This window comes from Pseudonaja textilis, chromosome 2 (assembly GCF_049901715.1).
Source record: "Pseudonaja textilis isolate UNSWEBS1 chromosome 2, rPseTex1.2, whole genome shotgun sequence".
Lineage (NCBI taxonomy): Eukaryota > Metazoa > Chordata > Lepidosauria > Squamata > Elapidae > Pseudonaja > Pseudonaja textilis.
Window position 1 is genome coordinate 110,042,576 of NC_141991.1, and position 124,598 is coordinate 110,167,173.

The 124,598-nt window shown below is 38.5% G+C and overlaps 7 protein-coding genes across 12 annotated transcripts; 5 read left to right on the forward strand and 2 right to left on the reverse strand.

The window, feature by feature from the left end:
- Positions 1-6,775: 6,775 nt before the first annotated feature.
- MAFG (MAF bZIP transcription factor G) lies at positions 6,776-20,246 on the forward strand. Of its 3 annotated transcripts, none has more exons than XM_026701857.2 (3): positions 6,776-6,900; positions 13,458-13,519; positions 13,600-20,246. In XM_026701857.2, the coding sequence occupies exons 2-3, from the start codon at positions 13,484-13,486 to the stop codon at positions 14,050-14,052; spliced, it is 489 nt and encodes a 162-aa protein (XP_026557642.1). In that variant the 5' UTR covers positions 6,776-6,900; positions 13,458-13,483; the 3' UTR covers positions 14,053-20,246. The 3 variants fall into 3 exon arrangements, with proteins under 3 accessions (XP_026557642.1, XP_026557643.1, XP_087781039.1); XM_026701858.2 differs by having other exon boundaries at positions 6,783-7,708; XM_087924913.1 differs by lacking the exon at positions 6,776-6,900 and adding an exon at positions 7,809-7,829.
- A 133-nt stretch (positions 20,247-20,379) lies between these two features.
- Positions 20,380-35,849, forward strand: SIRT7 (sirtuin 7). 2 transcript variants are annotated; one of them, XM_087924911.1, is made up of 12 exons: positions 20,380-20,430; positions 21,328-21,421; positions 22,442-22,725; positions 22,831-22,968; positions 26,263-26,367; positions 27,869-27,939; positions 28,023-28,095; positions 29,991-30,089; positions 30,173-30,409; positions 34,217-34,297; positions 35,010-35,116; positions 35,382-35,849. In XM_087924911.1, exons 3-12 carry the CDS (start codon positions 22,630-22,632, stop codon positions 35,581-35,583), a joined length of 1,209 nt encoding a protein of 402 aa, XP_087781037.1. In that variant the 5' UTR covers positions 20,380-20,430; positions 21,328-21,421; positions 22,442-22,629; the 3' UTR covers positions 35,584-35,849. The 2 variants fall into 2 exon arrangements, with proteins under 2 accessions (XP_087781037.1, XP_026557641.1); XM_026701856.2 differs by lacking the exons at positions 20,380-20,430; positions 21,328-21,421 and having other exon boundaries at positions 22,156-22,725.
- Positions 35,850-36,789: 940 nt separating this feature from the next.
- On the forward strand, positions 36,790-61,284 carry PCYT2 (phosphate cytidylyltransferase 2, ethanolamine). The gene is made up of 13 exons (XM_026701855.2): positions 36,790-36,960; positions 42,710-42,798; positions 49,200-49,361; positions 49,789-49,855; positions 50,322-50,406; positions 51,580-51,624; positions 52,798-52,936; positions 53,785-53,867; positions 53,974-54,051; positions 56,004-56,069; positions 58,067-58,132; positions 58,970-59,058; positions 60,169-61,284. The coding sequence occupies exons 1-13, from the start codon at positions 36,881-36,883 to the stop codon at positions 60,287-60,289; spliced, it is 1,170 nt and encodes a 389-aa protein (XP_026557640.1). The 5' UTR covers positions 36,790-36,880; the 3' UTR covers positions 60,290-61,284.
- A 15,496-nt stretch (positions 61,285-76,780) lies between these two features.
- Positions 76,781-80,132, reverse strand: NPB (neuropeptide B). The gene is made up of 2 exons (XM_026701692.2): positions 78,118-80,132; positions 76,781-77,080 (listed from the first exon to the last, which is right to left on the reverse strand). The coding sequence occupies exons 1-2, from the start codon at positions 78,385-78,387 to the stop codon at positions 76,952-76,954; spliced, it is 399 nt and encodes a 132-aa protein (XP_026557477.1). The 5' UTR covers positions 78,388-80,132; the 3' UTR covers positions 76,781-76,951.
- Positions 80,133-81,546: 1,414 nt separating this feature from the next.
- Positions 81,547-84,545, reverse strand: ANAPC11 (anaphase promoting complex subunit 11). Of its 3 annotated transcripts, none has more exons than XM_026701853.2 (3): positions 84,426-84,545; positions 82,289-82,427; positions 81,547-82,207 (listed from the first exon to the last, which is right to left on the reverse strand). In XM_026701853.2, exons 2-3 carry the CDS (start codon positions 82,395-82,397, stop codon positions 82,062-82,064), a joined length of 255 nt encoding a protein of 84 aa, XP_026557638.1. In that variant the 5' UTR covers positions 82,398-82,427; positions 84,426-84,545; the 3' UTR covers positions 81,547-82,061. The 3 variants fall into 3 exon arrangements, with proteins under 3 accessions (XP_026557638.1, XP_087779100.1, XP_026557639.1); XM_087922974.1 differs by having other exon boundaries at positions 84,399-84,537; XM_026701854.2 differs by lacking the exon at positions 84,426-84,545 and adding an exon at positions 84,206-84,311.
- A 28-nt stretch (positions 84,546-84,573) lies between these two features.
- ALYREF (Aly/REF export factor) lies at positions 84,574-89,683 on the forward strand. The gene is made up of 6 exons (XM_026701851.2): positions 84,574-84,844; positions 85,107-85,238; positions 86,396-86,543; positions 86,872-86,935; positions 87,845-88,016; positions 88,920-89,683. The coding sequence occupies exons 1-6, from the start codon at positions 84,617-84,619 to the stop codon at positions 88,932-88,934; spliced, it is 759 nt and encodes a 252-aa protein (XP_026557636.2). The 5' UTR covers positions 84,574-84,616; the 3' UTR covers positions 88,935-89,683.
- A 2,331-nt stretch (positions 89,684-92,014) lies between these two features.
- ARHGDIA (Rho GDP dissociation inhibitor alpha) lies at positions 92,015-108,640 on the forward strand. The gene is made up of 6 exons (XM_087922973.1): positions 92,015-92,108; positions 103,705-103,908; positions 104,858-104,941; positions 105,680-105,756; positions 105,888-105,951; positions 107,075-108,640. The coding sequence occupies exons 2-6, from the start codon at positions 103,719-103,721 to the stop codon at positions 107,272-107,274; spliced, it is 615 nt and encodes a 204-aa protein (XP_087779099.1). The 5' UTR covers positions 92,015-92,108; positions 103,705-103,718; the 3' UTR covers positions 107,275-108,640.
- Positions 108,641-124,598: the final 15,958 nt, after the last annotated feature.

Genomic DNA, 124,598 nt, shown 5'->3' on the forward strand with positions numbered 1-124,598 from the left:
CCAAAATTTGTCATTGCTAAATAAAACTAGGGAGCAATTTTTATCAACTCTGATTTTAGAGCTCTTAACCTTGCAACCTTGAATAATGCTGACAACAAAAGACAGGGGCCTGAAGCCTGTACAAGTTTTTCAAAAGATTTTTTTATTTATATTGTCTGAAACTGCAAAAACTTTCTCCTGACTTAGGACTTCTTGCTGAATTTTCATGTTCTCATTCTGAAGTATAAATTGATATGAGACTCTTGCACATGGAGCAGAATGAGAACAGAATATTTTCTAACAGTAGCTGTTGGCTACTTTGGTTATAGAACAATTTTCATGTGATTTGCATGGCTGTAAAATGTACACAATAATTTTATGCACATAAAACATGTAAAGTAGTTTTCATCCGAAGGGCTTCCAGATATGGACTACCATTCTCATAGTACATAGTGCATGAAAAGGAAAGAAAATATTGATGCAAAGAAAAGTGTATGTGTGTGCATCTATCCTTGTATATAACTAAAGAAAATTTGAGGTATCGGTATGTGTATGGCCTTTGTCTCCAATAAGAGAAAGAATGGAAAATAATATTGCTCATTTTTTTTCTTTAAATTAATATTTTTGAAATATTAAATAGTAAAAATAATAGGACTGTGCAATTATCTGGATTTGAGGGCAAAATATGATTTGGACATTTTACCTGCCAGGTTTGTCTTAGACCATGGGTCCCCAACCCCTTGATTTGCAGTATGCCAGAAACCGGACCCCTCCAAGTCTGCAGAAAAATCTCTCTCCACAGAATCAGTCCCTGGTGCCCAGAAGGTTGGGGGATGCTGTCTTAGAGTTAACATCTTATTTTGGGATGGTATGCCAGTAGAGGGCAGTCATATAAACCTTGGAAAAGACACAGGGGCTCCATGTAGCATCATACTGTAATTTTTGATCCTTTGAATCCAGCTCTCTGCACAACCATATGAGAGACTGCAGTAAATAGAATTGGTAACAAGGCATGTATTCACCGAATGCAGCCTATGAGCAAATTATTTAGGTAAATCTTAATTAAGGGACTCAATATTTTCTGTGTTCCATTCACATTTTTTGGCAGAGTGTGTATTCTCCAGAATGGCATTCAGCTCCTAACCAAAAGCTCAGAGCATTTACCCCTTTGACAGGCCAGTAAATTCTTCCCATACACATTTTTTTAGGTATGGCTTTCAAAAGAGAAATTATGAAGAGTGGTTTGCAAATAAAATCTATTCATGTTGGAGTAGTTTGCCTTGACAAAAATGTATTGAGCCTCTACAATATTTGTTTCTCTGGAGAATGCACTTTATTGTAATGAATACAAGACTGAGTATTAATTGAACTCCATGTCATAGTTAGAGATTTTGCATTAGGAACATATGATGCTTTCTATCATTCTTTCTAATTATTTTTTTGCCTGCAGTGTACATGTCTATTTTACTTCCTATTGCCCTTTCTGTGGTTTTATAGATTGCAAGCTCTAAGAGACAGAAATTCTGACCTGTCCCATTCTAGCTATGTTCTATTCCAATTATAAATAAATATGTAAGTGATCTGTAGATACTTTCCATTGTTGGTATCCTGCTTGCTTTATATGTTTCTAATATTGTTTTAAACATGTTATATATTTAATATTTTGTAAACTGGTTTGAGAAAAATTTTTTTAAGAAAAAGTGGTAAAATATATCCAATAGTATGTAAGATTTTTTTTGTTTTAAAAAGGATCAAGTAGGTCAAGTTGATACAGCATTACTATATTTCCTATAGAGCCGTGATGGCAAACATATGGCACGCGTGCCAAAAGTGGCACGCAGAGCCATTTCTGCTGGCATGCTGTCACCAGGAATAAATCCACTGTGCATCCGTGTACGCGCCCCCTGCCAGCCAGCTGATTGTTGGGTATCTGCTGTGCATGTGCAAGGCGGTGTGGGGGCACTCGTGCATGCACATGGGTGGTGGTGGGGGTCATGCACACGTTGCATTATGGGTGCAGACACAGATGCATATGCATGCGCATGCACTTTCTGCACACGACGACGAAAAGGTTAGCCATCACTGCTATAGAGTAAAATTAATTTCCTATTAGAGAGCTAATTTACATTATGCCCATATATGATAAATCACAAAATGTACATCAGTTTCAGGCATTGGCTTTCTGATTGAAGTATTTATGTAACATTTAATTATATTATTGAAAAAGGCAATAGGTATATCTTCATAATTTAAAATTTGATAAATAAGATTGATAAGGAAACATTATCCCTTGATGAAGAATTGAGATTATAATTAAAATAAATTAAGACATTTCTTTTTCACCCGGTATTTAGAAAAAACAAGTTCAACAACTAATATTACCATTTATAGGAATGCTTTAGGACAAAAACTATAGAAACAGACAGTCCTTGACTCTTAATTTTTTAAATGAAAGAGAAGTCCAACAGGAGTTGAATTTCTTTACTTTTTCCTTTTCTGATTGGAGAAATTTTATTATGACAGGGTTACCTGTTCTTCCAGGAAAAAAAAGAAACAGCTTGGAATTAAAGGGTTTACCAGTCTCTGATCTCTCCAATTTGTTGTAATGACGAGGCAGTCGAGTTGTTTGATCATGAACAACTGAATCATGATGATCTTTATTGGAGTCTAGTCTTGCATTTATACACATTTTTAGTTATCCTCCATCACTGGTTTACTTTGGTTACTGCTTAACTTTTTTATTGTTTAGCACAGTAATCCATACAATTAATTATCTCTAATTAAAGTCTAACATATGTTTACTTCCTCTCTCTAATCCTCCTTTAGATTAGTGACTTTGTTTACCTGAGTTGTATTTGCTTGGAAACATTCTTTATCTGAGGTTTGCCATCTGAGATTGGAACATTCCTGCAATTACAACTCTACACCAATTCCCACCTGTTATTTCATCTGATGGCTGCTTTTGATATAAAATACAAACTACAAGGAAAGCAGACAAAGATACCTGTGTATCTAATGTGACCTTTAGTGGTAAGTTTCAATTATAATACAGATTCTGGTTTTGTTTTTTAATCACATAAAGGTTATTAGCATTGTTCAAGAGGCTTTTAATCTACAATCCATTGAAATATTGTCCTTCACCATTATGTAGAAAACAAAAAAAATGAAAACAATGCAGAATGACAAGAGACAAAAAACCAATTTTTCAGGGGTTATGTATTCAGAACGTGTTCATGACTAGAGCATGATAAAGACTGAGGAAACCTATGCATCGGGAATGGTTCATAGTTTGAGCTAACATACATTTATAATTATGAAATGGGACATGGAGCTACCATAATACAGTTGTTGAGGGATGACATTGTCAAAATATTCCCAAACCCACTTTTTTCAAAGGGCAAACTTCTGCTCCCATTCCCAATGCTTTCTATTATCTATTATCTTTTATGCTCCTGCCTTCACCCCCAGCCCTGGAGGATGTGGGCACATTTCCACATGAAGCACTATCTGTCCATACTCCTATCTTCTAAGAATTTCTACGATGTTTATATAGATACAACTACATATTTGGAAATAAAGATGGTGATGAGTGATGGTACTTTGCTATGCGGCAGCTATGAACCCATTGTATGTTTGTAAATGAAATAATTTTGAAAGATGAGGTAGGATACTAAGCAAACATTAAGAGAGTTGCAGACATGTTGGGTGTCCACTTCAATAAATTATCATATGTGGTATGTGTGTATCCAAAACATTTAAGACAGGCCATATCTATAGTTAATAAAAATGAATTATCTAGAAAATTACAATCTATTAATACTTTGCAAGATATTAAAAAATGTGTTATATCAGAGAAACTGGCTATATTAGATATTAACAGTAGAAGCTAGTATTTAATACTAGAACCATTGGTAACTCAGAAATGCTATTTATGTGAACTTTTTCCTCACAATGGAAGTTAAATTAGCAACCTAAGTAGGCTTCATAGTTCCAACAAGAGTACAGGTCTGTGGTTTGCCCCTAATTACTGTACTCTGTATCAGACTCTGTTTCTCCATAGTTGACAGTCATTGGTAATCTTGACAAATCTAGATGGTAACAATTTGTGTTGGAGCCCATTTCATAGCTACAGTTCTATAGTTGCTCTGTTTAACAAGGGCCAGAGTTTCATACATTCAAGACATCTCCTTTTTGATATCTGACAATCAGTTCCTTCAGGCTTTTAAAACCTGAATAGCCATAATTGCTTACTGTTCTCCTGACTTTGCTATACTAACCATTAACAGCTTACTGTATTTATACAGACACAATTTTGAAGGATAAAGGTCGTATCAAATTGCAGCATTGTATCACCATAGTTTTGTTCTGGCTCTACTTAAATTTGGCTTCCACTGACTTTTGCAAGAGAGTGTTTTTTACAGTATATGTGTGAAACTCAAAGGAAACAAGCTTTCCCACGGCAGCTTTGGAAGATGAAATCAGTCTGATCCAGTGTCATCTGATATTTTTTACTAGATACAATAGTTTATACTTTGTCTTATCTCTAGCTTTGAAATGTGCTGCAGTATTCCTGTTCCCAGGCACCTAAGCAAGAAACAGCTGTGAGTGCAACTTTCCTGCATCAGCATTTTTAGCCCAGACCTCACTGCTCCTTACAATTTCCGCAGTTTTGAGAAAGTGTAGACACAGCAAAGACTTAACACAAATGTGGGAAGGGGAGGGAGGTACTCCTTAAAGAGGAGGGACAGCACCAGAAGGTGGGCATCAAGAAATACTGGCTCATTGTTGATGAAATGAAAAATGAGACTTATAACTTGCATCTCACAGCAATTCTCATATGATGTATAAACTAGGTGAATTAGTGATTCAGCTATGACTAGTTCAATTTCCTGGGTGGTTAGCAGGTAGCTATAGGCATTTCCACCCACATAATACAGTTTTTGTTTTATTAATAAAGATAAATTAAGAGCTATTAGAATTTCAGTTGCTTGAGCATACCTGACTCTTTGGAGGGATGCAGATAAATGGCAAAGGCTATTCTTAGAGATGCCTAGTCCCAAGCCAGTTTCTGGGAATAATATACTTGTCCAAAGTCTGTATGTGACTGAATCTATATGACATATGTTATGAATTGGCCAGTGGAATAGGAAGCAAAAGCATCTTAACAGTTTCGGTAAACACCCACAGACTAAAAAGACAAAACACACAAACATAGCTGCAGGCTTACATTTTCTCTCTCTTGCTTCCCTTTTAATACCACAAGCCTGGATCGACAGGGTTCTGATAAGGGGCGATAGCTGCAGAACTATTAAATGGTTGATTTATTTGCTCAAAATGAAGAAAGCACTATTGAGGAAAATATTATGAATGAAAAGGTTTGAAAACTTTCTAGTAAGCTAGTAAATTTTTTGTCTAGAAAAATTTAGTGTTGGTTTAGGCAGTTTATTTACAATGAAATTGTGGATCAGGTACCATATTTTACTATTATTGGCTAGATAATAAAAACTGTCTGGCATTCCATACAGTGTCTAAAAAGATATTATAAGACCATTTTCTCTAAAGTCATTTATAGCCTCATTCAAAATTTGCTGTGCTAATAACAGTAATGAAGCTTTATATTGCCACAACATTGGCTGATGTTGCTATAAAATGCTATAAAACACTAATGAAGAAATGGCCTATGTCTTGCAAATTTGGAGGCATCAGCTACAAGACTTGCACTCTGGAACCTTAGGGGACTCTTTTGGCACCAAAGTACCCCGTTGGATATCTCTTCCTAATGACTTTGTAAGCAACCAGCACTTGTCTCTGCCCTCCCCTTCTTTCCCCCCTTTTCCAAGGATCTAGTTGAGAAATAGCGGACCCTGCATCTGTGGGAAAGCGCTAGGATGAGGAGTGTAGTTGAGAAATACTGGCAACTCACATGTCCATCTCTACTATAGAATATGCAGACTACCCTTAGACAGCAGTGCCTCCGCGCCTATGCAAAATTTTTGTTCCCGCTACGGGGTAATCAATCTCAAAGAGGAAAGCTCTGGTGCCGCTTTTAAAAAAAGATATTTATTCTTCAGCAGGGATGTTGCAATATTTGAATTTAGTGTCGTGTAATTCCTTTCATCCAACTGGTTTATTTTTACGTCTAAAAATACGCATTTATAGTTTTTTTAAAAAAAATCAAAAAGTTTCCAAATATTCTTCTTTCAGTCTCTGGACAAGGGAAAGGTGAGGGATACCTATCTGGACTTTATTTTTTTTAACTACCGACCCACCAGGGTCACTTTCTGTTTCTTCCATCTATCTTTTCGCAAAACTGGCTTCTTTCAGGAAACAGCTGTTGGGTAGCCCACTTCCCCTCCGAAAAAAAAAATTAGGAAACTCTTTTGAGTTGTACAGCCCGGCTAGTCGAGGATGATCGAATCACAGCCTCCCCACTCGCTGTCTGGTACCAAGCGCTTCACAATGGTTGAGTGGGGGCGCTACGCGTGGAACGCGGCTCCGTCTCGCGCCACCTCGGCCCTTCTGGTTCAACCTCGACGTTCTGGACCCGCCCCAACACCGCGCGCGCGCGCGGGCGCGGGCGGCCGAGTGCGCGCACCCTCCTGGCACGTGAGCCACTTGTTTTTCCCACCAAGCTTCCCAGCCGCGCTCCCGCCTGCTGTTATTGTTCTGAGGGGTGGGCGGGGGGTTGGGAAAGAGAAGAGCCGGGCGGAGGGAACCTTTTTTGGGGGCGCCTCCCCCTTTAATGCTCGGGGCGGCTGCACCGAAACGGCTTCATGAATGGAGGCACGTGACCCAAACATCACGTGACGCGTCCGTGAGCGGCGGTAGCGGCGGACCCCGGGCTCCTCAGTCCCTGTGTGCGTGGCGGCCTCCCCCCTCCCCGCCCCGGACCCCCCCCCCTCCGGAGGCACCGAGCGGAGGGTGAGAGCTTGCACGGGGTTGCCCAGGGCCTCGGGTCCCCCTTGGAAGGGTGGGGGGGTGGGGAGGAAGGCTAGTGACCCCCCCTCCCCAGCAAGAGCGGGAGGAAGAAAGAAAGGAAAGGGAGGAGGAGGAGAAGGGAATTGATGCGTGTGTGTGTGTGTGTGTTGTGAGGGGTGTTAGGGTTCCATTCGGGAAGACTGCTCCTTTCCCGGACGATCGGCTTCTGGAGTTGGCATTCCTTCCCGCGGTGTTTATTTTTGGAAAAAAGCGCCTCCTGCTCTGGACTCGGGCTGCCGGGAGCGCGATCGCGGCTCTCTCTTTCTCCCCCGCGGCTGTTCCCACCCGGGAATGTTCTGGCGGGCTCGGCGGAGGGTGCGCGTGTCAGGGTGGCGAGGCTGAGAGGGCGAGGTGAGCCTGGCGGGGAGCTTATTTCACCCGCCGCGCTTCGTCTTTCCCTCCGCTCGCCGCTTTCCTTTTTTCCGCGGCTGACAGGTGGGTGGGTTTCCCTCGCCCTCCCGCTCCCTGCCCGTTTCCTTCTGGAGGGGGGGTCTCTCTGCGGCGTGGGTGGCCGTCCTTGTTGCCCGCGGCGGCAGGTCGCGGGAGAGGGAAATGCCGTCGCTGCCCGGCTCTTCTCTCTTTTCCGGGGTCGCCGTGATGGTTTGAGTTTTCCTTCTCCGGAGGTGGGGTGGGAAGAAAAAGAAAAAGAAGAAGAAGAAGAAGAAGAAGTCGGGGCCCTTCCCCGCTTGTTCTTGGACGACCTAAGCGTTGAGTGCGCTCTCACCATCTGGGAAAGTAGCCGGGGAGGGAGGTAAGCTGTTTCCCCGCACACCGAAAGTCTCTCTCTGTGTGTGTGTGTGTGTATGTGTGTCTCCGAGGACGTGCAGCCATGTCTGCGAGTGTGAAAAGGGCTTGCCGTGCTGACTCATCAGGTGTCTGGGAACGGAGGAAAGGGCCGAATGTTTTTGGGGTGGGGCTGAGGAGCGGCGGGCTGGGGGGGTGGTTGTTTCACAGAGTGGAGGGATGGGGTGGACTGAATTACCCTGTTGTATCTCCTGGAGCAGCCTTCATGTGCAGAGTCCAGACACTGCTGACTCATCAACATGAGGTCACCCATAAGTATATGCTGCACACACACACACAAGGAATGGGGGCTAAGCGGCAAAAGAAAAAAGGGGAACCCAAACAGATAATCTGCTGATTCATCATTTTGTGGGGTAGTCGGACTTGACCTCAGATCCCCTTCCTTTCAGCTATTTGTCTATAAGTCCTTGTGACAGTTGCTGATCCTTAGCATTACTGTAGTGCTGTGTGCGTTCGTAGTGAACAAGAAGATAGGAGAGAGTGTGAATATGAACTTGGGAAAAATGGTTTATGGAGCCATTGGGAATCCTTTCGGGAATGAATGAGAGAGCTGTTGGGGTGTCCTTATACTCTGTGCAGACAGATACCAGCTCTCTTGTTTTGAATAGTAATATTGCAGGTCCCGAAAACCATAGCTTTATGGGAACGCTCCTTCTGTTGTAGTTCATATTGTCTCTAAGGCAATGTTTTTAAGAGCTCTGGAAAACAAATCTTGGCATATTGTTTTGCATAAATGCAAAGGGCATAGAAATGCAGCTCTGGGTGGCTCATTTGTATACCAAAGCACAGATGTGCAACAAGTGCATCGGTTCTCTGTTGAGTCCCTTCTGGGAAATTCTCACAGTGGAGCTCTTCCATTCTCACCTACAGAGGGCAGTTTGTCCTCTGTCAGTCTGATAATGCTTAGATATTAATGGGAATATAAATAAATTTGAACAGTGAAGGCATACTAATTATCCATAAATGTACTGCAGGTAAAAGTGCTAGCCATTTTAGTCTGATATCTTTTCAACCCAGATTTTTTTTTCTTGTGATTCTAAAATAAAATTAATTTTTTTCTGATACATCTATTTTGAGAAAAATGAATAGTTAGGATATTATAAGCCAGTCATATATGATATAGAACAAAGATAATTAGGTGGACATAATTTTAAAATTGAAATGCCTCTCACTATTTCTTCATTATCTCAAATTGGAGATAAATAGGCCAGAAGACATAAGTGCTGAAATTATTTGACTAACTCAATGAGCATTGACTATTTACAGAATTGCAATTCCTTGTGTGACTTGTGGCTCACAGAAATCAAACTCTGATTTATTCAGAAACAGAAGTATGCAGGGAGCTTTGTTTTTGATATAAAAATGAGTTTCAATTATAGGAATGGTATGAGGCTGACAGTCTTCTAGATACGTATGTAGGAAAAGTAGAATTTGATTTCCATTCTGCTGAGTAAGAGGTACAGTGGTAGAAAGCAAGTTGAAACATTAGGTACATTTGGGAGACTTTGCCTGAGGCAAGTTGTGTTGATTTGAATTCCCTAGTGGTGGCATTTTTCTGGATATTTTAAAGGACAAGCATTTTCTTCTACATTCTTTTGCCCAGTTTAAGGAGCACTACCTAAAATGTCAATGTAAGTTTAGGAAGCTAATTGGGAAGTTATTTGTAGACAGGTTTCTGTAAATGTATGAACAGCAGAGCCATATATGTGTAGATGAGAACAAGATAGTGTCAACATTTCTTTTTACACTACGCATGTGGAAAAACCTCCTACATGGGTATACCCTCCAGCTTCTGATTCTTCCCTGTCGCCTGTTTTCTTTTTCATCTCTTAAAAGTTTTTTTTCCTTTCTGTGATAGTGCTGCCTTTACTGCTGGAATGGGTGATGTCATTGTGTTTACACTCATTTGATGGCATAGCGCACTGAACCAGGAATGTTGAGAATGGGGCCTGTGTTGAATCATGCACTCTGCTGTCAGCTCTGTTGTAAGCAAAGAGTTGGCGGCACTTGTGCTGAGTGCAGGCCTTTTGGACTTCTGGCAAAATGTGTTGAGGTTGCACTTTTTTTCCTTTACAGCCGTCGCACTTGGCACTTTTCAGTGTGATCTTTCTTCGGGAAGCTGTCAAAAAGCTGAGAAATCAGCAAGCAGTCTAGGGAGTTAGACCAAGTTTGTCTGGATGCCAATTCTCTCTGGCTGTCCTCCTTGCAAGTTATTCACAAGTGCAGCTTCTGTGTAAGGCTGTAAAAAGACCTTGTGTATATATATATATATATCCTAATTCAGGGATAATGCAGAATGTGAAAATTTTCATAGGTTTTTTTTCCACGTAATCATCACTTTCCTTGCTGTTTTTCTTTTTTTTATGAATAATGAATGGAAATGAATCTTTCTATGATTGAATCTATATGATATTGATATTGATAACTAATGTTATACTCCTTGTATTAAAAGATTCTTAATCTTTAGAAGTTTAGGACAAATGAAAAAATTTTTTGTGTTTGACTCTCAGAGCTGCTGAACCAAATATTTCATCTTTGCTACACAGCAATCTATGCCAATCACTTTTAACAGTGAAGATCAGCTCCAGTCAATTTTCAGTCCTTCTGTGCAATCTTCTCATTTCCCACATGTTAATTGTTTTCCTAAGTATTAATCCTGATATCTACCAAAGTGCAGTACTTTCCCTATGAAGAGCCTCACTAAATTATCCAGGCAGTTAATCTTGTGTATACTTTCCTACTAGGCAACATTGCCTTGGGATTTTTTATTGATTGTCACTAATGCTAGCATAGTGATTCTTAAGGTTCTGATCTGTACTGGATTTACAGTATGATACCAAACCCATTTTTGGTTATGCAGTTTTGTTATGTTGCCTGTGTTCATATTCCTCTCACATGAGTGTTAGTAATGATACTTGACACTAACATGTCTAGATAAAACTTACATAGGAAAGAAGTGTAGGCTAGACTTGACAATGAATAGATGACTTCCCCTTGCTTTGTTTACAGTTTTGTTCCTGGTTCCTATGGCTGCATGTGGCTTTTAAACAAAGCTGGAAAATTAAAAAAATAAATAAACAAAATTAGTGCATATGCGATAGTTGTGTCTGCCCCAGTGTTTACTTAAACAATATTTCAAGCAGTATTACAGTAATGGAAACATTATTCCTCTTGTAATTTTTTTCTAACCGGAAAACATGGCTACTGGTTACTGTCTATGTTACCCACATACTTGAGGTACTGATTCCCAAATTGTGGGTCTAAAACATTTTGACGGTAAAGCACAGTAAGCTGTACAGTACGTGCCTTACTGTACAATTAATAAGTTTCTTAGCTGCAGAAGCAAAAATAAGGCAATGGGGTCCCATTAAGACAGTTGTGGTCCGCTATATTAGAGCTGTAATCAGGGACTTTAGCCATGTCTTTGGGGCACAAGAATTTGACTTGTCAGCAATTTTCAGTGCTGTAGGAGTATCTGAGTTGTTTGGCTGGCTTATTAGTGATCTTGGAAAGCGCTGAAGCCATCCCTTCTGGGGTGCTGCTGGGGGACCATTTTTTGCTTTTGCTGACACTAGCTTGTCTTGATTCTTTGCTATAAATGTGAACTGATGTTTTATACATTCAGCAAACAAGAACCTAGTCGGTGTGGAAGAGGCATTATGTAAATACTGATGATATGCTTGGGCGAGTAAAAGGTAATCCTCATCCATGCAGTTTTGCTATGGAGGTGGTTTATTATTGCCTGAGATGTCTTTTGGCTTGGTGTCTAGCCCCAGAACTGCTGTGATGGTCTCCCACATGAGCCCAGACCCTGCATAGCTATGAGCACAGATATGGTTAGCCAGGTGCAGCCATGTGTGGAGGCACACGAGTGAAAGATAAACATACAAATCCTTATGCATGGTGACTTTTCTATGCTTGAGATACCTCTGGCCATTTTTTTTTCTTCCTTAAAAAGCATCTTTTTTTAGGGGTGTAGGGAGCAATTATTGAGGCTTCTGAGCTGTTCCAGAGGAGTGATTAAAGGCAGTAAAAGTAATTTACAACATCTGCTTCAATGGTTTGGGGGAGCTATGAGGCCTTCTTTAAGAGAAAGTAACTATTCTTACACATCGTTGCAGGTTGAATGTTGAGAACAAAATAGAAGTATTTGATTTCCTCTGTTTAGGAAACTGGTGGGTAGGTTTGGTTTACTCAAGACAGCCACAGTGAGTGACAAGATTTCTTTCTATGTATGTGTGTCTAAGAGCTCTTGTGAATTTAAGGAGTGGTTTCATTAATGTAAATTATTAATACAGATCAGTGTGTATTCAGGTAATGTAAAGTTGCTAGCAAATGTCTGTGTTATCTCAGAGAACTTTATTTCTTCTGAATATTGATATTATAATTTCAGTTGCCTCCATCCAAGCCCTATATGATATATGTTAAAAGCATAAATGAGGAAGCCTCATTCTCATAATTTTAAAACTTCTTTAAATTTTCTACTTTTGGAAGAATTTTTGAAATAAACAGTAAGTTTATTTCCTAAACAATGAATTATCTGGAAATTTAGAACAATGCAACATGAATATAAGTCATCATGAGTGTCAAATTCACCGCGACACATTGCTGTCATGTGATGCTCCGCAATGTTTTTCCCATTCGCGGAGCTGGGGTGGGCATATGACGCATCCGCCCAAGTGTCGCCAGTTTGACACCCCTGCAGTAAGTGAATAGGTGATTTCATAAGAATGGGGATGGTTTTTATGTGCATCTCTAAAAAAAATGCTGTATCAAGTTATTTTTAGTCCTGTTAGTAAAATGGCTACGTGAAAGGAAGCAACTGGACAGGGAAATAAATGGAAATATTTAATTTCTGTATGCTAGTCAGAATCCCACCCAGATGAATTTGTTTTCCCCTCCAACTTTGTGTACCTACCACTGTTCTTCTATTAACATGCATGGGAAAAGCTAGTCAAAAGAAGACAGGTTATCAGATCCACAAGAACAGATTTGTGTTCAGTAATGACTATTCAGTTATAGTATATAGTATATATAGTAACCTGGAGACAGGTAATTCTCTAAGGTTCTGCATGTTTCCCATTATTCCCTTGTCTGTCCTTTCCTTCCATCCTCTAGTCTTGCTCTTCTGTTTTTTAGATAAAGAAATGATTCAGGCAGAATGGATTAATTAATTTACATCTTTTTTTAAATAGGGAGTATTCTTAAATATTCTCCCTTACAACTATGGGGATATAGTGTTGCTTTGAACCCCGTCAAGAGAAGGCTATAAGGGTAATTCCTTGGCAACTCTCTTAGACTGCAGCTCTCTTGCTAGGCTGCACTCTAGTATAAGGCGTGCACTGTGAGCAAGGCTGCTAATATGCTGAGTCAGCATGACTAGCTCAGCACAGCCATGCAGGACCCTGGCTGCCAGGCTATTTTTAAATGTGGTTTCATCCTACTCCAGCTCCTCCCAAACTTCCAAATCTCCCTTTCCGTGGGCATTTGCTCTTAAGATTTATAGAAAGCTGTGGGGTTGGCAGAGACTGGGCAGAGTTTGTCAACAGCTTATGTAAATCCCACTGTTGGTTCATGCTGTGTAGCGAACACCTGTATTTGGTGCTTCCTTTCCTGCCTAGTCTGGATATATATAGCTGCTTTTGAATGATGTAGAACTTGACTTTGGTAACATCTACCCATTTTCTATCTTACAGAATCTGATTGTGAAGGCTTGCGTGTTATGACGACCCCCAACAAAGGAAACAAAGCCTTGAAGGTAATAAGGCAAGGCTTGGGGTTAGCTGGCCATGCATGCAACCAGAATCCCACTAAAGCATGTTTCTACGGTCTCTGCAGGTGAAGCGGGAGCCAGGGGAGAATGGGACCAGCTTGACAGATGAAGAGCTGGTGACCATGTCTGTACGGGAGTTGAACCAGCATCTGCGGGGCTTATCCAAGGAAGAGATAATCCAACTCAAGCAACGCCGGCGGACCCTGAAGAACAGAGGCTATGCTGCCAGCTGCCGGGTCAAGAGGGTAACACAGAAGGAAGAGTTGGAGAAACAGAAGGCAGAACTTCAGCAGGAAGTGGAGAAGCTGGCTTCAGAGAACGCCAGCATGAAAATGGAACTTGATGCCCTGCGCTCCAAGTACGAGGCACTGCAGAACTTCGCCCGGACCGTTGCCCGGAGCCCTGTCACCCCTGCCCGGGGTCCACTTGCTTCCAGCATGGGGCCCCTTGTTCCCGGCAAAGTTGCCACCACCAGCGTTATCACAATAGTTAAATCCAAAACGGACGCCCGGTCTTAGTGAAACGAGCACTGCCTGGGCTTGTCTGTGCAGGGCAGTTAGGCACAAAGCTCATCCGGAATCCCCAAAGCACAACCCTCTCCCAGATGGCCTAGCCCACACAGGCACACGGCTGGCCTGCTTGTCACTGCAGTTGCTTTGTTTTTAGCTTGTTCTGGTTGGTGGTGTGACTGATGGTAACACAACCTTTCCATTGTGAACAGAACCGTCCACCTAGTGTGTTCTGAAAACGGAAGCTGAAGGACCTCGGTACTCTTGCCAAAGAGATTTTCAGCAGCATGGAATCCATTCTTGGGTAGGAATAACCCAAAGGGGAGGGAAGAGGTCATAGAGAGTTGGAAGACCTACTGTCAGTGATGACTTCAATACTGTTCTTCCAGGGTTGAGTCAGCTGTCCAGTCTGCTGCTTGTAAATTGCTTGGTATGGGGGGGCGTAGTTTGTGTGACCATTTTTATATTACCATCTTGTTGCACGTTTGAGGTTTGAAGATGGGATTCCTTAGGACTTTTCCTGAAGGAGAGGGAAGTGGGGAAATAGCTATTTCCTGGTGTCTGTGCTGCAGAGGAAGGAAAGTAGCCAGGAATGAACACTGTTGTATCTACCTACCAGAGGAAGTGGGTTACATTGCAGTGACTACAGGCCAGTTTTGCGCCTAATGTGTGTTGCACTGAACAAGACCAAAATCACTAGTTGTTTTCTGTGTTTGGAGAGTATCCAGTGTCTCTAGTGTGATGGTTTACACAACTAGTTTATGTAGTTTAAATACCCTTTATTTAAAAGAGAAGCATTCATTTAAAGAGTTATTAAATGATCTAAGTTTCAAATCTACAATTTGGTGAAGCACTTCTATTTAACAGTCTCCTTTTAGCCTGAGAAGGTGAGAATATATGATTGTCATATTCTTGGAGACAGAAAATGCAAATTTTAAAAGTTTCTCGTTAAGTCTTTGTGGCTCTGAGGTTGGTTTTTATAAAGAGTTATTAGACATTAATTTATAAATAACATAGGAAAAACAAAAACAAAAAAGAGGCTAGTCCTGTTTGATATCTTTTTGCAATTGTACCAAAAGTGACTTATTCTTGAATTCCCCATCTGCTTCTTTTGTATTCCTGTTGTATTTAGTTGTCTGTGCTCTGGGGTCTTTTGTGGCGCTGTGACGTGATGGTGCCGGTGGCCACTTTGCTGTGTGGGTGTCCTGTGAGCATTTGTTCGTTCAGCTTTCCCAGGGCTGAGTGCAGGTTTTCTTGGGCCAGTAGACCTTCTCAAAGGTTCTGTCTCCTGAGAAAAATTACCTGAATCTGAAGCCTGAAAAGAATCTGTTCTTTTAAGAGGTTAACAAAACTGCTTAATGATAGCTGGCAGACAGTGTTGCATTACGTAATGTCACTTGTATTGCAATTGCCATTGCAGTTGCCACAATGGGGGCTGGATGTTCCTAAAGGTTGAATCCAGAATTGCAACAGTAATGTGTTGGAAGGGATCACTCCTGTTAATGTAGGAATATGAAACAATTTACAACATATCATACAAAGGGTCCACAAAATATGTTTTCTAGAGTTGGACTGTATGTAGCATTTGTGAAGATCCACTATTATGGCAGGATACTTTTGTTGGTAATACTACAGAGATTTTGTTATCTCCTGCCTGTTTCCTTCTATGTTTTAGCATGTTGAGCATTACTTAAGGATCTAAGCCAGAAACTCAACAAGGTCTAAAGAGCATGTGATGGTCAACATGACACAGGGAAGTTCAAATTCATTGTTTTATCTTCTGGCTACATAGTCTTATGGGAAACCTAATCTAGTTTCTCTGAAAGAGCTAGTCATTACAAAGAAAGTTGCTTTATTTCTCTATTGCTTGCCTTGTAATTGGCCTACAGGGAGGGAATGATGGGTGTGTTACCAAGAGGACCATGTGAGTTTGTATCTAGGTGGGCAATTGACCTTTTGCCCAGAAAATTGCAATCAGAATGAGCACAATTACTGACATCTGGTAAGCATTGAGTACTAGCCTATTCAGAAGACTCGAGGTCACCATATTTGGCCATTTTCTAGTTAACAGATACTATAACCTGTTTTAATGACACATGTAGTGAATTCTGGAAATTTCCACAGCTGAGACTGGGCTCAAAAACCTCTTGTGGCTTTTCAGAAACTTTCAACTACATGCTGGCCTCCTAGTTAGAAAGAAAAAGAAGCTTTAATAACTTTTAAAGCAGGGTTAATACATTCAAATGAGCTCTAAGGCAAGTTCCTGTCCAGAAACAACTATTCACAAAAATCAGCTGAGAATCCATTCCTTGGCAATGATATTTCTGATATCTATTAACTGGCAAAGTTTTGTTGCCTAGAGTATGCTGGAGGGGAAAAGGCTTTTAATGAGGACTTACCTTCAAAATGTCTTCATCATATCTGCTGGAACCCCCTTTTTTCTCATTGTAAGACCATGGTCCTCTGCAGACTATTCACCTGAAATAGAGGGAGGGGCACTAGTTCTTTACAGTATCTCAGCTGCTCTTTTGACACAGTAGATTGGAGGTGTTTTTAATTGTTGTTTTTTGTGCTATTCTTGGCATATGTGCAAAATACGGCTGGGGGATACATAGGCACTAAGAACAGCAAACTTCAGAGAAAGAGAAAAATAAGGAACCATATTTTAATGTGAACATGCACTTCCCCTGGCTCCAGATTCTACCCAGAAATCACCATTGCCACATTAGTTGTTACTTTTTATTTTAGATTTAAAAGGAATGGATCCACAGGTTGCTGCATACAGTTATTACTAAATATTGTCTTACTAAGTCATTTAGGTTTTGGATCTTAAAAACTATACCTGTGTGAAATAAATTGCTCTGAACTGTGTTGAGGTTACTAAAAACTGATAATTCCTCTTGGAATATGTTTTATCACTGCTAATTTGAAAGTCTTAGAAACCAGCGCAGATCTGTGCTGAATTAATAGAGCCAGAAATTTCCTATGTCTAAGTGTTCCATATCACTCTACCTCCTTGCATCTTTCTCTCCATCCTAAGCTGTAGAAAATTTCTTCCATTCGTTGCCTTCCACTTTCTAGTCCTTGCCAAAGAAGTCCAAATTCTGTGAAAACCAAACAATTGTAATCAAAATAAGCAATGTTCATGCTTTCATGTCAAACATGCAAATGAAAATGTGTAATTGGGACTTTCTCACCATCAAATTTATAAACAAGAGGTGGGTTCTGGATTGAACTTTTAGGTCTCCTGGTCATAGCTTCCTTTGAGAGTTGCATGAAAGGCATTTATGTCACCTGGATGTATGTATGAGGAAACAACTCTTATATCTGAGCTGCCTGCTATTTTAATTCAAGAATTTGCCTCTCCATCGTTTGGCATGCTTCTCTGTGCCATATTTGCACATTGCCCCAAGGAAAGCAAGGTGAAGACATTGGTGATAGTTCCATGCTGTTAAAATACAGTTCTGTGTTGGAGTGCATTTCTGAAATAGGAATTTGTTTTCAGCCAGATGAATAGTTTCAGATCCCTTCAGTTCATCCTATATCATCCTAGACCAGGGGTGTCAAACTCACATCGTCACAGTGGCATCATGTGATATATTACAGCTTTTTTCCTCTTAGCTAAACCAGGAATGGGCATGGCCAGCACATGACTCATCTGACCCACAGCCCTTGAGTTTGACACCTCTGTCCTAGACATTTCTGGATTGGCAGTCTTTACTCCTTAGAATTGGCTAAATAAATTTCTTTCGATGCTTCTTCCTGGGTTGCTTGTTTTACGATGGAGATTCTGGATGCCATGAGAAGCCTCTGATAAAGAAAGTCTGTCCTCAAGGATTTTGCAAGAGTGGCTAGGTTTTTTTTTTTTTTGTAGCAAAACTAATAGTGTTCTGGCACTTTAAAAACTATTACATCATCTTTTGTGGATTAGAATTTACTTCGTCAGATCCATGAGATGATATTAAATTGGCTCTGATATATGTGTATAAATACAACTATCTAGACACATTTTAAATATAAAAAAGTACAGGCTAATAATTTTATTAAATTGTATACACGCACACATACATTAATACTATAGTTTCCATTTTCTGCACAGTTGGTAACAAACATTACAAGGTATATTATCTGCATTAGTCTTTTAGTGGTCACTAAAACATTAAATATATTTGAAGTGCAATCTATATTTCTTGCTGTTAGATTTTGACTATTCTTCCTACAGTAATTTTTTTCCATAAACAACCTATTTATAGTATTAATTGGCCAATTTGGGATAATACTTCATCTATTGAAGTTGACTTGTCCACATAAATCTATGCCATAATATATTTGCTTGTCTTTAATGTGCCACAAGACTCAGTCTTTCCCTCTAAAGATGCACCTTTTGCCCTTTTCCACGCTAGATCAGCGAGATGGTATCTTCATCTGAGTGGGTCGCAAGACATTCTTATAAGTAAGTGGATATTTATTGAACAATCTGGCTCCAGAACTCAGTGGTAAATCTTCCAACTGGAGGTTGGGGAGAAGACAAGGGAACCCTTCATACCTCCCAGCTTCCTTCACTCTCAGTCTGTCTCCTAGTGTTTTTTCTGTCCTAGATTCCCCTTTCAAGCTCTTGCCCCTCAATTTGTTTTCTGGTATATAGCATTCAGAGTGTGATGGTTCTTGTTTTATAGGTGACTGTTTGGTTTTCCTGCTGTGAAGTGTGTTTTCGTTTTGTTGTTTTGTTTTGAATGGGGCATTTTGCTTGATGCAACAGGTGGGGAGTGTTGCTTTCTACCTGGATGCAGAACAGCTCTGTGAAGTAGAATTCCGCCCTCATGTGGCTGGCTTTGGGTGGGTGGGAAAGGTAGGGTTGTTTTATGTCGTGGTGAATTATGTAAAAGTGATATTTTGGATAATGAAACAACTTTTTCTTTCCAGAAAAAAGCAAGAAAAACTGCAGGTTAAGAACTGAGGAATGTGATGGTTAGCAATGGGTATAGGCTACTCAGATGTTAGGTCCTTGTGGAATATGTTCCTGGATGAAATAGATGCAGGAGCAGGAGGGAATGACGTACTGTGCATAGAAGACATTCAACATTTGTTGTTCCTTGTGTCATTGATCAAGTTTTTGCATCTGCTGTACACTGGCACATCCCAGTGAAGTAGGATAGATAGCATTTCACTATAATCTAGCAGTAAGCAGAGCTGGCATATCTATATATTACTTTCACTTGGACTAGTAGTGTGTTCCAGTGGTACCCCTTGTCTTCTGTGCCAGTGAAGATAGAAGCACTTTCTGACAACTTGCCTTTCACCTCTTTCTGATATCTCAAACTGTATTTTGTTAGTAAAATAATTAACATGCAGGAATCTTCCTTTCTGGTTTAATAGCACTGCTGCTGTTTCCTGTAATATAACAGGTGAACAGCTGTGACTGCTCATACAAAGGATTGTTCCTCCCTATACCAAAAGGATCACACAATGGTCTAGCTGTGAGCTTCAGGGAGGTTCTTCCAAGTAGTGAGGACTTTTCCCCCTTCCAGGTCTGATATACAGTATATGTGAGCTCTAGATGCTTGCAGCTGACACTTGCAGGAATGAGAGGCACTGCACAGTTGAGTGAATAGTCTCCTGATTCCCAATAAAGATACGTCACTATCTGGCTATGCAAAGGTGTTTGGGATTCCCGTGCCATTTCAAGTGCGACTTGTCCTTGTCCTCACCTGCGGTTTGCTCTGAATTTATTACATCCTTTGTCAAACTGGAATATTATGGAGAAACTAAATTATACTTGGTGTACTTAATTGAACTGATGGACTGTTCCTCCCCACTCTCTAAATGTTGAAGATAGTCCTTAAAAATATTAATGGAAATGACTTCACTACTGCTTTAAAATGTTTGTTTAAAAGGTTGGGGAGGAACATTTTGATAATAAGAAATTCAGTCTCCAAAGCTAATACAACTGGAGATGAATTCTATATGTTAGGGGTGTAAAAGCATACTGTCATGTTCTGGGTCTCTCCTGTACAACAGTCGAAACCCAAGTAATTAATCAGTATTTATTGCTAAATTATTGTCCTTTTTCAATCTGTAGATAACTGTTGGGGATTTGTTGCCACAGCCCCAGTGGAGGTGTTGTTAATTTATTTATGTATATAGTGTATGTTGATATGAAGCATTCTTTATTTTGTATATGACCAATAAACATCTTTAAAGAGGCTGGCCCCTATGATATCACTGAGCAGGTTTGGGTTGCTAAACTTGTTCTCTGTTGCTGACAAGAACTTTGAACTGTTTGCATGCATTGTGTACCTAATCTGCTCCTTGCTGCTTGAAAAGTCAAGTTAGTCTCCTGTTTGGATTTGGAAATTTCCTAGGAATTCTTTCCAGCTCAAAACATTGGTGAGATTGTTTTATTATAAACCGTCCAGATTATTTGCTTCAGGGTTTTATTTTTATTCAACATCCCTTTCCTCCAAGAATGAATAAGTTATATTCAATATTTTGTGGTGGATAAATATACTTATTCAAATAGCATATTCATTGGTCTTTATCTGCTGTAGTACGGGAAAACCACATATTGCTTTCTAGTGAAATCAGGTTACTGTCCTTGACATAAATCTCCCTGTCTTTGGATTATTTCTGTACTTTAAAAATTTTAAAGCTTGAAATAATGCATATAAATATGCAAATCTCTGGGCTTGTGCTCTTTAACTAGGACTGACACATCTGGGTTGTAATAATCCAGATGACCACTAAACAACAAAGATAGCTATTTGCTGCCATCTAATTAACTAGATTTCTGCAGCTCAGATAAGGTAGCCAGTTTAGATTTTGTATAGCATCTTTTTAAAAATTCACTCATATTAAAACAACACTATTATTCAGGATACTGTGGTATGTGCTGGAGTTGGGCTAATATAGGATTTAAGAATAAAGTGAACACTTTATTCTTAAATCCTTGATAAGCATAATTATAGGTAGTGATCTAATTTTTCTTAATTGTATATTTCTTAGCAGTGCCTATATCTAGCATTGTTGATGATTCTCTTCAACTTTGTTGTTTGAAAGAAACCTATAATTACAAAAACAAATATAAGAAATGTTTCTGTGCTGAAGTTTCAGATTTCTCTTTCAACGCTTAACTAGACAAGGTCTAGTCTAAGATAGTGTGACAAATAGCACTGAATGATTTTATGTCAAAAATAATGCATCATAAGGGCATCTGAAGCAATGTAAAAACAAAATTATAAAAACCTCTGTCCATTTCTGGTAGTAAAAATGTTTTGTTCTCTACAGATCACATTAGCCTAACATGATGAAGAAAAAGGAATCTGGATATTATCTGGATCTCTAGTATGGGAAGCACATACCTCTAACAAAAGAGCAAATAGTAGTAAGCATTTAAAAATGGGTGCATTTACATGACCTATTTAGGCATGGTTCATTCAACCCAATTTGCTGGATTCACGTGACATTTAACACAACCCAAACCAACACCCTAAAGCAAAGTGCTATGATAAAGCTAAAATGCAGATGACTACTTTGTGGTTCAGTAAGTTGTGCAAACATGGCCATTGGCAAGCTTACTTCAAAAAATGTGCACTTTTTTTGCCTAATACAATCAATAGTAGGTTAACTTGTTGCTGCAAGAGCTTTAGCTTTCATGTAACAAGTCCAAGAGAATGGCAGTATGCAGCGATAAAAGAAGCAAAATGTCCAGGTCCTTTAAACACTAAATTACAAGCTTTTGCATAATAGTTCACAACACTAAAAATGGAGTGGTTGATGAAAGCTTATGCAGAACCTAGGAGGCCCAAGAGAACAGTATTTTTAAACTTTTCCCTAATATGAGGCCTTTCTTCACTCTGCCAAATTTCCCATTGTAATTTTTAATACATTAAATAAGGTGATATGGTTGGCTTTGGCCGCTGGATTTGGAAAGGGAAAAAAGCTATTCCATTTTTTCTTACTCAAATAAGACCAACAGAATGTTTAATTCGCATCCTCCAATAAGAGGGTTAAATGCCGTTGAGCAATCCATTTCCCGTTATATTCCCATGTAACGTTCAGCAGTAGACTATAGTTCCTGGTTACGGGAATAAGCTAACCAAAATAAGCATCGTCACAGAAGACTTTGCGCTTGAAAGGATTGGATTGCACATAATGGAATTTGCTTTGAGGCGGAAAAAAACACGACAGATTCCACACGATAGAATTTCACACGCAGCCACCACGGGGAGCGGAGGGGGGGTCGGAGAAGGCGGGGCCGGAGCAGCGTAAGTATCGTACACAGCAGCATCGTTTTTAAACATCCAATCCGAAAGAGAGCGCACTTTCCCAAGCAAGCAGAGAGCAGGAATTCGACCCTATTCTCTATGGAGTAATAGAGACGGCAGTCTTGTCTTCATAGGAGGAGAAGTCCAACCGGAAGTAGCTGGTAGAGCCTGTGACCTAACGAAGAGCCTGGCAACAGCAGCGAACATCATTTGGCGTCCCCAGGGCAACAAGCAGTCACCGCCGAGCGTCGTCCATTGCCGGAAGCGGAAGTGGCCGAACCCTCCTCTCCGGCCGATTAAAAACCCGGAAACTAGTCAGGGGATGGCGGCCGGTCGAAGTTTGAGTCGCTCGGAGCGGAAAGCGGCCGCTCGCGTAGAATTCCTCCGTCAAGAAGAGCAGCGGGAGCGACGGAGGCAGGTAGTGCCGGGTGGCCAGAAATCAAGGCGGGGCGGCGCTTCTCGAGGCGCCGGCTTGGGCAACACGCCCCCTTTCCCTTCCTCTCTCTTTCCCTCGTTCGACCAGGTGTCCCGAATCCTGCGCAAACCGGCGGCCGACCGGAGCGCCGACGAGGCGATGCTTCTGTCTGGATGTCAAGAGATGGTGCGGGATCTGGAGCGGCTTCGCAAGAAGCGCGAGAGGCTGCGGCGCCGGCTAGAGGAGGTGGGTACGTCTATAGCCGTGCCCTTTGATGGACGCCAGGGCTTGCTCCCGTGAGTCCCAGCGATCTTCTTTTTCCGCCTGCGATTTATTTTTGTTTGTATCCTCGGTTGAGAAGTTTGATTGATGGTGTCTTAACTAGGTAGGAGTTAAATCCTTTTTGCCAGATCTGAAGTCAGCTTCAAAGGTGTGGAAAATTAGCTGTGCTTTGGGTGAAAAAAGTAAGTTAGGTGATTGGCAATGCCTGGAAATATAGGGACAATTGATTACATGCCCTGTAATCTAATCGGCTCTTAGTGACCACATAAATAGATTTTCTCCAGGAGGGTCTGATCCTTATATAGTGCTTTAGCTGGTCCAGTGGTTCATCCATCACCACTGTGACTGAAGGCACCTGACTTGTGGCTGGTTAACCTCTTCATTCCCCACCCACCCACCTTTCTCAGCATTATAGGGTTCCGTAGAAAGAAGATCTTTGCATAATGTGTCCAAAGTATGGTAATTTGATCCTGGGTATTTATGCCTCAAATTAAAATTCTGGATTGAATTACTTGATGATCCTTTTGTTTGTTTTCTTGGCTGTCCACGTTATTCTCAGAAGTATTTTCTAGTGTCAGAGTTCATAGGTGTCAAATTTGACTTTGAAAAAGCAGAATTTCAATTCTGCTTCTTTAAAATCAAATTTCTACTTCATACAGTGTCATGAGGAAAACTTGCCTGCACAATTCTGGTCTTTAGATGCAGGATAGGGATTGGCAATGGGGCAATAAATTTCATTAAGAATAGTTTTTCATAAAACAATTGATGACCCCTTACCAGATATTTCCTTACCAGATTCCTCAATACGTCCAATGGTGAGAATTTTTATAGCTCAAGATTAAACGGTGGGGCCCTTTGTGCTCTCTGTGCTTGGTGGTTTTCTTGTAGATGTTTCATTAACTAAGCTAGATAACATCATCAGGGCTAATCAGTGCTCATCATTAGTGTTAGCACTGATGATATTACCTAGTTCAGTAATAAAACATCTGCAAGAAGACCACCAAGGACCCCATGGTTTCAGCAGTGACAGAGCTTGTAATGGCTTCTAAAGTATAGCCTTCACTGAAAAGCCAGGATACATTGAGAAATGTATCTGCCTTGAAACTAGCCCATGCTGAACAGTATAGCACAGTCAAACATTAGCACAGGAAATGTGACATAGTACAAAATAATTTTGTATATCTTTATATCATAAAGTTTTATCATTTTATATCATAAAATGTGTTATAAAGTTTGTCAAATTTCAATCCACAGGAGCAGGGGTGGGTTTCTACCGGTTCTGTCCACCTCTGTAGAACCGGTAGCTCTGAAGAGCAGCAGACATAGAACCGGTTCTATGTCTGCTGATGTTTTTGCTCACCTGCCCACCTGGGCTCTTACCTGATCTTTATTTCCTGATTTTTCAACTTCAGCTGCCGAACTGATGTACAGCTGCAGTTAAAAAAAACAAGAAATGAGGGCTGTTTCAAAGGATGCTTCTAATGACAGCTGGGGGGGGGGGCAGGGAAGTTCATAAATCCCCAACAGGTAGTTAACCCTGTAGTATCCCACCCCTGCACAGGAGTCACATTTCAATTCACAGGTCCTTGATTTTAGATGCATTCTGTAAGTTAGCCCACTTAAGATACCTTGGTTGAAAACGTTTTGCCCTATAGTGCATTGTTTCATCCAGCTAAAGGTTACAAGAATCAGAATTTAAGTAGAATACAGTAGTATATTCAAGAATGGCTGGAAAGTATTTTAATTACAGGAAAAAAACATATGGCACAATAAATCTGTCACATCTGTAAGACTTGTATGGGGAGGTAAGATAACTAACAGCACTTATCTATATTTTTCATATAAAGTACTACTGCTGGAAAGTAGTAGTAATATATTTCACTAGTACCTATTCAGTTGAATTTAGGCAGTAGAAATGTTTATCTAATTTTCTTTGTAAATAAATATGCACAGCTTTTTATATTGTCCAAAGTTTGTGAGAAAATTTTTCTCATTCAACTGATTTTCTGCATTTTAAAAACTTCTGATTACTTTTGTTAAGGATCTGCTTGGACACCTTTTCCATTATTACAATTTTTTGATGTTTGGCTTTTAAATAATTAACTAATTTATTTAGATATGGGTATATAAAAAGCTTCAAATGTAGATTAACCTTTAAATGTTTAGCATAAACACCTCTGAATGGATCTCAGTGTGATGCTTGTGCTCATGTTGAAGAAAATGCAATTTGCTCCATTTCCCTGAATGTCTTTCTGAAATTTTGTTTAGCATTTAAAAGCTATTCATGAGGATAAGTGGCAGAAGAAAACAGACTGTAAATTAAACAAACAATGGAAGTTACTTCTGTAGTTTCTTCAGGATAAATTTTCACTTGATTTCATTTCCAATTGTGAACTGAAGGCCTTTTGTTTCTGGAAAGGCAGATCTGGATCTACCCTTCCTTAACCAATTAAGTTGGTTGCCCTTAATGGGCTTTAAGCAATCTAATTATCTTTTGAACTGGTTTTGCTTGTTGAGAATTTTGTGGTTTTCTTTGCTGACAGACAAAACTAGATGAGATTTCTGCCAAATTCACAGAAAAGGAACTTGTTAGTTTATCTGTATCTCTTTTTGGGGGTAATTAATTTTCTTCTACTTTAAGAAAATACTTTTCTTTTACTATTAAGAAAGGTAATAATTAAAGGCAGAGATAATAGAGATAAATATATTAATGAACAATTCCGGCATGTTTCACTGAAGCATCAAGTAGATTTATAAATACATGGTAGGAGAGTCAGTGTTTATTCAGAAGAGTATATAATTTCTAATTTGGCTACTTGATATTGTAAAATTCAGTCACTGCTTTTATCCACATTTCATCATCTTGAAAGAATATAAATGATGTTTAAAGGCTTTCCTATTAAATTACTTGTGGTAATGGAATGCATGGGAGATCTCGAAAAAAAGAGGATAAGAGATCCTGCCTGGGAAACAGTCAGACAAGAGGGGCAGGAGCCCTCAGTCACTTATCAGAGAAGGAAACTAAGAAAGACCCATCCTAATAGAACAAGCAGATAAAAGTGGAGGGCAGGAAGTTTGTGCTTTTGGATTGCAAGATTGATACTGGCCTTCTCTGGTAAACCAGACAGGAAACACAACTAGATGAGCTCAATTTCTTTTTCTTTTGTAAGGCTACAGTTATAGGAATGGACAAAAGCAAGGAAAGATGTGTGGATTTTATCATTTTGGAAAATATGAGATTTTTACTCCTTTTTTTAGGTGTGTGATGAGCCTGACGAATTGAAGAGAAAAGTCAGCAAGCTATCTGCTGTTGTCCAAGGAGCTAAACATCTTATTGTATATACGGGAGCTGGCATAAGTACGGTAAGGTTGTATCAATGTCCCTTCTAAAATCATCAGCAACAAAAGATTCTTATAATTACCTAACTTGCTTATCATATAAGAGCAGCATTGTTTTGATATTTGAAAATTCTTAAACCTCCTAAGTCACACAACACAAGTTGAAATAATTGGCTTCATTACCTTGCGTAGAAACACTACTTGAGAGCATTTTGGCATTTTAAGTTATGACTTTTATATTTATATTGATACTAGCATTGTAAAAGTTGGGAAAAATGGGGGGTGGGTTAGAAAAGCTTTTCATTTTTCTTCCCAATCTCTTTGGAAAAAATGCTACTTTTTCTGCAATGCCTCTCCTAAAAAGTTCAAAATTGTGTTATAAATTGTGATTGTGTTATAAATCAAAGAAAAGTGTGTGTTCATAGTACTCATCATAGGTTGCATTCCAGAGCAGGGCATTGATCACCGGTGTAATCTGTTCTGGTATCCTTAAAGACTGGTAGAAACAAGTAGGATTCTGTATACCAATCTTCATCTAAATTGTCAGAAAAAAAATCAAACTGTTTATCTCCAAGAGCCAACTCTTGTTTAGAATGCAAATTATATCTCTGGAAGTATTATCTGTGAGAAAGAATGCTGGAGAGGTGTACAATATGTGAATCGTTCACACTTTTTGTGCTTTGGGAAAGAAAAGAACTGTGACAGACAGCTAAATACTGTGAAAGTGGAAGTGAGTTCCCTGGCTGGCTGATAAATCCTAGTATTTTGCATAACTATTTTATGCAAAAAAAAAAGACGTGAAGAGAAAGATAAACTACACCCTTCCCATGTAAAATGTCCTTTGAGCCAAGCTCAACTCATTGTCACTTCATGGCTATATCTAAAATAGTTTATTTGGCAAAGTGTTTCGCAGGCACAATGCAAAAGTCCCAGACCCTGCTGGGCCAAAGCAGCATGTTATATACGTAGCTGTAATTTTAGAATAAATTGGAAATTGCCTGTTATTTTGTTCATTAAGGGATACAGTTTGGGCTGCTGGATGGAGTGAGTACCGTATGAATTGCTTTGATCTTTGGGGGTGATAGAAGCATGTTTGGCACAAACAAGTAATTTAGCAGGTGCTTTTGGATTTTTATTTTATTAATCAAATTTGTAGAGCCACCTAATTCACAAAAAGTGACCCTGGTTTTTTTTTTATAACAATCCAGTAATTTTATGGCTAAAAGGTAGGGACAACTTATTCTTCAAATGAAACCAGTAGTGTTTATTTAGGCTGATGGTTTGAGCTCCGAGCTTGGCAATTTGATTGCAAACGTTTCATCACCATTTGAGGAGACATCATCAGTGTGTTTTGAACTGTGTGACAGTTCAAAACACACTGATGATGTCTCCTCAAATGGTGATGAAACGTTTGCAATCAAATTGCCAAGCTCGGAGCTCAAACCATCAGCCTACCAACCCAAGTTACTAATATTCAGACACATTTCAACCAGTAGTGTTTCTTCTTCTTTGTGACTCCTTACAGGCAGCTTCAATTCCTGACTACAGAGGCCCAAATGGGGTGTGGACAATGCTGCAAAAAGGGAGAAGTATCAGGTAATCGGTTCAAAAGCATTTCTTGTGTTACATTGGAATCCTGGTTCTTGCTTTTCATGCTTCTTTTTTTCCCTATGTATCAGGGTGACCGATCTGAGTGAAGCAGAGCCCACACTCACCCACATGAGCATTGCTTGTTTGCACAACAACAAACTGGTAAGTTCTTTGATTTTCAGTCCTGCGCTTCTGAGACCATATTCTTACAGCGACTCCTAGATTTGCTGCATGTTGTATCTTCAATATTTGTCATATTGTTTCTAGATGCTTTTGTAAAAGATGTACAGAATAGGTTGATGTCACTGTCTAAATCTGCTTTTTAACCTGGACAATTTTAAGATGTATGGACTTCAACTCCCAGAATTCCCCAGCTTGTAGTGCTTGCTGGTGTTGAAATCCATACATCTTAAAATTACTGAGGTTGAGAAACACTGGTCTGAATCATAAATGTGCAAACTGACATGCAGAGGGGCTGGCATTTCCAGCACTCTACACCTCTCTTTTCTTGGCTTTTCTTGCTTTCTTTCCCTGCTTCATCTCACTTCTGCTTCCACTACTTACTACACGCCTTCTCTTTCTGCTATTGGCTTTCTTCTTTGATTCTTATTTTTATATCAATCTTCTCCCGACAGATTTTTCCTCATATTTTTTCTTGCACGGGAATCTCAGTGCTTAAAGATTCTGAATGCTTAGCTCGGAATCTCAGTGCCAAAGCAATTTCTGTTAACACTGTAATAAGCTACACTTTAATTTTTTATATACTTCATACACACAATTTTGAAATGCTTTTTAAACTTGAATGGAAGTGAAGTGGAAACTTTCAAGATGTGGGAGAGAAGTACATTACACTTGGTAACCATAGAATTTAAAACTCAGCCTTTTGGAGGGCAGTGCATGGCCTAGCAGTGCTTGCCTAGCCTGCTATACATACTCTCTTTGAGACATGCTAATAGCTTTATCTGTTTTCAGAAAATTAGTTTCTGATCTTTGGAATTCTTTAGGAAACAACATTCTGCATCTCGTATTCTTACACTGGGAATTCAAATAGCATAGTCATTAAATCTTCCATTTCTCTGTCTCAGACCTGAAATAGTTTTTAAGACCATGATGCTCAAACTTGATCAGGGAGGATTGATTAGCCATTGAGGAACCATATATTTCAGTGTCTGTAAACTACTTCCAATCTGAAAGTTAGGGAGTTCAAAACAATTTAATTGCCTGCTGCCAATCAACAAGTAAAGGCTTGTCCTTGACCCATTCATTCAGCAACCATTTGAGGTTAGGATGGCACTGAACCAATCATGATTACCATCAGTTGTCAATCTGACAGTCATGATCGTGATCTGAGTGCTGAGCAATCCATTCACAATTACATCTGATTGCCAGGGGCCCATCAATCCCATCATCTTCATCATTTGTAATCTTCCCTGCTGATTTTCCCCAGAAAATGAATGGGGTTGCATTTTTTTGAAATTCAAAGTTGCAAGTCATTGAGGTAAGTCTTCCTACCCGGGGCAGCCTTTCCCACGCCTCTGCACTTGTGCAATCCCCTCACACAGCTCCTTTCATGAACCCCTTTGTGCACTGTCCCTGATTCTCCCTCACATCCTGTGCTGCATCTCTCGCACATCGTCCCCTGCATGCCTGTGTCCCCTTGGTCCCTCCCCACCTGGGAGCAACCACTTACCTGCCTGTGGGCATGGGACTTGCAACTTTCTGCTGGCTTCCCTGTGGGTCATGAAAAGCTGGCAGGAAGCTGCCCTGCCTAATGTCAGTGAGATTCAGTTAATGATGACAACCAGGACTGCAGGAACCGCTGATGTGGCCACAGTTTACAGCTGTACTGCTTAGCAGTGAAACATTCGGTTCTAATTGCTTTCATAAGTCAAGGACTACTGTAGTGAGAAAAAGAAGATAGACTTTTGTACAATATAAGGATTTTGTTATTGTATTTTGAATGTGATTGAGCAAGGACAAAGGAACAGAAGAAAACATCTTCTCTTACTGTCTATGATACTATTTTCAGTTTCACCCCATTTTCTTATTCTTGTTAGGTAAAGCATGTAGTGTCTCAGAACTGTGATGGGCTTCACTTGCGCAGTGGCCTCCCTCGAGAAGCCCTGTCTGAGCTGCATGGAAACATGTATATAGAGGTGAGTGCTTGGAGAGAGTGAGATTTGGTGCATTGTCATAGAAGAAAAATGCTAATGAACTTTATGATTCCATCACAAACTAGGTTTGCACATCTTGCACACCCAATCGTGAATATGTACGAATATTTGATGTGACAGAGCGCACAGCCTTGCATAGGCACCAGACTGGGAGATTATGCCATAAATGTGGAGCGCAGCTGAGAGATACAATTGTACACTTTGGAGAGAAGGGTATTTTACAGCAACCCTTGAACTGGGAAGCAGCAACAGAAGCTGCTAGCAAGGCTGATGTCATACTTTGCTTGGGGTCTAGCTTGAAGGTAAAATTAAAGAAATATCTTTTTTGTAAAAGTGTTATGGTTTAAGATGTATTCTTTTTTACTATGTATAGGAAGCTTTTGAGAAAATACTGAAAATGATGAACTAATTGAGATTTTAGTTTCTAGTTTTCAAGATTTAGCTTGCAAAAATAGAAATTGTTGAAACCACATACAGGTAATCCTCGACTTATGACCACAACTGAGCTCAACATTTCTATTGCTAAGCAAGGCAATTATTAAGTGAGTCTTACCCCATTTTACAACCTCTCTTGTCACAGTTGTTAAGTGAAACACTGTAATTAAGTCCACAGTTGTTAAGTGGATCTGGCTTCCCCATTGACTTTGCTTGTCAGAAGGTCGAAAAGGTGATCACATGACGTGGGACACTGAAACTGTCATGAATTTGAACCAACTGCCAAGCATCTGAATTGTGATCACATGAACATGGAGATACTGCAACGTTAATCAGTGTGTGAAAAACAGTGATAAGTGCCGTTGTAACTTTGAATGGTCACTAAATGAACTTCTGTAAGTCAAGAACTGCCTGAAGTTGCTTTCCTATTATCCCTTCAGTATAATCTTACAGATTCTTTTTAGTATAGCAGCAGTCAAATCATGTGCCAAGCTTTTTATTTTTCTCAGTGATCTATATTTCTGTAGATATGCTGAATATTAATGAATACAGGTTTGGGAAACAGCTGGACTGGGCAAGAAATTAAGCTCCTAAAATTATATCTGAAAAGGAGAAGATAGTATTTCCCCCTAGAATTAAAAAAAATAAATAGTAATTAAGTACAGGTAGTCCTCAATTTACAATTCCTTTAGTGAGTTCAGAGTTACGACAGAAAAGTGTAAAAGTGACTTATGATTTTTCACACTTACGACCATTGCAGCATCCGCATATGTGATCAAAATGTAGATGCTTGGCAACTGACTCATATTCATGACAGTTGCAGTGTCCTGGAGTCATGTGATTCCCTTTTGCCACCTTCTGACCAGCAAAGCCAGTGGGAAAGCCAGGTTCACTTAACAGTTGTGTTACTAACTTAACAACTTATTCACTTAACACCCATGGCAAGAAAGGTCACCAAATGGGGCAGTGATGGAATTCAATTTTTTTTACTGCTGGTTCTGTGGGCGTGGCTTATTTGGTGGGCGTGGCTTGTCATGTGACTGGGTGGTTGTGGTTTAGTGGTCATGTGACTGGGTGGTCATGTGACTGGGTGGGTGTGGCTAACAATGTCACATCAAGGGGTGCCTCACCTGGCCCCTCCCCTCCCAGCTATTCCTTGTCACCCAGTCTCAACTTATCTATAGTTCTGTAAAAATGTTGTTCACCTTTTTTGACTTTATTATCTGCATACTATAGATGTACTTTCATGGACCACTGAAAGGAGAAAATGGCTCACATGCTTTACTCAAGAGTGTGAAAGGCAACAGGCTTTTAAGGGGCTGCCACAAAGAAAGGGGGACAATGTATTTTCCAAAGAAGCAGAATGCAGACAAGAAGCAATGGATGGAAACTGAACAGAGAGAAGCAACCTAAAACTAAGGAGAAACTTTCTGACAGTGAGAACAATTAACCAGTGTAACTGCCTGTCTCCAGAAGTTCTGGGTGCTCAATCACTGGAAGTTTTTAAGAAAAGACTGGACAGCCATTTCTCTGAAATGGTATAGGGTTCGCCCCAAGGTTCCTTCTAAGTATTATTCTGACACATTTCTCAGGATTACTACTCAGAGTTTGGCATCCTCAGTTTTCTTGCCTGAGCTGGGGGTTGGACTAGAAGACCTCCAAGGTCCCTTTCAACTCTTGTTAAACACATGTGTATTTTATGCTCTGGACTATTGACATTGAATGCATGTAAACCCTGAAAAATATGTGGTAGTCCTGAGCAAAAGAAAGGCAGAAAAATCGCTCTAGGTGTAGGGACAGTGTAAAATATTAACACATAAATAATGGAAAAATTAAAAAAAATAGCACAGAGTTTTATCTCTCTCTCTTCCTATTTTTTCTTTCTTTCTCTACCTTTCTCTCTCTCTCTCTCTCTCTCTCTCTCTCACACACACACACACACACACACACACACACACACAAAGCACTTAACAGACAAGCATTTTGGAAGCAGCTCCTTTAAATTTCTCCAAGGATTGAGTGGATTCCCCCACCCCCTCTGTCAGACTGCACTCCTCCTCACTCCAGCACTCACAAGGGGAAAGCGATACTTGCAGCCTCCATGCCTTTCTTCCTTTTCCCTGGGGGACGTGGGGAACGGAAAGCTAGGAGAGCGATTGCAAGTGAGCAACCGGGCGATTGGGTTGGGGGCATGGCCAGCCAGGGATTGCCACTGGTTCAGCAACCCATGCCAAATAACCGCTACCGGTTCTCCCGAATAAGTGCGAATCGGTTGAATAGCACCTATGAAATGGGGCAACATTTACTGAACAAACGTCTTGTTTAGCAACATAAATGTTGGGCTCAGTTGTGGTAGGTTGAAGACTACCTGTAGTTTCCAAGTAAAATAATAAGCTTTAACTGTTGGTTTGCTATTTATTGAAATAAAATGTCATTCAACAGACACTGTTAAAATGGAAATCAAGAAGAGGATTCTCAAATTGTTCCCTTGGGAATATTGAGAAAGATTTGATTAAATCGTGTAGAAAAGAACAGGTCTGGGTTTTTTCTTGTATTAGTACAATACTATTCCGAGATCATTTGCTCCCTTTTTCACTAAGAAAATAGCCAACAGCACCAAAGAAATATGCTGTTCTTGAAACATTTTGAGCAGACTGTATAGTTCAGTACAAGACCAGGAAGGGTTTAAGAATTGCCTACGCTATAGTTAAAATTCCTCTTAAAGTAAATAAGGCCTACTTCAATAAATGCCCAAATGGTCATTAATTCATTACTTTTTTCAAAGCTAAAGTGCATGTTTAGAAATTTTAACACATAAGGTTTGATCTATAAGTTACGGACCTTGAGAATATTTTTGTGTTTAAGAATATAAAAACTATACTGAGTCACCCTAAGATCACTTTCCTCCAACCCAATACATTACCAAGATAACTTTCTCAAGATATGTGGGGACTGTATCTCCAGAATTCTGATATATTAAATATGAATCCAAAGTTCTTCATAAGAATCTCAACAACTGCCACTTGTTAAGTAGGACACAAGGTAACTGCTCTGCTCTTTCTCTCAGTTTCTGTCTCACCTTTAAACATGATGCACCTTGGTATATCATATTTAAAGAGAAGAGTTCCTGACGCCTTGGGCAACATTTTAGTTTTCCATTAACTCAGGTGGATATTTTCCTATCAGTAATTTCTGTTAAACATTATCGGATAAGTTTTAAAATAAACTTATACAGACTTATATTGTTAGCTATAGCGTTATGGTAGGAACTGGATTAGTAAGAACATTTTTTTCAAGTATTCTGACTTTAAAATTTTCCCCATGAATTCAGATAATAACATTTGGGTGCTAATGTAAGATTGTACGTTGTCCACCTGTTCTTGGAATACTATACCTATGCATGTTACTGAGTTCAGAAGTAATTTAAAAAAAAAAAAAGCCCTGCAGATGTCTTGGTAACCCAGAATCCTGGAATAATACTGGAAGGTCTATAAACATGGTTGTTCTCATTGCACTTTCCTTTTTGCTTTCTGGGAAATCTGCAAATATGTATTGGAGGAAGTCTCTGTATATAAATGACATATCATGGTGTCCTACACCATGATATATGAAAACTAGGAGATACTTTCACCTTTTAGCAGTAACAAGCTATGTTGTTGTCCTTTTTCCAACAGGTTTTGAAAAAGTATCCACATTTATGGTGCATGAGTAAACCCCCCAGACACCGCCCTAAACTCTATATTGTAAATCTTCAGGTGAGTTTAGTGAGTTGAGTATATTATGAGGTAGAGCATAATATACAGATGCATGTGCTTACATCATTTGCTTTTATACACTTTTGATAAGGAGAACAATGTATGCAGAAGGTCGTAGACTGTTCCTACTACTGTATACCAAGAACAAATAACTTGTTCTTAAGCAGAAGGCATGTGTGGGCCTTTAGAGGTTTGTCAATTAAAATAGATGGTATAACTATATAGCTATGTGGAGCAATTGTTTGCCTAGTTTTGTGTTTCCTTAGGTTAACATTTCCATGACTCGTAACATACTGTGAATATAATCTGAATGACATTCAGCTATACTCAGAAATGTATGTCCTAGCTTGATAACCTTCAGATACTTGTTTCCCCTTAAATGTTAGGTTGGCTTTTCTATTTCTATCCAATGATAATGTGGTGATGGTTGGAATGTGAACTAATTATGTCTCTTTCTCGGTATTCCAAAAATCTTCCCATTGTATTATGACTTACGCTTTGAAAGATAATTTTATTAGATTAGATCAAATTAAAGAGAAAGTATTTGTTTCCTAACTGACTATTAGTATGTCATTTCTATTATGTTTTACCAATCCTGCAATAAAAAATAAAACTTATGTCTGTCTGAATCTGATGAGTAGCAGTGTTATGTCACTCACAGACAGTTTGTCTTTGAGGGAACGAATCCAACCTCAATCCATTGTATTTGCAGTGGACACCAAAGGATGATCTCGCAGTTCTAAAACTTCATGGAAGATGTGATGATGTGATGAAGTTGTTGATGGATGAGTTGGGACTTCCCATTCCTTCCTATGATAGGTCAGTGACAACCAAACTTATTCAGTGTCAGACTTGGTCAGTGTTATGAGATGTCAAAAGCCCTTGATAATATAACTTACTTTTGATTTATCTGGAGGCAGAATTTGTCATCCAAAGTTGTAAGGAAGATGGTGTGATCCAAATTCTTCTATGGTTGAATATATTTTCCTTAATAGTTCAAAATGCAAGCTACTACTTTGATTCAAGGCATTATTCACAAGTAGTTGTGTAAATTAACGTTACATATTATTATGTTTGTCTGTAGAATGAAAGACCCCATCTTTTCTCTGGCTGTTCCTTTGCAACCTGCAGAAGAAAGCAGTCATAGCAGAAAACCCGTGGCTCCACCAACAAGTCTTCATGAAGTACAACTGGGAGAGGAACAGCAGATGCATCCAGATCCTCCTTCTGGTGGCTGGTTTGGCAGAGGCTGTGCAAAAGGCACAAAGAGGAAAAAGAACTCTTGATAACAGATTTTTTTTTAAAAAAAAAGATTTTGAGGACCAACTATAGTTGCTAAAATCAGGGCAAGAAATGACATCTGCACTAGAATTCATCAGGATTGCTGGGCTAACTGGAAAAAAACACAGCTGCTATTTTCATAGAGATTTTTTTATAATTAGCTGACAAGGACCAAAGCTTAGCTTGGGTTTCTGCCATCTAAGGAGAGGTTGGCTTTTAATACTCAGGGCTGCCAATTAACAATTATTAATAAAATTATTATGAATGGCTACTGGCAGTTGTCTGAATATGGCTCTTTTGGTTTTGGTGCAGAGGTATGTAGAGGTTCGCTATACAGGTGGTCCTTGAGTTACAACCATAATTGAGCCCAAAATTTATGTTGTTAAGTGAAACAGTTAAGTGAGTTTTGTCCTATTTTACCCCATTTTATCAATTTTCTTGCCACAGTTGTTAAGCAAACCACTGCACTTGTTAAGTTAGTAACATAGTTAAGTGAATCTGGACTCCCCAATGAGTTTGTTAGAAGGTTGCAAAAACTGATCACATGACTCCAGGACACTGCAACTGTCATAAATATGAACCAGTTGACAAGCATCCAAATTTTGATCATGTGACCATGGGGATGTTGTGCAATGGTTTTAAGAGTGAAAAAACGGTCATAAGTCACTCTTTTCACTGTCATAATTTTGAATGGTCACTAAATGAAGTGTTGTAAATCAAGGACTATGAGTATGGTACTCAGCGATTTCTATATTAAATGCTGCCTCCAAGCAGAACTATTCCTAAAATAGAAATGGAAATAATAGCACATCTGTTGGAAATGTGCCTTTGTAGATCTGCATGCCTACTGACTTCTTCACATTTTAGAATGTCTTATGCACCCTGGAAAGGTTTCAACTATCCCTGAAACAGAATGGTTGCTAGGGGTAATAATTGTGCTTAAGGTGGTAATTCCGCAAAAAAAAAAAAGTGATGCGTCTTCAAAAAGCCACATGCAATAAGAAGAATGAAATAGTGTTGAGGTAAATTCCCCACCCTCCCATAAGTTGCGGCCTAGAAAGCAAAAAAGGGTGGCTAATCTCCCTCAGGAGATCGGGCCGATCACTTGGTTGGGCACGCTGTGCACCCGCCCAGTTTCAATCCGAGCGGCTTTTCGAAAGGGGCGGGGCCTCCGGGGAGCGCGGCGGTGCTTTCGGCAGCTCCGGCTCCTCCCTGGTCACGTGACGGGGGGGAAGGTACTGGACTAAGTGACAGCGGCGGAGTCGGGACGGCAGCCGACTATCCGGCACTCTCTTGCTCGAGATGCTGCGGAACGGAGCTGCCGGAGGCGCCTCCTCTTTCAGCGCCACCGCCCGACCTGTGCGCGTCTGGTGCGACGGATGGTGAGTGACCTTCCACCGGAGAGATGGACCTTGTAGTTGGCATGCCTGCCTCGGCATTTCTATGGCAACCGCTACCTTAGGCGTCTCTCCTCCACGGCGTCGAGCAGCTGCCGCCGCCGAAACGGGTCCCCATGGCAACGCCCCTCGCGCTTCCGCTTCGGTTGAACGGCTCCCGTTGGAGATTTCTCAGTGGGCCCCGTCAATGCCTGGCTCCTCCTGTGCTGATCCCGGGATCCTAGGGCGGGAGTATTTCCTTCCCGCTTACGCACCCGGAGGTTTTTTGTTTTTGTTTTTTCCCGGCCAGGGTTCACCTGGGGTCAAACTTAGCGCGCGCTTAACTCTGGAGATTCCACCAGAGCTAAATTTACTGTAATGCTATGCTTGACGGGGTGGGGGTGGGGGTATATGGTATATTCTGTGCTGAAGCACGGAAGTGTTTGCTGCAGCTTATCTGAAATGGCATCTTTTGGCAAGCGCCACTGGACCTCTTCAGCATTTTTGGTGGAGTCTTTTGGCACCGCTTCATTTGGAGATTGGGGGTGGGGGGCGGGAGAAATGCTTGTGCTCATTAAAGACAGAATCTGTAATGTGCCTGATGGGCATGTGTGCGCAAGCAGTAGACATGAATGTGCAGGCCATTTGTGTCCACCGAGTTTTTGAGGTGAGCTGACTTTAGCGCTGCCAATCCCACAGCCCAGCATTTGGCAGCAGTTCCAATAGTACGGGAGGTTGGTAGCTGTGATGAATCTGTTCTTGTGGGATTTCTCTTTATCTTCGGACTGCCTTGTCTCAGCTTGTTAATAAACGAATTAACCCATGTGGAAGGACTGGGTGTACTCTTCCCGGTACTACCTCAAAAGGACTTTGGAGTTTAGATAGGCTTATAAACACGAGTTGCCCACAAAGACATCCTTTGAGATTATTAAACATTCTGGGAAGCTATGGTGCTTAGCCACAAAACAGTATTTGCTGTTTACCTACTCATGATTTTTATCACTGGCCTAGATTAACTTTTATTGCCACCTGTCAAATTGGCCTAAATTGTATTTGTAAATGGGTAGGGCTGGTATAATTATGGTAAACTATTGCAAGAATATTGGTCTCCCAGAACATTGTAGAAGTAGCCTGCATTTCTTGTTCTTTTCTGTCAACATACATAAAGTCAAGTGCATGTCTGTTGGAATTCAACATTTTAGTATTATTGCCATTTCTATGGCTATCTTTCCAACATGAAGACTGTGAGCCAGTTTCAAAATGATTCTTTTAGTTCTGTTGTCTTCCCAATTGATATTTAAATACTAAATCAATAGACAACATCTAGCTTAGTTAAATACTGTTTGAATAGAATTATTTGCTTTTGTACAGCAAGTGTTTAAACAAACTATTTGTAGTCTGCTTTATGATCAGATAATTCAGCAGTTTTACCAGTGTAGTGCCATATAAAGTGGTGCACAAGTTCCGTTATACTGAAATGATAATTCAACGTGGAGAATACCTCATGGAATTACCGTACTCTGTAGTTGTCTATAGTTTAGTAGATAAATAGGTTTTTTTTATTAAGTTCATCCAATCAATTTTATCTTCACAATTACATTGGATTCTAGAACTGCTTCCATGGTAACTGTTATCTCTGAAATTTTAACAATTTTAATATTTTTAAATATACTCTTACTACAAAAAAAATTAAGTGGAATAAACAAATTTACTCCTATTCATTACTATCACTTTTTGTAGTTATGTTAATTTATGCAGGATTTTTTCTTTGTAATAGTTTATAATACAACCCTAGCAATGTAGACTTCTTGGCATCTTTATAAACCTCTTGGTGGAAAAGTATTCAATATTCCCTAAAATGTTTACTTAGGAATGCCCTGATCTTGTTAGTCCTAACTAACAGATTCAGATTTCAGTCTGAATCACCCAAACAGCCCATGTGTTTCCCTGAAAATAAGACCCTGTCTTTTTTTTTGCCACCAAAAAGTTGCCAGGTCTTATTTTCAAGGTATGTCATCCACTGACTAACCTCACTTGTGCGCATCACCCCTGGCCTCCTTTTCGCTACCAGAGACCTTCAGGAACTTCTTCTGTGGCCAGCAAGGCTTTCCTGAAGGCCTCTGCAGCCAATAACTGAGCTCCAGATCAATCCGGAGTTTTGATATCAGCTACAGAGGCCTTCAGGAAAGCATTGCCGGCTGCAGAAGAAATGGGCTGGCAAGGCAGGTGTTGGGGTGTGCGAGGCTGGATACAACTGTCCAAAGGTAAGTAGTAGGTAGCTCCACCCCGCATCCCCACCCTAGCTTAATTTTTACTGGTGCACTCTAGAGTTGACAGGATCTTAATTAGGGCTTATTTTGGGGTAGGGCTTATATTGGGCGCACATGTAAAAATCAAGCTAGGATTTACTCTCAGGGTAGGTCATATTTTTGTGGAAACAGGGTAGCATAATGGTGGCAGCACCTATCCAATGTTGGCTGAACTTGAGAATGCTAAACAGACTCAAGTTATTCTCAGGACTGGAAAGTCAATTTTTAAAAAAATCCTAGTAAACAGCTTCTGCATTGTTGTTATTAAAACAACATGAGTGTTTGCCAATAGTTGCCAGGAATCACTTAAATTGAGACACAGCAATCTATCGCAGTTGGACTTGTGCAGATAATTACTATTGGAATGCCTGAAATAATAACTGATTAACTCTATCAACAGCCATAGAGTTTCTTAACAGCAGCAGCATGAATATTTCCTGGTTTTTTTTTAAATGAATAAGTTAAACCATTCAGAATTTATTGCCTGAAAACACCATAAAAGAAATATTTAAAATTATAACCAATCAAGAGTCAAGTGCCATTTGAAAAAAAAAGGTAATATATTGGATCTACTAACAAGTTGAAATCTTAATGGTAAATCTAAGGATATTCAAGCAGTTTACCCAGGTTTCAGTGAAAGTATCCTATAGAGTTTTCAGATGAAATTAAAATCTGTAGCAAAAAATAACTGAGCTAAACAAATGTCTAAGGGACATTTTAGTTTTGGTAAAATAAGTTAGAAAGGAAACTAGTTGGGAAAATGACACACAATGAACAAAATGGAATCAAACAATAGGAAATAATCAACAGCTTCATGATATAAGGAAGATGAAGGAAAATATATATATTTGGCAATGAGGTCATCATAGGAAATGTATTTATTATAAACATGTGCAAGTGAATCTAACATCCTGTAATACTTGTCCTGGAGGATTTTAAAACTGCAAATTCTGCTAATATCAGCCATATTCCAGAGTGACAGAGGAAGGGGACAAATGGACCTGGAACTCTTCCAGAAGTTGTCATGGAAACTGCATTTAAAGTCATATGACTCCTGGAAAATAATCCCTGGGAACGCTGGCACTAAGGCTTTTCTGAATTGTCATATGATAGGTATGGGCCCCATTAGAAACTGCTTGGCATTTGCTAACATCTGGGTTACAGCCAAATTAAACCTGAAGAACTGAAGTTCTCCTGAAACTGTATTCTTATTTTATTAACGTGTAATCCATCTTTCCACTTACACACTTTTGTTTTTAGTTTGGGAAAAAATAATTCATTATCTTAGCAAAATAAAATATCCTGTATTTATTTAGGCACATTTATTTGTAGAATGCCTTCATTGTTTACTCTTTCTAATCAATCAGAGAAGCTGTACTAAATGAGAAATGTAATTGTGGAAACTCAATTTTATTTGAGCTGAATTTTAAGCTAACCAAAAAAGTGTGCAAACCATCTAGTTTCTTTCATTAGGGGAATGTTAAAAACAACAGGAAAAAGGAAAGGGGTTATAAATGTGACAAGATTCAAGATGCATTTTCACCAGTCAAGCTTAAATGGAATTTGGGACTAATAGACTATGGATATGTACATTGGATTCTATCTGAAGCAGCTCTGATTTAACTTATGCTAGCAATCTCCCAAAAATGGTTGGGATCAATTTTATTTTCTCAGTTTGGAAATACCCAGCCAAATTTCCATCTTTAGCTAAGACACTCACATCCACTGGCAGGTGGAAAACAGAAGAGAGGCAAAAACTGAATAATATGTATATTCAAAAAGCTTAATAAGAGGCAATAGCCAAATCAAGGTAGAATTGCCAGAGTGTTATGAACATACCATTACAAGGAATGAGTCTAATGTATATTGTGTTTAAAAAGTTCTTTAAGAAATATATATTATATTGTATATTATATATATATATATAGTATATTACATTATACAAATGCATTGTATTTTTTATAAATACATAAAGATAATAATACATACATACATAAAGATAGTAAGTATTTTGTAAACACCTTAGAAGGAGGTTTTTTTCTTCATTATCTTTTCTCAGAATTTCTGATAGCTGAGGAATTGATTAGATTTAAAGATTTTTTTCCAGTGAGGCCCGTTTCCCATTCACTCTATTCTTTCTTTACTCATCTCCATTTTTCTCTGAATAAGGAGAGTGAATACATGCACCCCCTCTCTAATGCCTGTAATGCTTCAGTTCAATATTATTGATGCAGCAGAGATAATGAGAATGTCTGCATATATCACAATTTTAATTTTCTTTTCAAGTCAGAAAACTCTTCAAATTCTAAGTATATTCGGACTTTTTACTTATGGCTCTTTGGGAATAATGTAAAAGTATATCTACCCTCTTTCCCCAAAAAATACTTCCTACCCTGAAAGTAAGTCCTAGCTTGATTTTTTTCCCTGTGCGCCCAATATAAGCACTATCCCCAAAATAAGCCCTAATTAAGATCCCGACCACTCAAGTGCACAGGTAAAATTAAGCTAGGGTGGGGATTGGGGGTGGAGCTACCCTACTACTACTTATCTTTGGACAGTTGTAGCCAGGCCTTGCACACCCCGACACCTGCCTCACCGGCCCATTTATTTTGCAGCTGGCAAGGCTGGCAAAGTTTTCCTGAAGGCCTCTGTAGCTGATAACAAAGCTCTGGATTAATCTGAAGCTCTGTTATTGGCTGCAGAGGCCTTCAGGAAAGCTTGCCGGTTGCAGAAGAAGAAGTTCCTGATGGCCTCTGATAGCGAAAAGGAGGCCGGGGGTGACATGTGCAAGTGAGGTTAGTCAGTGGATGACAAGTAAGACCTGGTGCCTTTTCTGGTGGCAAATAGGTTAGATAGGTAGGTAGATAGGTAGGTAGGTAGATAGATAGATAGATAGATAGATAGATAGATAGATAGATAGATAGATAGACAGACAGACAGACAGACACAGACAGACAGACAGACAGACAGACAGACAAAATATGGTCCTTTGGGGGGGGACACACAGGTAAATTTATTGATAATATGCATACTTTCCATTTATTAGAAATCTAGAATATATTATAGATGCTATAGATGCCTGAAGTCAAAATTTGAGGTGCAGAGGAATGAAAATAACAGAAAAAACAGTAATAATGGATAAATTTCCAGTAACATAATCAGAAATAAATTTATAATTTGCTGCTTGTGAGTAGTAAGAGCAAAGGAAGGGAATGATGAAAGAGCTTCACCATTGTGATGCAAGTTCCACTCTTTTTGTATGAGCTTTACAAAAGGGGCAGATGCTGAAAGCTTTCAATTCTGTTGATGGTACAATGAGAAAAATCTTTGTTTTGGGGGGACTGTAATGTTCTATGCATGCTAATGGTGGAATCTTGTGAAAATAAGCATTAACATGCCTTACAGAAGTTCCTTTGTTACTTTCGGTTTTGTTTGTTTCTTTGTAGCTATGATATGGTACATTATGGACATTCCAACCAGTTGCGACAGGCTCGTGCAATGGGAGATTATCTGATTGTGGGTGTCCACACAGATGGTAAGGAAACTGCATAACTATTTTTCTTTTTAGAAGTCTGATGCCTCTGAATACTTTCTAAAATTATGATTTGTTTGTTTGCTTATCCCGCCTTTATTATTTTCATAAATAACTCAAGGAGGTGGATGCACACTATACTCCTTCCTCCTCCTATTTTCCTCACAAGAACAATCTTTTGATGTGACTTGGGCTGAGAGAGGACCTGGCCCAAAGTCATCCAGACAGCTTTCATGACTAAGGTGGGACTAAAACTCACAGTCTCCTGGCTTCTAGCCAGGTGCGCTACTCGTTAGATCTAATTGGCTCTTATAGTCACTTCAGGCAGTTTGGTGTAGTGGTTAAGACACCAGGCATAGACACCAGGTGGGTGGCTTTGAGTCAGTCACTCTCTTTTATCCCATGATATGAAGCTTAGGCAACAAACTGGTTGGTCATATCACAATTAATGAATCAGCATTCAGTTCATCAAAACAAACAAACAAACAAACCATGCACTTTTGGAAAAATCTAGGAAGAAAAAAAAATCCTTTCGACCAACTTATCTATTAATCTAACCTGATATTGTTATCTGTGATCTACAAGACTCCATCAGTTCTAAGACTTTATTTAGATCTTGGCCTATATTACAAGAATTCAAGTGGCATGGTCAAACTTCAATTGGAGATAAGTTGATGGTGTAAAACCTGCAGTCTTCACAAAATCTTGGGGACTTCCGCAAAGATCTTTCCAAAATTTTGAGATTAATTATATTTTTAATATGGTGGAAAGAAAAAATAGTAAACACACCAAGACTAGTCATAATAACTAGTTTAAATTAATTTAAATTTTGTTCTTAATTTTTTTCTATCTTTTTGTCCACTTTTCAGGAATTGGTCATCTTAGATCAGTCAAAGATTATGTGCAATCCTTGGTCTGCCAAAGTAGTTCTTTTGTGTTCTTAATATTTGTTTTCTTTACTTTCTTATTAGATCTTATAATGACATTACAGTTGATAGTATGAGATAACAAACTTACAAATAAACTACAATGCTGTGTAACACTATTGTAGGAAATTTTTCCTACATAAAAGGAAATGACTAATGAACTAAGTGAAGGAAAAAAGGAAACTGAAAAAAAGCAAAATAAATAGAAGAAATCAAAAGTTAAAAGCACAGTAAAAAGGAGTCCAAAATTATGGAGTTCTGCTTCTTTTATACTCAAGAGTCTTAATCATGTGTTGGGACAAATCATTAAAATTTAAATTATATATAGACCATATTATATCATCTGGTCTGAACTTGTCTTGGTTGAAACAAAATTAGTTCAAGGGTTGAGTTTGACATATTTTCCTGAAATAAAATTTTTGGTACACAAACTTCATTACCTTTGTAGCCTTCTAAACACAATTTATCCAGAGGTCTTCATAAATTGTTAAATTCTAGTTTCTCGGAATATACTTTAACTCGCTGACATTTTTTAATGCCTAGAACTTGGTTCAGCATAGTATTAGTATTTAACTAATTAACCTTGTCAGAGAAAAGGTCGTCTCTGACTTACAACCATTCATTTAGTTGCCATTTGAAGATACAATGGCACTGAAAAATTACTTATGTCCATTTTTCACACTTATCATCATTATAGCACCCCCATGATCGCGTGATCAGATTTCAAGTGCTTGGCAACTGGCATGTATTTATGACAGTTGCACTGTCCTGGGTTCATGTAGCCACCATTTGTAATCTTCCCAGCAGCCTCTGACAAGCAAAATCAATTGGGGAAACTGGATTCACTTAACAGCACAGTGATTTACTTAGCAACTGCAGTGATTCACTTAAAAGCATCGTAAAATGGGGTAATTTCCTTGCTTAGCAGTGGACATTATGGTTGTAAGTTCAGGACATGAGTCCTATAGTGGACATGAGCACAATGTATGCATTAAAATTCCTTCAAAGGTATTGCATCTCCAGCATAAAATGGATAAAAGCCAAGCTTTTTAAGCAACCTTTGGGGAGTCCTATGAGCCTGAAAAAATATTTTTGCTGAATTAAATTAGTTTTTAAATTGTGTATAACATACTTAAAATTATTGTAACTCTCAGCCATATTTCTTGTATATTATTCAAATTTATTTTTATTAACACTTGCTAATAATAAATTGTTGAAATAAATAAATCTATATAAATGTTTTTTCCAATATATATTGAAATGTTAGAATCAAGATCAAACAATGAAACCAAAAGTGTTGGTGTATACAGCTGCTCCTCACATAACAACCACCTGTTCAATGAACATTCAGACTTGAGATGACTGTGAATGAGTAGTACTTATGACTGCTCCTTGGAGCTTTGACCAGTGCAGTGTCCCTGCACATGACTGAGGTCTGGGTGCTTGGCACTGACTCAAAATTATGATATTGCAGCATCCCACAGTCTCATGGCCTCCATCTACAATCTTCCTTGCCAGCTTCTGACAAACAAAATGGGGAAGCAGCAGGAGCTTACAGATGATGACCACATCATGTCCTCACTTAATGACCTGTAGTGATTCACTTCATTATGGCAACTGGGAATGCTGGAATTGCCATCACTAGGTGGTGTTGTCATGTGTCATCATGCTTTACTGCATCATTTAATGATAATTCTGGTCCCAATTACCATAGTTAACCAAGAACTACCGGCATTACTATTTGGCTGTATTAGGTAGGTTACATTCCTTTTGTAATTTGTCATGTTATCATCACATGCTAAATAATAAATAAATAATAAATTCATTTTGTAAAACTTCAAGAGTTTTGAAGTTGTCTACTTATTGCTTGCTAATAATCTCATTGTCGGCCCAAGTTCTCCTCACACACACACACAAAATCTTCCAGAATTTTTAAATAGGCATAATCCCACAATGTTAGTTTGTCATGAGAGTTGGAATCAAACTTTAATTTTCTTTCCAGCAGGACCTACCTTATGAGCTGAAAAAAAAACAAAACTAAATAGCAAACTCATATAATACAATCACTAGAACAGAATTGTAAGAAGACCAAATAATAGCTTTCAAGTTCAGTCCATTCTTTTCATCCCAATATTTTACTGAAGTATATCCAATTACATTCTTTAAAATCAGATAGGAAAGTGGGGGAATTGTCTAGAGCTAAAACTGAAATAAAGGCTTCATTAACTCCCAACTGAAACATGACGACAGAGAAAAAAGAACAAAGGTAGATAAAAATATGGGGATGGAGGGAGAGATATGTTTTCCCTGCCTTAAATGTAGTTAAAGCAACATTCATACTCAATAATGCTCCAAACTGATTCTTACTGTAGGAGATGGCTGGATTCATATATCTTGCTAAGCTATGAATTTTACCTATTGTTTATTGAGTTGATTGGGTTCACACATTGCACTAACTTTGAAGCAGGAATAGTCATCCTGTTTGAATCCAAGAGCCATACTTTCATTTTCATTTTTCTTTTCAGCTGCTGAGGGTCATGCATGGACCATGATACTGACATGGTGACATCATCAGAGGGTTAGGGTTAGTAATTTTCAATCCTTTTTCTTTTTAAACATTTTTGGCAGTTTGGATTTTTTAGGTGAAATTGATATGTTAAAACTATTTTCCAATGTGAAAAATTACATTGCTGATTGTTTTTAATGTGCCACCAAATTTTAGTGGCATGACTTTTGGGGTATTCTGTGAATCTGCAAAAGATTGCCATCAACTATACTTTTCAAATTGTGGAGCATTGTAGAGCGTACCCAATACGCAGAACCAAATCAGAATAAACTACATTATATTTTAGAAGAACATGGTTAAACATTGGATTAATTTTAGTTCAGTGTGATTCATCTCTCTTCGAATTATTTAGTTTAATGCCCTAAGAACATTATTTTTTAATAATCCTCTAATCTCAGTTCATTCTTAATATTGTTAAATTTAAATAATAGATAGCACAACAGCTGACCCTGTAGAAACGTGCTGAAGTTTTTAGCACTTTTTCCCCTGAAGCTGTATGAGTCTTCACATCTTGGTCCTATGGAAGCTTTCAGGTGGAAACTTCGTAATTCACAGTGCCACAGCCTACTTTCTAGAGTCACCTCACCAGCATTCAACTCTTATTTCAGTGTATGAGAGACATACTGCTCTGACAGCATGTGCTGTCTTTCTAATGAGTGAAACATGGAAAAAAATTAAATGCAAAAAAATGAATAATTTTAATATTGCACCTCCTTGCCATGTAGCTCAAAAATATGTAACAAGAGAATTCGCCCCTTGCTTTCTCACTCTTAGGAGATAGACCGATCTTATAAGATATAAACAAAATCAAACATTATTAAAAAAAGAAAAGATATAATAGCTATAAGCTATTCAATTTTAAATGTCCCAAAATGCCAGAGTTTAATAATGAACGAAATTGGTTATAAAGCTACTCAGATTATGGAAAAATAGTCTTATTAAAAAGAACATTTACATAAGAGTTATAATACTCCCAGCAGACCACAGGATTTATTAGTCTGCTACAAATAAGCATTTTACCACAATTACATATTGCTGAAAGCTTCAGATTAATCAACGATCAGAAAAGATTCTAAAATTATTGTCTCATGCATAAATTGAGGAAATGCATAAAGGCTGAAATACATATAATTAACAAACTTGTACAAAATAAAATTAAAAACCAGGACACTTTAACACAGCATGGAAAGATTAAACAATGCAACATTCCTAGCTAAATATTTTTACCTGTGTTTCTTTTCCTGAAACAAATATGCATATGCATATACCTACACATATACATGCAGGAAAAAAGATATAAAGAAACATATGAAAATGGCTTCCAATCTTTTTCACACCAGCTACAGTACGATTATATATTAACTTCTCTCTAAAGTTACATCATGACTCCTTTCTTTCAATAATCTATCCTGTCCAACCGTCAAAGCCTAAAACATGTTATTTATTTCCTTTTACTTTTGGCAAAAAGTCCATAAGGGATTTCCATTCACCAATAAATGTAGATATTGTATTTTTTCTAATCGAACAAGTCAACTTATCCCTTTCAGCAAGTTCTAACATCTTCATCAACTATTTCCTCCATTTACAGGTATTTGCCAGATCTTTCAAATAATAATACCATAATCTCACTGCAAAACAGTGTTTCTTGGCTCTTTTCTAACTATTTATCCATCAGTCCTGAGACAAAAAGTTCAGTCTTTGAAATCCTTTGAATCACTGTGTGTATTTGAGCCCAAGGTTTTCTAGCTTTTTTACACATTCATCAAGCATGATAAAAAAATTGTTAACATTACTAACATAAATTTGAAGAATATTTATACATTCTGGATAATTTTTTCTGGTGCCATATACCAACAGTACATCATTTAATAAAATTTCTAAAATTGTAACAAGGAAAATTTCAGTCCTTTAAACCACATATTTTCTCATTGTTAGATCTATATATTAAAACCAAATTGTAGCCTTCTTTATCCTAAATTATTAAAAATGTATACATTTTGGCAATTGCTAAATGAAGATATTCATCATGTATATACAATTCCATTTCAAATATTGTTCACTAATTATTTATGTATTTTAAATCTGATAACTATGAATAAGAAAACCATTGGCAATTATGTCCCTCTGTCATTAGTTGTTCTCTTTATTTTATTTTACATTCCCCTTGAATTGACTCTTTGCTTCCTGAGTAGTTCAACATATTAATTCTGAGCCTGCTGCGGAGTTAGACAGAATCCCAGCTTCCAAGTCTTGGTCTATATAGCTTTTTTCCTCCTCTAGTTCTTCCTTTTTGGTTTAAAAGAATTCAGAATTTCAACCCCCAGAATATAGGGAAAGGCTAGGATATTTCTGCATCTGTGTGTCGGAAAATAATGACTCCTCAATGAAATATGGATTTACAGTTTGGCATATACATTGGCATTCACAATGTGTTTGGAAGGTTTTGTATTTTTAGATGGTAATCTTAATAGTAAGCTAAATTATTTTGCCCAAAATAATCATTATTTAAGTTCTGTACTTGGAATATTCATTGTCAATAAAATTGATACTGTACCCTACTCAAGCTTCTTGCTGAATGAGCAATATAGCTAAACAAGCATGAATGTATATGTGTCTCATAAAATAGTATTTTATAAAAAAAATAAACTAAATTATTATAAATCGTTGGAAATTGTCTAATCAGGAGAAGAACAATCCTGCTTCAGTCTTTACCATCTTGTAGTACTGTAGAGTCAGAGATTGCTTCCTGGGGCAAGCTAATTGAAGCTCACCATTGAATTTTCAAAGGCTATCCAGATTTTTAAAATATTTTTCCTTCTGTAGAAGTTTTTGGAAAATTAATACTGGCATGGAATGTATACACAGGCCTGATAATCATCTCTTTTTCTCTCCCTTTTTATACCAAATCATAGATGAAATATCCAAACATAAAGGCCCCCCTGTCTTTACTCAGGAAGAAAGATACAAAATAGTGAACGCCATCAAATGGGTAGATGAGATTGTACAGGGAGCTCCTTATGTCACAACACTTGAAACTCTGGATAAATACAACTGTGACTTCTGTGTACATGGGGGTGAGTAACGGAGCTTGATGTACCCACTTATCTCTCCCACTATATACCTACCTAGCTACTAGAAGTCTGCTTTACTGGTTAAAATAAATAGTAAATTTATTTTGCTATCTTTGTTGATATATAGTACATCATCCTCATTTTTGTGCAACTGGTATAATGTAATAAAGCTATACAAGTATGGGTTGATTAATAGTGCAATGTGTCTTGCTTTTGAGAACAGAAATATAATGGAGATCAAAACTGCTTGTAATTCCTTGATTGTAGTGATTATCTTCAAGACTAAGATAACTAGCAAAAATCTTTCTTACTTGTTAGGGAAAACAGCTTGCATATCTGTTTACTTTAATTAAAATGCATATTATAGGAATTTGCTGATTAGATACCTAAGCAGCTCCTCCAATTTATCAGCAGTGGTTTTTTTAAATAGATGACATCACACTTACTGCAGATGGCAAGGATACTTATGAGGAGGTGAAGAAAGCTGGGAGATATAGGTAAATCCCTATTTATGTTATTCTGCTCAGAGATCCTGAAATGCTCTGTTAATTTTTTTTTCATTGCATCCATAGCTTGCTTCTCCTCTAAGGGTTGAATGTTATATTAGATTAATATTATATTGATCTGGTTTTGTCCTTAGCTCTTATTCAGCTATGAATATGTCAGATGAATAAGTGAAGATTACAAATCCTTTATTCCAAAAACCATGGAACTTATTAGTAACAGAAAGAGTTAAGGAGGGAAACATGGGAAATAGTGGGTTACTGTTTAGTGTTCTGTATCATTAACGATTAAGAAGGTTATTTTCTTGTTAAAAACTCAAAACATTTTTTTAAAAAATTAGGAAAAAACGAGTCTGCCAAAATACCCTCAGACAAACAAAAAGATTTAGGGAGAAGGATTTTGCTAACATTGTGAATAGTGGATAGCAAAATTCCCATTTTGAATCTTGTCTTGTTGCAGGGAATGTAAACGCACCCAGGGAGTGTCTACTACAGATCTGGTTGGCCGGATGTTGCTTATGACCAAGGCCCATCACAGCAACATTGTAAGTGAAAAATGGCATGGAAAATTCCAAGATGGTCAGTACTCTGAACCACTGATCTAGTTTTTGATCAGAGGGTAGTAATATTTTTGAGTTTCTCAAATCAATCTTGGGGAAGTTTATAAGCTCTCTGATTATTCTTTAATATGATTCTATGATTATTGTTGTTTGATAGAGGCAGCAGATGCCAAAACAAAGTAAAAATGTATGTTTAGAGAAGTCTATTTGAAGTTGATGCAGTGCGCGTCAGAGGTGCTGCCAAGAAGGAAAGAAAATAACTTACTGTTGAAATGTTATTATGTGGATCATCAGTTAAGTGTGGGGTTTGGAAAGAGGAAGTGAGGTTGCCTTACTTGGCAAATGGATTTAATTTAGGTCAGTTGCATTTATGTATACTTATAAAATAGTGCTTAAATTATGGCAATTTACTAAATGGGCAATTGAGCTAAGAATATATTTAGTCTGTGTGTTTCTGTGGTTGAAGCTGGAAGACCATACTGTGCTTCTAAACTATTGCTGAACTGGTTTCTAGAAGTATAAAAAATATCTGTCCTTTACACAGCCAGGCATTTCATGCTATGAAGACAAAACATTTCACCGCATTAAAGTACAGAAGCATCATAATTCACTCTGTGTCTCCTCAGGCTTCATTCGGCAGTTCCGGTACCCCTAAAGGTGCTTGGAATGATATGAATAAAAGTAACATGGCAGTTTTGTTTTCTTTTAGGCATGGGGACAAAGTACACATTGTCTTGTACAGTTCAAGATGTGATTAGAACAAAGCATGCTTTTAAAGCTTTGCATAACTGTACCTTTTTCAGTTGAGGGATTTTCTTTACATGGGTATAAAATGTTTAATGAGAACCAGTTTAGTGTAGAACCTGGGTGACTTAAGTTCTAGTCCTGCCTAAAATACAGAAGCCAGCTGGGTGTCTATCTCTCAGCACTAAGAAAGAAGGCAGTGGCAACCCACTTCTAAAAATGCTGCCAAGAAAACTTCATGGAGTTGTCCATGTAGTCAGCAGGAATCAGCACTGATCTCAAGGGGATGGGGGGATTGAGCAAAATTTAGGAATGGCAGGCCTGCTGTATCTAATTTATTCCATGTGTTCTTTTCATTTGTTCGATGGGCCACTGAAATTTCTTTACCATTAATATGCTTCTTTTATCTTTTAGGCTGAAGATACAGATTATCGGAAGCATGCAGATAACCTAGGAAAGGTAAGAATTGACAACAGAGGCACATCACAAATGTGCCTCCACTCCATGCAGTTTATGCGTAATCAAATATAATAATCCAGTGGAATTATTCCAAATTTAGAATGATTGGAGTTATCTGAAATTGATGATTTATTCATTTAAACTATTTCAGTTTCCCCATTTTTTTAATTGTAAAGAGATTGATTATTATTATTATTATGGTTGATTGCACAGTCAGCTAGATGTTTAGACTGGATTTGGCATTTTTATCCATCTATCAAGTCCTTCCCAAGGATCTGGGAAATGCAGATGTTGTTATCTGATTATATTAAGGATATTATCACAGGATGTAAGCTGTTCTAAGTAAAGCTGCCTTTTGCATTTAACTGGTTGCGATTTTGTGAATAATTATGGTGTTTAAGTGATGTTCCAGGTGTTTTAGGATTGCACCCAAGATGTAATTGGTACTATGCTTACTTTCTTTTGCCACAATCATTGCAATTTTATTTGCAAGTCATTCTATTTTGTTATCTTCTTCTCCTTCTCTCCTCCTCTTCCTCCTCCTCTCTTTCATGCAAAAAAGTTCAGTCTGAAAAGGAGTGGAGTTTATGCAGCAGTGATGCAACACTTTTTTTGTCCTTTGCTCCTTTGCTAATCTATAGAAATATTTTAATGATACCAATATGTGAAAGATAGGAATAAAACAAAAATCACTTTATTTCCCATTTTTATTTAGAGACTCTTATAAAAGGACAGACTTGTAAGCATGGATTTCAGAGCAGTTTTGTAATAGTTTATTTGGGGGCCGTTGTAACTAATTTCAAGCTTTGCAAAGGTCTCAAGGAATATCTATATAGGACATCTGGATGTACATGGAAAATCTTTTATATTTGGCTTCTTCTTTATGATACAGAACTGCTACCGTATGTAAGAAATTACTATTATGCCTTGAAGAATTGTGTAGGTTTATATGTCTCACAACAATTAAATTGCTCTTTGCCACTAGAGTTGTAATCTGCATACATTCCATGAAGTCATTCTACTGAGTTGTAGAAGCAGTCCCAAAGAATGCCACCTGGTGGAGCTAATCTTCCTTTCCACTCTAAACAGTTTCTAGCCCTTATTATATTATATTGGAAGAGAACTAACTCCAATAGCTGCAAAAATATTAAAGATTCTCTTTTTTTTCTCCAGTGCCCTAAAGGTCATAGTCCCTGGACTGGAGTTTCTCAGTTTCTGCAAACATCTCAGAAGATCATCCAATTTGCATCTGGCAAGGAGCCTCAACCTGGAGATACCATAATCTATGTGGCAGGAGCCTTTGATCTCTTCCGTATCCTAGATTTGTTTTCTTTGGGGTGGATTGGAATTAAGAGTTTCTTGCAGCAAATTAGGAAGTCCTGATACCTGTTTTTGGAACAGCCTATACTTCATATTTTAACCAGTTCTTCAGGTTGTTTTGATTTAGAAATACTAAATCAAGTTCTTCCAGTTAGGAACTTAGGCAAATGTAGCTTTATCTAACAGTAAAGTGTACTTTTAGCTGAGAATTCTTAGTGATATGTCCAAACTTCAAAAGAATTATAACACAGGCACGTTCATTATTTGTGTAAAAACCTTGTATGATAAGGGATTTTATTTTAATCTAGGAAAGTAATGTGAAAAAGTGACACATATTCTGTAGCCTACTTCAAGAAAATGGAATGCTCCTTTTTTCAAGTGGGAAAACTGATCCCAAATAATATCCTCTTAAGCAGAATTTGCCTCACCTCCCCTGCCCACCCAACCCCCAGAATAAATCTGTCTCTCTCTCTCTCTCTCTGACTTAACTATTTTATAATAGTTACTTTACTCAGCCACTATTTTGTGTCTTACCCCTCAATCTTTAGAGCATGTTGGATGAATATCCATTAATTTTAAATATAAGCATATCTTTAAAAAAAAACCAGGCTGCAGATGCTAAAGGTTGCAGTACAACAAGCATTTGCCAATAGTTCCTGCAATCAATTCCAGAACTTTTTCTGGGCATGAGCCTTGACTAGTTATTGTAAATTTTGTAATCTACAACTATTGTGAGCTACTAGGAAAAGAAATAGAAAGTTTGTGAAAAGAAAAGAACATAACTATGTCTTGTTAGCTTCATTTAGTGCCCGAGCTTTGCTTTCTTAATGTATACATTAGATGTTGGTCATGTGGATTTTCTGGAGAGAGTGCACCAATTAACAGAGCGTCCTTATATAATTGTTGGGCTGCACTTTGACCAAGTGAGTATCAGTTCTGTATGGCTTGGTTGGAAAACTATTTACTCATTTTTATCTACCGTGGAGATGAATGTAGTATCTGATGGTAATTGCTATAATTTAATTACAGGAAGTGAATCTCTATAAGGGCAAGAATTATCCCATAATGAATGTGCATGAACGAACTCTCAGTGTTTTGGCCTGCAGAGTGAGTATTTGGCTAGAATCCAACCATCCTGCAGTGAAACAGGTCTGGCTTGGTTGATCATCTAGTGACCCAAGAATATTGTCTTATATTCCATGGAATAACCGTAGAGTGAAAACAAATATATTTTTAAAAACTGAATGTTTCTCAAAAAAAAAAAAGAAATCACTGGTAGTCCTCTACTAACAACAGTTCATTTAGTGACTGTTCAAAGTTACAATGGCACTGAAAAAAGTGACTTATGACAGTTTTTCACATTTATGACCTTAGTAGCATCCCCACGATCATGTGATCAAAATTCAGATGCTGGGCAACTGACTCATACTTATGATCACTTCTGTGTCCCAAGGTCTTGTTATCACCTTTTGCAACCTTTTGAAAATCAGAACGAATGGGGAAACCATAACAATCATGTTACTAACTTATCAGCTGTGGCGATTCACTTTACAGTTGTGGCAAGAAAGGTCATAAAATGGGGCAAACTCACTTAACAAATTTCTCATTTAGCAACAGAAATTTTGGGCTCAATTGTGGTTGTAAGTTGAGGACTACCTGTATGTTCTTCAAACTTTTCCAAATTCACTAATTTTTTTAAAAACAAATAATGAAATAATGATATGGTGGGGTTCATGACATTTAAATAGCTAATACTTAAATAGGACAATGGGGAATAGAATGGTGCATATACAAATAATCCTTGACTTACGACCACAATTGAGCCCAAAATTTCTGTTGCTAAGTGAGAAAGTTGTTAAGTGACTTTTATCCCATTTTACAACCTTTCTTGCCACATTTGTTAAGTGAATCACTGCACTTGTTAAGTTAGTAACACTGTTGTTAAGTGAATCTGGCTTCCTCAATGACTTTGTTTGTCTCAAAAGGTGATCCTGGGTCATTGCAGACATCATAAATATGAGTCATTTGCCAAATGTCTGAATTTTGATCATGTGACTTTGAGAATGCTGTAACAGTCATGTGAAAAATTGGTCATGTCACTTTTTTCAGTGCCTTGGTAACTTTGAACGGTCACTCAGTGCACTCTTCCAAGTTGAGGACTGCCAGTATCTTTGTCAGGAGCTTCCTAAGCATTTTTAAAAGATTTTTATTCCACCTTTTTTTCATATACAGCTCAACTCTTCCTATTTTTCGCACAACAGCAACCTTGTGAGATGGGCTAAATGGCCGTGACTAGCCCAAATATACCCAGCTGGTTTTTCAGAAAAACCAGAAATCAGTGTCCTGATTTTCTTAAAGTCTATATTTTGTCGTTGGGGGTTTCCCTGAGTATCACTATTTGTTTGTTTTTAGACTTCTATCCTTTATTACTTTATAAATAACTCAAAGCAGTGAATATATTTAAAACACCATCCTCCTCTTATTTTCCCCACTTCAAAAACCCTATGAAGGGTGGGGGGGTTGGGCTGGGGAAGAGTGACTGCCCAATGTTGCTCAGTCGATTTTTCATGCCTAAGGCAGGATTATAACTCAGAGTCAGATGATTTCTAGGCCAATACCTACACTACACCAAACTGGCTCTTTCTAGACATTTTATAAAAGAGAGCCTATTCTTTTCCGGTGGAACTTGTAGAACAAGGGTCCCCAACCCCTGGTCTGTGACGCAGCCTGTTGGGAATCAGACCACGCAAACAACACGAAGCTGCATTTGTGCAAACAGCTCACTTGCACAAAACCATTCCCTCTCCCCTCCGCCACCAGAGGTCCACAGAGCAGGAAAGGCCAGGGACTCCTGATTTAGAAGATAGAGATTTCTATTACTATGTCTCTGAACTATAGCCCTATTAGCACATGCCACAAATATAAGTCTCATTATCTATGGAATCTTTCAATGCTCCATTTGTCTCCTAAAACCTTACTTTTCAAAATTCACTAATTCAAACAATAATTAATAGATGTGTGGGACCGTGTAGTTATGGTTGGCTTTTTTTCCCCTTTAGTATGTTTCTGAAGTCGTGATTGGAGCTCCCTATTCAGTCACTGCTGATCTGCTCGATCATTTCAAGGTGAGGATGTCTTTCTTTCTTTCTTTCTTTCTTTCTTTCTTTCTTTCTTTCTTTCTTTCTTTCTTTCTCTTTTTCTTTCTCTCTCTTTCTTTCTATACACACACACACACACACACACACACACATATATATAAAACTAAAATTCTTAAGTCTGGTTCATGAAAAATAGGGCAAAATGATGCATCATAGGGCAACAGTTTTGAATCAACATACATTAAATAGGCTTACAGAATGCACCTGGGAACCATGACTCCCATGGGATTGAAATTTAGCAAAAATTATGATAGAAAATAACAGAGCAGAGCAGAGCAGAATGGAATAGGAATGGAATGGAATGGAATAGAATAGAATACTTTATTGGCCAAGTGTGATTGGACACACAAGGAATTTGTCTTGGTGTAAATGCTCTCAGTATACATAAAAGAAAGGATACATTCGTCAAGAGTCAAGAATCTTAAGGTACGAAACTTAATGATAGTCATAGGGTACAATCAACAATCAAATCATACTAGGAAACAGTCAATATAAATCGTAAGTATACAAGTGACAAAGTTACAGTCCTACAGTCACAAGTGGGAGGGGATGGATGATAAGGAGTGATGAGAAGATTAACAGTAATAGTAGTGCAGACTTTGTAATAGTTGAACACTGTTGAGGGAATTATTTGTTTAGCAGAGTGATAGATTTGGGGGAAAAACTGTTCTTGTGTCTAGTTGTTCTGGTATGCAGTACTCTATAGTGTCGTTTTGAGGGAAGGAGTTGAAACAGTTTATGTTCGAGATGTGAGGGGTCTGTAAATATTTTCACAGCCCTCTTTTGGACTCGTGCAGTATACAGGTCCTCAATTGAAGGCAGGTGGGTAGTAATTGTTTTTTCTGCAGTCCTAATTATCCTCTGAAGTCTGTGTCTGTTCTGTTGGGTTGCAGAACCAAACCAGAAGTTATAGAGGTGCAGATGACAGACTCAGTAGTTCCTCTGTAGAACTGGATCAGCAGCTCCTTGGGAAGTTTGAGCTTTCTGAGTTGGCGCAGAAAGAGCATTCCTTGTTGTGCTTTTTTGACGATGTTTTTGATGTTAGGTGTCCATTTTAGGTCATGTGATATAATAGAACCTAGAAATTTGAAGGTCTCTACTGTTGATACTGTGTTGTCTAATATTGTAAGAGGTGGTAGTATAGGAGGGTTTCTTCTAAAGTCTACCACCATTTCTACGTTTTTGAGTGTGCTCAGTTCCAGATTGTTCCGGTTACACCACGAAGCGTTGTATAGCCTCCTGCCTGTATGCAGATTCATCATTGTCTCGAATGAGACCAATCACTGTTGTGTCATCAGAAAACTTCAGTATTTTAACAGATGGATTGTTTGAGGTGCAGTCATTGGTATATAGGGAGAAGAGAAGTGGAGATAGCACACAGCCTTGAGAGGGCCCTGTGTTGATCGTACAGGTATCAGATGTGATTCCGCCTAGCTTCACCTGCTGCTTCCTATCTGTTAGGAAGCTTATGATCCACTTACAAGTGTGTTCAGGTACTGCTAGTTGGTTTAATTTATGATGGCTTCAGTGTTGCTGCAGTCAACAGCAATCACATGATTGCCATTTCCGGCACTCCCTGCCAGCCTCCTGCTAGGAAAGTCAATGGGGCAGGAGATTGGAAATCATTCCTGTTCCCATAGTTTTTGCCCATCCATGGTCATTCTGTTTCTCTGTTTAGGTGAGGAAATAGCTCTGAAACAATGACCCAATGAGTCATGGGTTGTATAGTGTACAGGGTTATTGATAACTTGAACATAGCTTGAAGTAGATATGAGGTGAGGCTACAGCATCTGGAAGACAGTTGGGAAGTTACACACGTTAGAGCATTTGCCAATATATAGTGGCTTCAGTGAGGGACATATTGCCTGTATCATATAGGTGAGTTGTGCCTGCTATATTGTGATAAATCAGCCTCCAGATAAAGAAAGACTAAAGAAGATGCTAACCGTTTTCTTTTTGTGTAGGTGGATCTTGTGTGCCATGGGATGACCGAGGTGGTACCTGACAAGGATGGATCAGATCCATATCAGGTAAGAATGATGGAAACCTATTGTTTTCCCTTATCTGGGCCTCAGTTCACAATATATGGCAGGGAAATAAATTTCTTTCAGCATTTTTAAACAACTCTGTGGTCAGATGACCAGTAAGAATATAGCTTATAGTCTATTTAACTAATTGTAGCCAATTGTGAATTGTCTCATTGCAGTGCTAAACTGCAGAATTCCTTTCTTTCTCCAATTCTAATTGTTTTATTGACTTTTTCTTTCTGCACTGCCATGTATACATTTGTGGAACTTTTTCAGCCTATTTGATAAGAATTAAAAGCTGTCTTCTGGAGAATGGCTGAAAAGCAGGAGTGGCACCAAAAAACTAAGATTATGTTTAGCTCTTAAACATTCTTGATTTGGATGAGGCTTTCTGGAATCATGTCTTATCACTGTTCCTGAAAATGATGACATAATTTCCTCCATGTTGAGATAGCATGACACAAGTCCTATAAATTATTGTTACCTTTATTGTCAGAGTACAACATGTTTACAATGAGATTGGCTGAGCCTCCCTTCATGCACGCTCCCCCCCCCCTCAACACAACTCACAGTGAGGACAGAAGTCCCTAACCCAGTCCCAATCTTATTACACTAAAGTATTTAAAGTAGTTAGTGAAAGAAAGAAAGAAAAATAAGACACATGCACCCCAAATCCAAGAGAGTCCTCCTAAACCCACTGATGTACAACATTGCTCTGTCAGTTGTAGCCCCATAGCCTATGTTAAATGAGACCCCTGCCCATCACTTCTGCTGTAAAAGATTTTGTTTTCATTACTCATTCATTAATTCATCCATTCATTCTATTCTCTGTATCTGCAGGAACCCAAGAGGCGTAGTATTTTCCGGCTGATAGACAGTGGCAACAATCTCACCACTGATCTGATAGTGAAAAGAATAATTAAGAACAGGTTAGCTGCTTGTAATTATGTGTGTGGTATGATAGGATTTTGATTCTGCTGCTATAAAGTCTTCATTCATGAGACCTATCTTTTTATTACCCAGCACTAAGCCAATTATCTTACTCATAAAATAATAACTTACAGAAAAAAGAAGGAAGAACCTACCTAGAAGTATTCTGTTTTTTGGGGGGATATATTCTGATTTCTCAGTACTGAGCTTCAGTGAAAATTATTATATTTTTCTAGTTGTCTTTGCACTGGGAGGGGTTTGGGGCATCTTTAAACAGTTACCTAACACATTAAAGTATATTAAAGTAATCCTTGTATATATAGTAGAACAAGGTTGTCAAACTCCTGGCTTGTGGGCCTGATGTGTCACATGCTGGCCACGCCCATACCCAGTTTAGCAAAGGGGGGGAAAGTCCCAATATGTCACATGACACCGCAGTGACAATGTGAATTTGACACCCCTGCACTAGAAGATCATGCAGCCACCTCTGAATAGTTTTCAACTAAATTTGGCAGCTTAACTTTGAGGGCTGCAGAAATGTGTTTTTGAGGTCATGTGCAGTCCACAAACCATGAATTACCCGCTTCAATTCATAGTTAGATAACTGTGGTTCTGAAGATATATTTTTTACAATATCATGTGAATGCTCAAAATTTTCCTATAGTTTCAGGTCTACATTAATCTATATGTTACAGAATGCCAGGGCTGCTTGAAGTACCATTTAGTTATATTCTGATTTCCTTAAAAATGACCAATATTGCAACTAGAATACCTTTCACAAATTAGGAAGAAGACATGGTAAATTACTTAATTGCTCAGTATTTGGATTTTGAACAGGAAATTATGCTTTGGATTAGCATGGGCATTATCTTTGTATTGATCACTGTTTCTTTAAGAGCCATACTTTTCCTGAGGCCACTGTATAACCCAGGACTTTCGTGAATCTGAAGCACCCTTTTCTGATTTCTGAACACTGTACATCTGATTTATAGAAGAAAATTTTTAGAAACAGCTCAGAGCAGACATAAGAACATCAAAATTGCCCAGCAATTTGAACAAGAGCAATGAAATTAAATCTCTGTACAGTTATGGATCTCTTGTTATTATAGGCTGGAATTTGAAGCTCGGAATCAGAAGAAAGAAGCCAAGGAGCTGGCTGTATTGGAAGTCATGAAAAGAAAGGAGGAAGCAGCCCAACAGAAGATAGATTTAAGGAACCAAGAAAGTTAGCATGGGGAAGAGTGCTGCAGAATCCTCTTCTTCTGGACCTGCAGACTTTCCTGGAGAATAGGACACTGCTGAAGTAGGCCTACGGTCACAGTTTTTCTGGTTTAAGTAAATCAGTTGTCCATAGGGAAGAGTCAGGTGGATGCTGCTGTCTAGTTAATTGAGAAGCAATGTCTTTCCAATAACCAGTTTAAATTCTGATGAAAATTAGCAAACTTCTATGGGTTTTATCTGCTGGCATTTTTGACTTATTGGAACTAGGGAATTCTCTCAAATCATCTTCTGAAATTTAAACATCTCACAATATCCCTTTAATTTGTGCCTGCCAGATATATATATATATATATATTTCAAATATATCAAACCATCCTTTCTGGATCCAGAGTCCTTTGTAAATAGCAATGGTTGCTAACTGCCATTCGAGGTTGTTCCTTTTCCAGGAAACAAGATGCAGCCAAACTTGCCACTGTATTTCCCAGATATCTGGAAAGAAAGAAAGAAAGAAAGAACTGTAATTGTAAACACTACCTTACATCTGGTGCATTCAGAATCTTTCCATATTGTAATTGTGGAAGGAGTTCAGTGGACTTCTCTAATTTCAGATAATGCTCTCCTTACTTTGTGTACAGAGAAGTCTATTAAGGTCCATAGCTAAGCAGGAGAGCTGCAATACTAATTGCTACCATAGCGCAAAAATACAGCATAATTGTTAGAAAATTCACTGTGGCCAAAGTTAATTTTCAGAAGCTCCAAACTGACCACGGATTAATCCTGGGGAAGCATATTGTCCCTTGTTTATAAATGTTTTGTACTGTACTGCTAATGTTGGATGCTTTGGTGATGAAGCTTACTATCCAAAGTTACTTTCTCACACATGATGGGGAACACAGGAGAGCTATATATGAGGATGGGCTTCATTCTCATCTAAACAGGCTCTTTTCAATCTTTATCTTGTATATTTTCAGCCATGGATATTAATAAAATCTTAATAACGAGCATTTACATTTGAAGTCTGAAATTAAGGCTAAAATTTAGGACTGAAAGAAAAACAGTTGTAACTTAACCAACCAAAGGTGTATTTAGCAAATCAGCGCTTGAGGAATTTGCGGTGTAAGATGTTTCTACATAGTTATTAGGAAACACATGATCGTTTATCCCTATACTACCTTTACATACATTCTCCATAGCACTAGATGACCCCTCCATACAATGTTAACTGTTAACAGACAGTAGTAAAATATATGTGTCAAAGTGCATAATATTTAGTATATAAAGTAAAGACAGGAGTTTCCAAGGGCAACCTTTTATTATATTAATAATGATTATTCAAAAATAACTGAAATTTGTTCTACTGTGAGAACAGCACGAGAAAAACTTTATATCTGCAGTTGCTGTGAACTACATGGAATAAGATATTGAACTTATTTTTCAAACATTTTTTCTTTTACTAAAATGTAGCTTGAGGGACTACATTTGATCACAGCAGGAACAGAGACATTTAATTCCTTCTTAGCTATTTCTCCATCCCCTTACATTTGAGGGGAAACTCAAATGTAAAATCTTTTGATAGGACAAGTTCTGCAATTATCCTTGAGTTTATGTGCAGGTTTGCCAAGGTAACCTCTAACTGCTATGAAAACATCTTTAATTAAATTAAACATTATTTTTGTTGTGTTGAACACTATGTATTAATAGAATTTCACAGCTGACATTTTGAAGGAGAGATGATGCATAACTTCGTATATTAAATTATCCCAAAAATTTAGAGCTCCAGTAAAAGCAATAAAAGAAGGCATAAAGAGGTTTGTATTCTGTTTTATGCATAGGAACGTATAGAGGCAAATAATTAGTATAATTTAAATAGGAATAAAATACATTTTCCTTTAGTAAGAAAAAAATTGACAAGAGATTTGGGAGCTTGTTTAGTCTGTTTTCCAGATACTATTTTTTTTTATAAACAAATTTTATTGATTTTACAAAACAATACACAAACAAACAAAACATAAAATATAATGACATAAGAAATCTTTTTCTAAAAAAAACCAATACAACATCTTATTTAAAGACAGATACTATTGATAGATAACTTCAAAACCCCTGTTCTTTTGATTCTTTATCGTGTTGGCTAACAGTTCTTCAGTTTGACATGCTTTTAAATGGATTTTTTCCTTTGTGAAATAAGACACATGGCCATCTGTTTAATATCAGACTCTTGCTGTCCATCTGTACAAGAGAATTGACCCAGTCCAGGCTCCTGTTCTCTTTTCCTAGACCAATATCCTATCCATTGACTGCTTTCTTTACACCAGCCATGTCCAACCCCTGCGCCACGTGTGGCCCTAAAGAGTAAGTAATGTACTTCCACAAGATTGTAATTTTAAAAATAGGAAAAATTAATGAAGTTTGTTATACATTATACATACATATACATATACATACGTTAACTATGTTATATATTTTATATATGGTCCAGGACAATTCCTCTTCACTCAGTGTGGCCCAGGCATGCCAAAACATTGGATGCCTTTCTTCAGAGCCTTCTTTCCCTTTAAATTAACAAAATAGCTTGTCTGCCCAGAAACTTCTGTCCTTCTGTCTCCTGTTTGTTTTTAATCTTGAGCTTGTTACCATTTATGAATTAAATTTTCTGAAATATGAGACTCCTTGAGGCTTTTACCACAGTGAGAATTTTTGAAAGGATTTGTCATTAAACGCAAATAGTGCATTACAAAAATGTTAAATCTACCTCAGGCTGCACATTTCCATAGGAAATGTTGCCCCTGGCAGCCAGTGCTTGAAATTGTTATTAAAAATGTCAGACTTATTTAATTTCTGCTTCCCTTCTGGTCAGAGTCTGAATCTGGAACTTCAGTTTACCTCAATCAGAGGCAATGAACAGTGGCTGGCAGAGCTAGAGTTACTCACATCACCTTATTGCTGTTTTATAGCCCAAAATCTTTTGCATTTTACATTTCTTTGCCAGGAGTCCTTTTTTTTTTACATTGATGATTGCTGATAGGTTGTTTCTGCCTTGGGGAATGAGAGCATAGGGTAATAAATTATGGGAATGTGAATTTCAAATGTCAAAGCTGTTTACTGCTTTCCGACTCAATAAACTTTGGAACTTGGCACCTGTTGCTCAGTTTTAGGAACAGTCTTCTTCCATTATCACTACAAAGAAATATGGGGAATTTCTGGCCCCTTCTCATGTAGTCTGCAGGTGCCTTTTCTGAGGTTTCTCTCTTATTCCAATGTTACACTCTTTTCAGAGACTGGAGAGGAAATAGAGTAGCTCCTAAATATAATTTCACTTGTCCCATGTCTTTCCCCTTGAACTGACAAGTAGCAGCTTCATTGCACTTTCTGTTCACATTTTCTAAGATGAGAGGGGCAAATGAGGCTCATTCAGCTTCATATGAATGGAGCATATATGGGTGTTGTGTACCTTGAGGGCCAGGAAAATAGTTGAGGAATGGGAGGAACATGTTACTCTTATCAAACTTCCTGGAAACAATATTATCATCAGACAAAAAATAATAATTTCTCACTAAGCAGGAACTGCTCCAATTTTAAGTTAAGAAAACAAAATAGCTTCAGTTCATTCTCAAGCTTTCAATGGTCTGTGAAATGTTCTGGGATCCACTTATTAAAATTGTCCATAATCCCACATATCACTTAAAAACATAATTTTGTTAGGCACAAATCTAAATTTATCTTTCCAAAGCTGTGCTGTTTGGGAATTGTGGAGGTCAAATCCAGTGCATCTGGAAGGCAGAAATTTAAAGAAAACTGATCTAGATTACTGAAGATTTCCAATTCATTATTTTATCCCACTAAATTGTTGAGAAACAGATCAGCCCCTTTAAGTATTATTTTATCAAAAGGTGAAAACTTGACCAATAGAGTTCAGTTTGGTGCACTACCATTCTTGTATCACAAGCTTTAGATTAGCTCAGAAATGTCCAAGGAGTGTGTGTGAATCAAAATTTGCAGGATGTTGGGTTCAGTGTTACAATTTAAGATGCGAATATAAAATGAGTAGGGCTTAGATCAATATGCACTTACCACTATTTCGTAAACTTTTGTTCCCTCATAGAAGCTGCTGTATTAGTTTGTGAGAGTTACTAAGAATATCCCTTAGCCACATATTAGGAAGGGCTGGGAAAAAATTGTTCCTATTTCTCATTACACATAAAAAGCACACCCAGTTCTATTTTCAATATTAGCAGCCAAATATTCATAAAGACATCATGACAAACCAATCTCTCTTCTTTATAAAATGACCTGAGACATTCCTCTAAGCACCAATAATGTCATTAATTTGTAACAAAATAATATAAACTGAGCAATAGATGCAAATATTTTTAGCTCCAGTGTAGAATGAGGGTGGAGGTTCATTCTCCGACCTTAGAGGATGTGAGTGTCAGTGTTCAGTTATAAGGGCTTCATGTGATCAGTAGGGCTTGTGATAGGGAGCTCACCTCAGGTGAGGGTCACATCAGATCAAGGTCTTGTGATGGGTCTTGTGAAGAGAAGTCATGTCAGGTTAGGGACATTGGGAGGTGAGATGCTGGTTGCTGAGATTACACCGGTTGATTGAGGATTAGTGCCATCGTTGGTTGGTTATGCAGTTGATTTGAATTCTGGGATTTGTGGGCTGGTTGTAGGTTGATGTGTCTTGATGGAATTGTGGAGTGCCATAAGGGCCAGGACACACTGCAGCACCACTACAGCACTAAGAAAAGCAGAAGAGAAATGGCTGCTTGGTGTCTTTCTCCACAACAGCTATCCGAAAAACTTTGTATTCCGACACACAGCACCCAAACCACAATACACCACACAGCCAATCCCCAGGCAAAACTAACCCTCCTATACACAAAAGGGCTGTTGGCAGTTAGATTTCTCCAACCTCTAGGAACAGCAATAGCTCACAAACCCACAGCCATACTCTGCCAGGAATTATCCAGAACCAAATACACGACACAGAAAGTTGAAAGAAACAATGTAATTTACAAATCCAAACATAACAATTGCAAAAGTTCTACCCAGAACAGACATCATGTCAATTGAAAACCAGAATCCAGGTATACCAGCTGGCAGTCAAATAACACAATCCCAAATCCCTAATCTCTACCCACACTGACACTGAACAGCACCAAATCAATTGGAGCAATACAAGAATCATTGGTCACTTTACCACCTGTCACGCTAACCAATTTATGGAAGCCTGGCACTCCACAAGCAATTCCATCAATAGGCACATCGACCTAAAACCAGACTATGAGCCCCTCAGAATTCAAATCAAACACACAGCCAATCAGCAATAGCAACAACCCTCAACCAACCCATGCTACCCCCCCAACCAGCACTTCACCTCCCACAATGACCCTCACCTGACGTGACTCACATCTGAACCTTTACAAGACCATCACAAGACCCTGATCTGATGTGATCCTCACTTGACATGACCTTTCCATCACAAGACCTCCTGACCATATGAAGCCCTTATAAGCAGAACATCTACTCTGACATCCCTAAATTTTGCTGAAGATATCTAGCCTGGTAACGAAATGTTCGGAAACCAACTCACAAGTTTGGAGAACAAACCTCCATCCTCATTATATAAGCTGCTAACAAACCTTAAGATTTTACCCCCTAGTTCAAGTGGGGTAAACTGCTATCTACTTATTCTTAGGCTGGTAGAAAACTATATTCATATAAAATTTGCTGTCCCTGCTATCTATCCGCTATGATTAGCAGCTGGTTTTAAAAGATAGACCTCACATTTTGCAACTGTTAAACCCGCCACTTTCAGTAGTGTCGAGACCACACTAAAACATTAGTCAAGGGGGCTACCTTGCAGCTTATGCTCAATCTGAAATGGCCACTGGGCTTGATTCTCTAAAGAAGTGAGGTGATGAGTAAATTCTCAGCCAGTTTTAATGGCACTGTTGACTACCTATACTCAGACTATAATTTGAGGTAACTTGAGGCTTTTAGAGTGCATGTAGCTCTTGAATCTCATTTCTTTTTCAAATTCCATAATCATATCTGACAAATTTCAATGCATATTTCAGACAGAAGTCCAGGAAAAATATATCCAAGTTGGAGCTATTTTACTGTTTTCTCAATCAACTTTTTCAGAACTGAAACATTTGAGATCAAACTATAATTGTATGAATCTCTTTGGTCAAAGAAGGCCACCTTCAGGTAGAAATGGCCTTACTGCTTCTTTTGGGCAAGGAGAAAACAATTTTCCAATGAGACATTGATTCCCTGAGAAATGTAATCAACTAGAAGAGGCAAAGGGTGAGTAAGCAGGTGGCAGTGTTCATCTCCTCACACCTTACCCACATCCTCAATTTCTATATTTTTTTACAAGGAAAACCATAATGAACAATATAATGCTTGTTCTTTATTTTAATTATTAAACTGAGAATGTTGGTGTTCTTGTAACAAGGCAGAAATTTTATTACAGAGAATCCAGAAATATTCCAGTACTGCACTAAGAATAAATGGGATTATTAGTACAATGGCAATGCCTGGGCTCTTTAAAAGGAGTACCACGGTTATGATATATGGTCATCTTGAAAGATTTGTTGGGAATAAATTTATGAGCTTTGTCTCCCTGTCTCTCAATTTTTATGTGCATCTAATGTTATATCTATTGAAAGATTTAAACATGATTCAGATAAATGATTTTTGTCAGATAGAATGGGAGTTATACAGAATAAGAGCAGGGGAAGGTAACTATGATGCATTAAAAATAGACTATATGGGAAACGATAGCTTCCAAATACAGAATTACTACCCCAGCAGGTTAATACAAAAAGTATCGAGATTTTTATCCTGCTCTTTCTGCTTTGATTATTTTTGATTAAATCAGTTTGAAATTCTCAGTGTTAGTTACAAACATTTCTAGTTTTCAGGTTGACAGTGCTCTTTGAATAAGGTGAGCACTGTCACATGGGATAAATTGATACTCCATTGTATTGAGCATTGTCTCTGCTGAAAGTATATCAGAGGGTTTCTTCCTCTTCTCTTATTTACCTGAGATAGTCTAGAAGTGGGAACTGACACCTCTCTTCTTTAAGAAACAGGTTACTGGTCATCAATAATGAAAAGCAGCTAATTTAAACAGTTTGTACTGTAAGTTGGATATATGGGTCTGGTCCTGTGTTTCATTTTTTCATGAGAAAAGAGTGTAAACTTAATAGTCCCTTGGAGATGATTGCTTAATTGGTACACTATAGCTGCATCTGCATGACACCTTGAATACAAACTAATGAATCATATTTTATCCTAACGTCTAGGTAAGTCTGTGAGATTAATTTACCATTATGCCATGATTCCCTAAAAATTGGTTTAATTGAATAATTCAAACGCTCCACATAGCTGGCAAAATAATGGAAACAACCCAACACTGATTTAAGGAAGGTATCTTTAATGCTAGCTAGCAGTAAAATCAGACTCTTAAAAATGGTAAGAATTGCAGCCTTAGTGCTTCAAAGTGCATTTCTCCCATGTCCCTCACATTTGGGTTGAATTACCTTCCTGAGATAAGCCCTTAAACACTACTTGCTCATTCTCACAACCTCTTATAGTAACCATGGTTCAGTCAATTGATACCAATTGTATCATGTGAAGTTAAGTATAGTGTGTGCAGGTGGTCTAGAGGCCTGCCCTGTTCCTCTCCACAAACTAGGCCATTGCTCTCAGAAGCAGCACAAGATGCTATGACTTTATCTCAGGCAGAACAATATCTTCAGTAAACCAGCAATGGTCATAGCTGCCTATTTCAGGATCAAAAGGTCCTCAAGGTCATTTGAAGCTGCCTGCTGCTTTCTAACCATTTATAATTTGAATTCTTGGATAAATGATTGAGAATTATAGTTCTTTTTGCCCATCTATCTCTGAGGAAAGCATTGCAGATGCAATTTTACTTAATTAATGAGATGATTGACTGAGTGAAAAAGCAATCGGGGATATGTTAATTTGCTTAATCTAGTGCCATTTATGGCTGTTTACACTTAGAGGCAAAATGTGGGGTTCAGAAGCAATTTACATATGGCTACCAATTTAGTCTTTTTTTCTGATATTAAGTTAGTATCAATATGGAACTTGCTTCACATTTATCCAGGAAGCAACAATTGTGTGAAATAAACTGAGTTGAGAGAGAAAATTGACCCAGGTCATCTAGTGAACTTTGTATCCTGGTGGATAATTGAACTTGGATCGCTCTAGTTCAAGGATTCTTCAAAATCCCTTCAAGAGGACCCCAAGTTAAGTAAACTTCCGTTCGTCTCTTTCCTCCTCCTGATCCCCCTTTTGTGGGCTAGACAGATGAAGAGGTCTGACTCTGCATCGTTTTTAGAAAGCTGCCTTCTATCAAGACTGACCATTAATCAATTTAGCCCAGTAGCTTCTACCAGGATTATAAGTAGGTTTGTCCCAGCTTTCCTAGACATTTTGGGAACTAAACCTCTGATCTTTATATTTACTGGGCCTTTATGGCAATTCTAAAAGTTGATGGAATATGATAAGTACACCTTAGTATCTTCATTGCTGCACTAGAGTCTGAATAAAAATGTCTACTCCCTGCAGTTTCACACACTTCAATCCTGGGGCAGTTCTACTGGAAGGCAGGTGGTCAGGTCTGGGGGTTGTTTAGCATGGAAATGGAATCACACATAAAGCAAGCTTGTTATTGCTACCCAAGCTCTCCTGGTGTGCCTGGTAGTCTGCACAAAACAAGGAATCCAAAAGTCATTAAAAACTAATAGTAACCAGGCACTGATGAAATGGCAGTAGGTAACCGAAAGAAAAACAGTGGGACTAGCATCAGCCTGATGACTATTTTCATGCCCAGTCAAGACTTCTTTGTTTTCCTAGCCTTTTTTTAAAGAGGTAAAAACATTTAGGATTGAACTATGAGATTTTTTGGGACAATAGTACAGAAGTGGTTTGCAGTTTATTTTTTTTCTTAGATGCTTTTTGATTTCTGGGTCTTGCTTAGAACTATATGTCTGTGATGAAGAAAACAGATGTAAAAAAACAGACCAGAGACTGCACCCCTTTCCTCCCTCTCTTTCAGATATAGCCAGGGTTATACCTAGCTCCTCTCTTTACCTAATCCTATCGTGACACTGCTTGCCCATAGATAAGGCCTCCTGCAATCCAATTTAAACCAAAGAATAAGACACCTAATTTACCTGTTCCCAATATAGCCCAAGGGCAGTCCTAAGAATGAAATTGCAACATAATAAGGTGAGAAACACCAAGATTCCATCCTTAATTAGGAACAACTCACTTGATTACCTCAATATTCCATCTCCTTAGCAATGGAATTCCCCCAGCTGTGTTGTCCCTACTATAACAGTACTTAGGCAGTTTTGATTGACAAAATAATCTCATGTACATGAGCAAGGACTTGTCTAGCTTTCCCAAACATTTCTAATAAATCAGGTCCCTAGAGTTTCTCACCCTGTAGCCCTCAACATCTACAACAATATTTGTTTTCGGATTGTTCTGGATTCCTCATTCATGTAAAATTGGGGCCTAATTATTGTTGAATAAATGGTTATTTTTTTCTCTTGTATTTTGCTCAGTTTTTCTGAATTTTCCATAAAAGACTCAAAAGACTAGCTTTAAACTGACTAGTTTTAGTACCTGTTTTTAATTGCCTTTTCAACTTGCTTCATTAAAAAATATAGTTATTTTTATTGAATACTGTGTCAGTGTAAAATAAACCTTGCATTATGTTATTATTCAAACTAGTGAAATATTTTTTTTGTAATAACTATAATAAATAAAGAATGAAGGGGGGCCTCTTTGGATGTTTAATTTCTCCTAGCAATGATAGGCCATGATCTTGAAAATGAGGTGCTGAGGTCAACCACCAAAAAAGAACAGGTGGAACTGAGAAGGTCATAGATATGAGAATTTCTCGGAATGTTACTTTTTCATCACCATCATAACTGAATGGTCACTACATGGGGCATGCTAAACAAGGATTACCTATTCTGAAAGGCTTAGCTATTTGTTTTGAGGATATGGATTTTTATACAGGTAGTCCTTCAACTATGACCACAATTGAGCCCAACATTTCTGTTGTTAATCAATTGAGTTTTGTCCCATTTTACAACCTTTCTTGCCACCCTTGTTAATTGAATCACTGCAGTTGACAAATTAATAACCTAGTTGCTAAGTGAACCTGCTTACCCATTGACTTTGCTTGTCAGAAGGTCACAAAATGGGATCACATGACCCCGGAGCACTGCAACCGTCATAAATACGAGTCAGTTACCAAGCATCTAATTTTGATCACATGATCATGGGATGCTTCAAAGGTTGTAATTGTGAAAAACAGTCTTAAGTCACTTTTTTCAGTGCTGTTGTAACTTTGAACAGTCACTAAATGAACTGTATTATACCTGTATTATTTTTTACATTTATATTTATATGCAGGTTAAATGTAAAGTACGGAATTTATTAATATTCCAATAGAAACGGCTGCTCCATTAACAGGTATTAACAGTTTTTCTTCCAAGTTTCAGCTGAACCGCTGCACATACAGCTCCTCCCCCAAAAATGCTCACATTTTTCACAGAAACTCATTACAAAAGTATGAGGAGCAGATAATACTGAAAAGGCTCTGTGTTCTTCTATTTGTAGATGGTGATTTTCTCAGCTCTACTGTTGTAGCAAAGGAGGAATACAGTAATGTGTAGTACCTATTGTTTTTTTATAGCGGTAGTGATGAAATCTTAGAAGAACAAATTGGTTCAAATTGGCAAACAAATATTTCAAAGTTATACACAGTACTGACATCCTTTTCATTTAACTTATATGCAGAACATATGAAAAATGTTGGATTGGAAAAAGTTGGAATTAACATTACAGCAAAAAATGTAAACTTAATCTATGCTGATAAAACCATTTTGGTGATTGGAAGCAAGGAAGGCTTTAAAAAAATAACTTATTCAAAGTGACAGATGATATTGCAAAAGCCCATTTGCTCAATTTTTTTTTTAAACTAATCCTTTTAAATACTCAAATACTTAACATCTTTGAGGTGCTTTTCCCATTTGAAAGAATTCTTATCTCACACATCTCCTGACTTCTGAGTTGCAACTGCCTCAAAGAAAGATTAACACCTTTTAATCTCCCCTGTATAGGAACTGCTAGGATTTTGAATTTGCATACCAGGCAAATGCATGAAGCATGAAGCCAGGATTTAGGATGGAATGCAGAATTTTTATCAGGAACCTCAATTTGAGCTAGGACAATTGCTTTTGCTGCTTGTTCCTGGTATTGTGAGATCTATAGGATGGAATTTAATCGAAGGTCTTCAGCTGTTTTTGAGACTTAATTCCAGGTGACTGCCTGGGAAGCACCTGGTAGTTTTCTTGGCAAGATTTTTCAGTTTGTTATAGCCTTCTTCGTAGGGTTGAGAGAGAGTAACTGGCCTAAGGTCACCCAGCTGGCTTAATGCCTAAAGTAGGAATATAACTCATGATCTCCTATTTTCTAGGCTAGCATCTTAGTCATTATTTCAAACTAACTATTTTTGAGGCATTAGTAAATGGAATCTATGGTGGTATGGAAACACCCTAAATAATGTTTGTCCCTCTTATTTTTAAAATCCATTTTTAATCAATGGGTGAATGAATGGGAATATATGGTGAAATCCCAAATACTAAAATAACAATGGGGGTTATATTTATTAATTTGTTTTATTGGCTCAAATACAAAGAATTTACCCACCTGAGCATTTCAAGTACTGAATTATGCTTTAGATGGGGCTCCCTTCATGAGTGAGGTCAGAACACCTCCCCCTAATAAGACCCTGTTATCTCTTTTATATCAGTCTCTGCATTTCAGTTACAATAAACAGAAAGACCCAGAGAGAGGGAATGAGGTTTATTAGATCCTCTTCCATTACCTTCTTACTTCAACTCCTATTCCCAACTGGCCACCAATCTCTCATCTGGAAACTGCTAAATAATTAGTTAAGATGCAGGCAAGCCTCTGGCAGTAATCTGATTTCCTTGGATTGTTGAAAAGAAATCATCAGTTGATGGATTCTCCCTCTGGCTTTCAATATTACCACATTGGAATTAATACATTCTAGATATCTACAAATTAAAATGGTTCTAATATGGTTCTTGCAGTGGAACAATTCTTGAACATATAAAAGCAAATGTGATATAGTTCTAGAAAAGTCTCTAAAAAATTCTAAGCATGGATCCTTTGAGATCAGGAGGAATACATTGCAGTCCCAATGCAATTATATCAGTGTTGTTACAAGAAGCTACATCTGCTGTTTCAGATGGATTTCTACCTGGGAGGGTCCTCATAAGAATTTAATCTCAAAGACAGAGGGCTAATCTCAAGGACAGATGAGCACAGGGGAAAGATTAAGTGAACCTTGTTAAGTTTCAGCTCTTGCAAAATGAATTTCATAGTGAAAAAATATCAAATTAAAAACCAATACAGTGTGAAGCTGTTTATTAATTTGTTTCAGCTATCTCTAATAATAAATGGTAATTGACATTAAGAGATTAAGATCTGGTTTGGATTAGAAAGAACCTACCCCATAGCACAGGAGTTCCCAAACTTGGCAACTTTAAGACTGGTGGACTTCAGCTCCCAGAGTTCTCCAGCCAGTTGGAGAACTCTGGGAGTTGAAGTCCATGCGTCTTAAAGTTGCCAAGTTTGGAGGCCTCTGCAATGGCAACTGTCCTGGGAGCAACTCTTGCTCTAACTTGAAAAAAAAAGATCTTTAAACAGAGCTCAAATTCTAGTAACTGCATCCCGTGGGGTTTTTGTTTTTTGTTTGGCAGCATTACATAAATGATTTATTATTTTGTAAATAATAACTATCTTTATTTCTTGGAACCTTGGTATATTATTGATAAATCCCACCTACTTTGTATATTGAGTCCCAAGGTCAACAGACACAGATTTATAAACACACTGATGTCAAAAAATGACTGTGTTCTCATACCATCTCTACCATCATTCATACCATTTTAGTTTATATAGTTAGTATAAGGATGATTCTATTTGCTGTTTTCTAGGAATCATTCAGGATTTTTCTTTCAGGGGGAACATAATTAACCTCTTCTTGGCATACTATTTTACTTCTGGGGAACCCCCCATTATGAAAAATCACCAAAGGCATAGAAATAACATGTTCCTAACTAATATTCATCTTAGTACTACTCGGTCTGTTTACACTACACATCCTTTTGTTTCTTAAGTGTTATAAGTGGATAGTTGGATAGCAAAGGGAAATAGATCATTGCATAATGGAATGATATATAAACAAAGTTATAACATGGGTCCTGATTTCTTTTCAGAATGTAAAAATGGGGTGTATCTCTAGCATCCTGAAAGCTTACTCTGTACCACTCAGTGCAGCATTTCCCTTGTTATTAAACAAATCATTGCTTTAGAACACAGAAAAAGATCCCCTTTCCCCAGAAAAACGAAGTTAGCTCCAGGCTAGAAGCTTCCTTCACAGGTTTTACTACTTAGATTTTCTTAGAGTTACTTCAATAAGTAACTCAATAATACTTTAAGCAATCACTTAATTTTTACCCCTCATTAGACATTCACTCTATTCCGTTCAAAAGCAATACTAGGTTAACTACTGAATATTGCTTTTGAAAAGTCGGAGGAAAAGCTCTTTGGTTTTCTTATCTTCTTCCTGACCTCCATTCCTGGCAATGGCACTCCTCTGAGCAGGTCTGTCCTTTCTAAACATTATGTAGATATTTCTGGTTCTGCATGGCAGCATTCTTTAAGCACTAGAACTCATCCTTCTCACTTGTTTATTTCAATATATGGTAACATATAACGAAACTGTTGATTAAATCAGATAATCTAGTTTATTTGTCTTCAATTTCAGGGGGCACTATATTTTAAGAGCAAGCAGTTCCACTTTATATAGGAAACACTAAACTCATTTGTAATTTAACAAACATCTGAAAAATTGCTCATTCGTATTAGCAATAGTACTTAGATTTATATACTACCTCTCAGTTTTCAATGTCAGCCTATTGCCCCCAACAATCTGGGGCTTCATTTTACTGACCTCAGAAGGATGGAAGGCTGAAGTCAACCTTGGAACCAGTGAGAATTGAACTGCCAAACTGTTGGCAGCAGACAGTCAGCAGAACTAGCCTGCAATATTGCATTATAACCACTGCGCCACCACGGCTCTTTAAAAGTAAGGTTGAATTAATCATACTTTAAATATTTGCTGTACAAATCCTGATGTGTTTGGAGCAGCTGCTTTTGTCCCACAGAGAGCGGAGTTGCCCTGTAACTGTGAAAATTGCAAAAAGCATTTCCTATATAGGCAGCTACAGTATGATTGAGATTTCTGCCGAGTCCAAGTAAACCTGGGGATACGATTACAAAACATATAAAGCCTGGATGAGTTATTAACAAAGTGATCAATGAGGACAAGATCCTTTAATCAAAATAAAAGCCATGGAAGATTGGTTCAGAGCAAACCTTATTTCTCTCCAAAACGTGTTCTGTGTCTCTTAATGCTTCTCATACAAGGGAGGCTCTTGTGATCTCAATTGTAATATTTCATGTATTTTTCTTTGGACTGTCATGGAGTCTTCTTTCCCTGAGCTGGTTCTTTTGGTGTTGGACTCCAATTCACATAACCTCTCTGTTACCACAGTCTTGCCAAACTAAGGCTCATGGCAATTGTGTTGAATCTGGTTGGGGATTATAGAGCTTTGCCTGAAGTACCAAATTAGTTTCTTTGGGACTGGTCAATCTTCTTAATAGCATCAGTCATCTTCTTGGAAATGCCATATGAGATGAGAAGAAGAGGGGGTTAGTGAATTGATTTGAGGACAGAGGTCATCTTATATTTGCAGTCATTAGAAAAGAAGCCAAGAGCCATTCTGGTGTAATAGTTCAGGCATCAGGCTAAATCAAGGTATTTTTCACTTGACTGTTAAGTCTGATAGTAATCTTGATGTTAATCTGGGTGTTGATTGCTGGTGGGGAGATGTTTTGATTTTTTTTTTTGTTCCCCTTTTGGCTTGTTGATTGTCTCTTTTACATAGTATGTAGGTGCTGTTTAAGTCCTGTGTCTATTATCTGTGAGAATGACCTTGGGGGGAGAGGATGCTGCCTAAGGAAGGGTCAGATAAAAGGGAAGGAAGATCCCGCAACTGAATAATGGGAAGAGAAAGAAATTTAGAAAGGATCTGCTCTAACTAATCAGGCAGCACAAATGTGTACTTTCAGACCTGCAAGATAGCAATAACAATAACACTTAGACTTATATACTACTTCACAGTGTTTTACAGCCCTTTCTAGACCGTGTATAGAGTCAGCATATTGCCCCCCAACAATCTGGGTCGTCATTGTACCACGTCATTGTACCAACCTCGGAAGGATGGAAGGCTGAGTCAACCTTGAGTTGCTCCGAATTGAAGTCCTGGAGTGAGCAGTGAGTTAGCCTTATAATAAAATATAAATAGTTCATCTTGTTGTGTTTCCTGTCTGGTCTATGTAGGAGGCTAAGTCCCCAGGTTTCACAGTAACAAGGCCAAAAGGTAGAAATCTTTCTCTATTGTAAGCTTCCTTTATTAGGAATCTAGGAAAATCTTCATAATTAATGTAAGGCACTATTTTCAGGCCTTTTAGCAATCAGTGGCACAGTCACTGTGCCTCCAAAGAGAAGCCAAACACTATAAAATTCTGTAGGACCAGAAGGAATGAGATCCACCCACCCTCTTCCTCCAACTAGGAGACCAAGGATGGAAATCAAAGCTCCTTAAAGAATATTCACTTTGCTGCAGGATGCCCTATTTGATTTGCTTCTCCCACTGAAAATAATCAGTTCACAAGTATGGTGGAAAAGGCCCCTCCATGTCAGAGAGCCTGGAGAACAATTGCAGTTTGCAGGCACTAGAAATGTAGATTGGGTTCTCCTATCAGGCAGCTGATGTCAGTAATATTCAGAAGTCTTTTTATAGAAATAAGTGTTTCCTTTAAAATCAAAGCTACATCTGCATCCTGGCAGGGGATTACCGGACTGTTTTTAAATTTCGTGGGTTTATTTAGAAAGAAGGGAAAAGACTTCCTGCTCTTACCAAATTCCAACGAACATTCTTACATCCCTTCAGCAAATGAATGATTAAGCAAACAAGGGGAAAACTATGTTTATTGTCTATATTATTATTATTATTATTCAACTGTTTGTATCTGGCAGAGAAAGGGGGATAGTCAAGAGAACATGATACTTTACTGTAGCCAGATTGTTATGAATTTGTTTGCTAGGAAGTTGCGTAAGCTGCACAGACGGCAACTGGGCAAATGTACATAAGGATTTTAGCCTCAAAATGAACTTCCCCTATCAGTTTTCTGAAACCCATTGTGCCAGCAGATGCTTTGAATTCCTGCAGCTGCTGTGTTGAGTTTTTAAAATAATACAAGACACAGATGGTCATTGGAGCCTTTTAAAACACATTTATTAACAGATGCAGAAAAAATAAAAATAAAACCACATTCCTCACCACCCGCAAATCCAACAGCCATTGACACAGAGACTAAATCCATCTCTTGCCTGCCTGTCCCCCTCCAGGTGCCTCCATAGAATTTATAGGGAAGGGCACCTGCTCAAGGCTATGGGATAGTACAGTCAGTGGGGTCCAAAGAGACAGTGACATCCGCTTTGCACTGAATGATGCTGGGCAGACCAGACAGTAGCTGGCAGCTTTGCAGTTCTGGAGCCACTTCCTTCACACATACTGCCTGGAGAGAAAAAGAAAAATAAAAGACAGAAAGGAAAGATAAGTAAAAGAGCAGTCACCCACCTGACTCTCGGGAGTATACCCTTCTTATGTAATAAGTTTCTTGGAGAGGAGAAACAGCTTGTAACTGAATTTACATTCCACTGAAGGGCACTGAATTTACTTCTGGAGAAATACATCTTGCATGGTGGTGTAATATGAATAATTGTACATATGCTTAATACAGCTAGCATTTTTTCTTGATCATAATTTCCTTTTTTTTAAAAAAAAAGATTTTTAATTAGTTTATCAAAGAATAAAATACAAAAAAAATAGTGAAAACTAAGGAAAAGGGGAGGGAAAAGAAGAGATATAATATAAAGAGAGAAAAGGAAAGGAAAAGGCACTGACTTATGTACAGTAGAAGATAACAACATTACAACCACAACATTTTCCTTTTACACAATAGTATGTACAAGCCATTTCTATAACAATAAGCCTATCTTAGTTAACAAAAACAAAATTTCATTTTTTGTTTCATTGCAAGCACAAAACTGGGAAGCAATTTCTGAATAGAAACAAAGATAGATATATTCTTTTCTTTGGATAAAAGAATCAATTTAACCATCTCTGCTTCTTGTTCATAATTTCCACTGCTACCAATTTCCTATCCCAAAGGTGTGTTTTCCAAAAGGGAACTGGACTTTGTTTTTCCTTGAAGATGTTTCGCTTCTCATCTAAGAAGTTTCTTCAGTTCTGACTGACCTGGATGACTGAAAATCTTCACAGACCGATTACCCATGTTGTTTTCATTTTGGGTTGAAATTAGGAAAACTACGAATTAAGAATGGAGCAGCTATAATACATAAAATAAAATGCAATACAGTATAGGGATAACATAGACCAATGAACATAAAGTAAATGCATCAAAAGAGTCACTACGCGAGACAAGATGCAACTCGACGGTCCCTTCCTCACCGACGGGAGCCCCTAAGCATCCTCCTTCCTCTCTCCCGAGTTTACTCTCCGCCCCGTTCCCGGAGCCCGGCAACTTCTTACCAGGTTGCGCAGCCCGCCGAAGTTCTGCCGCGACTCAGACATGGCGAGAGAAGATGCGGCGGGGCCGCCTTCGGCACTACCGTCCGCGACGCCGTTGTCGTCGGAGCGGCGCACGTAAGGCGAACGGCGGATGCCAGAGAGAAGCCCCGACGCCCTGCCCACGGAGTAGTAGCTGGGGCCGGCCGCCTGCTTGTACCACGCCCCGGCGGGCGGGCTGAGCAGCAGGGCCAGGCTGAGGCAGAGCAGCGCCAGGGTTGGTGGTCCGCTCATGCTGCGGGAGGCTTGCGACGGCTGGGCTGGGAGGTCGCCATCGGGCGCCGCCTTTTATAACACCGGGGAGGCAGGAGACCCAGCCAGGCGGCTCGGAAGCCCCGAAGCGGGCGGTGGAGACGAGCGCCGCGCCTAGCACGTGACTTGGCGGTCTCTCCGCGGGGAAGCTGCCTGCTCCGCCGGGCGGGAGGCTCTTTCGGGGCGGCTGGCTCTAAGCTGGGCTTCTCGGTCGGGTTTTGCTTTAGCTCTTGACCCGCGTCCGCTCCGCCGGCTTCCCCAACGCGTTGCGGGGCTCCACAAGTCCGCCTCCCGTTTCTCCTTTGGACGGAAGAAAGGGACTCGAACAACGACGCGCTGGGCTCGCTCCTCCGTCGAGAGGACGAGACCAGAGTGAAGGGTCCCTGGTGCGGGGGGAAAAGCGCGAGTGAGCTCCCTCAACGACCGAAGTTGCAGCAAACACCCGTAGCTAACTGAACCCCGTGAGTCACGGAAGGCCGTTTTCTTTTCTGTACTTGTAGGTGTACTAAACCATCATACACGACGATTTGTTAGCTGGGTAGTTTATGGCTCGGTCGGTCGTGGGAACACGGTCAATATTCCTCTCACATCTTTCCCTAATACTGTTTAGCTTTAGCAGTATTGCAACGAAATCTGACTCAGACCACTGAATTTTATCTATAGATTAACTTGCCAGAGTCTTTGTGTTTTCTTTCTTTCTCAAATCACCACATGTAAACAATTTAAAATCTGCTATTTTTACAAAAAAGGGGTTAACCAAACAAGCCCTTTCCAGCATAGCATTTATCTGCAATGCAAATATCTACATTGTTTCGCTGCATACAGGTAGTACTCAACAACCACAATTGAGCCCTAAATTTATATTGCTAAATGAGAAATTTGTTAAGTGAGTTTTGCCTCATTTTACTACTTTCTTGCCACGGTTGTTAAGTGGATCATTGCAATCATTTAGTAACATGGTTGTTAAGTGAATCTGGTTTCCCCACTGATTTTGTTTGTCAGAAGGTCATAAAAGCTGTTCACTTGACCATGAGACACTGCAACTGTCATACATATGGGCCAGTTGCCAAGCACCTGAATTTTGATCACATGAACATGGGGATGCTGCAAGTGTTGTAAAAGGGAGAAAAATGGGTTTAAGTCACGTTTTTCAGTGCCACTGTAACTTTGAATGATCACTAAACAGTTATAAATCAAGGACCACCTATACTGCAATCCTTGATTCTGGACTGGACAATTGTTTCTTGCTAAAACACAATAGCAAGAATGATGCTTTTAATTTTAACAGAATAAAGGTTTGTTCTTCCAAGTATGGTACATGGTTTGCAGCTATAGTAAAATGCTGACTAAGGAAAATATAAATCAGGAGCCCTGGTAGCATCAGCTAATAAATATTATTAAAAGTCAGCATCTTAATCTTTCACAAATAGCAGCTCACTTCATCATTACAGTCCATTAAAAAAAATTGCCTTAAAAAAAACTTAAAAGAATTGTTAGTTGAAAACCAGATTCCTGATTTTTTGCTACTATATATGGCTCTTCTACAAATAAAATATAGCATTTGTTGCTGCCCTCTTACATTATCTGGCTCATCTAAAAAAATCCTAATCCAGTTTACTTTTAGTGCGACAACCGATGTATCAATGATATGGTGTACGGTATGCCTACTGTTCTATTTTTGTATAACAAAATGTATCCAACAGCAGTCCAAAATAATAAATAATAAACTGTATAAAGAATATTTTAAGTTTTATTGTTCTTTCTCTGAAGAAGATAAAAATCACTCTGCCAGTTTTCAGCTATTTCAAATTGCAGCAATTTCAAAAGCCACACATGCACACTTACATTGTGTGACTTAGCAGAGGTGAATATGCCTATCCTGCAAAACTCCAGATTGTCATTACAATTCGGTAACAAAACCATCAACTTAGAAACATGACTTTTTTTGTTAATGCTTAGCCATCAAAAGGTGTAGTATAACAGTGTTAAGCCTCAGGAAAACTTCACACCTACTGTTCCTTTATCTGAACTCAAATTTTCTCCTACATGCCCTTAGTTGCCCCTCCTCCAAATTGTAGCCCTTGATAAGATTCTCCCCACTTAAACGTAGTGTTGTGTGAATACTAGTTAATTAAATTTTATTTAGCAAACAGTGATTAATCAAAACATGGCTTGATAGAAATATATGAAGCCAGGCAGTAACTCCTATAGAAAGCAGAAAAGCAGATAAACTAAAATTAGGTATCTCTTACAGCTAGAAATAAAATAGGGGCAGGTATAAAAATACGTTTTTTGTTTTAATTAAAATTTGCTCAGGGAAGCAACATTTGGGGAACATTGAGGAAGAACATATTTTAAAACTATAGTTAATTGTAGTGATCTGTTGTGTTTTACAAGACCCTGGTATGATTCACATCCTGGTCGGCACTTTACTCTCCTATTGGGCAGGAGATATAGAACCATGGCCAGCTGAACGAATAGGCTGAAAAACAGCTTTTATCTGTGGGCTGTCAGACTTCTGAACGCAACATAATCACAATTAGGTTTAATATGATAGACTTGCAGGGCCAGCGCAATATGCAACATGTTCATACCAGTGTAATATGTTACATTTTAGTTTACTTTATTGTCATTGCACCTCGTACAACAAAATCAAACACCATCTTCAGTGCACATCATGACCATGAAAATAAACACAAACACATATCCTTCACACTCCACACATTGAACCGAAAACCCGCAACACCACACTAACACTGCACTATACAGTAGAATTCAAAAGAGCTACTGCCCTGGGATAGAAGCTGTTTTTCAGACTATTTGTGCTTGTTTTTAATATTCTGTACCGTCTGCCAGATGGTAATAGTTAAAAAAAAAAGGGTTCCCAGGATGAGATGGATCTTTGAGAATATTTTGAACTTTCTTAAGACAGCAGGAGCTATAAAGCTCTTCCAAAGAGGGGAGAGGGCAACCAATGATCTTCTGGGCAATGACATTAACCCTCTGGAGTGCTTGAGCTATGGACTCCTTGTCAACTTTTAGATCTAAATCAGAAGTTTATATTAGTAGAACTGTTTTCTCTGTTTTGAACAAGTCAGGCCCATATTATTAAGTTAAAATTGAGCCTAAAACTACAAAGGATCAAGAAATCAAGAATTTTTATTTGTATACTAAAGCAAGGCATCAGTAATACACATCACAAAAAGTGAGGTTTGGGTGTTTTACATTGAAGTTGAAAGTACATATTTTACAACAGTATTTAAAACAATAGTCTTAATAAAAATACAACTATCTTACACCTATCTTACACAAATAATCCTATTTCATTTAAATTAACTACTAAAATTGAAACTGGAGGTTTGCTTACTTGTTGCCTTCATACCAACAAAGTCATCACTTTCTTCACATTTTATAGACTTTGAGAGCTCAGCTGGTGTGGTACCATACATTGGGAAATCTGTATATAAGATGATGGCATTGAGAAAATACCGTAATATACAATAACAGTTTTCTTCTCCTTGATTCTGTACTGATATTAGTAATTCTGGCAATACAGAACCTATGTATAATATTCAGGGGACACAAAGGGATAAATCTCAACAAGCTTTGTGAATCCATGAGATCCAAAGGAAGCTGGGGGAGAAATCTTGCTAGAGTCACTCTTTGAACTTCCACTCCTGGCGGCACATTGGACAGTGCTGTTGAACTTGTTGAGAATTAAGCCACTTCAGTATGCAGTGCATGTGGAAACAGTGTGAACACTGTCCCCACACAAGAGGACAATCATCTCCAGGCACCTTACCTGAAAACACAAATGTTAATAGGGCAAAATCAAAGGAATACTCAGCTCAAGAGGACAAAAAAAATTAAGATTAATACTTACAGTCAGGGCAGCATCCGTTAAAAGCCATTCGACAAATGCCACAGTTCTCATCATTAGCAACCCAGAGCCAGGAAGCAACTCCATGCCAGCTCTTGATTTTCACCTTCATTGTATTCAGTCTACTAAGTCAGAATAGTATCTGAAGGGGAGGGGAAAAATGTTAACTGCAACTTCTTTTGTTGCTTTTTATACATTTCCTTTAAATATAAAAAAATGTTTAAAATAGCATATTTTACACACAGCTTCATAGCTTATAAGAGGCTCTGTACCATCTTTTTTGCTTACAGTTAAAACTTGGTATTCCTTGGTTATTTTCTTGCAGAAGCTTCATTACTCAGCTAGGGAACATTTTCAGTGTCAGACAGAAGAAACAGGGTTTGCAATTCTATTTAGAGTGGTTTGCCCCGTCAGTATTGGTGGGAGTTTTTTTCTTCTTGCTAGTTAGTGGGATATTGTTTACAGTTTGATTGTTGGCTACTAATCCTGGTATTAATCTCTGCTTATCTGGATGTTGATTGCTCATGAGGAAGTGTTTTGGTCTTTTTGTTTCCTTTTTTATTGTCTCTTTTGTCTATTGCATTTACAAATTAGAAGATGTAGACTGGCTCTCACTTAGCAGAAGTTTCTGAGACAATTCTTAGATTCCATAAAACAACATTTCAAATACCGAAGAGCAACCTCTTTTATAGGTTCAGGAGAAAAAATATCTTAAAAGGTTGCTAAATAAGATACAACTGAAGCTTGATTCCCTACAAGCCTTCTATGAGTATTCTGGAGGGAAAATTAAAATAAGAAATCTACCTTGCAAAATGCTTTTAACGTTCACCCCTCTTTTTGTTTGAAACTGGATGTTTAATTAAGAAACTAGCATAGGTGAATAAAAAATAAAGTTGCTTTAGTATTAAATTCTTTAAAATTGTATTAAACATTTTAGAAAAGAGTATAACCCATGAAACATGAAATGCACATAAGAATAAATATATATATAACCATAGAACAAAAATAATCATGGAATCTAAAATGTAATAGAGGTTACTTTTTCACTATATAGTGAAAAATATGGTGAGTTAATGATAAAGTTATGACATCATTTACTAAAGGAAACTCAAAAATCCTAATTAAAATTCAAACTAAAAGTACAAGGTTAACACAGTATAAGCCACTAACTAAATTTATAGGCTATAATTGATTAGGTCACAATGGAAAAGTAATTTCTTATAAAATTGAAATATAAACTCTATACTGTAAACATTAAAAAAGAAACAAACATAGGATGTGGTACAAATCTACAAAGTAAAATGATAATTTAAGAAAATTTCTATTTAAACCAATTTTATCTTGTAAATGAGTGATTATTTTTGACTTTAAAATATAGCCCTAGAACTTTAATTAGAAATTCTTTAAGCAAAGGACCACACTTTTTCTTATACAATTAGCATAAAATTAGTTCTGCACACTTTGAAGAAAGAAGTTTAGTAAATTTAATAAGAATTTGTCTCGTTGCAAAGAAAAGTCAACTTTCAAAATTCGCCTCACTATAATATATATTATTTTCTTTATTTGCTCTAGTATTGCAAACTTATAACCAAGATTGTTTAATTAAAGCCCACCTTCGGGGAAAGGGGCAGAATTCATTTTTGTCTTTGCTTTCTCCTATTTAGTCAAATGAAACATTCTGGGCAATTTCAAAACTGAATAATATTTCCTTGGCATTGCCTTGCTATTATCATCCTATTGTCTTTGTTTATTATAACGCTTTATATTACGGCACTAGGAAAAACGGGGAGGCAACAGATAGACACAAAAATGCAGCTCTGCCAGCGGGCTGAAGACAGGCGGATTGAGAGAAAAGCATCGGGAAGTCAAAACAGGACACACTAGCTGAGTTCGCACGACCACGCTCATTCCGGGGTTTACCTAATTAAGTTGTAAATTCGCAAAAGGTGATAGCAATAAAGAGGCCGCTATGACCGCCGTCCGCCTTCCTCCTCCCCCTCCCCAAAATAGCCAACGGCTAAAAGAGAGCTCCACCCACCGCCCCACCCCTTTTATTGTCGTCCCGCCCCCCGCACCAACCTTCGCGCCCAAACTCAGCTCTTCCCAACCTTACCCCCACGCCCTCTCTAGCCACCCCTACTTCTTTTTGCAGGGCCCGCTCCTATAAAGCCTGGCCAAGGGAAGGCAGACTTTTATTTCTTTCAGGAAACCAAGCTTGTCCGCTGACGCTCTTTCCACCCCTCCATTTCTTAAATCCAGCCTCATCCGTTTCCGGTCCCCGGTATAGCGCGGCCGGAAGTGTAGGCCCAGGAGCCGGAGGGAGCCGCCATCATGGGCGACAAAATGGATATGTCTTTGGACGACATTATCAAGCTGAACAGGAGTCAGCGAGGCGGAGGTGGCCGAGCCGGCGGTGGTCGAGGCCGGGGAAGAGGAGCTACAAGTCGAGGTGGAGGAGGAGCTGGGCGAGGAGGAGCTGGACGCGCAGGCGGCCCCGTCCGGAACAGAGCCGCTCTGTCCCGGGGAGGCGGCAGGAACAGGCCTGCGCCCTACAGCCGGGTAAAGTTCTCCCATCGAGTTATAGGCCTCGTCGAGACGGAGTAGCGGCCTTTTAAAGTTATCGGGGAAGCAGCGTGCAACGGGATTCTCCGGCGCCTTTAGGGAGGGACGCTCTCTGTTGGGATTTGCGGGGCTGGTTCAGTATCTTGGTGTATTTAGGTTTCGTCTTAGATCATAAAATTTGGAAAGCGAAAGGAAATGAAAATATTGAACCGAATAGAAAAGATCGGGCTGTACTGATTGAAACTCGTTCTCTTCACAGCCAAAACAACTCCCTGAAAAGTGGCAGCATGATTTGTTCGAGAGTTGCTTTGGCCCTGGCGCTGGCGTGGAAACGGGTGGAAAACTCCTGGTGTCTAATCTGGATTTTGGGGTTTCGGATGCAGATATACAGGTATGTTTGCTCTTAGTAAAGAGTCTTGGATAGTGCGTAAATTTATCAGTTTTCATTTATTTTCCGACAATACTACACTAGTATTGAAGACAAACATTTTAGTTCTACTAAAGTCTTCCTGAAAGGATTTCTTTTATGGCAGAGAATTGATTCTAGCATCAGCCTGTAACATATATTAGCCATAATATTCAACATTGATATGCTATATTTTGAAAGTGATAGCATATGCTTTTAGTGCCATTTTGTTATAAAACTTTCATGCAGTGCTGCTTTATTGCAAACCAACTTTCAGGTACATTTGAACTTTCTGGTAGTACAAATGTTTCATCTATTAATGGAACTTTTATCCTGGATGGCCTATTGATATTGTTGAAGAGATCTGTTGGCTTGATCTTGAAGCTAGGAAAATATAGCTTGAATCTTAATTCAGATGAAGCTTCAGTTCTTCATTGAAAAACTATCGATGTAGTGTTACTGCTATCTAGATGGGATCCTAGGACAAAAAGAATGCTAGGAGACTGATATATTGTAGTGATTAGAATAGTGTTTCTCAACCTTGGCAATTTTGATGCTGGCTGGGGAATTCTGGGAGTTGAATTCCACATATCTCAAAGTTAGCAAGGTTGAGAAACTATTCAAATATTGGCTGGTTCAGGTTCAAATCCATATTAGATTGTAATTAGACGGTCAGGCTTACAAAGGTCAGCCATTACAACTTAGTCCATCCTCATAGAATTGAAACATGTACAAAATAGATTTTGAAAATAAGCCATCTTTATCTCCTTTGGAAGAACATAGATATAAATGGCATGAATATTATGAGCAGTTTTTAATGTTCTAAAATTATTAGCCTCATTGGCTATAAATACACTGATTTATTGTATTTATAATTTTCTCAGCCAGTACTGGTTTTAATTGTTTTAGCATTGTTGCCCAGAGTTACTTGATTGAGGTGGCGGGTATAGAAAATAGATTGATTGGGAGATGATAAAACATTAATCTTTAAATATCAGTTGAAGCAGAAAAAAAGTCAACTTTAACATGACATGCATAGGGATATACTGTCCTCTATTACACATTTCTAGGCTCTCTGGATAAACTTAAAAGACCCTCTTATAATTCTCAGATACATTGACTTTGCCTTTCCATTTTTTCAGGAGCTTTTTGCAGAATTTGGGACACTGAAGAAGGCAGCAGTACACTATGATCGTTCTGGACGTAGTCTAGGTACTGCAGATGTTCATTTTGAGAGGAAGGCTGATGCTTTGAAGGCCATGAAGCAATACAATTGCGTTCCCTTGGATGGTATGTATGTACTTGCTTATCATATCGGGTGTTACACAAAGTTGAGAGGTGATCTGTTTTGGGTAATAAACCAGCTACTTGTACATAAGCATTCTCCTTAGGTGACAAGGAACTACTTTAGTGCAAGTACATGGAATACAGTGTAATGAAGTAGTGGACTGGTAGAGGATGTTCAGAACTCCATTCTTCCTCCATGTGCCCAGCATAGTAATCTATGTCTGCTAGAAGAGGGAAAGCCATATTTCCCTGAACATTATTGGCATTTTTGCTGCTAGACTTATTTTAAGTTGTTATTGGTAATCATGTACATTCTTTTTATTATTCTTAGGACGTCCCATGAACATTCAGCTGGTTACATCACAGATAGATACACAGAGGAGACCAATACAGAGGTTAAAAAAAACTTACCTTAATGTTCATTTCTTTAGTTAAGATAGATTATGCTGTAGCCTATAGTTTTCAGGATTTTGTGATGGCATCTGTATATTATTATTACAGAGAGTAATGGAGTCTGCTGGATTCGTACAGAAAACTTGAAGTTGAATTTTTAACTTAAAAAGTGATGTAATAATACTTAAACAGAGCTTGCACAACAGATTAGGGTAGCTAACATGTTATGTTGACCACAGTTATTTGTATGTAAGGGGAAAAAATAAAGGAAAAACACTTTACAATGTGGTTATTCCTCACTCAATATACTGTGTAACCATTTTGTATACATATATATTTGCATGTTATAGTATAATTGATTTGTTTTCCTTTAAATTAGTTGTCTAACTTTAGAAAAAGTGAAAAAATAAATTTATAAAGAATGATCAGACCAAATTTCTTGGTAATTTATTAGTCATGGTTCCAGAAAAAAATTGAAATGGGGGTAGTGTCACTTTGTATCATTTTTCAAATAAGTTACAATGCAATTCCTCAAATAGCCAAAATTGGTATTTGATCTTATTATATACTTCATTTGCAACCCTGCTATCCAGCAAAAAGATTTTCTATTTCAGAGTTTAGATTCCAACATACTGTGAATTGATTTTTGTCATAAACCAAAGTAGGCCTATTGTGTATTACGTACTCTGGTACCTAAAATAGAGGCTAGAGAAATTCTGTATTTTTCTAAAGTAATTGTAATCAAAGGGCCTCCAGTTTGTAAAAGACATCAGATACAGTGATTTTTTGTGGTTTGTTGATCATGTTCTGTTATAGTGCTTACTTTTACATTAGCTTCTAGACTGATGTACTTTGCATTTTTGCTTATGTATGACTAAGCACCTCTAATTCAGTATCTCTTTTGCTATTAGTGTAAGTAGAGGTGGTATGACAAGAAACCGTGGTGGCTCAGGTGGCTTTGGCGGTGGCAACAGACGAGGCAGTCGTGGCAATAGAGGCAGAGGCAGAGGTGCTGGTAGGAGTTCCAAACAGCAGCTCTCTGCAGAAGAATTGGATGCACAGTTGGATGCTTATAATGCTAGGGTAAGTAATGTATTAAATAAGATTGAAGCAGAATGTTGTCTTGATGAATGGTTTGCCGTGTACAGCTCCCATAACTTTGCAGCAATTTTTTATGTTAAATAGTTAATGGGTATGTTAGTTTTCAGTTGTTTGCATGCTCCTGGTTAAGAAAACTACACTAATGTGAAAGTCTTGACAACACTAATTATGATTCTAGTATGATTATCTGATCATGTTTATGCTCATTGAAATTAACATGGTGGAACATGTGTTGAACCACAAAAGAAAATCAAGTTCTATAATAGCAATTCTAAAGTACATTTTTCATGAATGTATCTATCTAGACGTATTTTGCTTTTTAAATTGCTATTCTGCTCGGATCAGATTGGGTAAACTAAATTTTATAATGTTCAAATATTATTTGGAACTAGAATTTTATTTCTATGTGCGCACATAAATGCATAAACCATACATTATTATCTATAAGGCCATGGCACTAGTGAAACACATAGAATCAAAATCATGATCTATTACATGTCCGTGTAGATAATAAGTTATCTCCAGTGCTACTGAAGGATCATCCCTGAAAATTAACATGTATGAAATTTGTTCAGCAAGTCTGTATTTAAATTGAGATAGGTTTAGATATTTATGCATACATAAAAAGAACTCCATCTTTTAAAATGACTTTTCTCGTGAAAATCTAGAATTTGGGGATTGTGCTTTTCCAAATACTTTAAAGCTGAATTTGAAATAGTTGTGAAAAAATCTTTTCCTGAATGTGAATCTGCCTTGAAATAATTCATGGCAAAGTATGTAATATCAGAGTTATCTCTGCCACTAAAGAATCAGTTTACCCTGTTGCTTTCTTTGGTTTTTAGTTATTGTTTACAGCCAAGTAATTGTCTTTTCCTTTCTTTCTAGATGGATACCAGTTAAATCTAATGATGCGTCACGTGCATGGAAAAGACTGCAGACATCTCATTCCATGCTCCCTAGTGGGAGGGAAAGGGTGTATAGCGGCGGCTACTAATATCAAGAATGGAATTTGTTTTACTTTTACGTTTTGAAATAGGTTTTAAACTCATGTAAAGGTTTCTTTCTTTTTTTTAAATTCTGAAACAGATCTGTTTTGTACCGAGTTATTTTTGGGGAAAATTTTACTGGTTGCCTGTTGGGCCAAAGTGGCTTTTTCACTTTGGCAATAATAAAATAGAAATGTGTCTAGAGCTGTAAATGTCTGCTTCATATTGCAGCTGGAGCCTAGCCTTGGGGCTGCAAAAGCAAAGAATAGGGGAAAGCAGACTGCCTGCTAACCCCCAGTTAAATAGTTGGTGCTGATTGCCCTTCCCATGAGGAGGGATTCTGTTCTCTCAGGTCTCCCTCCTCCACTCTGCTTCAGAAGGAGTTTGTAAATTCTGCATCCCACCATCTTCTATGTGCTAACTCTTCAGTTGTGCGAAAGCCACCATTGTGACTACTGTTTCAGGGAGATGATGTTCCCTGGTAAAGCTGACTTTGGAGGTCATGGGGAGGGAGTAAATTTCTTGTTAAAGTTGTTTTGTATTTAACACTTGATTCCAAAGTTCAGTGCTGGTCCCACCTCAGTATTTTTACTGTAAAATAGTTGCTGTGAAAATTCAGTGACACCAACATGCCAAGTAAAGATTTAGTCTTTCAACTTGTAATTCCCTATTGAATTCTTATTTCAAGTAAATCTAAAGAGATTTGTAATGGTCTATGCTTAAAATTATTATATAACGGATTAAGACTATTTCTAGATCTTCTTAACTGGTGTGCGATAGAGTAAATATCAGACTAATGTGAAAACGTTCATCTTTGGCGGGTGAGATACCGAAGGGGTAACCAAGAGACCTCTTTTCTAGAATCCTCAACATGTTCTAAAAAACATTAATGCCTGTCTGATTATTGGTACATTGCCTCTTCAACATCAGAATATCCTAATGCTGAAATTAGAATGCATCAATAATTTGAAAAAGTGGATATAGCAGGATACCAAAGTTATGCAGTAGTAACAGCCAAAGGAAGATTCTTGATATTATTTAACAGAAAAAATACTTCTACATAGCAATGAAACAAGTATATAAGTGCTAGATGTTGGAAAATAGTAATAGATGACACTACGTAAGTGTAACAATATTTGGGAAAAACGTTCAGATGCAAATACCGTACATTCATTAAGATATAATGATAAAAGATACACTTAAAAGATGACTGGGTATGGACAAGATAGTGAACAAATGCATTAATATAAAGTGGAAACACTACCATTTGTACTTAATTTCATCAACATCCATACAATTGAAGAGTATTCATAGTTTTGTATATTGAGGCAATACACTTCATAATTGTGCAGATACACTGGATTAGTAGGAAATATTGGTTTAAGCAAGAGCTGTTCTAATGTATATCAAAGCTATAAAAATTAATTCATAGACTTGAAATGGGTAATTTACTATGGCATAATGTGAAGAGAAACAAAATCCTTCAGTGTTATTGAACTATAGTTCTCAATAACTAACTTAATCTTTGTTCTTGTTTTTGAAATACTATTGCAATTTTTATGTTAGTCGTGTTTAATATTGATCTGCGGATATTTTGCTCGGGCAGTGAAAAAGACATATTTCAGGAATTTGTTTGTAATAGGATATCAATATTTGGAAAAACTGAAAAAGCTGCCCTTGAATGAACAGATTATAGAATATGTAACATGTAGAAATTGTACAATGGTTAATGGGGAATAGTGTGAATAGTACAGAACCCACATTTGGAAAGCAAATACAATACTGTATGCTAGAATTTTTGCCACTTCTTTACCAAATGATGTTTAACAGCTATCATAATAAATGAAGACAATTTCAGTGCTCAGTTGCTATAAGTAAAAATTACAGTTATACCACGAGATGGTTATATAGTATGGACGCAATGAACATGAATTTGGACAAACTCTGGGAAACTGTGAAGGCCACGGGAGCCTGGCGATTTGGCTACTGAACAACATAACAGCACACAAATCTCCCAAGATGGTTGGGAGGAGGGTTTCATGTCTTAGTTCAATTGCTATTATATTATATATATTATATTGTGCAATGGGGTTTCGTAAAAATTATAGCAAGGCAATGAGTTAAAGCAAAACCGGCCACCCCACTATATTGCTCCCTCTCTATAATGTCTAATATTCATAGGCTTATGGTCTCAATATTGGAAAACAAATCGCTGATTATATTAGGATTTGCATGACCTGCTGTAGTCTTTGCTTAAATTTAGGAAGCAAAGCTGGGAAGGGAATGGACTGCTGCTTTGGGTTAAATAATTAGTGTACACACGCACACACACAGAGTAAAGGATAACTAATTTTGTTCAATCTAACGTGCCGAAGAAAAGATTGGGTAGCTATCAAGAGCATTAGTTTTGAAGCTCTTGGAAGAACCGTTGGGCGAAGGATAGAATTCTTTATAGAATTCTTTATTGGCCGAGTATGATTGGACACACAAGGAATTTGTCTTTGGTGTATAAAGATACATTCATCAAGAACCATAAGATGCAACACTTAATAAAGCTTTCCCACTGGCGTGAAACGTCCGGCAGCAAGTAGTCAATTTATATAGGCGGCGTGCCTGGACCTTGACCTTTATTTGGGGACCACCTGCTCTCCTCACACACAATAGGATCCCTCTGCACATTAGGAATCGAAAGTCCGCCAAGATGGCTACCGGGCGAGGTGAGAGCGTTTTGCCTCGTACCCCCACTCCCCAACTTCCTTTCTCTACCCAAAAAGAAGGCGTCATAAGGAAGCTCTAGCCGTACATGCATTCTCTATGGTCTTTCCTCACGCGTTGGGTTCCCTTTCCCCGCCTTTGCTGAGGGAGCCAATGCTGGGCCCATTTAAGGGAAGTGATGTCTCGGGAGGCAGGTGCCGAAGAGAAGTGGAAAGAAAGCCCACTACTTGCTCGTGAAAGGAAGTGACGCTTGATCAGTAACACGGAAGTTGCGGGGGTGCGCGCGCTGAGTAGATCTGGGCGGTGGCGGGCGGCGTTCGTCACCGGCGGCGGCAGTCGAGCAACAGGAGCGCGCAAGGAACGCACGTGCTGGGTAGGTTACATTCGCTTCGGTGGAGGGTTGTGCCTGTGTCCGGCGGGGTATTTTTTTTTCGCCCCCCCCCTCCCCCGGTCGTGTTCCATTGGCCTTCCTGGGCGCCTCCGCAGTTGCCTCTGCCCGCTCGACTTTCCCTGCAGGAGATTCGCATGTTAACCAAACCAGGCTTGCGCTGTAAATGATCCGTGCCTTCAAACGCCGTCGTCTGGTGGCCCGCGGTAGCCGTCCGAAACGTCCCTCGCTTTCAGTTTGTAGAGAGCGCTGTGAACAGCTGAGCTTCCGCTCCGCCCGATATTGACTTTGGCTCTGTAACTTTCTTGGAGCATTTTTCTCTCTCAATTCATTCTCACTGCTGGGTCACTTATAGCTTGTCTTCTAGCATTTCATGGGTTAGTTAAATGCTTGGTGTGGGTCACTCCCAATAATATTGAGGGACTATTGTACCCATTTTTATCTCTTAAAGATTATTTTCTCTGACTTCCGTTGGATAATCTCTGTGGGTTTATTTGTTCAAAATGCTCACCCATGATTAATTTAATTGTGGTTTATTAAAGCAATTCAGTTTTCTGGGTTTACACAAAACTTACATAAGTAGGTGAGTTAGAATTTCACAGCCTGCCGCCCTGAAATATAGTCAGTTAATTTATAGTTCTGGCTGTCATTTATACGGTTTCTTTTATCTTACTGGTAATCATAGCTGATACATAGCTCACTGTACATGTAGAATTTCATTACCTGCATCAATTGCTGGTAGTCCTTGTTTAGCAACAACAATTGGAATAACTTGGTTGTTAAGTGAAACAGTGGCTAAGTGAAATTGTGACTGATTTTTCTCTTGTTTCAGCGTTCCTTTCCTTTACAGACCTGTGAAGGTCCTAAATAAAAAACTTTGTAAGCAATCCATCCATTATTGTTACTAAATAAGAGCTACCTGTACCATTGTAGCACTGAATCATACTGTACAGTGATCCTGCACTTTATTTACCATCCCATCTAATAATCATCACTGAAAATGATAGGGATTCTATTTAAGTATGTCTGGAAGTGGTGTTGGGTTAAGAAAACTATTACATTAGTAGGACAAAAATGTTAGCCAATAATTTGACTATTTTAGGATGTGTGTGCATTTATATGATTTATATGTTGCTACCTGCTACAATTATAAACATCTCAAAGTAGATAAAACACATTTAGCTGTAAAGGATTCTATATATATTGTTAATACTACCCCAAACAGATTCTGTGCATAATCTAGGGGTTTTCCTGGACTCATGACTCCTGTTCAAAGAGCAGGTGGCGGTTGTGGCCAGGAGGGCCTTTGCGCAACTGTGGGTTGTGCACCAGTTATACCTTTCCTGGACCAACGGTCCCTACTCACAGTCACTCATGCCCTGGTCACTTCCCGTCTTGATTATTGCAATATGCTGTACATGGGGCTTCCCTGCATCCCGAAGCTCCAGTTGGTGCAAAATGCAGAGGCCCGAATGGTTTTCTGCAGACCCCAGTGTGCACATGTGTCACCTCTCCTGCAGTAACTTCATTGGTTGCTGATTTGATTCCGGGTGCAATTCAAGGTGCTGGTTATCACTTTTAAAGCCCTTCATGGCTTGGATCCGGGTTATTGGAGGGAACGTCTCCTGCCGGTCACCTCTACCCGACCCATTAGAGTGAGGAGGCAGGGAATGTTGCGGGTCCCAACACTGAGGGAGATACACCTGGTGGGACCCAGAAGAAGGGCCTTCTCCATGGTGGCTCCCTGTCTCTGGAATATCATTCCCCCAGAGATTAGGTTGGCCTCCACTCTAACACTCTTCTGAAAGGCACTGAAGACCTGGTTTTGCCAGCGGGCCTGGGGAACCCAGAGAGGGATGGAGCCCATCAAATGGCTAGTGTGATCTGCTGTCTTCGGGGCAGGGGGGTGGGAGTTGTTTTTTTTTTTAAAAAAAATGTTTTCCAAATTTTGTTCTATTGTACTTTACTAATTTATTTAATTCTTTTTGTTTTTATTGTTTTTAATTTTAATTTTTTGTTTTAAATATGGTTTTACATTGTGTAAGCCGCCTCGAGTTGCCATGACCGAAAGGCAGCAATACAAATTAAATAAATAAATAATTGTAACTTTTCTGGATTCATCTTTCACATTTGCTTTAGTTTTGAACAGCTTCTGTAAAGCCTACATAATTATTTTGTATTATTTTGTTATGAAGATGTTGATGATTTTGAATGTTTTCATAGTGTCTCTTGAAAGAAAATTGTCTGAAAATAAGATAGGCTACATCGATTAAGCCTAGTTTGAGTCAACACATACCAAAATATCAAATTAAGAAAAGGGACTTTGGCATGAACAAGATATTTCATCACAGCCCATATATTTTCATGTTTCTAGGATTAAAATAAATACATTTCAGAGTGATTTCCAGTCAGATAAATAAATACTGTCTTTAAAAAAATAAGTTTATGATGATTCATATTATTACAGAAACACTGAAATGCAATTATTACTTTTACCTATCCTGTTTGTCATATGAAATAAACATCCGTTACCAGAAGGGGGAGAAATTAGAACTGGGTAATTATTAAATAGTTTTATAATGAAGGATAGTAATAATTTTCCAGTTCTTTAGGGAAAGAAAAAAAGACTTCGGGAAGCTTAATGACCAATAAATTTTAACTATTAGTTTTATCTGGGCCCAGAACAGTAATAGTTATGCTGCTGCCTCTTCAGTAACTATGTGAATCTATTATTGAGCTTTTTATCTAGTATCATGAATAGATTTAGGTAATTCTTTTGACAAACTTGACAGCCTACAGGCATCAATTATTACCATATTGGCATACTATCAGAAGCTTTTCAGAAAACTGGCTGTAATGTTAGAATTCACTGATATACAGGTTAAGACTGAAATATTATGCAGAACAAGTCCATCTATTACTGTTCATGAAGTTTATCAAAGAATGTTTATTTAAAATTCATTAAAGAGAAGAAGAATAAATAGCTGTTCTTGGTTTTAGCATTATGATAACTAAATTAAAATTAATTATAGTAATATATTTCAGGGTTTTTGTTGTTTTTGCCATAAGAATGTCATCTTTTAGCATCAGATATAATGGTGCAAATAAAAAATCATTTTAAGGAACATGTGGTCTGTACTGGTTTCCATGTAGAGCTAAGGTGGCAAGTGGGTACTTTTACACATTGCCTACCATGATGGTGATAATTTGTTGGAAGATCTACTCGTAGCAGAAATGGTGAATGTGGGTGAGAGTCTGCTGCTTGTACACTAACACATATTTTGACATTTGGCATTTTGACCTTTGACATTTTAGGTATGAAAACAAAACAAAACCCTTCCCTGTGTAGGCCTGAATACAAAGCACCTGAAGGAGTGTTTTGTCTCATCCTCATTGATTGGCCGTAATGAAGATAGAAATGTATGTGCATTCTTCTAGGCATACAGCAACCATATCTTCATCCCTTCTCAGTTAATTTGGATATACTCTTTAGGCAAGGCTGTTCATTCTGTGCTTTATTTAGAGGAACCAACATCTGCCCAGTCTGATGTTGGTGAAACACTGCAGAAATAAATAAGATGGAGCAAAAGCCTGGTTCTTGACTTAGCTATTCTTCATTAAAAAAGAATGAAAATGTTAAAAAAAACCTCCTGATTTGAAAAAAATGCTAATGAGGAGATGGTGTTACTATTTTGTCATGTTGTGGGAATACATTAGTTGCTGCCGTGTGTGATGTGAAGTACAGTATAGCCTAGCATAGTTTAGGTAGGAGATTGCAGATAATTGTGATACAGATACTTTGAGAGAAAGGGATTGCATTAGTTCAATATAGTAGATGGTATCGACATTAACTACCACTGTGCCAACTGGTCTATCAAATTGTCCAATTGTGATTTTCTTCATCTGCTTCAGTAAAGATTCTTGTTTTCTTCCAGCATTCAATACTGCAACTCTTATTGCCACACAACTCTTATTGCCACTGTTAGTTTTATTTATATTGTATTTTTGTTGTTTGTACTATTTGATTTTGTATTTATTTGATTTGCACATCTCATCTAAGCAATTCTGGGTGGCTCATAACCTTTTAGTATTCAGTATTTTCTGTCTGAGAACTTCCTGATACTTGCAATTAGCAGTATAGTATTTCTAGTAAAAGAAAATGCCTGAAATGACTTGTTTTTATTCTTGTCAATATTTACTACAATGTTTCCATTTGATTATGGAACCAGTTTGATGTTTCCAGTTTGGATAATGAAATGTCTGCAAGAAAACAACCAAGCTGAGCACCAAAGACTCCCGTCATATTTCCAATTCATTGACTGGAATCCAAGTGAATTAATGGTTGAATGTTGAGAACCATTTGTGTAAGAAGCTTCTAATTGGTCTGTTGCAGATTTTCCTAGTAGCAAAACCCTCAGTCTTACATCACTGAATGTTTCCCTCTCAGGGTTATAATCGGATTAAGTCTGTTTCTGTTTTCTGTGAAGAGAAAGTTTTTGAGAGTTTGCTGCCATTTAGCTTCTCCTTTTGTTTTAGAGCAGGGGTGTCAAACTCATGGCATCACGTCATCTCGTGACATATCGTGACTTCCCCCCCCCTTCGCTAAACCGGGGGTGGGCATGGCCAGCGCGTGACACATCTGGGCCGCGAGTTTGACACCCCTGTTTCAGAAGTGTCCAAAGAGTTGAGGCATGTTGCAAGAACTGAAATACGTAGAAAATCTTTAAACAAGATTGATTAGGGCAAGCTACAAATAAGCTGCTCAAGTTTTCTCCATTCCACAGTCATCAAGGAGTGGATCCTGGGCATTAGTTGAGGACAAAAGTTAAAAGGACTGTATTTTACACTATCTTTTTCCTCTATAAAAATATTTCCAATTAACGAAAGAATATTTATTGCTGCCAGAATATAAAGTGATGTTCATTTAAAACAGACATTCCTTTTTTAAGGATTCTTGGTCTGCTGGCCAATTTTCTTTTGTTTTGCACTTCCTAATCCACATTTGGAACCACTTTTAATTTTTTTAATTCAACTTCAGCTGTGAGGTTTCATCCTCCCTCTGGGGGTTATATCTTTAACAGCTGTATTAATGTTGAAATACCTCTTCATTTTAAGTTTTTAAGGGTACACATTTCCAATTGGCTCTTCTGTAACTTTATTTAGGACAATATATATTTGTGTTCCTAGAAGACCTGTTACTACATCTATATTGGTATTTGAAGCACATTCTTAGTATGCCTAGAAGCTATCACAGTCATCCTTTTCTTCTTCTTGTCCCCTCTCATATTCTAGCATTAGACAGCCAGGCTTCTGCTTCCAAGTATCAGAAGCTACTGTATAGGCATTTAGCATTTATACTATTTTAACAAGGATTGTAAATTGTGAAAGTTTTTCTCTGTAAAATATCTTGGTTTTTAATAAACATTTGTTTGGAAAGGTTATTTGTGCAACGTATCACCTCTTCTGCATTTATTTAAGATGATACCCTCTTAAATAAGCCAACTGAGATAAATAAATATCTCAATTGACTTATATAAGACAGTATCTTGGTACATCTGTTGTCTTAATGCCAGTCAGATTTATTTTTCCTTTCCTTCAATTTTAAATTAGTTTTTTTAAACCCTGTTGCTTGACAAGTTTTTTTGGGGGGAGGGGTGGAATTCAGAGACTTGCAAATCGTATTGTATAACTTGTTGGCTTAATAAAAGTATAGCAATATATATATAAATATATCATTCTTTTTTTCAATTTCATTGTAGTTCAAGTTCTCATATGCAGAAATCAGATGTATGAAGAATACTATCATATATTGTGTTATATACTTCCCTCAGATACATATCTGCAAACTGGATATGCTCCATATGACTGCTACTGCATACATATATCATGATACTTTGGTCTTTTCTTGGATGCAGTACAACGATTTCCTTTACTGAATAGGCTAACAATATTTTGGAATATCCAAACTACTGTGTTTTCCTATCTGACTTTTCCTGTGTAAACACCCTAGCTTGTTTGATTTAGGGCTTCTTGAAAACCTTGAACAATTGAATGTAACTTCTCTTTGAGTTCTTTTCTCTTGCCATAGTATATAATTTGTACTACTTTAAAGATATTGGGACTTCAATTTTACAAGAGGAGGCAGCTTTATTCTCTACTTACTTTTACTAATTTTAAACAGATGAAAAGTTAAAATAGTTGTGGAGTCATTTCCAGGCTGTTTCTTAGTATCTCCTTGTGAGTTTTCTGGGCAGGGCACCTGAGAATGTAATTTAAATGAATCTGCAGGTATTTAGCTACACCTGGAAATTACAGATAAAAGGCTTTTGTTCCTTCTAGGCATTTTTTTCCCACTGAACATAGTAAACTGTTAGGAGGAGGAGGAGGAGGAAGTTCAGATATTCTGGTAAACTATTTCTAGCACAGCCTTCTTCCGTTAACGTGGGCATGGTATCTATGATCTGATGATCTAAGAGGCAGTACTTGACCCCAGGAGTCATAGTGCCTTGCTTTATCCATTGTGCACAGAACCCTGGGCCTCTCTGCTTATTCCTGATACTATTAAAGCAGTATTGGTTCCTGCAAACATCCATATGTTTCTAGAAGAAAAGCAGCTGTAAATCCTTATAGGATGGCTCTTTCTCCTGTGTTGAGAGTCAGGGAAACTTGGCCATCAAAACAGCTTGTCACACATCTTAGCTTTTGGGCCTAAGGAATGTGTCCGTCCCCTGTCCCCGTCCCCCCCCACCCCAAAAAAAATTCTGATTTTGTGATAGTACTGCTAGGAAGGCATTGCATATTTATAATTAGTTCCTTTTACACTTCACCTACTGTGTTGACCCTTACTGCATGCTGTTGATATGTCTTAACAGTTCTTTCTTCTGTTGTTAGGGTTATACTAAGATCCTAGGGCAGAGGTGTCAAACTCAAGGCCTGCAGGCAGGATGTGTCATGCGCTGGCCATGCCCACCCTGGTTTAGTGAAGGGGGGGAAAGTTGTGATACATCACGTGATGACATGACTGCAAAGTTTGACACCCATCTTAGGGTGTCTCAAAAGTTGTGAGATTTTCACCATGAAGTAATTTTTAAGCATAATTTGCATATGGGTCCCAGGATGGGGCTCAGAAATAGGTGACATGAAATATGATATATTTCATAATTATATGAAATTTTCACAAAGCTGTGGGTCTGCAAGAATCTATGGCTATCCTTGATAGCTTTTAGAAGAGTTGATGGAGAAAGAGCATTAGTGAATTTTGAGGTACAAGCTTGACTATCGAAGTACAGTATATGTGGAGTAAGAACTACATTATCTTTTGGCCAGCTTAAGGCTTCCTTTCCCCTTCACAGAGTTGAAAACGGAACAGGAGCAGCCTAGCTTAGACAGGAAAGCAGCTGAGTTGTACTACTAGTAGCAAATCTTCAGTAATGTTAAAGGCATGTGGACTCACCCTTGGGATAGGAGCCAACTTCCTGACTTGAAGGGAGGGTGTGCTGCTTGCAGTGATGCAAGGCTCAGCAACATCATTTCATACCCTTAGTCTTGATAGCTGGCTGTTCTACCTTATGAATGCTACTGCTGTCTGGAGCTTTTCTTCAGGGCTCCATGCATACAGGTGACGTGATAAGGACTGAGTGGCTGAGGATTTTGAGTAGCCTTTTGGATAGCAGAGATGCTTCTTTGATACTGTGTCAAAGTTTCTGTCTGAAAATTCATAGTTTCTCTAGTTTTTCATGTAGTCTTTCTTGTTCCTGTTTCAAAGACAGTTTGCTGCATAATAGTTAGAAGATGCTATACATAGTACCCTCTTTACAGGTAACTGTGCTCTAAGATAGATGGGGTTTCCTTGGCTTGGATACAAAAAGCATTCAAGAGTAGAATATACTGTGTTTGGTTTTTCCTTGGAATGGACACCTACTTTGGCTGAGATGATTAATCTAAAGAGATGCATCTCCTGTGTGATTTTAAATCTACCAGCTTCCTTTCCCACAGGAAAGAAGCTGTTCCTTTCCATTGTCTGAGAAACCCCCTCCCTTTGTCCATTTTCCTCTATTCTCATCCTGTAAATAAAAGGCGAGAGGGCCTAACATTTCCCAGCATTTTTGCTTAATACTAAATTATAATAGAAAACTATTTTAACATTATTATTTTTTCTCGGTGGTATATGGCTGAGGCTCATAAGGGATGACCAGCATATGGTTTGCACGTCATAACTACTGTATTTTTCGCACTATAAGACACACTCCTCCCACCCCACCCCAAAAGTGGGTGGAAATGTCAGTGTGTCTTATAGAGTGAATGTTGCTGAAGTCCTGCTCACCCACCAGCCCCCACCATTTGGCCGTTTATGGCCTCTGCATGCCCCATTTTTGGCCACCGCACCCCGTTTTTTGCCTCCGCGCGTCCCATTTTCAGCCACTGCATGTCCCACTCTTGGCCCGTTCCAGGTGGTGGGAATTACCACCAATCATCAACAATCCCTGCCACCTAGAATGGCCCGAAAATGGGACACACGGAAGCCGAAAACGGGATGCATGAAGCCACTGGTGGCGATGGGCAACAGCAATCCCTGCAGCATGGAACAGCTGATTGGTGGTATTCCAGGAGGCCGATCCAACCACCAATCAGCTGCTCATGCTAAATCAGTATGTGATAATGTGCTGAAGCTGACCAGGCTGTTTGCTGCAAGGGGGCAGAGGCAGATTTTTTTTTTCTTGTTTTCTTCCCCAAAAGTTAGGTGCATCTTACGGTCTGGAGTGTCTTATAGTGCAAAAATATGGTAATCCTATCAGAGAACACTAACAAGAATAAATGGCTGGAATAACCTTGAAAGATGCCTGCTGTGTTTGTGAAAAACTGGGATATAGGGACCACCTTGAAAAAAGCAGGTGTAAAGGATATGGAGACAGTTGCCAAATTGTAGATAAGCATACTGGTATGTGATGAGAGTGTGGGTGCTGCTCACTCAAGTCCCCATTTTGGCGAGATGAGATAATTGAATTCTGTCTCACCAGCCTGTCCCACTTTCAGGAAGATCAAGCGCTCTTCAATGGAAACTACAGATCTGGTTTTTTGTGGCTAATTGCACTTTCCCATTTATAGATGACGCAGTGCTTTGTACTTGAATAATACCATATATTTCTTCTTTTCACTAAAAATTGTTCCAGGCTGTTCTCAGGAATGGCATTTGCTATTTCTGTTCCAAATAAGTATTCAAAATATATTTCAAACAAACAAATAAGCAGTACAATTTCCTCATTCATCCTTAGTGCAGTGCATTTCTATCTCAAAAGTCTTTTTTTTAGGTTTACACATACTGCATGTAAATTGTTTCATTTGTCACATTTGAGACTTACTGAATTGTATATTCAAGTTATAATATGTGTGATTGCTGCCTCTTCCTATGAGCTTCCTGTGTTAAGCCAATTTGGTTGATGTGTGGCTAGTCTGGCTTTCTGATGTTTCCAGGACTGGGAGAAGTGCCAGAGCTTTACATACAGAAGCACATCTATGGATTGTAGTTCTAATATAGCGTGCATTTTGTACTGGAAGTCCTACATTCAGTCCTTATCTTCTCCAGTTTATCACCTGAAACCTTGGAGAGCTGCTCCTCATCAGTTTGCAACTGCATTCCTGAGGATGTGTCCTTTGGCCTTGTTCCCATAGTTCTCAGACTTCTCAGTGTGACCATTTTTGGCTGAGAATTGTAATATGTTAAAATCTTAAATGCATTGGTTCACTGACTTTGTAATTTACTCTCCCTGTTCCTATGAATACAGGAATGGAGCCCTTCTGTTTTGACATTCTCAAAAACCAAACAGTTTTTCTGCTTTTTAAAAATGCAAGTTGGCATACTGCTTTACTTACAGAAATGCTTCTGGTCCCAGATAAGCTCCCTAAGTACTCTTGAGAGATAAAAATGGATATTGTAAGTACAATGTTGTGCTATGTTTGAAGTATGCCTACCCGTTTGAGGAAGAATAGAATTCAAATAAGTAGAGTTGATAACATTTTGGAGGGGGAAGATGCTAATGAAGTGTACCTTCACTAAGTTGCCTAGTAATTTGGTATTTAGGGACTTCCATAAATGCTCTGGCAGCCATATTGTGAACAGACAAGTTCCTCATGGCAGCCATTTTGTGGAATCACACATAACTAGTTGTCAAAATTTTACCTTTGCTCATAAGAGTGGAAAAGTTGCTTCTCCCTAATTTAAAAAAATTGTTTTAGCATCACTTCATTACTTTTTCTTTGTAATATTCTGAGGCAAAGCACATGGCATTATTTCAACTTACGGGTCCGCCCTTCCTCATCTTGCTCTCTTTACTGTGCAGTACAAATAAGTGTGTACTTTAGGAAAAGCAGGCTCACATCTGGGCAGTTCAGTTGTGTCACAAATGCAAATTAATCTTTGACTGCGTTCCAGTATCTCCTAAATAAATGATGGCACAACTTTCTTTTTCTGATCTTTGCATATTTGTCAGATGGAGTCTGAGAAAGAGATGCAGAAGGAAGTAGCGAAAGCTACTCTTGCATGTTTTATGTAGTTAACAGGAGACTTGAGAATGTGTGAAATAATTTGATCAGATTATATGCACTATCTATGGTTACTTTTGCCTTCTGCTTCATTGTTTTTTATTAATTGTTTAGAAAGTTCTTGGAAATTTATTTACTCCCCCCAATGAAAGAGCTATTTAAGCTGGTCTTGGCATTCTGCAATTGACTGCATTGGGCATGTCCACCTTCCCCAAAGAGGCAGCTTGTGACTTTGCAGTTTTGTGGGGTGATCAAATTACGTGGGATACTGTTTGCCAGAAATTTACAGGTAGTTCTCTACTTACAACCACAGTTGAGCCCAAAATTTTATGTTGCTAAGGTAACATTTGTTTTGCCCCATTTTATGACCTTTCTTGCCCCAGTTGTTAAGCAAATCACCACAGTTATTAAATTAGCAACATGGGAGCTACTGGGAAACATTGCCATTACTGCCGGGGAGTTCCAGGAAGACACATTCTTTCATTATTGTTAAGTGAATCTGGCTTCCCTGTTGACTTTGCTTGTCAGAAGGTTGCAAAAGGGGGGGGGTCACATGACCCCTGGACACTATAACCGTCGTAAATATGAACCAGTTGTCCAGCATCTGAATTTTCATCGTGTGATGATGGGGATGATGCAATGGTAAGTGTGAAATCAGTTTTTTTAGTTCCGTTGTAATTTCAAACAGTCACTAAAGGAACTGTTGTAAGTTGAGGACTACCTGTATTACATTGGAGGCTAGAAGACAGCAGTAGACACTGCTTAATTGAGCTTCCTTTGAAGGGCAGAATCTGTATCCTACATGGAAGTCTTATTCCTGGAGGGCAAAGTGCAAATGCTATGCTCTTTCTCTTGAAGGCTGTGCTTCAGGTAGGAATCTACTGTTTTCTGCTTCCCAAAGAGGAATCTGAATCTTGACTATTTAAGCCAAAGAGCGAGGCCAGTTTTTAAAAACGTTTTTAAGCCAATATTGGTCCAGGTGAGAAACGAAACTTTTGCTGCCTCCAAGGTATTTACTAATGTCCTTGTGTACGTCCCTCAGACATAGTTGCAGAGATGGCCGAGCAAGAGCCTACCCATGAGCAGCTGGCCCAGATTGCAATTGAAAATGAGGAAGATGAGCACTCTGTCAACTACAAGCCCCCAGCCCAAAAGAGCATCCAGGAAATCCAGGAGCTGGACAAGGATGATGAAAGTCTACGCAAATATAAGGAAGCCCTACTGGGAAATGTTACCATCACTGCTGGTGAGTTCCTGGAAGACACGTTCTTTCATTGAGGGGAATGTGTGTGAGCACTAAAAGGGACAGCTTTGGACGCTTGACAGCCTCAGAAACCGGAATGTTCCATAAAGGCTATTTCTTTACCCTCATCATCTGGGGATATGGAATCCAGCTGGCCTCTGCCAAGCATTGGATACTTTTATGCTCCTTCATATCCTTGGGTTCATATATTACTCTTAACTCCAATATGGGATGTAGCACATCAAATTATGTGAACCTAGCAAACCATAATTTATATGCTGTGGTGAACTCAGCAAATTGAGGTTGTATAATAAGCCACAATCAAGGAAACTGGCTGGCTAGTGGTTTCAAACTTGTGGGCTGCATGAAGCCCTCATTTTATATGATCTTGCAACAATTCTTAGAAGAAAGAGTTAGCCCTGTGGGTCGTGTCCGTTCTGCTGGCTGAGAGAGCCCTGCCCACTTCAGAGAGCGTAGCAAATGGACGAGATCATTTATGACTCCAGGAAGGTTTCAGAGTGCCTGGTTAAGATCAGCAATCTGCTTTTCTACTGTGGGCTGTCACTCTGCTGCAGTATGAAATGAGTGAGACATTTTCTGTTGCTCTGCTCTTTCTGCAAGTTGGCACCCTTGTTTTTCCGTCATTCTTATCTCCATCTCTTCCATATGCTTTGCCAGATGACTGGAAAAGTTCTGAAAGGCTGGCATTCACCAGTTGCATTGCGAAATCCTAAGACCAGTGTTGTCAGGCTAAGAAAACATGATTAATAAGCCTTCAAACATCTGGAGAGTATCAGACTGGGGGAGATTTGCATAAGCATTTGTAGTGGCAGTGTGGTGGGCTAGAAAGCTCTTAAAAGAGGACCAGAGTTTCTAGGCATACGCTTCTGTTGCAATGAAGGCCGAGAAAGTTTGATGTTTTATCTGAGATATATTTTCTCTTCCATTGCAGACCCTTCTAGTCCAAATGTGGTGGTAACAAAACTGACTTTGGTTTGTGCAAGTGCTCCTGGTCCCTTGGAGTTGAATCTGAGAGGTAAATGGGTTGGATAAAAAAAAGAATATTTGGGAGATCTTAAAAGGCAGATATATTTATGAAGTACAGTTTTCTGGATAACTTCATAACATGTATAAAACAAACTTTAGTCTGGTGTTTCAATAAATTGATAAATCATGAGAATGCCTCAAGTTGCTTAGTCTGTTGCAGTACAAAAAGCCAATAAGACTGGCTATTCTTCTTGAAATCACATTTTATCTAGTCTGTAAAGCCCAAGCTAAGGCTCTTCTTTTTGGTCCTGCCAGTAAGACCACCTTTGCAGGGGGGACCTGTAGCATTCCCTGCCTCCCCACTTTCATTGGGAAAAAATGGTCCTTCAGAGAACCTGGTCCCAAGCCATGTAGGGCATTGAACCAGCACCTTGAATTGCACCCGGAAGCAAATCAGCAGCCAATGCAGTTCCCACAAGAACAAAGGGGATTATCAGGATGCCATCTAACTTTCCAGTGCCACTTTTGTGAGGACAAAAAGTGTTGCTGCAAATAAGTATAATCGAGACAAATGTCTTGCTTTGTTGCATGTTTCGATTTCTATTCTATTCAATGCTTTCTATTTAGTTTCCTGTCTTTCATATTGGTGCCTGTGAACTTAAAAGGTTCACTTCCAAGGTGATTACAGCCAGGCTTTAAAGCTAATATCGCACCTAGAAGTGACTGCGCAGGTTGTTTGTCAGATTTGCATCTTTTGGGAGAAATAATTCCTATTTTATCCTTTCAGGTGATTTGGAGAGTTTCAAGAAGCAGGCATTTGTGCTGAAGGAAGGTGTAGAGTACCGGATAAAAATCTCTTTTCAGGTAAGATCTCTTTTTGAATTATTGTGAAGCCTGTCAGAATGGTCAGTCTGTGAATAATTCAGCATATAATTTTGAGGGAAAGCATTTGGTCAAAAGTGTGTATTGATTTTATATATTCCTGCTCGTTGTAGGTAAAGAGGGAGATTGTTTCAGGGCTCAAGTACATTCAACACACATTCAGGAAAGGAGTAAAAAGTAAGTGTCTGCTCTATTCGTTATGCTGTACTGGAGGAGAAGTAGCTTTCTACAGGGGTGGGATTCTCCAGGTTTAACAACCGGTTTGGTGATCGCACGATTTGTGCGCATGCACAGCACTCGAGTAACACAACTGAGAAGTAGCAATCCACTGTGCTGCGCTAATCAGATGAGACGATATAGGTAGGTAAAGCGCAGGGGTGGACGGGTGGGCCCACATGATAGTCGCAGCAAACCAGTTCACTGAAGCTGATTTTCGGAGCAAGGGGTTCAGCTGAACTGGTCCGAACTAGTAGAATCCCACCCCTGGCTTTGTATCTTCCCAAGAGTATTGTCTAGCCTAGGTGGAAGGGAGCTGCAAAGTAGAGTTGAAACTTGGTACTTGCCTATTGGAGGAGAAATTAATTTGTTTTTGAATGGCAGCCAAAAACAGGTGGAATAGCAAAAGAACATATAACCCTCAACTAACTTTGGGTGGCTTTTGGTTTTTCTTCAATTGATCCTTCAATTAAAGATGCATTAACACCTTTTCTTCAGCGTGAGGATCCATTGATACTGCTGTTCTCTCTGAGCTAAATTTGTTTCACTCAGTTAGAACAAGATGATGGAATAGTTACTATAAAAAGAAGGAAAACACTTTCGTTTTCACTTTCTGTTGATTGACAAAAATAAGGGCACCTTAAATACATCAGTAGTCAGTCTGGATATGGCTATGCTTTATGAGGCATGTTTCTACATTGGAACTCCCGAAGACACAGTTTGGGACCAGAAATACTTGTTTAAAGTTTTTTAAGAATCCACAATAGCAGAGCAAAATGTCAGTGGATGTAGACTTACAAATAAGAATTAGATTCAGACGAAGTGTGAATGATGGATGGGCCATATCCATAAATGGATGTTAAGACTTCAGAATAAAGTTGGATTTGAAAGAAATCTGGACACTTGAGCACATACAAAAATAAAGCTCAATTCTGGTGCCCCTCTTGTTTTAGGTTGCACGCATTTGTTTATATGACAGCTGTCAGTGCATTGTGATCTCGTATCTACAGCTCACACTGCCCAGCTTCCAGTGACTCTTTTAATGCTTGCCATTCGTGCCTTACAGCTGTTTTTCTCTTTCCAGTTGACAAGACTGACTATATGGTTGGAAGCTACGGGCCACGGGCTGAGGAATATGAGTTCCTAACCCCCCTGGAGGAAGCCCCTAAGGGCATACTGGCCCGGGGCACTTACACCATCAAATCTAAATTTACAGATGATGATAAGACGGACCACCTTTCCTGGGAGTGGAACCTGACTATCAAGAAGGAGTGGAAAGATTAGCCCTCTCAATGCCAAGTCCCAAGAGTTGTTCAGACAGTGGCTACAGTAGAAACCCCTCCCTGTACCAAAGTGCTGGCATTGGACAACCTCCCCTTCCCATTTTTAGCTCACCAGGAAGACCTTTTTGGTTCAATGCCCTGTAATGTATTTCCTCCCAAGAATCAATAACAATGACCAAACCTGCCTTGTGCCTCCCAAGTGTAGAGGCAGAAGTGCTTCTTATCCCTCTCTGGCCTTGAGTTCAAGAGGTCTGCTGCTGTCCCATTTCAATACATTTCAGGCAGGTGGTAAAGGGGAAGCAAGCAAAATTTCTGTCTGTAGGGGAAAGGATTGGGAGAACGCATCCCCCCCTTGCCATCTCTGAGCAAAGGGCAAGGTGCCAAGAAGTCATCATTCCACGCAGGCTGGAAACAGTTGGGGCGGCAGGCACTTGCCAGGCTTAGTCATGTTCATGACCTACATTTTCTCTTTGGGGGATGTGGGTTGCCTTTCCATTTGTGATACTTTTCCTGTAACCATGATGCCTTAATGTTTGTAACTTAACATGCATCCTCCAGGGAGGGGCCCAACCTTCTTATCCTTTTTTATATGTTTCCTGGCCCCATTCATGTATTCCAGTTTGCATCTTCTAGGCAGATAAGCCTCCTCCTGAATTCACATCTCTCAAGAGCTTAAGGGCGGCTCAGAATAATTTCCTTCTGGGCTGCCTGTGTCCAGAGAAGCCCTTGCATCTGATTTAAGGAGAGGTGACCTGTTGGTAGGTGCAGAAGTTTACTAGTACCATTGCCATTTCTCTGTTCTGTCACTCCAACTGGGTGCAGAGCACTAAAGTCCCAGGGTAGCATCCGATTTTTAGGGCATTTTCCTAGCTGAGCTGTACCTCAACTGACCTGAACAAAGAGCTTGTTATTGTGGACAAATATTCAAGAGCAGAAAATGCCTTATATGTCTGGTCTGCCTTTGAAATCAGGTGCCTGGCCTGTCAGTATTTATTATTGCCTTGATTAGATTATTTTTCTTCATGGTGCCCAAACAGTCTCAACTGTCCCCAGCAAAATCCCATTAATCTGGCAGAAGTAGAAAGTCTGCAGAGCTGCTTCTCTGCTTGTCAGGTGGGTGTGTGCCAGCTCAACCACCTCGCTCAGCTGGCTATTGTGAGTCCCAAACTTGTACTAGAACTGGGACCAAGTGAGTGTGGGCGTGATTACTTCACTGCTCCTTCTCTGCCCCAACTCCTCTCCCCTAAGCCTTCCTTAGAGAAGATTTTTTGTTAAGTTTATTTGTCTATATATCTTATATCTGGATGAACAGATTTGAAATCATTGGCTTCCCCTTTTCTGACTGTAAAATAAAATCATGAAACTAATTGTTTTCCTGTGTCCTTTTTCAATTCCTTGCAGTCCTGCTATGAAATTATGGCCTTACAGATTTATTTTAAAACATTTAAAGAATAAAGGATTACATCGAAGAAAATGAGAAAAGAGTGGATGGGAAATAAAAAAATTGCTGAATTAAACAATACAACTGATTTACAATTTATTATTTCATTGATTAATTGAATATATTAAACTAAATTTACATCATTTTGAGAAACAATTGCAAATCACTATAAAAATTAATATTTGTATAGAAATCAGTTATATAAAATACACATTTTATTTACAAAATAAATAAAAATTAATACTAAAAGCAATCAGTAAAAGATATGTTAAGTTGTAGTTTCCCTCTCATTGCACCAAACTGGTGATTACACTGGTTTATAAACATTATAAAATGGCTTCTGGTTACTAGCTGTACATTGAGATAAAAACTAATCTTTAGTAGTTGAGTGTGCCTTGTGTGAACAAAATATACAGGGAACATACTCTTGCTTATATTTAGTCAAACTTCAACTCTGTATGTATATTACTGTGAATTTGCCAGGTTTGGTTTTCCAATCCGATATTGCCGGCGAAGGGAACGGTAGGTTTCACGGAGGAAGAAAGGCTTTTGAGCTACCTGTGGGAGTGGGAAAGATGCCTCCAGCTTTTTGGACTCCCAACTCCATAATGAGCCATATGCGATTGGGGTGGTTGGGATTGAAAGCTGTAGTTTAGTACAGTACCCATGGAGACACTTGTGGGTTGTGTTTATAATTAGCATGGAGAGACTGATAAGAGCAAACTTCCAAAGCATTACCTTTTGTTCCCAGGAATGCTGTTCCTAGGGTGTAGAATTTTTCCATTCAGAAGAAATCATCCTATGTATCGTTATTGCTTGGAAACAATATGTAAAGTTTTTGATGAGAGGGTGGGAGGTGCAGCAATTTTATTGTGTGCCAACACGCCACATTGCCCAATAGAAGAGAATGCCTGTAGCCGTGGAGAAGCAAACAACCAAGCTGCTAAATAATAGCACTATTCTTGTTTTGCAGTGTTTATCTATCTTGATTCTTAGCCTATGACCTTAAGAGGCATTTGGCCTGCCCAGCTAGTTGCCAGTGCCACTTTGGATGTGTAAAATAGCATCTGATTGTCATCTTTAGCATTAATGCCCATTGACAGTGGTGTCTTCTATGAATACTAGCATATTAAGAAAATAGCTTGGGAGAGGATGATTCTTTTCATGGGCCACCATTTTGAGAACAGAGTCCTTGGCTAGATGCTGAATTGGTCCATAGAATTTTGTAATAAAGCCTAACTTGTTAATGGTTTATTTTCTGGAGGCAGTTATGCAAAGCAGTCTTCAATTTCCAAGCCCACAGTGCAAAGTTTATTCCTGTTCTAACATAGCATAGGAAAAACCACATGCATTATTTTACTGGCAAAAAAGAATTAAGAAGCTCTCAGTGAAGCATCCAGGTGACAGGAGTAAGTATATAGGAAGTTGCCCAACCATAAGTTTTGGTTCTAGAATTTTATAAGATTCTAGAACTCAAAAGTAGTGGGTTTTTTTAAAATCTCCCAGCCTTCTCAGGCAGTGTTAAGGTCAAGCAAGAAAATTTTGAAGAAAGGATTTGTAGGAAAAGGTGAAGAGTAGAACAATACAGGTAATTCCCCTGGTAGGAAAGTTCATTTAGCGAATTTCCACAGGAATGAATTCATTACAAAAAGGTCCTTCCTTACATTAGAAATTCAAAACTGCGACCAAAAAAAGGCCTCTAGCCTTTTGGACTCAGTCACTGCTGCAGCGGCAGGCATTTTTAACTATTGACTTCCCTGTGCCATTTGGGTTTACAACATGCAATTTCCTGAGAACTTGTGAATATCTTTTTAACTTCTATAAAGTCTTCTCTGGGACAAGATGAATCTCTTGTATTCAAGATAACCAGCAGAGGCTGCTGAAGAGCCATGCCGGAAGTGGTGCCAGAACATATTGCCTTTTGCCAAAGAATACGTCAGCATAGGAACAATTATGTTTGTTCTTAGCAAATATTTAGAAAGGCAGGCTGGAGGAATAATATGTAGAGTTTCACTCTATTATTTTATCATTTATTATTTTTCTTTCCCTGACAAATGTTTTTCCACATGTGGGGTCCTTGGTGGTCCCTGAGCTTGCTTGTTTGCTTGCAGACTTCACTACCAAGCTAGGTAACATCAACAGTGCTAAAAGAGAGTGTGATTTGTTCTTATTTTTATATACCAGTGGTCTGACCTGTCAATGTGGGCATGAGTGTTCTTGGTGGTTCCTTGATGGGGCTGTTGTTTATTGTTAGCCTGTCTGTCTGAGTTGGTAGCTTTTTGATTGAGGTATTGTTTGCTTCCCGATTGTTGGTCTAGTATTTATCTTGGCATTAATCCTCATTTAAGTGCTGATTACTAGTGAAGTGGTGGTCTTTTTATTTGGTTTTTAGGCTTTGTTATTGTCTCCTGAATGATATGGTATGGTATGGTTGATGTAGAGATGACGTTTATCTCTATATATCTATTGATAGCTGATTTGCCTGAGTGCCAGGCTTCCAGGATTTCTCTAATATTTTGGGACTTAGCTTGATCTAAGATACTCATAGATTTCCAGTTGAAACTATGGTTAAGTCTGATGTGTTCTGCTAGTCCAGAAACATCAACTAGCAGTCAGAAGACATGATGAAAACTCCCTCATTTCACAACACATGGACAGGCTTATAGACTTTCCGTGGTATATAAAATGAGACGAAATCCAACTCCATTTTAGCATTGATGATGTTACCTACTTTGGAAATGAAATATCTGCAAGAAAACAACCAAGCTCAGAGAACACTAAGGACCCTCAGTTCAACCCTCAGCTACAAATATTCTCTTCTATATATATATTTTTCATATATCACACAGTTGCCTCCCTTTGTTCATTTACAAACATGCTGCTGTCAGTGACACGGAAGTCATTAACTTGCAGCAACACTGTTGAGGAAATTCCCCGTTAGGAGAATGAGTGCACACAGGGAGACATAGTGAGAGTGGTGAGGAATAACATACAACCAACATACAGATACACTGTATAGTAAAATGTAGGTTTTACTTCCAGTAAACGGTTAAGCAAAGTCCAACAAGCAGTCCAAGTCATACATGGTTAAGGCAGTCAGTATTCATTCCAGGGATAATCCAAATAACAAAGTCCAGTATCATAAACAGTTCAGTAACAGACTTACATCAAATCCAAGAATAACGACGATCAGCAACAGCCAATAGGGAAAAAATTCAGGAACCAAAAACAGCGAACATCAGAACATTGATCAACTAGCAGCTATCAACAACAGGACATCCAAACCAGGTTTCTGGCTCCATCTTATGGCCGTTTGAGGAACCACACCCAATTACAATTTTAGCATTCCCTAAAGAGACTATTAAATGTCTATCCTGGTTTATATATTTCCAACCCAACTGTTAGGTGACTTACATTCCTAACATTCTCCCCTTTGGGTAGGATAATATATACAACCTTACATTCTAAGTCCATAATCCTCATAGCAAGCCTTATGCTTTACAGAGCCTTGGGCTTTTGTAAAATGATTTGTGATGTTATTTTCTGACATACAGTATTCCAGCTTAATCTTCTTACTCTGCATACATTGTCTCACATTTAAATATCTTAAATCTGTGTGTTTTGATCTTGTCTTAACAGCAAGATTTGAAGCCATCTGTATTGCTGATTGGTTGTCTTCATAAACAACAATAGAATCTGTTACATCAATTCCCATATCAATCAATAGTTGCTTATAACAAGCTAAATCTGTACATAATAAAGACAAACATGAGGATTCAGCCTCCATTGTTGATAAACTTAAGTGTTTCTGTCAAATAGATCCCCATCCAATCAACACCTTTCCTAATAATACTACAGTACCTGATGTAGATTTATGTGTCTTTACATCTGTAGCAAAACCTGCATTGGCATATGCAGTTAAACTTAGTTCATCCTTGGGCTCCAAATACAATGCATGATGCATTGTTTGTTTCAGATATCTTAACACACGCCTAGCAGCTTGCCAGTGCCTTTTAGTTGGCTCAGCATTAAACCTCACTATTTGGTTAACACAGTATGTTATATCTGGCCGTGACCAATTACTGAGATAAGATAAACTACCAATCAAAGACTGATAAATGTTCTTATCAAAAACAGGACTTTGAACATCACTGTGGCTAAACTCCTGGCTCATTGGTGTTTTAGTTGGTTTACAAAGTTCCATTTTAAAGCTTTTTAGTAATTCATTAATTTTATCTGCCTGTGAGATTTTGTATCCTCCCCTAGTTCTATCTATCTTTAAACCAAGATATTGTTTAATTTCTTCTAACTGTTTTATCTTAAATTTCTTCTCACAGTGACATTTTAGTAGCTTCTGGTTCAGTTTTGGTGATTAATAATATGTCATCAGTGAACAATAGCAACAATGAAATTATACCATTACTTTCTTTTTTAAACAAACATGGATCAGCCATGCCAGCTACAAAACCTATCTTAGTTAATTTCTTAACTGTACACTGGTTCCACTCATATTCTGATTACTTCAAGCCATAAAGACTCTTTTTCAATCTCCAGCAATCAGTTGTACTATCATTTTTGATACCTAAAGGTTTCTTTAAATATATAGTGTGTTGCAACGGTGCATGCAGATATACCGTCTCTACATCTAAATGATTTATAATGTATTTCTCCTTAGCTGCCCACACTAATGCTGCTTGTAATGTAGTAGCCTTCAGACTAGGCACAAACACCTCATCGTAGTCATTTGCTCTCTGATTGAACCCTTCTGCTATTAACCTGGCTTTATGGGTAACAGTCCCATCCACACCTGTCTTAAGTTTATAAATCCATTTATACCCTATGGCATGTTCACCTGGTGGTAAACTAACATTTTCATATACCTCCAGTCTTTGTAAGGATTTCAGTTCTTTATCCATTGCTTCCTGCCAAGCAGCCTGATCCTTAGCAGGATACAGTTTCAGTTCATTATAGTTACCAGGAACTGTATTTACTTGGCATACAACACTAGCCTGATATCTATCAGTTGGTTGTGTTACTCGGGTTGAATGTCTTGGTAATACAAGGCTTACTGGTGGACTCACCTATGCGACCTGCTCCTGTTCTACTTCCTCCTGTGCCTGTTCTCCTACCTCCTCCTGTGCTTGTTCTTCTGCTGATCACGTGACCTTGGGACAATGCAACCATCTTAAATCCAGGTTGGCTGCCAAGTGGCCAAATTTTGATTATGGTGCATTGGTTGTAAATGTGAACAACGGTCGCAAGAGTCACTTTTCTAGGTGCTGTTGCAACTTCAGGCCACCACTAAATGAATGCTTATAAATCGAGGACTATCTGTATATAGATTTCAGTAAGATGATTTTAATGCATTTGGGCAAATACAGCATCTTGGAAAAAAGGAATTTCCAGTCCTCATTTATTAACAAATTCATTATGATATAGACTTATCAGGTTTGAATTATTTTCTTCCCAGGTTTCTTGTCACCTAGACCGACTTGCAGTTTATGAAACAAGCCACCGATGGACTCACTTCTTGATTGTTTAAGTTGAATATTCCTTCTATTATTCCCCCATCCAGCCCCTCATTTCTCACAGATAATTTCTTGAGAACTATGCACTGTAGCCTGTGCGGAATTTTGATGGAATTGACTGGGGTTGAGAATAGATCATGTTCAGAAAGTAGAAAAAAAGTGCATTGAGTTAGAGCAACTTCTTTTGCAGATGAGAGCTCAAAGTCTATGAGAAATTATTACTTTTTTGACTGAAACCCAAAATTACGATTGTGCGTGTGTGTGTGTGTGTGGCCTTTGAGTCAGCATTAACTCCTGGCAACTGCCTGGACAAGGTCCTGCAGTTTTCTTAGTGAGATTTTCAGAAGTGATTTGTCATTGCCTGCTTCCTAGGGCTATGAAAGAATGACTTGCCAATGGTCACCCAGTGGGCTTTGTATCTTAGGCAGGACTAGAACTCATGGTTTCCCAGTTTTTACCACCACATTTTCATGTGGTGGTAAAAACTGGGAAACCATGAGTTCTAATCATGTTTATATATAAAAAATGTTTAGTTTATATCTAAAAAAGATTTACATCAAATTATCAATAGCCTGGTCAAAAGCATAATTTTTCCAATTTTGTAATGCTACAACTTGGATACATTGATAACATTTGTCCATTTCTCTCCGAATGTTTAATTCTGGTGCTAAAGGATAAGAATTTGGTATTGTGCAAGTGGGAGGGTTTTTTTTTTTCCAGATTCCCATCTTCTGAATTTACTCAAGAAATTTGGAAAATCGTTAGGAGTATTACATTAGGTAAAACACAAAGTCTAATTGAAATTTCCTTCATTCCTTGGCTCACAGCCATAGTCTTAAAAGGGTTAAGAAAAGCCACAAGAGTGCCAACTGCTCCTCCTTGTTGCTAATCTGTAGAGAAATTGTGTATACAAGATACCCTCAGGACTTTGCCTAACCTTAATGCTCCACCCCAATTAAGAGCAAACACCAGCACTGCAAGTAAAGTTCTGCAATATAGTAATTCTATGCCCAATAGGAGACATAATAATTATGTCTCCTATTGGACATAGAATCACCTATGGTGGACAGTTTCTCGCATTTCCAAACTGTAAGCATGATCTCCAAGGAAACACTTGGTAGAAAGATATACAAGATAACCTTTTTAGTCTTTGACCTGTTGAACAAGAAGTAGGTTGCTTCTCTCACTGCTGCAGGAGCCCACCTCCTGCTCCTCCTAGGTTGCATTCCTGCCAGAGGTGGTATTCAGCTGGTTCTGACCAGTTCTGGAGAACCGGTAGTAGAAATTTTGAGTAGTTCACAGAACCGGCAAATACCACCTCTGACTGAAGATTTTACAGTATCCTTCCCCTGCTACACCCACCAAGCCACGCCCACAGAACTGGTAGTAAAAACATTTGAATCCCACTACTGATTCCTGCTGTAACTTATGAACTTTATTCTAACACATTTTCCCGCATTAGTACAATTTCTGTTCTCCTATGATGGAATGAAGTGAGGATAGATCCCCGGGAGGGAGGGGGTGCACTCCAGAGGAATAAGAAGCAACTTAGCCCAGATATTATGTGTGAGAGATAGAGGAAGAAGACAGCTCCTACCTAATAGTTCACAGAATATAGTATAGATATTGTAGATGCAGATAATAGTGAGTGCTCAGTCTGGCAAGTTTTGGTCTGAAGGGATGAAATAATCAAAAACTCACCTTGGAAAAATTATCACGTCATTCTTGTTTTGGGGCCTGGCATCTCACTGTAAACAACAAAGGTATCTATAGAAATTCTCAGTCATCCAGGTCATGGTTGTCCCAAAGATGCTTTTTCAAGAGGCAACTGGACTTTCTGGCTTTTCTTTGAAGACATTTTGCTTCTTATCCAAGAAGCTCTGACTGGATGGTGGGGAATTGAAGGATTTATACGCCTTGCAGACAGCTGGTCATTTGCATTCTTTTAGCAAGTTGTTAAAGTTACCTAAAAGATAAAGAGTTTAATAAGAGCTAATCGGTGCTAGATTATGCACTATGTAATTGTTTTTATTTTCTTCCTAGCAATTTTCCACAAATGCAGGATCCGCTTTTTGTTTTGGATCAATTGAAGTGTTGATCCATTGGTTGTGCCAAGAACTGACTAACCAGTTTGTCACTCAAGCCTGGCATCGTGGGCTGAAAGAGAGTGACTAGCCCAAAGTCACCCTGCACAGTTTCATACATAAAATGGGACTAAAAGTCACAACCTCCTGGTTTCTAACCTAGTGCCTTAACCACTAGACCAAATGGACTTTCCAGGAATGCTAATAATGTTAGTCAAGCTGGCTTTCTGCAGAATGTTAACAACAAATTACCTTCTTCCTGCTATGTTTTTAAAAAGTATGCTGTTTTCCAGATGCTAGAATCCAGGATGTGACAGAGACACTAACCTAGGCAATAAAACCCACTGATTCTTTCTCCTGCTGTTAGAACAGATGACACGGCCAGAGAGTGATCAGAAATAATATCGTGAGATCACGAGGACCTAAGCAGCAATGCAAAAGATTTAGGGGTAAAGGTGGTATTTTGGTCCATACTTCAAACTGACTCACAGCCCAAAGGAATAAGGGATGATGGAGGTAGCCAACTATAGAGGGAGTGTGTCATCAAGAAATTTTGGATTCCTGAATGTTGGTCTGCACCATCTATAAGAAGGGCTTCTGGCAATGGATAGGCAGGTTGCATTTAACCAGACTCTGAAAAATGTCTTTTAAAATTTTTTAATTGTCAGATTATCTGGAGTCAGAACCACATTGAAATGTAAGCCTGAAGAAAATAAAGAAGAAAGGGAATAGTAAAAGGGAAGAGATGATCAGGAGTGTTCTAGGAGATTTAGCAGGGAAACCTAAGAGCACTATTAAAGGGCTGTGATGTTTGTACTCCAAAGCACAGAGTATAGGGAATGAACAGTCATAGTATGGGAAGAGGGCAAATTTGATTTTATTGCTATTTCAGAAACTTGGTGGGATGGAGCTCATCAATGGAATATAGTACTTGAAAGATATAATTTGTTTAAAAGAAACAGACTTGAACGTAAGGGAAAAGGGGAATCACATTATACAGTACATTGAAAATGACTGCACTTCAAGAGAAATTCATGACCTCATGGGTAAAAACCCTGCTGAAAGCATCTGGCTGAATATTACATGAAAAAGAAATAACATTGACACTATTGTGAGTCTTCTATATGTTGCCAAACCTTGCAATGGTTATAGAAATCGATGCAACCTTCACAAATCAGAAACAGAGCAAGAAATAAAATGCCCCCATGATAATGAGGGATTTCAACTGTCCTGACATCAATTGGGAATCAAACCCTGGGGCAATTGGGAGAGATCCAACTCTTGGCAAGCCTTGCAGAAAACTTAAATCACCCCAAACATGAAGGAGGAAACTAGGAAACAGTTGAACTGGAGTAACTGACAATAAACAGTTGAGGAATTTGAAGTGACCATTCAAGAAATCACATATTGCAGGTTGAGAGAACTGAAGGAAATCGGATTAGTCTCTCTCTCATATCTATCTATCTATCTATCTATCTATCTATCTATCTATCTATCTATCTATCTATCTATCTATCTATCTATCTATCTATCTATCTATCTATCTATCTATCTATCTATCTATCATCTATCTATCAGACTGGAGATTTTACAGTATCCTTCCCCTGCCACTCCCACCAAGCCATGTCCACAGAACCGGTAGTAAAAAAAATTGAATCCCACAACTGGTGAAATATGTAGGGAAAAAACCCTAAATATCAAATAAATTTAACATTAAACAAATAGAATCTACTATGGCTGGATGCTGAGAAAGAAAAAAAACCCTAAGAACACCAACATATTTTTTCCTCTTTACATAACTGGTTTACAAATTATAAATTTTTCCATCCAGATTTAATAAAAATACTATATTAAATAAACAAATATTCCAAGCTCAGGGGATCTCTATTTGATAATGAAATTGATCCATCATCTCATTATAATATATACATAAAAAAAGAAAAAAGTCAACAGGTTAGCCCAAATAATACACTAATCTTCAAATCCTTATTAACTATCTGTTACAGTATTGTATTTAACATGTAGAAAGGTCCTCTCCAACTCCACGATTCTTCCTGGTACAATGATGAACAGGTTCTGCAGGTCAAAGAGCACTTCGTAGTGTGAACTTGTTTTGGCCTAAGGCCTGTATTGGGTTGTTTTGGCTTTATCCTCTAAAACAGGGGTGTCAAACTCAAGGCCCGTGGGCTAGATCTGGCTGCAGGGTGCTTAGATCTGGCCCTTAGTGCTACCCTGGAAACAATGAAGGACCGGCCCATGGTGCCTCTGCCAACAAAAATGGAGCTTGAGACCACCACAGGTAGCCTTCCCAAGTCTGTTTTCTCTGGCAAAAGACTGGGAGCCCGTTTTCGCTAGCAGAGCGCTTGGGTCACCACAAGTATCCACGAGTGATGTTGATCTGGCCACACACATCCCGGTCCTCCCGAGATCAAACACAATCCTGATGCAGCCCTCAGTGAAATGAGTTTGACACCCCTGCTCTAAAACCAGATGAGGAAATATAATTTTTATTATATTTCATTAAAAAAAAAATATTTATTTTTGAAAGGTGTCCTGATGTAGACCCAAGTGTAGACCCAAAAGTTCAAAATAAATAGGGTTGGTAGTAGAGAAAATATTAAGCTAACTGCTCTGTGCAGACACCTTAGATTTGATTCAGCTGCTGTACCTACAATTTCTTTATGCTTCTCTGCAATTACCAAGTTGGTACACTATCCTAATCTAACCAAGAGATGGCAGAGGAGATTTACCAAAGCAGTAATGCTGGTTGTGCTTTTTTTTTTTTTTTTTGGTTAAAGCACAAAGTTGCATCAATCTGCATCAAGTAGTCATGCACAGTTAATTGAGAGTAAGTCCCGTTAAACTGAGCTGTGTACGTGTACATACTTTGGAGTATGTACAAACAAGTAAGACCACACTTGGAGTACTGCATCCAGTTTTGGTCACCCCATTATTAAAAGATGTTGAGACTTTGGAAAGAGTACAGAGAAGAGCAACAGATATGATTAAGGATTAAACACATGAATAACAGTTGCAGGAACTGGGCATGGCTAGTCTAGTGAAAAGAAGGACTGGGCTGATATCATAACAGTGTTCCAAAATTTGAGGGGGTGCCACAAAGAAGAGGGGGTCAACCTATTTTCCAAAGCACCTGAAGGCAAGACATGGATGGATGGAAACTAACCAAGGAGAGAAGCAACCTAGAATTAAGGAGAAATTTCCCAACAGTGAGAGCAATCGACCAATGGAGTAACTTGCCTTCAGAAATTATGGGTGCTCCATCACTGGAGGCTTTTAAGAACAGACTGGACAACCATTTGTCAGAAATGGTATAGGATCTCCTGCATGAGCAGGGGGTTGGACTAGAAGACCTCCAAGATCCCTTCCAACTCTGTTATTCTGTTATTCAATCACTTTACAGGTAATCTTTGATTTATGACCACATTTGGGACCAGAATTTCTGTTGCTAAGTAAGACAGTTGTTAAGTCATACCTGATTTTATTACCCTTTTTGCCACAGTTATTAAGAAAATCATCGCAGTTGTTAAGTGAATCACGTTGTTGTTAACATCAGAAAAAGGAAAGCGATGGGTATATAAGACATTCAAAATGTCTCATGCAACTTTACCAAAAAGTGCCTGACCCCTATAGCAGAACCAATATACATAAGTGGTGAAAAGGGTAACACTGCTATATATCCAAAATGTCTCAGAAATCACTAACAGACTATTACAACCACACAGCATCACCATAGCACACAAACCAACTAAAGCCCTTCAAAGTATCCTAGGTAAATCAAAATACCCCAGAAGAAGAAAAAACAGGACTTATCTACATCATAAGGACTAACAGCCACTTTGTAGGATGAAAGTAGAAGATTAGCAGAGCTCACCTATGAATGAACACTAGCTAACCATCAGAGGACATGATAAAAATTCCCTAATTTCACAATACATGAACAGACTTAACCAGAGTTTCAACTGGGAAACTATATTAGGCAAGTCCAAAAATGCTAGATTTTTTTTGGGAAGCTCAAAACAAATCAGCTGTCAACCGGCACATAGAGATAAATAACATCTATGTATCATTCAAAAGAGACAATCGAAAAGCCAAAAAGGAAACAAAAAGACCACAATACCTCCTCACTAGCAATCAACAGTCAGATGAGCAGAGATTAATATGAAGATTAACACTAGATCAATTACTAAGAAGTAAAGAAAACTTCAAACAAGGAGCTAACAAGTTAGACAAGCTAAAAGTAAACACCCCAACCAAAGAACTTCCAAGAGCACTACCATCAGCACTGACAGGGCAAGCCAATAGATATAAAAATGAGAGCAAACTCACTCCCTACTATCACTGAAGTTGTTTACCTAGTTTGGGTAACGAAATGTCTACAAAAAGCCACCACCCTCAGACAGCACCAAGGACTCCACAGTTCAACCCTGAGCTACAAATATTATTTTCTATTCTATACGTGTATTTTTCTTGGCAGGAGGAAAACAAGAATGGATGGGAAAAACTTCACCTGTTAGTTTTGACATATCAAGCCTAAGAAATGTAGATAAATTTCTAGGTCAGGAAATGGCTGGTTTCACACATTGCTTTAATGTGTTTGGTTAATTTGTGACTTAGCTGCACATACTGTGCACCCAACTGTTCAATATTACAATGGCACTCAGTGAAGAGGTTTTATGAACAACCCTTGCAGTTGTAGCCATTGTAGTGCCCGTGATTGCAATTTGTGTGCTTAGCAACCAGCTTGCACTAACAATGGCTGCTGTGTCTCACAGTCAAGTGATTATTATTTGTAACCTTCCCTACCAGCTTTCAGTCAGTGGGGAAGCCAGCAGGAAAGATCACTCTGAATAAGTTGCTCCGGCTTCTGCCACTTTTTCTCCTGAGGAGCCCCCGAGCAGCATAATGAATGTGGGCCCCAGGTAGGCAAGCAACTCCCACTTGTGCTGTGCCACAGCATCTCCTTTCCTTGTCTGAATATATTCCATAGCGTTCATACCCACATTGGCCTGCTTGTGCAAGACATCTAAAGAATGGCTTGGTGTGATCAGGACTTGCAATTTCCTGTCCAATTCTCCACTGATTTTGCTTGTGAGTCAGCAGGAACTTGCAAGCTCCAATCATGTGAGGTCCTCACTTAATGAAGGCAATGGGGACTCCAGGATTGCTATCAGTCATGTTACATTGCAATTTATGACCACATTACTTTGCTACGGAAATTCAATATATAGACAGAGGGATCTTGAGTTCATGTCATCCCCCCCTTAGTCATGAAAGCCAGTAGGATACCTTTTGCCAGTCATTTTCTCAGACCAACTTACCTCATAGGGTTATTGTTGGAGAATAAAAATAATAAAATTGGGGTGCAAATAAAAATACATTTGTGTTTTATGAACGGAGGCAATTTAAAAATAGTTAAGCAATGATTCAGTTAACCATAGATTATATATTACCGTGCGAGCATAGTCTCTCTGTTCTCCATTTCAGGATTCACATTGTGAATATCTACACTATTATTTTTTGACTAGAAAAATCTGGATGACAGCTAAATGTCAGCAAAGAGATACATAAAACACTTCCCTCTTTTCTGTTAACTCATGGTCACACAAATGCAAACACCCCACATTTGCAGCCCAAATAGAGGAGGCCTAACAATATATTCATTCACATCTGGCATGAACCATGGATCCTCTATTTACCTAACCAGCTGTACTAAATGAGAAAATTGAGGAAAACCTCAGTTTGCTAGGGGACAAGCTTATTTGACAGTAATTAAGCAGCTTTGTGATGACCAGCTGGTTTCCACTTCCTCTTTGTGTATGATTCCTGTCTTAAAATGAAGCTGAAACAACAGAACATAATCTGAAATGGAAACGTGTGAATAAAAAAAAACCCTACGCTGTTGGAAATTAACCTTTAAAGGGATAAGTACAAAATTATTATTTTTTTGCAAATAGCAAAAAAAGTGAGGAAGGAGCTACCCAAAGAAAGTTTACTATTTTGTCTGTTTAAGGAAGCAATGTCCCTTCAGCTAGGGCTAGGCTGACCAGCCAACCTGATCTATTCTGGGCTTCCTTTTATGGGATCTGCTTGATTCCAGGAGCAATTAAGCCAGGAAATCCAATTTTCTTCCTCCTTTTGTGTTGCAACCCAGACCTAAGAAAAGGGAAGGATATTTTAACCAATTGCAGGGAGCCAAGTCAGATTTTTCTGACATGTTTTTCTCTCTCCAGCTCCAAGTTCTAACCTAACAAGTTTGAGCACGTCTACCCAGAAAGAAGGAAGTAATAGTTTTAGGAACAACTGGTTTAGATTTTCACAACCAGGAAAAACAGTGCTGGAAATGGTGGCACTCTTGGAAGGAGAACATGTTTGCATTGCAAATGCTTGCTGATCAATAGATATTTGTCTGCTCCAAAGAAAAATTCTGATTAACTTCTTGAAGCTGAATAAGATTGCTAATACTGGGGGAACGTATTGAAGTACAGCACAGTAAAACAACTTGCACATTTATCATGAGCAGCAGTCTAAACAAGCTCCAAACGAAGCAAGTTCCTAATCAAACATGAAATCTTGAAGCCCAGGTCAATAGGGCTAGAGCACCAGCAGCTGCTTAGTGGGTCACACCTTGTTCCCCCCTCTCTCTTCTAAATGTCAGCTGTGATGATACTCTTAATTACACTCTAACCTCATTCATATTGTTACACTGACATTTTGAGGCTCAGACACTACTTTTCTTGTTAATTAGTAACTTTTAAGCCAGGGTTTGCCCTAACTTCAATATAAAGCAAAACCAGAAGGACAGTTGCTGAAGTTCTGTTAGCTGATCTGTTGTGGCCTAGCCTGAGAAGGACTTTGAGCTGAATTCCTTTTGCCTGTTATCTACAGAAAGGGAACCTGGTGACTTTACTATTTGTGATGATGTATTCTATACTATACTACCAAGCATAACAGGTTTTCCCCTTTTACCATTGCTGTATACATAAGAAATGGACTAGAATAAAATGGAACAGTTCAGTTCCAGAAACTGCACTTATATCTGTGGATCATATTAGAAAAACATTAAGAGCATTGGAAGAATTTAACATTATGCAAGTCAAAGCCAGCACATTTAATTCTAATTCACTTGACAGCAAAACTTGCTCTACAATTCATCAGAGCCTTTATTTAACTTTCACTTAGTTTAGCTGATGTGAACAGGATTAATTTATCTCAATGCTTACGGGGCCACATGGCTAGGCAAAAGATTTGTGTTTGATCGGTATACTTGGAACAGCAGTTCATAAATTCTCATAAAATATGCTCAGAGTTATTATAATCACAAGTTACTAGAACTTTTAATGGATTTTGCAATCAGTCAATGCAAAAATCCATCTCCACTCTGTTAAGTATGCATTCTGTCTTTAAGTTCTGAGAAAAAGCATTGTTTTCACTTAATGCCTAAAACTAGCCAATGTTGAGTCCAATAAACACGAGAGGAAAGGTATTCTATTGCTAGCTACTACTCTGCAGCAAAATGTTGACACTATAAACCACTTAGAGAGGCCTGCAAAGCCCTGTGAAGTGATATATAAGTCCAAGGGTGCTATTGCTATTATGAAGGCACACGAGAAGATCCAGAATATTTAGTAAGTAGAGGGTCTTCCAGCAAATCTTTCATACTCCTGTGGTTAGTTACTGATACTCCAGTTATAAACATCATAGTGAAAATATTCCAGATCCTTCCAGCCTTTTTAATATGGTACATGAACTGCCAAATTTAACAAAATACTATTTTAATGGGAATAGCAAAGATATTATGTAGTAGCTGCTTAAAAACTTATTATTCATACCTTGTAATGCAGTGTTGTGCTATATTATGCAAATATATCTTATTGCAATGCTTCTGTTTACAAAAGTCTTGTAATATTTTTCTCTTATTCCATTGATTTTGTCAATGAACATCAAGCAGCAATTCTCTCTATATATAATACAAGTAGTCCTTGACTTAGTCACAATTGAGCCCAAATGTCTGTGGCAAAGCAAGGCAGTTGTTGAGTTTTGCTCAATTTACAAACCTTCTTGTCAGTTGTTAAATGAATTATGGCAGTTAGTAACATAGTTGTTAAGTGAATCTGGCTTCTGCATTGACTTTCCTTGTCAGAAAGTTGCAAAAGATGATCACATAACCCTATGACACTGCAACAGTCAAAAATATGAGTCAGTTACCAAGCTTCTGATTTTGATCATGTCACCATGGGATTCATAAGTGTCA

Bases quoted from the DNA above. Each gene is read 5' to 3' on its own strand.
- SIRT7 (XM_087924911.1), top strand. From the start codon at position 22,630: ATGGCGGCCGGTCGAAGTTTGAGTCGCTCGGAGCGGAAAGCGGCCGCT. The intron at 30,090-30,172 runs GTGAGTGCTTGG...ATCACAAACTAG, and splicing joins ATGGAAACATGTATATAGAG to GTTTGCACATCTTGCACACC. The intron at 30,410-34,216 runs GTAAAATTAAAG...TTTTTCCAACAG, and splicing joins GCTTGGGGTCTAGCTTGAAG to GTTTTGAAAAAGTATCCACA.
- ARHGDIA (XM_087922973.1), top strand. From the start codon at position 103,719: ATGGCCGAGCAAGAGCCTACCCATGAGCAGCTGGCCCAGATTGCAATT. The intron at 103,909-104,857 runs GTGAGTTCCTGG...CTTCCATTGCAG, and splicing joins AAATGTTACCATCACTGCTG to ACCCTTCTAGTCCAAATGTG. The intron at 104,942-105,679 runs GTAAATGGGTTG...TTATCCTTTCAG, and splicing joins CTTGGAGTTGAATCTGAGAG to GTGATTTGGAGAGTTTCAAG.
- PCYT2 (XM_026701855.2), top strand. From the start codon at position 36,881: ATGCTGCGGAACGGAGCTGCCGGAGGCGCCTCCTCTTTCAGCGCCACC. The intron at 49,362-49,788 runs GTGAGTAACGGA...TTTTTTAAATAG, and splicing joins TGACTTCTGTGTACATGGGG to ATGACATCACACTTACTGCA. The intron at 52,937-53,784 runs GTATCCTAGATT...TGTATACATTAG, and splicing joins AGGAGCCTTTGATCTCTTCC to ATGTTGGTCATGTGGATTTT.
- ALYREF (XM_026701851.2), top strand. From the start codon at position 84,617: ATGGGCGACAAAATGGATATGTCTTTGGACGACATTATCAAGCTGAAC. The intron at 86,544-86,871 runs GTATGTATGTAC...TATTATTCTTAG, and splicing joins CAATTGCGTTCCCTTGGATG to GACGTCCCATGAACATTCAG. The intron at 86,936-87,844 runs GTTAAAAAAAAC...TTTTGCTATTAG, and splicing joins CAGAGGAGACCAATACAGAG to TGTAAGTAGAGGTGGTATGA.
- NPB (XM_026701692.2), bottom strand. From the start codon at position 78,387: ATGAGCGGACCACCAACCCTGGCGCTGCTCTGCCTCAGCCTGGCCCTG. The intron at 77,081-78,117 runs GTAAGAAGTTGC...TTTTCTCTCCAG, and splicing joins TCGGCGGGCTGCGCAACCTG to GCAGTATGTGTGAAGGAAGT.
- ANAPC11 (XM_026701853.2), bottom strand. From the start codon at position 82,397: ATGAAGGTGAAAATCAAGAGCTGGCATGGAGTTGCTTCCTGGCTCTGG. The intron at 82,208-82,288 runs GTAAGTATTAAT...TTGTGTTTTCAG, and splicing joins TAACGGATGCTGCCCTGACT to GTAAGGTGCCTGGAGATGAT.
- MAFG (XM_026701857.2), top strand. From the start codon at position 13,484: ATGACGACCCCCAACAAAGGAAACAAAGCCTTGAAG. The intron at 13,520-13,599 runs GTAATAAGGCAA...CGGTCTCTGCAG, and splicing joins AAGGAAACAAAGCCTTGAAG to GTGAAGCGGGAGCCAGGGGA.